At 40.9% G+C, this 134,815-nt stretch overlaps 3 protein-coding genes across 9 annotated transcripts; 2 read left to right on the forward strand and 1 right to left on the reverse strand.

Annotated features, from left to right (window-relative positions):
• The first annotated feature begins 7,533 nt into the window (after positions 1-7,533).
• On the forward strand, positions 7,534-21,740 carry TMEM233 (transmembrane protein 233). Its single transcript, XM_068412430.1, has 3 exons — positions 7,534-7,823; positions 15,005-15,139; positions 19,885-21,740. Exons 1-3 carry the CDS (start codon positions 7,635-7,637, stop codon positions 19,894-19,896), a joined length of 336 nt encoding a protein of 111 aa, XP_068268531.1. The 5' UTR covers positions 7,534-7,634; the 3' UTR covers positions 19,897-21,740.
• A 3,024-nt stretch (positions 21,741-24,764) lies between these two features.
• PRKAB1 (protein kinase AMP-activated non-catalytic subunit beta 1) lies at positions 24,765-38,344 on the forward strand. Of its 7 annotated transcripts, XM_068412419.1 has the most exons (12): positions 24,772-24,809; positions 25,519-25,593; positions 26,781-26,897; positions 28,337-28,473; positions 28,596-28,857; positions 30,534-30,708; positions 31,607-31,773; positions 33,507-33,600; positions 34,608-34,722; positions 35,904-36,037; positions 36,544-36,612; positions 36,691-38,344. In XM_068412419.1, exons 5-12 carry the CDS (start codon positions 28,682-28,684, stop codon positions 36,766-36,768), a joined length of 1,008 nt encoding a protein of 335 aa, XP_068268520.1. In that variant the 5' UTR covers positions 24,772-24,809; positions 25,519-25,593; positions 26,781-26,897; positions 28,337-28,473; positions 28,596-28,681; the 3' UTR covers positions 36,769-38,344. The 7 variants fall into 7 exon arrangements, with proteins under 7 accessions (XP_068268524.1, XP_068268520.1, XP_068268523.1 ...); XM_068412423.1 differs by lacking the exon at positions 36,691-38,344 and having other exon boundaries at positions 24,765-24,809; positions 34,608-34,736; XM_068412422.1 differs by lacking the exon at positions 28,596-28,857.
• Positions 38,345-42,724: 4,380 nt separating this feature from the next.
• On the reverse strand, positions 42,725-114,390 carry CIT (citron rho-interacting serine/threonine kinase). Its single transcript, XM_068412399.1, has 48 exons — positions 114,371-114,390; positions 113,870-113,995; positions 112,963-113,104; positions 111,511-111,686; positions 110,094-110,195; positions 109,737-109,879; positions 108,693-108,786; positions 107,131-107,334; positions 105,768-105,921; positions 98,141-98,321; positions 90,754-90,859; positions 89,746-89,889; positions 88,296-88,415; positions 84,617-84,787; positions 84,286-84,339; positions 83,681-83,734; positions 82,560-82,700; positions 82,061-82,186; positions 79,148-79,243; positions 77,297-77,413; positions 76,752-76,861; positions 73,634-73,808; positions 71,998-72,195; positions 69,693-69,746; positions 61,735-61,932; positions 61,060-61,253; positions 60,416-60,551; positions 59,892-59,996; positions 58,369-58,509; positions 58,084-58,191; positions 57,221-57,383; positions 56,809-56,973; positions 55,437-55,574; positions 54,980-55,160; positions 54,680-54,771; positions 54,284-54,388; positions 53,240-53,409; positions 52,168-52,248; positions 51,822-51,957; positions 50,407-50,546; positions 49,434-49,526; positions 47,106-47,214; positions 46,851-46,979; positions 46,586-46,666; positions 45,931-46,009; positions 45,633-45,815; positions 44,594-44,897; positions 42,725-44,100 (listed from the first exon to the last, which is right to left on the reverse strand). Exons 2-48 carry the CDS (start codon positions 113,963-113,965, stop codon positions 44,077-44,079), a joined length of 6,213 nt encoding a protein of 2,070 aa, XP_068268500.1. The 5' UTR covers positions 113,966-113,995; positions 114,371-114,390; the 3' UTR covers positions 42,725-44,076.
• Positions 114,391-134,815: the final 20,425 nt, after the last annotated feature.

Here is a 134,815-nt window from a genome sequence, read left to right on the forward strand (position 1 = left end):
TAACCTAGTCCAGACACAGAACAATACGCGTAGCCATGCCTGTGTTTTGCTCTTGTTTACATTGTGTGAAGCTGGAGCTGATCCAGAGAAGTCTATGAAGAGATCCCAGACTCACTGTGGGGTGAGTGAGAACTGATTAAATTCATTGTTTGTGTCAAATGCCTTAATTAACAGAATAAGATTAAATAATCCTGAAACACTTTCATAAACATTTGAATTTATGAAAAATATTCAAAACAGCAATTTTCAGTTATTTGCTAGTACAAATTATTTTGCAATTTCTTTGATAGTACAAATACCACTCAAGCTGGCAAAATTGTTCAAATTCTTCAACTAACAGGTCTGTTAAAAATGCTTTCAGGAGCTCCTAGAAAATAAATATTCATTAATATTTCCAAAATTTACAGTCCTGCATTGCACAGACACATCTGAAATGAATTCTAATAGCAGGAAATCTGAAGAATTGGGTGCCCAGTTTAAAACAAGAAAGATATGATTGAGAAGGTGTCTGCTATTAAACCCCCTAGTAGTAACTATTCCTAGAAGAAAATAGGTAAAATTAGATTTAATAATGGCTAACTCTAAGCAGCAAATCCAAATGTGAGTTCAGTCAGGCTAAGGTCCTTGGGATTTTTTTCAGAAAAAAAGTGTCTCTATTGCCAATGTGTAAGGAAGAGGGCAGGGTGAGAGCCAGAGTCAAAGCTATTAAGTCAACACCAGCAATTAAGTTAATGCCAGCAGAGTGGCACTTTGGGTGTGTTCTTCTCCACATGGATTCTAAAGGAATTTTCGCTTAGCTGAGCTGTGATGCTCTGTTTTCAGATGGTTAAAGTGAGGTAAGATAAATCCTGCCATTTCAGTGCTACAAAGGAACCCCTACAACAGACTGTCTTGTCAATCATAAGGAGAAAATCTTCCAAGAACATGAACTCATTTGCAGGGAAATGGAACACTGAGATAAAACAAGGGCTTCTTGCAGCACACCACAGGTCACCCACAGCACTGAGCAGATGCGCATTGCTGTCTGAGCCGGCATAACAGATCCTTTAATGTTGATATGTGACTAAATCAGACAGGTCAGAAGCCAGGAGACAGATAGATCATATAAAGACGTCTTCACACGTGTTTAAGCGCTAGCAGGTTTGCACAGTCCACTTTTTTATTGACTTCAAATTATGATAGTACTTCAGATTATCAGTGAATGAAAAAACAATCTCAGACTGTGAAGGAAACTTGCACTTTTATCTAAACATTTCCCTGTTCACATATTTATTTACCATGAATAATTTATCAAAGTCAACAGCTCATCATGGATCTTTTGATGTTTGCAAAGACACAGCCCACAATTATAGTCCACAATGAAAAGTAAGAGTATACAGCTGCAAGGTTAAAGTTGCAAAGTTATGTTTATACTAAGGAAGGCATTTCTCTCTCAATACCTATTACAGCATCAGTGTACACTAATCCCAGTGGTAGAATAACGCATCAGCCCCACAGACACTGGTGACTCAGTAATACCCACAGAAATACAATAGCAAAGAGTCCTGATCCACCAAACCATTCTCTGATTCTAAGTTGTCTCTGTCTTCTTTATAAGTCCACCCACTACTGTGCCTTCCATGAGAATCACCATCAAAATTATTCTTGTAACTCCTTGACTACAGTATTCAGTTAAATAATACAGCAGCTCCCTGTCTTAGGACAACTGTAACTGTGTGAATATTTAATATGTATGAAAACCAGTAAACTGTACCTATCTGATTCAACCTCATAAATTAATAACACCTTTGCTAGGCTCCCACTGAATCAACTGGAATTTAAGGGCCCTCAAGTAAGCTTAGTTTCTATCTCCTGGATAAAGGATTTTTAGTTTGCCATTACCCAGCACTGCCCAAGTGGAATTTATTAATATTCTGTGATACTGTCAATAGAGAAACTTACTTCAGAGCTAGGAACAACTGTCCCTATGATAGCTTATTACAACAATTTCCTTTGTGTAATGTTGACAAAGAGTTTGATCCAAATATTCATTTTGAATTGCTAAATGATAGGTAGCAGTAAGCAGCCTAAAGCAGCCTCCCAAATCTCTCCCTTCTCATTTCTTTTCATGCATAAGTAAGTTTAGCACTTCCAACATGCCTGTACAAATTGCTTCTATCTACAAGCTCCACTATATAAACAACATTATCACACGAACAGCAGCTAGGAGATACCAAAGCATCTAAAATCAAAAGCATAATGGCTACTTCCCAAAGCCTGCCAGTAAACCTTCATGGTCCAGCTGTGTTGGAGTCCCACAATGGATTACAATAGATTTCTTTCTTTTTGCACGTCTTGAAACTGTAGTAGTCCTGCATTCCTTAGTACTGCTTAGTCATCTGCTGTACCTGTTTTACTCATTAACATAATCTCCATTTTTATCCACATTTTCTCTTGGTTAATAGTAGTATATTCTCTGCCGTCACACTGAGGCTATGTCTTTATTCCTTATTCTGAGTTACTCCTTGTTCTGAGTCCGGGATGAAATGTCACACTCACGTAAACATTCTGTATTTGTAATAAGAAGTTTCCTAGGAGCCAGCCAAATAAGATTAGAAAAGATTATCTGAAGATCAATAACAACCAGGGCAGCTCTTCTCTTGTATATCACCCCATTCAGGATTCTCTGTAACTTCTGTTCAACTCTAACTGCAATATAGAATCTAAAATATGGCTTCTCTTGTAATGTTAAGAACCAGGCACAGAGTTCTGGTCCAAAACCTGAAAACCCCAAACTGTGGAGGTATTTGGATTTAAGGCCTCAAAAAAAAAAAAAAAAAAAAAAGGATAGAATGTTTTCTGCAGCTGAAGCTCACGCAGAAGTAAGAAGGACAGTTCACCTCAGTTCACTATACATAGAGGCTTCTAAGCAAAAACCTATCAGTGCAAAGCAAATTTGGACACTGAAATGTACAAAATGTACAGAAGAAAGGACTGATGTAGCAGTAAGCCTGCAAAGAGGAAAAGCTGGAGACCCTGGAGACACTGGTTTGTGTGGTGTTGCTGACTGGGAACAGACAGGAAGTCATTTCCCTCCAATAGCTGCTTGGGTGACACAGATTTCTTTGTAACTTACTAGCAACAGGAACCAATAACGCAGTTCTGTCTTTGTTCCTTCATAGCCACAGTCTCTGAGTTTGTGAAGTGTTGTTAAATGGCCTGACAATCATGAGAATGAACAGCAAGCAGAGGAGGGATGTTCCCACATACTTACCAAGACTAAAATGACCAGATAATAAATTGTCTTTAAAAATAAAACGGTGGCTTAGTTTTCCCCTGCTCTGCTGTAGAAGAATACTTCTGTACAAGCAGTTACTAAAACAAGCTGAAATACTACTTTTTGGAATACGGGAGGCTTCCATCCAATCTTGTGTGTCCCATCTGCAGGTGATCCCCCTTTTGGGGACGTGGAGCGTCGGAGCATTGAGCTACATGACAGCAGTACCGGCCCTGCTGGGTGTACATAGCCTTAATCCCTGTGGGCTTGCTTGTTCTGTTTGTAAGACAGAGATGGTTTTTGCTGTCATGAGATATTGAGATGAAGAATATGAAGAATTTTAAATTACTGTGCAATGGATTCAGTATGAGAATTTCAGACATTGAATTACTTAATTTCCAGTTTATAGTTTTCTCTTCCCTTGGGATTACAAGGTAGTCAGGTTTACTGTTCTCTCAGGAAGGCTAAATGTTGAAAGATGCTTGGGAGGATTTTTTCTTTAGATTTGTAGAACTCAGCTTGGAGCCTTCTGTGGCCATTGACTGTTACTGTGACCTCCTTCCGTGAAAGTGGTGTTTAAGTCTGGGTGGGGAAAGGTTCCTGCGAACATCTTGTCTGCTATATTTAGACAGGCTTGAGTCCATGATCTAGCCAGAGAACAACAGTTCTTTAGAAAAGTATAGAAGTGTTGCTCACAGGTCTCCTTTATTGTTTCTATAGTCCTTTTTTCTGTTTAATAACCCAGAAGGGTTGGAAAGAGAGGCAATGAGAGGCAGCTGTGTGACCATACTGAGAAATAACAGATAGTTTGTTTTAGAAAGACACTGTTTGCATTACTGTCAGGCTACTATTCCTCCACTGGGCACACTGTACTCTCTTAAAAGTTTTCAGTTACTCTCTTTTTTTTTTTCTAAGAGTAGTTGGGAAGGAGCAATGTGCTCATTTTTGCCATAGGAGAGCAGAGAGCATGATCTGAAATTAGGTTTGTTGAATGTCTCCAGCTCTGTTGCATAAGGATTGATTGTGCTAATCAAACACAGTCCCATGTGAGGCCAGTTTGGTGACATATTGCCACATTGTTCCAGCAAGAACTGTGATCTGGAAATGCCTCCCTCACCTTAGACTGAGCTGGGGAAGCCTAGCCCATCTGACCAGTCTCTCAGGCCAGTGCAAGGTCCTAGCAGCACCTTCTGATGTGACTCTGCGCTTGAGAAGAGTTCATAGTGCCTAGGATTTGCAGACTCTGCTCTCTTAGTGCTGTGGAGAACCAATGAGGAAGCTCCTTGTATCATGTTGTCTGGACATACATGTTAGTCCCAAACAATCTCTGAGCATTAAACCATCATTTTTGATCTTTATGTGGACTTTGACTTGTGTGTGCAGACACTGGAACTTCTTTCCAGAACCACTGCGACCCATGAACATGCCTTTGAGGAGAGTCCTGGCAGCCAGCAATACAGCAAAGCGTGGTGGAGAGACCATATTCTGCCTTGCAACAAATCCTGCTGTCAAGCTATAGCACCCTCTGAAATCAGGGGAAGACGACCTTTAAAAAAAAAGTCTTGAAACTGTCATGTCTCTAGCCCATCTGCTTTGCCCATCATGATAAGCAATTTATCCAGCATCTTGCCTTACTCCTATCACTGGGAAAATCTCTGCTCTGTGCAGAGTGATCAGTTTCTTTTTCAAGACTCGGCTTGAAGTGCAAGGCTGTAAGCAAGAATATTGGATACTCTGGCTCTTTCTCTTGGAGGGCTATTTTTATGGTTGTTCTCCATGGACCTACATCTTAAAACTCTCGCTTAATGTTCTTAAATAATTTTCACAGCTTTCTGATGAGCCATCTCAGCTCAGTGGTTCTTCCCTCTGAGGGAACCTTTCCCAGGTTCTCAGGAATATGACTACCCTCCATCCCTGCAGTCTGTGAAACCAAACTATTGGCTGAATACCTCCCTCTTTTTTTTACCTCAGTAAGTGGCTACAAGTCAGTGCCATTTAAAATTTAATCAGTCTTGTCCTAACAGGATATATTTCTTGGATTTTAACCCATCTTCTACATAAAACAAACCACTAAATTCAGCTACAGTAACTGCCTCATGACACAACCTTTGTCTCAAGAACCTCTTAATGAGCTCTCATTATCACAAATTGTCCCTGAATATCTATAATATCTTTTGTAGCTCCACACTTCTCACCACTTCCTGTCTCCTGCTTTCTTTACAATGCATTAGCATCCCTTAGCAGCCTCATTTGAACAATTAAACTTGGCTGTTTCTAGAAACGCACAAGGAACCTCAGGTTCTACTATTAGCTCTGTGTCTTTGAGAGACCTGGGAAGGGATTCACGTGGTCCAACTTAACAGAGCCCAGATTCCTCCTACAGTTATGGTCCTCAGAGAAAGATTTAGTGCAGGCTGTTGGCCTGATGTGATTGGTAACTCCATCAGTCTCTGAATCACCCTCTCAGAGGTCCCCCATAAAGGCGCTTAAACTAAATGTCTGACATTAGAAAGCAAGAATCTACATCCTTTCCTCATACCCCAGTTTCAAGTCTCCCTGGCTAATCTCTGCACACCACTTTGCCTCTCTGTAGAGTTGATGTGCCAGCAGCTTTTTCTTGTGCTTGTTTATGTTCAACATTAATGCTTCAAACTGCCCTGTGTGACCTGGATGTTCCCATTCACGTGCCTCATAATAGGTTCTTACTTACCTGTGAGTGTTTCAACTACAAGCAGACAAACTCAAATTCATTTTGCCATTACAATGTTTCCCTGGAAGTGTTCTCATGGATTAAAGGCTTGTGCGGCCCTGGAAGATGCTGATCCCTTGCAGAGGGTACATCCGTGGCCTCCGTCCCTACTGAAATCAATTCTAAAAGTAATTGAGTGGTGTGATGCGAACTGTGTTTTCTGAGCTTGTCTGGTGATTGTGTTTTAAGTCCCCCGAGAACAAACATATCAGAGATTTTACAGCTACAAAGAGCTTGTGCCTGAGCACTAATGGGTACATTGGCAAGCAGATGTAATTTGGTATTTCTCACTCTTTCCTAAAGATGTAGAATATTTTCTTCTGACGTTTTGATAGATCAGCAGATTCTCATTCCATGTTATATTCCAGGCATGCAGCTGAGGTCTATGAAAGTAAAAATACTGCACCTATATTTCTTATGTCTTTACTGTGTTGATTGCATTTTATCTTGTAGGATAACATCCAGAAATGGGAAACTGTGGCTCCATTCAAGTCAGTTGCAAAACTCCGAGTGACAAAAGTAGCTCATTCATAAAACTCGAAGCACACCTTACTATTTTCTGTAACTTTCATTAATGAAATGATCTCAGGAGGAGCCAGACAGAGCACAATCTCAACTCCAGCCTTCATCTGATCAGAACTCTCTCCATTTTGCTGAAACTCCATGCAGGTATAAAGTTCTTTTTTCTTATAGCGATGGCAGAAACAGCCTGTTCCTTTCTGGGTGCAGGCTGTCATACCTTTTCCTCACCAAAACTATGCTGGAAGCAGATCTTTATTTACTTGTTGTGTGGGTTGTGTTTTTTTTTCCATACAGTAGGTTTTGGAAATGATAAAGATTCATTTCCTTGCTCCCTCTCCTGCATCCCCCAAAGTGGATTTCACCTTACAGATGTTATGTTCAGTAAGGACTGAATCACATGCTAAAAATTGGCCAAAATACTCTAGGCCTGAGACACCAAAATGTTGATTATTTTTGGCCAATCTTTAATGTTTTTGCTAAATCACTGGGGTTAGGACATGACAAATTCAGCCCAGACCAAAGGAAATGCCTTTGTCGACTTTATGCCACTTGCTGATGGAGCTCACTGACACGAGAAATGACAGTCTAGGAACGCAGCGCAGTTCTCCCCGGGGGTAGTGCCGACTCAGTAAAAGTTGTTTAACTGCAAACAGTTAAAAAGTTTCGGAAAAGACGGGACAGCCGAAGGCCGTGGGGCTGCGGACCGCGCTGTGCCAGCGGCGGCGGCGGCTCCTCGGGGCAGGACGGGGCTGGCCCGGGGAACGCCGCCCGCTCCGGCCGGCCGCAGCCGGGACGCGGTGCGGGAAACTCTCGACGGTGCTTGGTTGGTTTTGCTTTTTTCCGGTTTCTCCCGCGAATTTACTCCGGGGTTAAAAGACTTCGCGCAGAAGGAGCTGTCCGCGGGCACCCCCGCCCCGCCCCGCCCCGCAGCGCCGCCGGTGCCCGTCCCGGGGAGGCGCCGCTCCGCTCCGCGCCGGGCGGCTCCCTTGGCTCCGCGCCGGGCGGCTCCTGCGCTGGCGGCTCCCTGCGCTCGCCGCCGCGGGGTCACGCCTGCCCGGGGCGCGGCGCTGGGCTTTCCGAGCCGCCCGCCCGCCGCACCGCAGCCCCATGTCCGCGCTCCCCGCCGGTGCCGACATCAAGAGGGCTCTGGAGAACAGCCCCGAGACCAACATCGAGGATGACCTGCCCGACGGGCCGCCGCGGCCGCGGCCCAAGAACTACCTGCTCCTCAGCATCCTCGCCTGCTTCTGTCCCGCCTATCCCGTCAACATCGTCGCCTTCGTCTTCGCTGTCATGGTGAGTGGCACCCGCCGGGTGCCCAAGCGACCTTCGGCTTGGGGTCGGGTGTTTGGCGAGGCGACCTCCGGCTCGGCGCGGCGCTCCCGGCAGGTCCTGCCCGGGGGCCGGGGGAGCTGTCAGGGTAACGGGCATCCAGCCGCCTTTGGAACCACTTGTCCCTGGCGCGTGTGGACAAAGTTGGGCGAGGCAGCGAGCCTGAGAGCATCAGCGGGCTCAGGCAGGGTGGCCACTTAGCTATCCCGGCTGCAGATATAAAATGTGAAGTGAAAGGCAGATCAAATCAAGTTTTCAATATCAGGCTGCGTAAGGGAGGGAGGTTTATCCCAATTAATGGGATTTGTTACTTCAACTAACTTGTACACTGAATTGGACATAGTGTCTATGTGTGAAAGTGGCAATTGAGGAGCAGAAATCAGATTTGCGAAGGAACAGACGGGGTTTCTACTTCAGCTAATCAAATAAAATAGAAGTGTGTTTTTTCCAGGAGGCAAGTTTTTTAGCTTGATGCTATTTGCTAGAATAATACACACAACAATGACTGTAGGTTGTTGGCAAAAACCCTTATAAAATTGAATATCGAGTACACTGAGAGAGCAGCCTTACTCCTACAACCCTTAATTAATTTGCATAGTCCTTAATAATCCAGCAATCCCATTAACTTCAAAAGGATTGCTCGACTAGAATCTTCTTCTCTGAGTTAAAAGTTGCAGAGTCAGATCCAGACTTTTCTAATAGGATACATGATCAGTGTAATCAGTAATACTGCAATGTATTTCTGTTGTTCAGAAGCTGAAAAGGGTTTAAAACATGTCATGTATTTTCATCCTTTTTTTCTGACAGCCAGGCTGAAAAGGTAAGTAAAAATATAGTTGTTTCTTTTTGCAATTAAGTATAAGAATAATATCTAAAATATACTAAAGCACACTCTTTTGAAATTAGTTAGATTGATCAGAAATCACATTGCATAAGCTGGAAATTTACTTAAAGGAGCTATTCCAAAGCCATCTTCACAACCTTTTTTGTCCAGATAAGTATTAGCTGTCATTTTATTATTTTCTGTGTTTGTTTTCTTTGTTGTTAACTTAACTATACAATATGCTCTTTTCCTTGATTTGGGAAGATTTGGTTCTGCTGGTACCCAGCATCCTTTCTGTCTGTGGACACTTAGGGTGCTCTATAAAGTAATGAGAGCTGATCATCTGGGGCTGTGAGCATCTGTTGACTGTGACAGTGCTTTCACCAAAGCACCGGGGCTGCACAGAAGTTAATTGTCAAGGACAGAATTTGGCCTCTAAAGCTTTTTGCACCCCATATGGAGAAATCTCCACCCACACCTCAGTTGAAGTTCATGCAGGCTTTTGGAGTCAGGCTTAAGTAACTGTCACCAGGGGATATGTAGAAACCAGGGTGGGAAGAGCACTTCCTGAATGCTAAACAGTCTGTGCAGGTCTCAGCTGCCCACTCCCTTAAGGGAGGAAACAAAAAAACAAACCAATAACCTGCACTGTATGTGAATCCCTTCTGTTTCAATATAATTCTTAACCGTTTTAGGTTAAGTCTCCTTTTCCACGAAAATAACATGTCCAACTTCTTTTCCACAGCCCGATTCTTCTGCCTTTTAGAGCTGCAACCTGTAACTGCTCCATTAACCTCAACTCCGGGTTCTGCATTTTAACCTCGGCTGGTTTTATTTCCACTTCTGCTGGGATCTACATCCCTCCCTCAGTTTCTCAGCTTGTTTCCTAGAGTTGTGAAGGGTTAACACTGAGATACAAGAGTGGATTGTTTTCTTTTCTTACAGAAGATACATTTATAGTCTGCAGAGCTTGCCTGAGATCTTGTGTCAGAAGAGATACAGACCCATAAAAGTGGAGTTCTTTATAGATTTCCACTGCCTAGAATAGGCCTGGAAGGAGGAGTCCTGTTGGCTTCTAGAGGGGCATGGTGTTTGCCTGTGTCATGTCCTCCTTAAGTGCTCTCAATTCAGGCAATGTTTTCACTCTAAAAGTAGAGTCTGGGCTCTAACACACCCCCGAATTAAATGACAGATTTGTCTTCGGTCTCTTCTGTCTCTTCTGCTGCCCCATTTACAACTCTAGCACTGGTTTCCTCACTTCTTTATCACCTTTGGGAGCACAAACCTTACCATTTCAGATCTTACCTTCTTGACTATATTTTTAGAATCAACCTCTCCCAAGCTCCCCCTGTTGTGATAATAACCTTTTCTCGTTCCTTGCCTTCTCTGTGAAAGAAATCTTTTTCTTACGACGGGTAAGAGGATAGCTGGTAGAATGGACACTTAATGGCATCAGTGTGATGATATATTGGTATTACAAGAGCAGCCCCCTCAAACTAGTTGGTGTCACTGGCAGGTGTGAGGGTTGCTTGGCAGTTTTAGCAAATGGAGATCTGTTTTCCACAGGGTCCTGGCCAGGACTCCTGGCTGTAGAATTACTGTTCTCCTCAGTATTCCTCTGCAGTTCCAGCCAGATGCTGTCAGTTCTGCTTCCTGATGCTTCTAGCAGCTGTATTGTGTTGCTGTATGATTAGGTGGCTCACTCAACCCCAGAGGTGCCTCACTCAGACTTTCCTTATTCTTTCTCACATAGGTGAGACGACAGGCATCAGGGCAGGACTGTGGGATGCAGGTGCCAAGTCAGGAGGCTTCTATGACAGAAGAGACTTCTCTGATGCAAGGCTGTGGATAGGCAGTGTGTCACTGGGCTCTTTGGCTCCTTATCTGCAGTGGTGTCTTTCCCCCCTGTTGTGAACCTAAAGAGCACTTAGCTGGCAGTGAACTGCCAGTTGTATCTGAGAACTGGCTCAGGTGGACTGGCTGCACCTGACTCATGAAATCAGAGCTAGAGGGAGGCTGTGGGACAACTCTGAAAAATGAATCGGTTAGATATTTCTAATACCAGCACTGAGGTCTGATAGCTGAATGCATTTTGTTGGCCTTTCTCAGTTACAGCACCTTAGTTGTCTTTATTTCAAAGGTATGTATGTCAGCCTACTAATCTACTTCCATAGGGCCTTAGATGTGTAACAACTTCAAAACAGTCTCTCAAAAGCTGTTTCTCCCTGATTGTGTGCTCCCAACTCCCTCTTTATGTTGACACTTTTCTGTTTAATCATTTGCATGTTTCAAACAACATCTGTGGTCAAGCTGTGCAATCTTGGCTCATCTGCCTCTGATAGTAACAAGTTCTTTGACTGCCTGTTACCCTCGGATTCAGATGCCTTGTCTGTATATTAGTTTCCTTAAGCAGACGCAATGAGCAAGAGGGTGGTAGAAGTCATGGAACAGCAAAGGATGGAACTTGGTTTCTGAGGGGGTCACTGCTCCTAATTGGGATTGTAATGAGCCATGTACAGTGTGTTGGCTTTGGTCAGGTCAGTGGCTAGCCTAGTGACCACTGACCTGTACAGCTGTACTTCTCTTTAGTGAGAAAGTTTATTTGGAAAGTTTATTATTTATACAGCTTTTTTTAAGTAGCTTTTAGGTACCTGGACATCTAACACCGTATGGGACAGCCTGTACCTACCTCAGGAGTATTAAACAAAAAGGGTCAACAGCTGTTCTTAGACATTTTTACATAGCCCTTACCTCTGCAAACTGGTAAGCTTTTCCTCTGCAACACCACTTTCAACCTGTCCTCAGAGACGCAGAAGTCCAGCACTTGTTTGCATGTCTCCTATACAGCCTGCAGAGCAAAGTCCCCTTTCATTGTGTCCTGCTCATCACCTGCCTGTTTCATTTGCCAAAAAGCAGAGATCAAGCCTGGTTCTGAATTGCTCCCCAAGTCCCCCCTCTTCTTTCTCTTTCCCTGAAGTTGTTCTCACAGTGAGGAGTCACACTGAGCCAGCATGTCTCATTCTTCCTTTGGTCTGAACTTGAGAGAGTGTCTCATTTCCAGGCACAGCCAAATAAGGTTTGTTACAGGCTGGCTCATGGAAAGCACAGAAAATGTTGATCAGAGAACCTCAGTCTGGTCTGCCCAGCTTTGTAGGAGATGTAGAGGAGGATTTCTGAAGTAATTCAGTATTCTTTCTGCTTTTGCCATAAACGGTGCTCTGGGAACGTGGAACAGAAAATGCATGTTAGAAGGGATTAATAGTTTGTAGCTAATTCAGCAAATTTCTGTTCATATGAGGTTGTTTCATTGTTGAACTGAGAATATCTTTTGTAAATAGATGTGTGTGAACCTGATGAAGTCACTGAGATTGCTCAAGTAAATAAGCAGCTGCGGAACTGTAGCTTTAATTTAGTTTATTGACTTCATAGTGAGCGAGGTAGCAGAAACCTGAGAAATCATATGGTATTAGGTTGGAAATGGCTGAAATTTATTTGAAAAGTTGGACAGACCAAATGTCGCACACAGATACTGTATTCTGTATATATTGCCTAGCCCTGGGAAATAAACAGATGTAACATTTAAGGCTTTAGCAGTTAATGTTGTCTATGTCTAACATTGAAAACTGAAAGCTTGATCTAAGGGCCTTTTGAAGCAGACGGAAGTAAGTGGATTTCAAAGAGCTTTGCATCAGACCCCAACTACTCCCACAAACCTCTTTATTTTTTCTTGAATGCTGTCTAAGTTATGCCATTTAATTTAAACCTCTTAATAAAGAAACTTTTGTCTCCTTCCTGTCTCTCCCAAATCCTCTTCTTTATCATTAATGCTGTTTTGCTCCTCTTCATCGTGGATTTGTATTAAAATGACATTATTTATTAAAGTGTACAGGGTGAATTATTTATGCAGTACCTGCAGAAATCACACAGACTTTCTCCAGACTTCCTAAATACATTAGTAAAATTGCACAGAACTGCAAGGTGGTGCTGCCATGTCTTGCTTACAACTCTGTCTCAATCTTGAGACCACATGTACGGGGAACTGAGCTTAGAGGGTTTGCAGGACCACTCTCTAGTTGTCATGCGAAGTGAGTCCTTTGATGGGCGGGGAGAACAAAGTACAGGGCTGGGGTGCCAGTGATGCTTCTCCATGTTTCTGCCTGTAGCCACAGTCACATTCATAGTTGTTGACAGAGGCAGAAGGAGAAGTCAGCCTGCTCAAGACCAAGCCAAGCCATGTTTCTCCCAGTACTCCTTTTATTGACCTTCCTGAACGTATTTTGAGAAAAACTAAGAAAACTTTTCTCCTGTAGACAGGACTGCTGAAAACAGTGGAGTAACTTAGGTGAGAGGAACTGTGCCAGCCACCCTTTGTAACAGGAGGCCGCACTGGCGGAGAATCAGAGGTGACATCATCCTATTTGACTATGTGTTTGTGTCCATCTCTGATTTCCATCTCTTCCCTCTTTCCCCACTATATCCTTTAAGTCCACTAGCCAACCTCAATGAAATTTGACAGCAGAGCAGAGGAATTAGCAATATTCTTTAGGGAAATAAAATAGAGAAATGTTTAGGCATGTAGGCTTCCAGGAAGAGAAGAAATCTATCAGTGCTCTCTTTAAGGGCAAGAGTGCATCATCAGCTCAGCCTTTCTTAGACACCAGAGAATAAGTACCTGCACTTATCCTTGAGATGCAATTCTAGGAATATGGGCTTCATTGCTTTGGGACTGTCTTGGCACCAGTGATCTTACTGCAGTGCTAACACCAAGGATGCATCTAGCCCATTAACTTCTGTGTACTCACTAATTGACGGAACACACACAGATAACGTCCCTAATTATTTTTCTCTTTGGGGAAAAAAGGCTCTACAACAATGCTTGATATCCTCTGAAGTTCATTCCTTTCCTGCTCTCCACAGCCTCGGATCTTTTCTCTATTGAATTAGCTGTTGTTCTGTCTTTGCTACAAAAAGGGATTCAGAACTAAAGCACTCTCATAATAGCACTTGGTGATACCTCATGCAGTCATTTTCTAAAGACAATCTGAATTACTTAGTCTGCAGAACAGTTCACTTGATCAGGTCCTTCTATTTTTTCCCCTGCACCTCCCATTTCTGGGATAGTTCCTGGAATACTTAGGAGATACTAAAGAACAGGTCATAACCTGTTTCCCCGAGGAAGTATGCTGAGATAGTTCAATAGTGGAATCTGATAAATAAACCTGGACTCAATGTCATGATTTATGAACTCAAACTCTCCTGAACTTACAAAATAATTCTTAGTAATAATGCTCTTTTTAAAAATTCTTTGATAGTATCTTATTCTTGGGAAGAAGTAACTACAAACTGTGTTAGACTCGTGTACTAGAATACTTCAGTGTCCTCCACTGAATCTTTTCTTTTAAAAATATGGACTACTTAAAACAAAAATTAATTCAGAAAATCCTACAGTCTGTCTCACAAAAGACTAGAAGATCAGAGTGGTCCTATCGCACTTAGCAATCTCTGCATGTAATGAATATAAAGCATCTGCTAAATCATGGCTGGATAGAGATAAACTCAAGTCTGTTGAGATAATATCCATATGTCTGATGCATACCTCAGGATGTATGTGACAGTAATTATCACTGTGTTCCAAAAATGCAAAGGGACCGAATTTCTAGCCTGTGAAGATGGCACTCAGATGTTTTGTTCAGATGATGTGTATTTCTTTGTTTTGTTTTGTTTTGTTTTGTTTTTCCCACCACCAGCAAACTACCTATTAATCCTTCAAACTTTGTTTTGAAAAGTAAAACGTTGGAGAAATAGGAAATCAGTAAGCTTTTTTTAAGAAGTTTTCCTAAGGCTTTCTGTAAAAAAGCAGCCTATTAATGCTCCTTTTCATGCTTATGGTCCTAAGAAGCATAAGAGTTTATTTCATTGCAAGTGAAGTGGCCAACTAACAGTTCGCATGTACTACAAAAATATTTCTAGAGATAAAAGCCACTGATTTATGGAAGTGGGTGGATTAGAGTTGATTTGACAGCTTTTATGCTGCTGTGTACAAGAAAAGTCATCATGAATATAGCCTCACCACTAAAAATAAAAGAGCTGTAGTCGCAATGAAATGTACTGAAAATGAGTGGAACAGAAAACCAGACTCCCGGCTTGCCTTGGACTGTTGGCAGGGGGTGTTTATGTTTACAAAGCAAATCACCCTTTTCCAAAGTCCTTTCTACAGCACCAATGTGCACAGAACTTAATGTTACTTCAAAGTAGTCACATGGGTTTGTGTACAGATTTCTGTTTAAAAAAAAGTCACAGACTGTCTGTTTCTCTTCTACAGGCTTTAAACAGTTATAATCAAGGAGATATCGAAGGGTCAAAAAGACTGGGTCGCAATGCACTCTGGGTTGCTGTTGCATCAATTATCATTGGCCTTGTCATCATCGGAATCTATTGCGTAGTTCATTTCACAACGGTAAGCAAAATGCTACTAGTTCTAATGCAAGTAATTCTTCTCTGTGCATGGGCTTCAGAACACGAAACTAAAGATTATCAGAACTATCTACTAATGTTAAAATTTAGAGATGCATGCATGTTTTCTAAAAGGGCAATTTTTATTTATTTTGCAATTTAGAAATTTCTGTTGTCTGTGGTTAAATGCAAACAACTGTGTCTTAGCAGCAGCAGATTTTCTAGAAACTCTTGCAGCTCCCATAGGTTTTTCCAATTAGGTTGGTTTTTGTGCCCGTTAGTTTCATCATCTGCAAGATTAAGTGCATAGAGATCCTTAGATTTTAGGTAATAAAGTCCCCAGGTGCTAATTTTCAGTTTCATAACCTGTCCAACATATCTTTAAACGTTGCAAAGAGAGCATGACAGTCAATTACTATTTTACTGTTTGATATTAAGGTGATCATAACTATATCAAAAGTGACCACAAATGTAATTTTGACTCGGCTTGCTGTGGGAGAGGGTCGCTCCCTTTCAGTGCTGTGTAGTTGACTTGCCTTCGTACACCTGGAATGATAGCAAAGCAGCTCAACAAATGAATCTCTGCATACACAGATGGATCATAAACTTATTTGGAAAAAAGGGACAAAAGTAATTAGGTTATTAATATCCTTTCTTAAGGTTATGCAACAGTATGTTCTTTTCTCCATAGTAGTGTGCACTTCTCATTAAAATAACCTATTTAAATCAATTTATTATTGGCTGTTTTGGTTGGAGAGCCTTTCAGTGCAGTTACAAACTTATGTATAAACTATAAACAGAGATCACCTCATCCACCACTGAAACACAAACATCTTCAGGGAGTGGAATGGAGTAGCTGATTAAACATGTACAACCTTTTCAGACAAAAATTTGAAGTACGCCATGTTGAACTGCAGGGAAGTTAGTGGAGACGGGGTCCATTTCTGTAGGATATTAGTGGATGGTGCCGCAGAATCAGAAGCTTACTGTATATTCATTAATTTCCCATGCATTTTGCAAGTATGAATCTCTCTTTGGTTCGGCTTGTGTTCAGTTTGTTCAGCCCTCACAGATTTAAAACCAAGTCACTTCAGGCTGGGTATGCCAAGTTTTGTAATTGACAGCAGCAGTAAATTCCTCTGTTCACTTCTACTACCTTACTCATCATTTCTCAGACAGGGATAGCAGCTCAATATTTTTTTTTAAAGTAGGAGGAGAGCAGGGCAGCATGAGGACTGGCAGATAACACTGGACTGAAGCATTCACGTTAACCAGGGCATACTACCTACACTTAGTTGTAGTCAGCTCCTGCTACAGTGAGGACCCTGTGTGCTGAATGTATGAATGCTTCTTTGTGCTCACTGCCAGTTACTAGTGGTAATTAGCACTTTATATCTAGCTAGTATTTGTAAGCACCTCTCTCTCTCCTACCGTCAAGGAAATAAGGAGCAGTAAATCAGTATAATAGAACTTTATGTTTTTTTCTTAAGTTTTGTCTTTTGAGGATTTTTTAAAGTTGGTTTTGATTTTGGGTTGTTTTTTTTTAACAGAAAAATCTCTGTTAGATGGAAGCATTGCCAGGTGCCTGGGAACCCTCAGCACACTGCTGGGATATTAATTTCTGTATTCAGTGAATAGTTTCCTTAGAGGTCTCTTGGCCAAATGGTACCTTGAGTTTTGTGAGGACTCAAGGTTTACTGGATTCACCCTGCTCTCTGGCTTTCCCATGTCTTTACCACACCCCTTCTCCCTCTCATTTGTCACCCTCCAAAGAGCCTTTGCTTCTAAGAAAGTGTTTGATGGGAGCAACAGTCTTTATTCTTCTGATGTGAAGATGAGTGCACAGGAGCACCCAGCCGGCCTTTCCACCCTCCATGCTTTCCTGAGTCCCCTTTGTTGCCTTACTCTTGGACATTTATATTTTGTACTAAATTGTCTTCGAGTTTGACATGCCATTGGTGTGGATGGCATTGCATGCTCCATGCAGTTATCTCACATCCGTTTGTACCTTGGTCATGATTATTTACTAAGAGCCACTTTGCACTTCACTAATGTGAAGTGATTGCAAATTACTTCTATGCTAACTTTAATATGTATGCTTCAGTATTAGTAAGATAGTACAAAATAGCCTTAATAGGATAATATGATGGTCAGCCCTGTAATTGATTTATTTGATTACCATTAAGCACAGATTTGATGTTTCCATGACCTACACAAGCATTTTCCCTGAAAGTTAATTTAGACTTCTGCAATATGTATAAAAAGCTTGACCCTTCCAGGATTCATTACTGTGTGTTTTATCCACATGAAATTCATCACCTACCGTATTACTCAGTTGCTCCTGGAATGGGGTGCTGCAAAGACAGCTGTTTGCTCTGACCCAGTATATTCTTATGCTCCTTCATGCCTTCATGAATCCTGTTAGTAGCCTTTCCACTGACTTGAATGGATTTAGAGTCAGCCTTCCTGTCTCTTCCTAAGTATTTTGATCAGCAAAAGCTAATAATTTTGTCAGTGAATGAGGGCTCTCCAGTAGTTCACTATCTGTGTTTTCAGAGCAGTCTCCAAATTTTTGGAGCAGATTCCAAATTCTGTTTTGTTTTGCTTTTTGATAACACAGGACATTTCGTGTCTTTGGATTTTGTTTGAGTCCCACTGGCAGGATTTAGGAAAACACAATCCTGAGCTGGAACCCTCCTGCTTAAGTGGAGACCCCAAGTATCCCAAATGCTTTTCTTAACTGGATCTCAACATGTCATATTCTATTTCATGCAACCATAGGAATCACGCATTCTTATTCCATTGCTGGGTTTCCTGCATAGCCTGTTAGTAGTCTGAAACAATATGCAGCTTCTTACAGCACATTTAGACTTTCTCTAGTGTCTGAGTGACGCTTGACAGCACTGCTCAGGGCAGAACTAGAGCTCACGTGAGTTTTGCTTCCTAATTGAGCCACAAAGCATGTCATATAAAGCCCATGTCTTTTGTGCACCTCTCTAGGGGTTCTCTGCAGTCTAGGCAAGTAGGAGTGAGTCAAGCAGAAATGTGGAGAACTAGTAAGTGGTGTTAGAGTGAAGTAAAGACAAGAGCTATTTAATGCTTTCATAGAGGAGTGTGAACTTCTGACCCCTTCTTTAATCTCACTTAATCTAGAACTTCACCCCAAGGAAGTCACAGAAATACCACCTGTCAGCATGACTTCGAAGGCAGACAGAGAGACAGCCAGGCTGTGCAGCAAGTACGAGGTTATACTGTTTCATAATCAGTAGGGTCTTAAATCAAGCATATGTGCAGTAATGCAACATTGGTAATTAGTGGTAGAAGGAAAAGGAGTAAGCATTTAGTCTGTGAGCCAGGGACAGCTGTATACATACATTTTTCTTACTAACTTAGAAATAATTCTTCAGGGGGAAAAGGCATGCAAGATTATTTTTGTCTCTGCTGTCCCCTTCCTGAGGCTGTCAAAAGCCTTTGCAGCCATTTCACTGAGTGACTGTCTCTCTTTCAGAGACAGAATAAACCGAGGGCCAGTAAGATGACAGGAATGACACAGCCAGCTTCCAGATCTTTACATTGCCAGTCCTGTTCTCTGTACCTTACCATAGGAAAAAAAGAGTCGAGCAAAACTACCTGCCTTTCGCTGCAGGGATTGACCTGCCAGTAACTGCTGGAGCACGAAGTCTGAAGTCAGGGCATTCCTATTGTCTTCTACCCACGTTAATTCTTGGGGTCCACCTAGCCAGTGGAGCTCATACTGCTGCTTTTCTCTCAGTAAGGGCGCTAACTGATTATCTCCTTGATACCCTACCTCTTTTTACTGGATTTGTAAAAACGTAAGATCTTAAAGTCCTCTACCTGTCTATCAAATGTGTTCAGTCAGCTCAGAGGCTAAGTAGTGGGCAGACACATGTTGGTGCAGAGGCAACGTGATTACATCAGCCTCATTTCCTTAACAAACCATATTAAAAATTCTGGTCCAGTTGTTTAATCTGTGCATGGAGGAAATGTCCCCGCAATAGACTCTGTCCACTGGAGTCCTGAGTAGCATCCAAGAGACAATCAACAAAGGAGTTAATGCTGTCTGCAGGATATATTTAGTGTTTAGTGCCTCATGTCCTAGATCCCTTTTTAAGGAGCTGCTAAAAGGTAGCTGCTTGCTGGAGAAGGTATCTCAGGACTCCAGCAGAGAGCCCAGCATCCAGGGACAAGCCAGTGAGATCAGTACATCCACAGGTAATGCCTGAGACCTACCCCCAACACAAGAATTTGAGGGAACTTCTCAAATCTTTCCTCTCCTAATGCAGATGCACAAGAGAGGTTACCCAGTCCTTTTAAAACCTCTGTCATGTATTGCTGTTGTATTTACCTGTTGTATTTACCAAGTTGTCTACTGCTGAAAGTATTGTTCTTGGTTTTATGTACCACTTTAAGGAAGCAGAGATGCTGTTGACCTCATGAAAATTTGTCAAATAAGAGCCCATTTACTGACATTGAAAGATCCTAACTTGCATTAATTCAGGTAACCCAGTTTAAAAATTCAGTTCAGATTGACAGATGACCGGTGCCATTAGAAGCTTAGCTCTTTGATTCAAAACTGTATTGAACCACTAATCTAAGAGAACAAGAGAACAAGTGCCACTAATGTGGCATAATGTATCCATTAGATCTGTAGAATTAATAATTTAAACTCACAAGGCAAACTCTCTGTCTTTTCCTCCTTTAAAAATACATATTTCTGTGTCCTTGCAGCATGCTATCTGAAGACCAGGACTGCACTTGGAGGATATCATCGTGTAAATCTCGGGAGGGGAGAAAGAAGAAGAGAAGAAAACCCTTCATTCCAGACTGTTAGATTTGACCCTGCAAGTCTGCAGAGGCATGTTGCTGGTGGATGAACTGATAGTCCAGTTAGTTAATCAGCATGGCATGACCAGGTTTTCAAAATTATTGATTTACGAGGAATCTCAGTATAAAGCAGCATTTTCTCTTTTACCCTAATGTATAATGAGATCTTGCCCTAACAACTCCCTTTTCTCTCATTTACATGGAATGTATGCTGGATCCATGATGTTCCCCGGCTGACCCTAGCCAGACAAAGCCAACATATTTAGACTGTTTATAGTGCACAATGTAAGATCTGATGCACAGCCCGCTGAAGCTAGTAGAAGAATTCCTGTTGCCTCAGTGGGTTTTGGATCAGGCCATCAAGGACTTTTTTATTCCTTTAAAATAGTCTCAACATAACACAAGCGTAACCATGGGTTTGTGATTTTATCCTGTTATGTGGTTTTATAATATCATGGGCATACGCTGACTCAGAAGCTGCTTTCTTCTGTCATTCTCAGCTTTTAGGTCTTTACCTTGGATTTTTAACCACCTGGGACCGATTTCAGTCACTTGATTATTAAGAGACACTCTTCTTCCATAGCATCCATGTTTTTCTTAATGATTTTTTTTGTTTTATCGTCTTTCATTGTTGAACTCCCTTGACTTAGCTCTAGTCTTGCATTAAAGTTGCACTTATCCTGTTTTCCTCTTTGAACTTCACATATGTAAAAAGTTCCTATTTTTTTTATCTGACAAAGATCATCTTTTTAAATAGATGTTCTTCTTCATCCCTTTGTTATTGTTCCTCTAGCAAGTCACATAGTTCCGTTGTGTTCTGCTTTGTTCATGTCTTTTTTTGTTTAGTTCATCCTCTCATCTTACTATGAATTGTCTGTATATCAATGCAGTTAGAGAAGGACGGACTTTTGTACCCTTATTGATGTTACATAGACTCTTGCTGATCCCAAGATATTACTTAGTGAAGAGCCTTAGGTTACAGAACTGATGACCTCTAAATTACTGCAGTTTCTTGATACCTTATGAAAATTTGGCATGAGACAGCTGGTTTTTATTAGCTGAAAACTGTTTGAAAGAATATATTTGTTTTGTCACACAAATATTTCACGTATAAAGGAGTAAGCTCTGGTGAGCATTAAGACAGCTGCATCTTCAGCGGTTGTTGCTCCATCTGCTTTAATTATTACTACATCTTGAAGCAAGCTATGCCAACTTACACTTATTCTTCTTGCACTAACATAAATCCGGACCGACTGCCCAGAAATGCGTGGGAGTTTTGCAGGTGCAAGTGAGAAAAGAATCACGCCTGGCAGGAGCACAACTACCTATTAAAAAAAATAATAATCTCCCAGAAACCTTTACCTGTCAAAGCATATGCCTGGAAATAGCATGTATTTTCTGTGCCTTGGTATTATACTTCTAATGTGCTTTTTTGCTTTTCTTTCTGCCAAATTCTGTTTTTCATTGAAGTCAGTGATGCAGCACTTATCCTTAATTACTCCAGTACAAAACTTCATGAACACTGGTGAAATTGGTTGATTTCTTCAGCATTTACACTGATCGAATTTGTCCACGTGGGAATCTTGCCACTGATTTTGATGATCCCAAGAACTGGCTGTTGTGTGAACTCCTCTTTGGTTTTTGAATACTATTTCAATGGTCTGATATGTCTTGTGGGACTTTTAGTAGCTTGCCTTATTATCAGATATGATAGAACTGTCATTGAGAAGTGGAATAAAATTACTTTTAATTCATGTCCATTTTGGTATGTGGGAAGTGTCTTTCCTAAGTTTTGTTGCCTCTTCTATTTTAAAGAGTAATATCCCTTTTTCTAACCCCTTGGACAGTTTCAGAATAAAGTAAATCAAAGCAAAATCAGGATTTCTGGCCTACATGGTTCTATACAACTATTTTGTACTGTAGCTAGTACATTCAGAAGTTACTAGAGATCAGTTAATGCTCGAAATACCAGCAAGGTAGGCTCTTTGCTTCATTTTCAAAATAGCATCTAGAAAGTGTTGAGGCCTTTTCAAAATGGTCCCTTGGTCGTTTCTTCAGGGCTTTCCTACCATGAGGGGAAGGTGGTCAAATGAGGTCACCAAAGGAGGTCTCTCAGCAAGTAACAGAGGTCAGATTTCCACCAGCTTGAATTGCTGGCATCAAAGTAAACCCCATTGCATTGCTGTAGTAATAGTTTTCTACATCAGTGTACTAAAAATCAGTATGTAGAAAAAGTTTCATCGTTCTGCAAAATATTAAACTCCAGTACTGTAAAGTAAACCATAGCTAGTGTAGTGGTGTGATGGGAAGAAAGATTTCCAAAGTTATTTGGGCACTAGAGGATAGAGATAGGCAACCTGAAGTGTTTTTTGAAAGTGCCTAACAAGGGTTTAGATCAATGGGAGCTAGACACCTGACTTGTTCAGATGCTTTTGAAAATCATACTGGAAATCTAACTTGCATCTTGATGCTCATAAATATCTTTGAAGTCTCGCTCTTAAATATAATTGAGAATTGAGCCATTGTATCTTCAGTGCTTCTGAAGATAAATGTTGCTACCTTACAGTGCTATTGATTGGTATAAAAATAAAGGCTTTATATTAAACCACTTAATGTGACAGAGAGGGGAAAATGCAGCAATTCCTATAATGTCCTTTAGTGCTTCTATGTCATAGGTAATCTTATTTTTGCTTTACTAATGTACTGGTATCAGTTCTCTTCATTTATTTATGTTTACATAAATTTTCAACCATGTTTGAGAAATGCAGTCAAACACAGGTTGTGCTAGAAATGAGTATGGTCCTTGTACGACCAAATCATTCTGTTGTAGGTGTGACAGACCCATGCAAAGTGAGGTATCAGACATAGGGAAGCTAAATGACATTTTACTGCTCAAATCAGCAAGACCCCTGGTGATAGCAGTGGGTGTGGAAGGCAGAATGCAGTTGTCTGACAAGGAATTTGTACCTGCTTTATATTTTGAGGGGCATATGAACAAATTTCATTATCTGTGACAGGCTCTGCAGATTACCTGTTCTTCATCATCATGCATCTAGTTTTGGATTTGGCCCATTATTATTCTGCATGGCACCTACCAGATTTTGGTGGGGGGAAAAAAAAGAGCTGTCATATGTATGCGCTGAATTATGTTATTTCATGAAATAGGCGGGGAAAAAGCAGTAAAATGTGTTTCAACTCAGGATCTGTGTCCTGGGCAGGTGAACAGAATCTTCCTTCCACAAGGCTGCTCCAGACTTCCATGTTTTGATGCAGCCTTCCTGCATGCTGAAGGCACCAACTCATGCCTGAAGTCCAGCTTTTCCTTCCTGCATGTATTACAGGCAGGGACAGATGGAAACTTGAAATTGCTGGCCTCAGCTCCTGGATCATGTTAGCGTCTTTCGCTTCTTACAGGGCAGCTGCATTCTGCAAAACAGCAGTGTGCATGTATCTTGATATGTAACCCTAGAAGAAGGCTTCTAAATATAAGAGGAGTTTCTTTGCTGCCGTATGAAGGGGGTCAGCCAGACGCTTAAACAACATGTGGTGTGTGTTTCATTAGATTGCACAGCAAAAAAAGAAAAAAAAACCACAAAAATCAAGGGGATAATATGAAATTAAATTCTTAGGGTGCCTCCCTGCAGGCACACCTAGGAGTTTACAGCTTGTGACTTGAAGATCTGCACTAGCTCTTCAATTTATGTGGTTGCAACCACAATCCATGAACAGTGTGGCTCGAGGCTCCAGAAGCTGTTGCTTTTGTACCTGTATCTTTGGATATGTGCTCACAGTGTGAACTGTGTTCTGCCTTTCAGCCTGGAGATAGGTTGTATCTGATTGCTACCACAGTGTCCATCACTCTCAGAATCAGTCCAGATGCACCTGCTGGAACAGTGTGCAAGCATCTCTCTCTAGGCTCATTTCCTTACCTGGACCCTAACTTTGTCTACCAGTTATTTAAGATGGATTTTGTTACTGATTTGCATCAGTAGGGGAGAGACTGGGTCATCTTCCCAGTTAGTTTTTACTTCGTGTGCATTGTGTGTGCACATATGCACAAGAGGATGCATTTGAAGGACTGGATTCCCCAAAGCAAGTTAGATTTAAATACAAAGAAAGTCACTGGATTGATTTCAGGCTAAGCTGATAAGCCACATCCAGGTTACTTGACAGCTGTTCAGGAGCCTTTATAGAATGTGTTATTTCGTGGAGGGAAGAGTCCACATTACCAAATCTTCACTCCTGATAATGGGGTAAACTAAGAGGAAGTTGAATAAATGTAGAACCTACCCTGACTTTGGAGGAGAGACCTCCAGGCAAAGCCAGAGACGTCAGAAGGCCTGCACAGGGTAGTCTGCATGGCTGCTGCCTAACCTGCAGCACTTCTGACACAGAGCCCTCAGTCTTTCATGGGCAGTATCTGCATGCTGAAAAACTACTTGAATGTTGGTTTCCTCTTACTATCCTCCTGTCTTCAGCCTAATTTTTAATTAGTAGGTCTCTGAAGGTGTGCAGTGTTATGTTGGTGTAGAGGAGATGAGAAGAGATGCAATGGTCTATGAGTGATTTTTATGTGTGCTCACAATTTTCTGTTTCCCAAGCACAACGGCATGTTCTGCATGCACAGCAACAGCATGTGTCCCTGAAATGTGAGTGAGCCTTTAAGGAGGCTGCCCAGCTTCCTCTGCATCACTCCCTGGCAGCCTGGCAAAATGGGCTAAATTCAGAAGTGACCTAAAAGGAGGGGAGGAGGTTTGGAAACAGATCACTCTGCCAATGTAAAGATGGAGGAATAAACTTGGGAGCCCAAGGTAGCAAGGAAGGTTAGGGTAAGAAATTTAACCTTGAAGTTTCTGCAGTTAAATTTATCCTGTCTTGAACTCTAGGAAGTTGTGCTGCTGCTCCCACCTAACTCACTCTCCACGGCACAGAAGCTACAAGAAGCATTTCCTCATATGTCCTTTATAATGTGATTTATGGCATGTCTGAATTTGATCTACTAGCTCATGACTGAGGATGGCTCTTGTTTTCGTCATATCTAGCTGTAGGGCTGAGTCAGCTTCCACTTCGCTTGCAGTGACTTCTCTTTGGCTAAAGAAGCTTGCGTCACATCAAGGAAAAAGAACTTTGCCATATATTAACAGATTCATCAGGACTTTCAACTGCACAGCCTGAGACTTTAGGCCACTGCATTTCTTTTTCAACACATACTCTGGGGTAAGAGAAGGGGAAACTCCACTGAAATTAAGGGATGCACACCAGAGCAGGCTGTGTGGTAATGGTGAGCCATGGCAGCCTCGTGTACACATACCTCAACCAGTGTTCAGTGAGGGCTTAACTACCTTTTGATTTTAACCAACTCCAGGAGATAATCCAAACAGTGAAAATGAGATTCTGGCCTAGAGCACAAGTGGTTGGTGAGTGCCATCCCTTCCCTGGGGCTAGCGCAAGAGTTTAGCTTTGACTTTTTGTGCCTGAAAGGTTTATAAGGCCATTCTTCACCCCATTTAATCAAAGACATACATTCCTCTAACACAGGTGGCTCCTGACCTCAGATCTATGCTGTTTGGTCCTTACTTTCTTTAAAAATGAGTCAGCAGATGAAGAAAAACGGTAAGTGATATCTCCAAGGGGGTAGAATGACTCAGTAGTAAAGATGTCTCTTCACTTGACCCCTCAGCCTTTACAGCACCGAAAGTGCTCCATCATGATTGTTGGAACTTTGACAAAGTCTGCCGAGTCTCATGAACTTATGAGCCAAGAAGCAAAATGCCTTAAAATTAATTTCTGAATCAGATGCTCTGTGTGAGTTTTAATAGTCAGGCCAGGTCTAGTTCATGTTTATTAAAGAAGGTAGATGTGAGTAAGGGAAAAAGGAGCTGACCTTTGCTTGTGGCTAGTGACATGGTAAATAACACAGAGACCATGTGGCTCTTCATATGCTGCAGGTGTTTTACGAGCATCTCCTTTTAAAAGCTCACATTGCCCTGTGAGGTGGTGTAGCACAGTCATGACACCTGATAAAGCATTTAATCAATTACTTTTATCTTGTGTTTTTTCAAGGGAATTTCTTATTCAAAATTATTCAGTTACGTTTTCCCCTGATGCTTTTACCCCCCATCCTTCCATTTGCGGTTCAAACTGTTGTTGTGATTCACCATACAATTTCCATGATACCACTTCTTTTTCCTGAGCAGACAACCGTAAATCCTAGGGCATTCACGTTGTTGGTGTGATTGCTAATACCAAGATCTCATATTTGGTTTTGTGATGTCTAAATTTAATGTTCACTTAAAGTGAGTATTTGTTCCATGGGTGTGTGGGTAGTGGACACAAGCAGGGTCCTGAATACCCCAGAACAAAATAATCTGCATTTTTGAATTTGTATTTAACTAAAAGATTTTTCCAATATTCACCCAACCTAGCGTCGCCTTCCTTTGGCTGATGGAAAGCTAATAGCTAAAGGCAAAAGTGATTAAGAGTTTTCTTGAAGGTCATGCTGGCAGTTAGTGTCAGAGGCAAGAAGGAGATTTTTATCTAATTCTTTCTCTCCTTCTCAGTGAAAATGCTTACAGTCACTATTCTTGGGCGTCCCCCAAAATTGCAAGGCATTGTACACAGCTAAACAGCTAAGGAACAAATTATTCTGGTACCAGTGTCAGGAGTGCTTAGCAAGGGCTCAGCCTAAGTGGGCTGCTGCTGTGTCCTCTGTCTGAGAGATACGGCAGTTTAGAAAACTAGAGAGAGTTGTCATGATAAATTGTTTCAATGGCCAGTGATACCTCTGATATTCTCACTAGGGAAGTGAACCAGGAACCTCATTTGTGACACATATGAAAGTCTTGATGGAAGAATGTGAACCGGCTCCCCATCTGTTACATCCTCACCTGGCAGTAAGAAAAAGAAGGTTAAGATAGGTATGTAAAGGGGCAGGAGTAGAAAAGGTATTCTGTAGTCTTCCTTTGGAATGTGGAGGCTGGTCCTGGATGGAGAGGAAGAGGGGGAGTTTTTATGCCCTTCAGGTTGCAGAGCGTGGAAGGAGGCAAAAAGTCACAGGTGCTGTTAAAGGGAGGAGCAAAACTCCAGGGTTCCAGAAAATCAGTGGGTGGATGAGCTCTGCAGGCCCTTGATGGCGTATCTGTGGCTAATCTCTCGCTTCCCACATCTCCTGCATTAACAGGGATTAATTCCCTGTAAGGGAATCTTGCTCCCACTCAAGCTGATAGGAGAAATCAATACTCCAGTGCGTGTGAGGACCATGCATACAGACGTGCCTGTGAGGAGGCAGGGTGATGATTTAGTGGGCAGCAGTGGTAAGCCCCGCATGTAAGACTCACCGTTCATGGTGTAATGTCATCCAGCCCTCACAATTCATGGGGAGCAGGCACCTCACAAAAAGAGTTACAGGCTGATTGCTCAAGGACTGTTCTACACCCACCTGTCACGACTGACAGTGAGGGAAGACAAGAATCAGGGTTGAAGAGGAAGCAGTCACGGGGAAAAGAGGGAGGAGAAGGCAGCAACAGTGGAGCCCAACCACCAAGAGGTTGAGATGGCTGTGTCCATTGCCTCTGTCCTGTCCACAGGCTGGTAACTCCCAAAGGTTTTGGCATGTAGCACACCATGGATGGATGGTTCATCACCGTATAGGGAGGAACCATCACATTTGAATACCAGAACTTTAAATTGAATGATGCTTGGACCTACCATAGACTAGTTACCACAGCCTCATGAGCTATTAGCAGTTCTTATCCTGCAGTTTATTACCTATCTGTGGTTCTCAGAAGTAACAAAAAACATTGCAAAGAAGTGAGGATGGGCCCCAAAGTGAAGGTACTGTTGCTTGCAATGAATCTGTCTGGCTGTTGTGCTCCTACTGGGAAAGTGGTGGACAAGACATGGTAGAGTATATCTCCAACCTACACTGCAGACAGTTCTGCAGATACCACCAGCACACACAGAGGCGTATGCATTCGTGCTAGCCAAAAAAGAACTGGGCAGAGCAAAACAGTTGGGTTTGGAGACAAAGAATTCCGGAGTGCTAAGCTGTGTGAAATACCAAAATAACAACAGCTGCATTTTATAGCAGGGTTAACTGCTCTGCAGGGGCTGGGGAAGAGCTGCCCACACGCATTCCCCTCACACCCGCGCTGGCAGGCTGTCCCGTGCCGAGGTGTTCTACCCATGAAAGACAAACTAGGAGCAGCTGTTCCTCAAAACATGCTGCGGGAGCCAGCCGTGCACTCGCGATTAGGCACGGTGAATCTGTCTATCCCGGCAGAATTCTTCCCACAGTGTAGCAGCATGCCACAAGGATACACTTCGTTTTGGTAGGAATCCTTCTGTCTGTTTGCAGGTTGCTTCGATTGGTTAAGAAAAACACTCCAATTTCCTTGTAAAGAGAACTGCCGACCCAGGAACCTGCAGTCCTCGCGACTTAATGCCTGTTAGAAAAGTAGAAGAAAGACAGCGACAGCTGATGAAGAGCAAAGGGTAAAATGAGATAATGTAACTGGAAATGCTTAGAGAAACATGTTAGAGAAATATACGAGTGTAATTTCATTTGGGAAACATTTATTGGTTAAAGACTTAAATTTCCATCTGTGCTTCCTCAGAGGAGAGAGAGCCGTGTGCTGGTGGTTTCACAGTCTGCTCTGACCACCTAAGGGTGGCTCTTGGTCCCGTTTCATGAAGAGGGGAGATGGTTTATTGCCTACTCCCAGCCCTGGTGCTCACTCATCTGCGCTTCTCCTGCAGATCCAAAACCTCCCCGGGGCGGTGGTTTGCAGAAAGCATCTCCGGGAGGCAGGTACAGAGCAGCACGCTGCGCCGCTGGCCTCGCACCTGCGGCACCAGTTTAGCAGTTACACTAAGTAGGTCCGGGATAGCCCTGGGGGGACGGGCGGCAGAGCCGGGGGCCGGGTGCAGGCTGCCCGGGAACGGCCTCGGCCGCTGCGGGGCCTGGGCCGGGGGCCGGCCCGGAACTTGCGCGCCGGGCTCGGGTTCTCCCCGGGGCCGCGGCCCGGAGCGCGGCCGGGCGGAAGCGGAAGCGCCTGGGCGGCGGTGGAGGGGCGGCGGCGGGCTCTGGCGGCGGGCGGTGGGTTACCGCGGGCGGGCAGGGCCGGGCGGGAGGCTCCGGGCAGGTGGCCGGGAGTGGGGCCGCGGGGGGAGGCGGGGTCCCGGCGGCTGCTACGGGGACGGCGGGGCCGGGGCGGGTTGCTATGGGGATGGCGGGGCCGGTGCCCCCCGGCGGCAAGGCCCGGGGTTTGCCGTCCGTGCGAGGAGCCGGCGGTCCCGGTGCGCGGGGCTGCCGAGGTGCTGTGCGGTGCGGCCTTGGTAACGGCCTCCCGGGCGCCCTCGGGGGATCCGTGCCGGCTGCCGGTGCGCTCCGCGGTCCGGGCAGCGGCGGGTGGCGGAGGCGGGGGCTGCCCGGCCGCTCGGGTCCGGGCGTGCATCGGCTCGGCAGAGGGAACACACGGTGCGTTTGCTGACGGGAGCTGCGGGGGCTGCTCGGCTCCCTTCGGGCCGGCTCGCAGAACCAGCGGGTCGCTATTTGAAGAGGACACGGACCGCTCGGAGCTGTTGCAGTTTCACATAGCCCGTTAACATTTGCACGTGTACCTGCTTTTTGTCGTGCCAATTAAACTATTGAGTTGTTTATTTGCTTAAGCCGTGCGTGCTGAGACTGGTTTCAGGTTGTGACCGAGCTGAGCTCTGTACGGTTGGAAGTTGGGCAATGTCTGTAACTGGAGTTTACAGGAACCAGGGCAATATCCCCTGCCCGTGCTCATGCCCTGCTCTGCGCTCTGCCAGGCCCTGTTTGTACAGTTCCACACGGCCTCCTCGGCCGCGTCTACGTTGCTGCTCTTCACCAATAAGTCGTCTCTCAGCTAAGACGTGGCATTCACATCCAGTGTCATCCCAATGTGGCCCCGCAGGCTGAGGAGCGGGAGGGTGTGTTGTGTTTCCTGCACAGCAGGCCCCTGCCTCTCCAGAGAAAAGCAGAGACTGGAGGAAGCCTCCCGTGGAGCGTCAGCAGGAGTGTGCTGTTTGTGCTGTAGAGCCACTATAAGGATCCTCAGCAGGTTGTCATCTGAGATAACTTTATTTTCTAATGAAGTCACATTTCTAGTTGACTGGTTTTGAAGCATGCTGGTGGAAAGTTCTACTGATGTTTCAACTGATGTGGTAGAACATTATATGTATGGGTGTTCAGAAGACAGAAGAACAAGCGCTTGGCTTGGGAAGACAGAATACCGGTGTGCTGCAGTGACAGATACCTGCTTGGTCAACTTTTAGAGTGGCTGAGTCTTGCAGAGATGCTAGGATATTGAACTGGAGCACATTATTAAGAGTAGCTAAAGATTGTCATTTAGTGTCTTTGTTCTGAGTGTGATACAATTTACAGATGCTAGCATTTTGGTTTCATCAAGTGTCTTAGACTCTTCAACTCAGAAGCAGAGCCCAGGTCTACTGATGAGCCTGCTTTCCTGCCTGGTGGTGTTCTGCCTTCAAAAGCACATGTGCTAATCTGGATTTTCCTGTGCTTTTAGGTCCTTAACAATGGGGAACACAAGCAGCGAGCGAGCTGGACTGGAGCGTCATGGGCATAAGGCATCCCGAGGTGAGAACTCAGGAGGAGCCATCAGTACGAAAGAGGGTGATAGACCAAAAATTTTAATGGACAGCCCTGAAGATGCAGACTTGTTCCATTCAGAGGAAATGAAGGTATTGCTGGTTTGTTCTTGTCTTCTAACATTGCTAGCTTGGGAATGCCGTCCCGTTGTGCTGTTAGCAACCTTCAGTAATTCAATCATTGAGTTTACACACAGACTTGATGATTTCCCTTGCTTCCCACGCTAAGGAGAGACGTTGCTTTGATGTCCAAGCAGATACAGTGAGTGTAATGTCATGGTTTCCAGCAAGAATTAATTGTAGAAAAACTAAAATGTAACCGTCTCAAAGCTCTTCCCCAGTTCTAGGTACAGTGCCCCAGCTTCCTTTGGATCCTTAATGCTCTTGTAGTCACCAGTGACATTTTACCTGTCTATTATTTTCCATATTAAAAAATCTGTTAACGGGATTTTTGCTCAGTGTTAGATGGGTTGTTAGAAACATCTTGCTGTGTATTGTGTTTTATAAGAATATCTAACAGAAAATTACACTTAGATTTTGAGTATTGGACGGAGCTGTTTCCTATAGACAACTCATAATCTTTCTGCCAACTACAAATTTTGTGCCTACGGTATTTGTATAATTTAAATGCTTCTTAAGTGTGTTTCTTCTTAATTATTTTTCTCCCTCTTCTTATATCTGTGTATTTTGAAAACTGTTGTGAGCTCAAGTGATTTATTTTTAACCTAATTTAGGCTGGAGGGAGGGGGGATTATTTTGCCTTCTACTCTTTCTGCAAGTTTGGAAGGCTTTAACATCATTGCAGAGTTTGTGCAAATGAACTTGTGAACAGCATCTAGAAATGCTGTTTCTAATCTTCATCTGACAAAAACTACTTGTAGACTTGTACCTTAGAGAATCGTGCCTGAGTGCAAAAAGGCCTTCAGTAAAATATAGGTTGTCCAAGCCTGCCGGGAAAGAACTCCTTTTGATTAAGACGTTGTGCTTGCAGGCTCCGTTGGAGAAAGAAGAATTCCTAGCTTGGCAGCAAGATCTGGAAGTGAATGATAAAACTCCCACTCAAGCTCGACCAACAGTCTTTCGCTGGACTGGAGGAGGGAAAGAAGTTTATTTATCTGGGTCCTTCAACAACTGGAGTAAAATCCCTCTGACAAGGAGGTAACAAACTGCTGCTGCTGTATCGGTGATAGATTGGTATTGTGCTTGGATTTACCACTTCCCTGCTTCTCTTCTCAAGCCCTTGATGAGAATCTGACTTTCTGATTCTTGGATGGCACAGGCTGAAAGTTGAGCTGTTTTGAAGGAGTGATTTGTTCACTAGGCACCATGCATGAATGACCCGAAGCAACCCTTGTTGTGCAGTCTGCTGCCTGGGGTAGCGGTGGGGTACGTAAGGTGAAGTTGGCTTTCAGCATAGTGTCTTTGATGGCACAGGTACTTTCTTGCCATATCCTTGGCTTTTGCCCAGCTCAAAGGGTCCAGATTCTGCTTAGGAAACTGTGAGCCCGGGACACCTGCTGATAAACTACATCAACGGGAGAATCAATCTGTGTTAAGGTACCAAGTGCTTTTTGCTGCCAGAGAGCTCTGGAGCTCTGCTTAATTTTGTACCTGAGTAAGTATTACATTTAAACCAAAGTTTTTTCAAAAATTTAAGACTTAATGGATGGCGGAGAGTCTGAATTTAACTGTTGATCTGAGTCCTGTTCTCTGTCACCTATGACATACCCATGAAAGATTGGTCTCCTGCCAGTTTCTGGTGTTTCTCATCTCAGTGAGTGGCTGCTTGCATTGTCATTGTTGCAGGCTGATGTCTTAATTTCTTAGGAAACTTGAGGGAGGAGCATAGTGGCCTGATGAAATGGTATTGGGAGGATTGTTCTGTGCATGAACAATGGAAAATAAATTATCAAGACAGGAGCTGGAAAAAAACACTACTGGAACATCAGTATTACTGTTGTACTCTAAGTAGAAAGCCCGGGAGATGGGAAATGGTGAAATAAATCTGGAAGAAGGGCAAAAATGTCTCTTTACCAAAAAAAAAGAGAGGTGACAGGTTTGTCTCTTGTCAGATTAGGTATTCTTGGAAAGGAGGTATTTGGACCTCCTTAGAGGCTGGATAAAATCATGTTGCTGAATCAAATATGCTCAAGTAGAAGAGTTCATTATTCCAAACTGAAATTTCAAATCCACCTCTGTGATGATATGCTTGTGCTCCTTACCTGAGAAGAAGTGGAGAGAGGCATTGTGTGGCCTGTTTGAATTGTTCACATGGCATCAACTGTTTCTCAGCTTCTGAGGTGCTGATAAAGACCTCTGAAGAATGAGGAAGTTCACAGGACAGGAGTATCAAAATCACTAAGCAGCAGCTGTTCAGACCCAAAGAACTCACAAGTATTGAGTTGCTGCTTTCATCGTCTAGTCATTGTTCATTCATTTCAGAGGCATTTGTGAAATGCAATTTATGATGGTAAATACTGAAAGGCAAGGAAATGTGAGTAAGCTGAGCTTGTTCCATCAACAGGAGTCTCGCAGATAAAATGAAGTCTCACAAGTAATGTGAAGACATGAGGATGACTTTACAAAAGCTCAGTGCCAATTCCTTGATGCCAGGAATATGTGGATCCTAATTAGATGTATTAGATCCAAATGTGGATAGTAATTTTGAATGTGTTGGGACTTACTGTCACAGAATAAAGGATCATTACCATTAACCTTAGTTTGATTCTTCACCTTTAGATTGCATCAGAGACTCTCTTAAACGTGGCACTGCCTTTTTCAGTTTTGCATGCAGAGGAGGCTTGTGTTCTGTGTTGCAGTGTTTGTCACAGTCTGTAGATTGATGTGCTTTTCAGAATATTTCAGGGCTGATTGTTTGTCTTAAATTCCAGTCACAATAACTTCGTGGCCATCCTGGACCTGCCAGAAGGAGAGCACCAATACAAGTTCTTTGTGGATGGGCAGTGGACGCACGATCCTTCAGAGGTAATGTTTGCTTTGACTCGCTGTGTGTATTCACTGAGGCATCTGAAGAGGAGACTGGTTTCCCTACCAATAGCTGGCCTTTTCAGAGAGAAGGTATTTATTGGTTAACAACAGAAGCTGTTTAAGCTGGTGAGAGAGATATTTGTGATCCCAGCTGACCTAGGTGGTGGCATCAGACTGATGGAGGTTTTGTAACAAACAGGTGACAAGGTTCTCTTGGGTACTGGCTTATAAGATGTGGTGAGCTTTCTTGTCTAGTGCCAAACTATCTTTTAAAGTGCTGTAGCATTGCTGACCTCCCAGATCTCTCTGTGCTATACTTGCTATCATCTGTGCCAGAATGTTGCTATTGCTGCTCTAGATCTTTTCATAGTCCAGTAATTGTGCCAAAATCTACCAGGCCTTTCCTCCCTCCTCTGCTGTAAAATGAGCTTTAACCCTAGCCCACCCAGCAGTCCCGACCTGCTTCAGAATTAATCATTCACTGGTGCTGGTTCCAGTCTTCCTGCTGTCTTGGCAAACCTTACAGAACCTCACAGAATTTACCTTGCAGTAAATTTAGCTCTTTGAACTCTCTGCCTTGGACAGCAGCCTTAGCTTTAGTAGTAAACCAGCAATACCAACCGTAAGCTGTCCTACATCAGGCCATGCAGATCTTAGCCTGACTCTGAAAGACCTGCAGAAGCTAGAACTAAAGCTTAGCTCCTTGTGTCATCACTGTTAACTTTAGCCCAATCCTGATCCTAGCCTCATCTATCACCCAAGTATTTATTGAGTGCTGTGGACGTAGCAGTTTCAACTGACATATGCACCCCCCCTCGTCCTCAATCCTGCGCTTGCTCTTAACCTAACACTATCTGAGCCATGGGGAGCTCTTTTCCTATTTGGTACTAGCATATTTTAAAAGCAATATATTACATTCTTGGTAATGCTGATCGTGTAGTTTTGAGAATCTTATAGTCCTGCAAGCTTTTTTATTCTGACTTTTGTATGTTATTTCTTCCCAGCCAATAGTAACCAGCCAGCTAGGTACCATCAACAACATCATACAGGTGAAGAAAACTGACTTTGAAGTATTCGATGCTTTGATGGTGGACTCCCAAAAATGTTCAGACATGTCTGGTATGAGCTTACTGGTAATTTTATATCATGTTTTTTAGAGCTGTTAAAAATTTCATCTTCCTGTTTGTCTGGAGTTAAAAGCTCCAGTATAGGTTAATCTCCACTTTCGTCAGGCCCCGTGGATGTGTGCGGGAATCACAAATGCACAAAGGAAGAATATGGGATGCATAAAGGAGGAAGCCTCTGGCAGAGCAACACAGGTCACTGTAGATCTGATTAGGGGGTAGTCCTGGGTGCTTAACAGCTGTTTGTTTGCCGCTGTGATGTGACATGGCTGTTCCAAGTGCACTCAGTGGTACAACACCAAACCAGTGTTGACAGCCTGCCTTGCTCCTAATTCCATCCTCCTCTAAGGAGGTGGGCCGAGGAGGCCAGAAGTTGCACATTAAGAGGCAGAAATTAGGTGCATCTTAGTAGTGCTAACACAGGCTCAGGAATATATCATATCCTCACAGTTTAGTATAAATTATCTGTATCTTAGAATAATACAAAAACGCTATTTTTGCCTGAAGTTTTATATCCTGGTGTAACAGAAGAGAGGTAAGATTTAGCTTGAGTCCTCTCTGAGATCAGCCTTGCCATGTGTTCTGTATAGACCTTTGTAGGGATGGAGACCATGATTGAAGTAGTACCTTGCATCCTCCTTCAGAATACCTGTCCTTTGAATCTGAGGCAGAAGGTGTGTTTGGTTGGTGTTTGCTATATGCAGCTTTCCTCTGGACAAAGCCTTTTTGGAGAAAGAGTGTGATTTGTGAGACTTGGAGGAGATTCTAGTGGATGCCTTCCTGCCACATGCTGTATCAACCTTTCCTTATATTGCTTTAGACTCCCTTAGAGGTAATGTTGTGGAGCAATGTTTGCTATTAAGTGTTTGCAGGAGGAGTGCTGGGCAGCGATGACAGTGAGGTTCTGTAGTGCAGCAGGGCCCTCAGAACTCCACCTCCCACGTTTTCACAGCTAGTCTCAAGTCAGACAGACTTTGGATGTCTTAAATCACTTCTTGGGCAGTGACTGATCCTCTGGCACTGCGTCAGCTCCCGTAGTTCTTGTACTTACATGCCATTGATTTCTTTTGGCTGCATGTTCCTGGATGTGAAAATCAACTTGGTACCAGTAAAAACATACCTATAAAGAGCAGATATTCTTACAGACTGTTTAAATATTTAACATCTCTCTGGCAGAGCTGTCAAGTTCACCCCCAGGACCGTACCACCAGGAGCCCTATGTTTGTAAGGCAGAGGAGCGCTTTAAATCACCACCTATTCTCCCCCCCCACCTGCTGCAGGTCATCCTGAATAAGGACACAGGCATTTCTGTGAGTACCTTAGTTTGTTTTGCCTTGAGGCCTTGAGGGTGTGAACAGATGGGGGGAAAAATCTGGGTACAGACAGGGGACAGGGAGGAGAAACCTTAGAATAGCTGCCATGTTGGTGAATTCCTTATTACATATGTCCAGATGGATCCATCTGGAGTAAATTTATTTTTCTACTTGACTCTCTTCAAAATTGAAAAGAAAACTAGATTTCTGTTTTACTCCCAGAAACCCTGATCTTCCCACTGCAACACTTAAAATATCAGAAGCACCTAAGAAATAATTGAGGTCTGTTTCATGATCTCAATGAGTATGCAGAGGGTTTCACCCTGGAGGGATCTTGGATTGCTCTGAAGCTTTGTCTGTGTTTGTTGCTGGGCTCAGCGTAAGCAGCAGGGATGTGTTTGAGGGTGTGGCGCGCTACAGGCGGTGTTTATCACCCACCAGCTGTGATGAGTAAGCTGTGAGTTCTGTTATTTTCACACTGTCTCACTTTCTCTTTTTTCCAGTGCGATCCCGCTCTACTCCCTGAACCCAACCACGTCATGTTGAACCACCTCTACGCACTTTCTATCAAGGTGAGAGGCCAGGGCACGTTCTTCACACTTGCAGCTTTTAGATAACTCTGTTTCTCACCTGTTTTCCATCTCCTGTAGGATGGAGTGATGGTGCTTAGTGCTACACATCGTTACAAGAAGAAATACGTGACTACTTTGCTGTACAAGCCAATATGAACATCACAATAGTTTGTGACCAATTGTTCTGGGCCAGTGCAGTCTCAGAAAAAAAATTATTCCCTTAACCAAATGTACTCCTGCTCTGCAAATGAACGCTGATTTCGTATTGTTTCTGAGACTTCCAGGTTCTCCTATATTTGCCTTATTTCCCTATTCTCACCTTGGAAGCTCTTGGAGATGGCAGCTTCGTGGCAACTAGACAGATGGCAAAGGTGTCAGTGCCCACTGTCAGCTCAGTTAAAAAAACACCAGTTTAATTAGGGTGTAAAATGTGAGGGCAGCAACAAATTAAAGACCTTTAGCCGTGAGGCAGACTGTAAGAAGTAAACAAGCCAGCCTAAAGTCTAGAAGGTTCAGGATTCTTGTGGAATCTCGTTTGAGCTCAACACTCGGCAAAAGCAAGCCCATGACTGCTTTTGTAACTCATCAAACACACAATTATTTCAGTAGCAAGTTCCAAACTTGCATGGCTGAAATAAGTGTGAATATTGATGATCTTTTTTGTAGCAGCCTTTCTAGGCAAAAATCAGCGACACAATCACCTACAAGGTCATTTTTATTTCACGGCAGACTGGGGTGCACTGTTGCTACTGTGAATAGCTCTGTAGTTTTTCTCTTCATGAGAACTGAAATATGACTTTTCCCCTGTGGAATTTCTGGTAAAGACAGTTGTTTTTAATGGCTGGATTTTTCTGTAAATCGTAAACGTGTCTTGCAGTAATCTGCTTTTTGAAACCAATTTCTCTTGCTGTCACTGATAAGAACTTCCTTAAGCTGGGAGAGGTCACTGTGAGGAAATGGATGTATTCAGTTTAGGGATTAGTTCTTCAGTAACAGCCCGAAGGTGACTGTAAGTCAACTGGATCCCAGTGGCCAAACTTGCCCCTTGGGGTAAGCAGTTGCAGCGTGCTGGATGCGGCAGCACTGCACCCTGCTGTGCCCAGGGCTGGAGCCGGGCCTCCGCTCCAGGTTGCAGCGTTGGCCGCGGGTGTAAAATCCTTGGTGCTTCCACAGCCAGGGCTGTGGGGATCTCTGCCACTTTTTATGCTGTTTGTATTTTCTAAGCGATTATAGTAACGCCAGGGTGCCTGTACTTGGTACTCGCAGCCTGTTTTATCCCAAAACAAATGCAACATTAATGCAAAACCGCCTGCCAGCGTGCCTGGGCCTGCCCCAGAGGAGCCAGCTCAGGAGGTGACCCGCTGGGTCCTTCCTGCTGTGTGGGTTTTGGTGCCTTAGAGTGCCAGTGACTGTGCCAATGACTGATAGCCAGCCCCCGATGGCTGTGGGACGAGCCCATAGCACAAGTAAGGAGTCTGAGCGGGGCCAAAGCTGCAGCAGCCAGCAGTTGGCGGAACCAGCCCCCGTGGGAGGGTGGGTTGCCACCCTCGGATCTGTTCACTAGCCTTGTTGCAATATCCTGAGTAGCTCAGTAGATCTGGGTCTAGTGCAATGGTTTTCTCTGAAAACTCTTTCTTCATTCTGTGCTATGGGTAGTATTTGGTGTTCTGAAATACGGAATTGCTTTTGTTTTCAGCCTCTTAAGAAACAAATAAAACATTTTTCAAGAAAAGTGAGTGATTTGCTTTGTTATCCTTCCCATCTTTGGTAACCTCAGCTTCCTCGGTTGTGATTTCTTTTGTGAGTCCTTGATTACAGTTTTATGCCTTGGTGGACTGGGCAAGCTTTTCATTCATAGGTGCAGCTTGAAACACTTTGTCCACTTGCAGTTAATGAGGGAAGATGGCGGAGGTGTTAGTGTGTGTTTTGTGATGTAAAGTTTACAGGAAGAGCAAGAGGCCAATTGCCATCAGTTCCTTAGGGCTGAAAAGCTTGGTGTTGGCCTGACGCCTCCTGTCAGCCTCTGTTCCAGCCAGCCACGCTTCAAGCAGACTTTTTTCCCCAAGCTTTTCTCCTTGACAGCATGTGGTTGTGGGCTGGTGTCACAGGCATTGGCTTAGGCTGTGCAGTGGGACAGCCTGCACCCTCGGTGGTGGTTGTTGTTAGCACCAGACAGCGCTGACTTGTGAGGAGGTCAGGGTAGGGGCGGTGGAATGCGGGGTCAGGGCTAGTGCCTGCAGAGCAGCGTGTGCTGCAGGGAGGCCTGCGTGCTTGGCCAGGGGAGACAGAGGCTCCTTTTAGCCTGAGCTGGTTGTGTCAGGGCAGTAAACAACGATGCATCAAGAGAGCAGGGAGAGGAGGGTGGGACAGTGCCAGTTAAGTGATTTACCAGGAGTGGATTTTGTTGAAATGCAAACTCACTCAGTGAGAACACCTGGAAGGTTAAATGCAGGAGTAGATAACTGTGTGACCACAGCCGTTCTTGGTCAGTTCCCTGCCATAGAGAAACCTGATGCTTAAATATTAGATAATGGTTAATAACGGCTTCTCCTGCCACAGCGGCATCAGCAAAGGTGTGCCAGGTCCCGACGGCTTGTAGCACAATGGCACTATTGCACGGACACGGCGTGGGGGCGGGGGGGGAGGGTCTCTTTTGCCATGCTCTGCTGCGGGGTAACAAAAGCGGCCATGGGCTGTTAGCTGAGCTGTGCAGGGGCCGGAAGGAGGGCGCAGGGCCTGCGGCTTGAGGAGCTGCGAGCCCTGGTCCTGGCTCTGCTCATGGCTGTGCGTGGGGGGTGCGCAGGGGGCTGGGAGCGCTTGGGTGGACACTGCGGGCCAAGGCACCGGCAGTAAGTGCTCCTGGAGCTCACCGTGGGGCTGAGCTGTGCGTTGCAGGGTGCGGAGTAGAGGGTATGTGCTATGGAAGCAAACTCGGAGCCGGTGTTTGTGCAGCACTGGGGCTGTGTGGTAGGATAAGCATCAGCAGAGGAGAGGCAAGTGTTGGGATTTTTTTTTTTTTTTTTTTTTTTTCAGCTGTGTTCCAAGAAAAGTAGATGTGAGCGTGTATTGGCAGCCAGAAGTTATGCCATGAGGCCTCTGAAATGCTTTTAGTGGCAGCAGGACAATGATACCACAAGTTTCTTATTTGACTGACCTAGAATTAATGTTTTGCTAGAAGGGGAGCTTAGAGGTAGCTTAATGAGTTTGATTTGTTATTTGTCTCAGTTGCAAAACAAATTCTTCACAAGTCAAAGACTAAAGAAGCAGAAACTTTGAGAGATGGAAACCAGAAAGGGAGGTGAAAGTAGGGCAAGACTTAATGGTATTTATGGACTTGGTCTCAATTAGTTTTGTGCATGTTTTTCCACTTATATGCATGACTCACTCTAGGCTTTTCATCAGTGCTGGTACGGTGGAACCACAGAACCAAGTGTTTTATAGAAAGGTTGGTTTGGTTGTTTTAAGAACCAAATACTTTATAGAAGTGTGTGTTTGCTTTAATTTGCAGCCTCTAGCCACGACCCAGATGGTAAAGCACGTGGTGCACAGGGTGCAGGCAGCACTGCACCATTAGCTTTTGCAGCCCTAGAAAAGCTTTGTTTGCCTCAGAAGCCGGGGTGAGGGGCCCAGGCCTGGTGGCCAGTGGGTGGCCCAGCCAGCACCTGATGGCTTGCAATGGTCATTATGCTGTGACCGCCTCCACCTGCCTCTGCTTGTTGGGGCGAGTGAGCACAGCTGCCCACAGCCCCAGGGGCCTCTCCCAGAGGTTCATGGCAAGGTGACAGAGGTGTGGGCATCCCTGGCATCTGTGCCCTCAACTACCCCCTCCCAGGAGCCACAACCTTCCTCCAGGTAAGCCACAGCCCCCCCTCGGCCCCCCGATCCCTTTCTTTTCAGCAGGAGCATCTGCCGGAGAGCTGGCTCCTGGCAGGGCAGGGGGCTCACAAAGGCAGAGGTAGGCTGGGTGCTTTGGGTTTTGCTGGGGGGTGGGTTTGGGGGTGTCTGTCTATTTTTTTTTTGGCTAGGTTGTTTTGTGCTTGGCAGGTGAATGCAGTAGATCAATCGCACTGCATTCCCTGATTGTAATGGGATGAGTCGAATCCCTCCGAAGGCAAGAGCTGGATCAAGAGCTGGATTTATTAGCTCGCTTACGTTCCCCACCCACATCTCCCAGTCTGTGCTGTTATGTTTATTCTTGGCTGTTGCTAGGAGAGCACATTTTTTAAGTAGAGGCAGAGACTTTTGTTACAGTCATTTCTGGGACTCTTGAGTAAGCCCTTACATTCGGTGTCTACAGCAGAAATAACAAGAGCTCCCTGCCCTCCCCGACCCCCTAAATTTCAGCCCAGCGTGTGGTGGTCAAGCTGACAGTGGATTTACGTGGGGTTCTTGGTAATCAAAAGGCTCAGTAAATAATTTTTTTTTTTTACTCCACCAGTTTCTGGATTATTTTAGTTTTGTTACAATTCTGGTCATGCATCATAGGACTGCAACAATGAGCTTTAAATAAGTATTCTTTGTGCACAGTAAAATAGAAATAAAGGAACATTGAACAAGTTAGCATTTCATCATATACATCAGAGTAGGCACAATAGATAAATCAAGCAGCTTGGGTTTTATGTAGAGCACTTTCATGAAGAATGGCATGTAGGCCAAAATGTAAGAGGAGCTATTAGTAACCCGCCCCCACACCCACCAAAGAGCCCTTTATTGGGGGTAGGGGGGTGGGCATGTGCACAAAACCAAAACCACTGAACAGTAGGAGGACAAATTAAGTTACTGTAGGCAGCAGTGTGAATATTAAAAACCTCTTCCCGTGAAAGAATACTTCAGACCCTGTAAAAACTGGTTCAGTTAAAAATAGATGTATTTACATTTAAGTCTGATCTAGCAAGTTTTCCCAGCAGGTGTAAGTTAAGATGTACAGTAACTCTGCAGGTTGTACTCAATCGGACTCCATTTGTGAATGTTTTTGTTTTTAAGTTGCAGCTATTAGGCCTTAAAGCACCAGCATATTACAGCGGTGGGATGAGGAACTCTCGCTGTCCGCTTTGCTACCAGTACATTGCTGGGATAAATCCCAAACCTGTCATTAGATCACACTCTTGTTAATTAAGATGGTTTTTTTCCAGCTCAGGATGTGTGGGTCATTTACCAGGGCGAGATTGTTTTCCCAGATACTCACATGTGTCTTACCTCTACCCCAGCACTAGTTAAGTACGTGAGGGCAGAATTTAGCTGTCGGTGTTTGCAGCTGACTGCTGCTATAGTAAACTGGACAAATCCACCTGGTTTAGTTCATACGAACATGCTTTGTTTTTGTGAAGCCACTTATGCTCCTTGTTCAGGGAATGACGACTATTAAAATGCTAAATCTTGTCAGGGTTAGCTCTTTGGTCAGCTCTGACGCCTGGGGGTCACACAGCCTCTCATGCGGGTGCAATGGGAGGATGGCTCGTGTCACTCTCTAGAGAAGGAAGCGTTCATTTCACCATGCCAGTCAAGATAGTTATTTGTTTTATTTGGTTATCGTTCAACAACAAAGTTCAGTACGTTCCAGGTGGAGCTTTGAACTGTCCCTCTGGTTCCCTCCCTTGTCAATAATAAAAAGGTAATGAAGAAAAATCCTGTACTTTTTTAGAGACCTAAAACCTCATTGATGCTAACGAGCTTCAGTTGCAACTTAATGTTACAGTAGTTCTTCATGGGAGCGAGGAGGACTACGCTGAGGCCCCTCCGTGTCTGAAGATGGCTGTCCACAACCACCAGTAAAACAAAAAAGCTAGTGTTGAAAAACGCACAGTTTACAATAAAAAAGTAGAAACCAATTCAATTCCTTTTTGTTACGAATATAAAGTTTCTTGTAAATATGTACAGTCCTTTGAGCTATTTCTATAGCAGGAAGCATTTCACGAACAAGACACAAGATATACACTTTCAGGACTCAACAAGCCCATTGCTGAGGTCTCGAAGATCTTCCATGAGATGCAAAGATTTAAAGACTGATCTCAGTGACCTTTCAAAAGATTCAGACCAGGAGACAAAAACTTTCACCAAGTTTCCTGCCAAATCATCTGACCTACAATAACCCAACAGACAAGAGAACGGAATACAATACTCATGGAACTCGCCAAAGGACACCGACAAGGCATTTGAATTTTTAGGGGTTTCTAGAACAGGTTAGCACAGGCTTGCAAGGGACTAGCAGAAGTTTAAGAGTGTGGCCAAGGGAAGATTGGATGCAGTTTTGCTCTTTCCAGTTGTAAAGAACAGGGTTGTTCACGCTGAATGTTGCTATGGCAGATTGACTGGTCAAAACCTGCTTTGAAAATCATTTGCTCTCTGCTTCATGTTCACAGCAAAAGAGAATAGAAAGCAATAGATGGCTCGAGGTCAGATACGCAGCAGCAGAGGCGAAGGTGTGGTCAGTAACCGCTAAAGCTGCTCATTGTGAGTGTCCTCGTGTGCCGTGACACGTGGTTCTGGCTGCATGGCAAGGTACAGCCCGCAGGAAGAGCCAGCCCTGGGCTGCTCTTCTCCCTGGGGGACGTGAGCCTGTCAGGGCTGCGGAGTCATTGCTGACTGGACCATGGTCAATGCTGAGAGGAGAACACAAGTGTGACTGTAATTCTGGTCATAGAATAAGGCTTGTTAACTCTTCCTTGCCAAATTTCCAGAGTAATTAACAGTTATTTTGCAGCGTAATCTAAAGGTTTCGGTTAACTTACAAGTGAGGTACAATACACTACTCAGCAAAGCAACCTAAAAGGAGAGAGCAGCCAGTGATGGTGCAGCAGCATGCAGTGAACTGTCATGCAGAAGACCTGGATAAAGTCTTACACCCCAGTAGCTTATAGGTAATGCACTTTGTCTCAGGGCTGGGCACGTGGGATCGTTTAAAGCAGGGTTCTTCCCTCCCCCTCAGAGCTGCTCTAGAGCAATTTTAGTGAGAACAAAATAACTTTCAGAAGTGGCAGGTGAACAGACTAATCAGAAGTAATTTTTCTTGTGTTCTGGAGAGAATATCCAATCACACCTTCTGCTGAAAGACTCGCTCACCTTGGCCCTTCTGTTTCCAGGCCATCAGGATTCCCAGCACATCTCAGAACTATGATCAATTATCTGGTCAGGGGTGCTAACCACATTAAAGACCTGGGGTGGGGCTCTACTCCCGTTTAATTTCCTTGATGAACTACTAGGGACTAAAGTGAATACAAAAAGTTCATGAACTGCTTGAAAGAGTAACAGTAGTACAAAGTGCAAAAAACAGGAGTGCAGGAAAGTGCAGAGAAATTAACTGAGATGCGAACGATCTTCAAAAGCGTCACGCCTCCCGCTGCGGAGCTAGCTTGGCCCAGGAGTGCTGTTTTGGTAACTGGGCAGCAGACAGAGCGAGTGCATATACTCAGTGTATTTCCTTTTTTTTCCTGCAGGTCAAGATGAGTAACTTTGTCTAGCTGAGACTTACACTGAAGACTGGTCCCAGACCTGGCAGGGAAATAAAATGACAGTTACCAGTCACACGTATTTTCCTCACATACACCCAGGTGCCAGCAGCAGTACATCACCTAACTGCTACTGCTGCACGAGCGTGTACGCCTGCTTGCTTCTAGGCGGCTTAATTCTTAAACCACTGACAAAGGCAAGTACTATCAGCATCACTCTGAACACAGCAGGCTCCCAGTTCCTTTCTCCAGATACTGTTCCCCTTCAAGTTCTCAGTAATTTGATTTCTGTTGGTAAATGCGCCTTTGCCTTCAGATCTGGAGGACTTCAGCCGTTCCAGAGTCACGCTGCTTTTGCAGTTACAGAACTAGCCCAAGGGAAGGTGTTCACAGGGCCAGCGAGTTACACCATGTGTGCTCTGCTTTAATAGAGGGGGCGAGATTTGATTTGCTCTTGTACTTTACAGTACCATCAGCCCTGCTGCAGTCCATGCCTTTTCCTGAGAACAGAGAGGTTCTCCAGGCTCCTGACTTACCTTATTGACTTGAGCAAGAGGAGTTCTGGCACCACTCACAGGCATCCGTCCTCGGCTGCTCTCCTCAAACAGTCGGCCAGGGGATCTTTCTCTGCGGGTGCTCAGAAGCCGGCCTGGAGATTTCTCCCTCTCCAGGGGTCGCCCAGGTGACTTGTCCCTCCGCAGCTCTGTCCTTCCCTCGCGGTACCGATGTGGTGTGCTTGGTTCTCGAGGGTGGCTTGGACCTTCCGGTGGTCCTGGGCTTGATGCTACCCGCTTGGTTATGTGCTCGTTGTATGTGGGCGGACCTCTCTTGTTAGGGCTACTGTCATTCAAAAATAATGGACGCGAACAGCTGAGCGACAAAAACCTCATGTTACATTTTCTTTTAGCAAAAACGTAACTTTCCCCAAACACCCAGCAGTGTTCAGGTGAAAAAGCATCAGATCCCCCTGAGCCAAGGTTGAAAGTCCAAAGATATTTTGATAGCTGAGCATCTGTTACGTTAGCAACACTAGTAAAGTGCCTTAATGAATTGCTAATGTAAGTCCTGTCTCTGTAACAGCCCACAAAGTTCACATTTCCATACATTTAAGTATACTTTTCCATATAGAAGTACGCTAGAATTCGATATATGCCTTTTCACATACAAGATTTTCAGTAGCTCCACGTAGGATGAGCTGTAAGCCTCAATTTCTCAGTTTCCAACGCACAGTGGCACTATGAACCCCCCGTATTTATTCACCTGTCTGAAGTATCGCTGTTCTGCTGAACAGCACACCGCCCTGTCACAGCTGCCCAGCGCTGTCGCCCTGAGGCGTACACATTATTCGAGAGGAAGGGGCTCTTGCTTTAGAGATTGTCACAGTCAGTCGATGTTTAGTGTCATAGCAATAGCACCTGAGCTCACCAAGCTCTGAAGTCACAGCTTTATCAACATAAAAGTAACCCAGCTGAAGATCACAAAGCAGTTGTGGAGGGGATTACCCACCTATTCCTACAGAGTTAATGTTTCTTTGCCATAGGACACGAGGACCATATCAGAGGGACTTCATCATACCTGCGCGTGGCAGAAGATCCTCTGTGGTGCTGCTCATTGTTGGTCTCCTTCACTAGATTGCCCTTACAGCAAATCACCCTTAATTTGTCTTGGTAGGAGGAGGCCAAGTAGATCGCTCCAGATGAAATCGCAGGCCCGAGATACCGTGGGTTTGGTATCTCCAAGTGAGCTCGTGCAGGAGTTCTGGGTAAAATTGCAGGAAAAAGTCTTTACAATGACAACACTGCACCTTTTCCTGGCAAGCACACGTATTCTTGCAGCACATGCTGCTCAAAGCCATGAAAAGAGAACAGCTTACCCTAGAGAAGCTCGTGCCTGAATCTCGATCACTTCAAGGGAATTGAAATGGGTCACAAACAGATAGGGCTCCCTGTAGGCTGAAGGAGCGTCACAGAGGGAGGAAAAACACAAAATAAAATTCTCTGTTAAAAACTTGTAACAAGCATCAGTCAGCACAAGAGAGCCTCACAGCCCTGGGGAAAACTAAGGGAACAATGTTTTCTGTAATAAGACATTGACACTATTACTAAATAGGGAGATTCAAGCTGAAAAAAATTGTTGCTTTGAAACTCTCTGTATCAAGAATTTTACTAACCAAAGTATCATGAAAAAGGCATTAAAAACAGACTATGAACTGAGCACAATCCCATTAGGCAGTGCCAAAGGCCCCAGGGAACCACACTGACATTGTATATTCTATTTCGAAAACTTTCAAGCATCATTAAAAGTTCCACTATCCCGTTCCACCGCTGTCAGGCCAGGAACATTAAGGAAATATAACTTTGGTTTAGTTTTCCTCAGATTGTTTCTACTACTTCAGAAGGTCTGCCCTTTGGATTTACAATGGCAGGGAAGAGGAAAGGGAAGCACTGAGTGAAGAATCCCTGTCCCACAAGGATGCCTCCCCATTTCAATAATTTCCGTAATCCAAGTGAACGTCCCTCAACACTTACCGAAAGCTAAGGGCAAGCGATTCCATTTCAGGTCATCTGTCCTACTGCGTCTTCCATAGGAATCCACAAAGACACCAAACTCTGCCAAGAAAAGTCACGCCATGTCATGAGCACGTGCCTGAATTTTATTCATTTGTTTTTGAAGGGACAAAGGCAATTAATTGACCCTGGGCTTTTCAGCAAGGACGTACTTGGGTACCTCCTGGCAGCTCACGTACCAGAGAGCAAGTGTAGTGCAACAACCGCCCGACCATACACCACTTACCATGGAAACACAGCAGATACTCCTCTCTCTGCCCCGCTGGGTTCACTTGGATGATACTGACTGGAAAGCTGTTGGTGGAAGCAGCAAACACAGCAGAGGCCAAAGTGTGGTCATTTTTATCCAGAAACTCTGCAAAGAGAATGGAGAAAACCAGCTTGATCAGCACCAACTTTTTTTTCCTAAACTGCTTTAGGAAAGCCCCACCAAAAGAATCTGTGGAGCCACTTGGTGTGTTCCTCAGGAAACGTCTCCTACCCTCCAGCGTATACTGCTTCATCTCAATTTCATAGAACTTGTTGGTTCCAATGATGATGCTGTAAGTGGTCAAATGGATGCAGCTGCAAGGCTCAGAGGTTTCGATCTCCTGGAAAAGAGGAAAGTAGGACCGACATTAGTTCCCTATAACAGTTTACAGATTTTGCTTATTCTGGAAGGTTATATACTGCCACATTTATCTTTATGAAAGGGAGAGATGGGAGCCTCAAAGTCACTCACAGTCTCTCAAAAGCGTATGGAAAAGTACCCTTGCTAGGAGAAAAAGTTGTGTTTTGTTGGAAGTGGTACTTGCTTGAATATAGACTTGCACATCAACTCGACTCCAGGTGCCACCCCTAATAAGAACCGCTTTCTTTTGGAAGAATATGCTATGCTGGACGATATTCTTCTGCTCTGTAGCTCAGTTTTCTGGAGCAGTAGGGAGCAGCTCCCTGCTTACAGTAGGTCACAGCCATGCCAGTGGCTGCACGTCTGAACAGTGTCTGGCGATGACATAAGACCAGGACCGAGCAGTTAGGGTTGAATGACAGACTTGTCACTAGGAAGCCTGTCAGACAAAACTGCCCCAGCTCCAGAGTAGCTGTGCTAGAACAATCACTTCCTAGCCTGGAAGGAAGTCACCAGGAATCGGGGCAGCTGCTAGAAAGGCAGACAGAAGATCCTAAGACAACTGCAGCAGGATTGACCCCAGTCAAGTCCCAGACTCTTTATAACGTGTGGAACAAAACTCTTGTCAGTAGGCACGTCCATCACTGCGATGTTCCCAACAGAAGGAATCAGCTCACTGAAGCATCTCTGCTGTTAACACTTAAGAAATTCGCTTGATGGCTCCTTAAGCAAAAGGAAGACAAACACACACAATCTTCCTTCCTTCTTTGTACAACGTAACACAGATACGTTGTCCACCAAGACCTGCATTGCGATTGAACAGCTAGGATAGCTCTGCAGGTTAGCCTGACACAACACGCAGATCCCCAGATCTTCTGAGGACAAGATTCCTTGCATAATTCCTAGTTTAGCTGGAAATTGAGTTGGCAGAACAGAAGAGCATATTCTGGGCTTGCTGCCATCTTGTTAGGATCTAAATTCAGTTGTCTGGATTAGTGAAGATAAGGAAAACCTGCCTTCTAGAGCACGCCTTTGCATGTTCTGCATGTACGCCCTTGCCAAGGCACTGGGCACTACGAAGGTGAACAGCAGCATAAACGGAGGACGGTGACGGTACATCTTCAGTGTGTCCTGCCAGCTGCTGCTCCACTGTGAGCAAGAGTTGATATCAGCTGTAATGCTTGGAGATGTTCCAGGTTTGCTGGCATCCACACTGTTTGTGCCAAGATCTTCTCCATCAAACACGTCTTTACTTCCAAGGAGGCCAGCATCTGACTTACTGTGCCGACCCTGCCCTTACAGCAGTGCCAGAGGAACACTCAGTGGGGATAAAAGCTTCAGTCAAGCTGTAAATTGAACCGGTGCCTTCAAAGTAACTGCAGAAGCTCACAGGGGTATGTAGTTTGACCTGAACATCCCTTAATTTGTGAACTGGAGAGGAGATGAGTTTCTGGGTACCAGCCCATTTTAAGGCGGGGAGTGTTTAAACTCTCTGTTCTGAGGAGAGACCACCCCTAATATTTTGGTTTTTTTCTGCATGTGTATGAGCATATAAAATTTATTCATGACAATTCAGGCCTTGTCTTCAGGAGGAATTGCAGGTTAGATGCTCAGAGCATCATCTGCCCGCAGCTGGCTGGCTGAGTTGCTGTAGTTCTGCTTTTCGTACCCGTGTGAGAGCCACACCTCACTGCCTCATTTGCTGGCCAGGAGAAAGTACACATATATCAGGGTAAGTACGGGAAACAGCTGCCTATCCCGTGGTGGAATAATCCCAAAGAGCCTTTGGTTTTCACTGGTACAGTACACAAATTCAGATACCCATTGCTTCCTTAACTGCAAAGATGAGAGAAGTAATTTGTTATGGATTTCTCCAAAGACAACAGAGGTGAGGGAACACTGCTGGATGATTAAGGAGAAAGCCTTTATTGGGTAAGTAAGTGCGGGTATGATTACAGCTGAGTCCTGCATCTCAAAAAAAAAATCACCGTTCTCTCCTGCATCTCTCCAAATGTGCCACCTCTTATTAAAGAAAATCGCTGCCTACTCCATTTTAGCGCATGTTGCAACTTGTTATTATTTTAGCTGACAAACAAATGTTCTTATGCATGCAAAAAGGTTTCAGATGTTTGCTCCAAAGCAAAGTCTCAGTGCAATATGTGCATTACCTTAGCTGCTGCAGGGAATTACTAAGCTTACCTTTCTGATACAGAACTTGCTCAAGCTCTCATTGTATCGCAGCACAACCACTTTATTGGGCATGGCTGCACAGATACAAAGACCATTCTCAACCTGTAAGGAAGATTACAAGCATAGTTCAGGATGGTAATACAGAGTAAATTCTAATGCTGAGCGTGTGAAACGGATCTGAGTACCTCTTGCCACAAAAAGAACTTTGCAGAGATAAGTGAGTACATTTTTAATAGGGTAGTTATTGAGAATTAGTGAAATAATGAAAAGCCTCTTCACATTCTCAAAACAGAACGTGAATTTGAACTGCTTCTATGATTTCTTTTATACTTGAAAGAAGTTAATAAAAAATTCAAAGGTTTTCCACAGAAGAATGTTTCATTAAAAGGGATAAGAAATTCAAATGGGTTAGGGTCTAAATTTTAACCCCTGAAACTGTTAATTTAAACATCACTTTGAAATGAATGCTGTTCAGTTTGTGATCAAAGTAGTCTGGAGAAGTCATTGTTAAAGAGAATTTTTGCTGTGGCTAAATGTTCTGTCCTAAAACTGGGAATTAATGTAAATATCAAGTGTTCTCGAGTGACGCAAACACCTCAGTACATTTGCTAGCCCGGAAACTGTTACATGACATTCGAGAACAGTGGATGGAATTCACTAATTATAAATCTCAAAATTGAAGTCAACTGTAAGGAGGAGGCAGTTATACTGTGCTATGCTGTATTTCTTATTATGTAGCACTTTAGGCTATACCATCATGTCATCCTGACTGAATTTATTCATATTAGTAGTAGATCCTCCATACTGTCGCCAGCTCAGCCTCCTTGCAGCCCCTATACTCTTCTTATTTGAAGAAAAAGATTTAAAACAAGAATATGGACCTTGGATTTGTTGCCAGTGAAATACAGGTGCTGATTTCATTAATATTAAACCCAGTGCAGTCTAAAGGGTGGTCTGGGGGCACGAGGGAGCTCTATCCTACCTTGCCAGCAGCAAAAAGGTGACATCCTTTGACAGCCTCAAAGACATTTGGTGAGATATCGGGCTGGGCTGGGAGGTGAGACTGGGCTAGAGATTGCTTCACTTTCTTTACATCAACAAGACACAGAGCCCTTTCTTCTCCTGGAAACACAAATGGTTACATCTCGTCAAGGGAAAACTCCCTTTTCTCTACAAAAGTCTGTTCTGTTACCTAAGCAGCAGCTTATCATCACAGGCTGTTACTGTGGTAACAGTCACAAGGCACCATGCAGAATTCATTCCATATTATTCCTATTAAAAGTGAAACAGAAAACTTACAAAAAACCCAACCACACAAGAGGCAGTAAAGCCACTGGGAGAACAGCCCTTCTCTCCATGGGTTATTAGTGTTGCCAAGGTCTAGTAGATCACAATAACAGTGGCCTCATTAGGACACTATTCAAAATTAGCCAAGGAGTTTTATTTTACCCTGCAGAACTTCTTAAAGTAAAAGGTGCTGTAGCTTCTCTGTGCCAACAGAACTGGCAATGGATTTCCGAGAAGTGCCCTAATAAATTGCATTATAGATCAAGCCCAATTCCTCTCAGAAGGCTAGTGATACCCTAACGTAGCCTTCTCCTAATTTTGTATGAGATTTTCTTTTTCCAAATGCTTTTTTCTCTACCACCCTGAAACAAATAAAGCACGGACAGCTTAAATCTTTACAAGGGGAAAAATGCAGAACAAACAGAACAAGAGAGACAATTTGTTTTCCATTCCCTACAAGTGTCATATAGACATTTGATATTTTGGGCCTTCTGCTGAAGATACGCCCTAATGTTCAGCATGCCTACATCAGTGTAGGAAGGATTATCTCTGGAAAACCACAGATGGAGACATTAAAGCTGATCTTCCTTTCATAAGAGAATCTTAAACCATGAAAGAAGTCCCAATTTTGTTACATGGATTAGTGTTTAGAGCAAGAGAGGTTAAGAGTTGTTGGCCCTAGGCCACTGATCACATCATGGGGCTGAAATGGTTAACCACATTAAAAAGAAAGGTTATGTAGTGATTAGGAAAAGATATGCTCACTGATCAGCTCAACACTTTTTCAATTGAACTTGAAGTGACAACTAACCCCTAAGCTGGAAATGTTTTGTCTCTGGTTCCTCCCTCCCTCAGCCTTGGAAACTGAGAAATCACTTTCTCCTGAAGGTTTAACTGAGCCTTCATTCACATATCCATTTCAAGAAAGCCTCAGACAACACTGTGTTAACCACAGTAACTGATTCCTGGCAACATACTGACAAAAAAAAGAAAAAAGCCTGTAATGAATCTAAAGAGAAGCCTGGCCCTTTGGCACTGCAGTACTCCTAGCAGCACAAAGCAATTACCATACATTTACTGCAGGACAAACGGTAACATCTAGCCCCCTACCTGCAATCATGAGTAGCTTCTCCAGATCCTTGATGAGGTGAATTTGGAAGACAGCACCCATTCCTGGGATGTGCGTTAAGGAATTCTTCAGTACATTCAGGGCATAGAGACCTTCTTCTGCACCCACCAGCACTACCTACAGTGGCAACAGGAAAACCATACAAATAGCACTACACAAGGAGAACAAGGAATGCTCCAAGGGCAAACGGGAACAAGACTGTTCACCAGTGAAAAGAAAAAAACAACCAACAAACAAGTCTATAATTACACATACTGCCCTTAAGATACTGCTTCCATAAATGAAATATCCAATACTCAGGAAGGCCCAGCTGAGCATTGTCATTACCTGGTCACTGAAGGGCATTGTGCAATTTATATCCAAACGCTCTTCACCCTCTAGCTTCAGCAGGGAGTTTCCCAGCAACTTCTGCAAATGACAAAAAGATTTTTTTTGTTGTTGAGTTGATCTTTCTCTCTTTCTCTATTAATATTTTAATACTGTAAGGTCATTTCAGACAGGAAAAAAGCTTGGCACAGATTTTTTTTTTTTCTCAGAAAGCTAAAAGTTGCAGGGACACTGCCTCCAAAAGAACTGGTAAACTTTTATCTACCTGAAACGTAGTCAGGCAAACCGATCAGAATTAACCTAAACTCGGACAGAATCTATTGTTGTCCCTGTCCTTTCCATTTCCCCTAGCCTCCTGCAATGGAGCACTGACATTTTCCTATGGGAAGGATTAAAAAAACGTCCAAATGTTGATGTGAGCATGTATTTTTCTCAGAGACAAAAGGAATGCTAGCATGAGAAAAGAGACTATTTCCTGCTAGTCAGATATTCCCTACCTCCAGAGCTAACATTTTAATATGCAATGCCATGGAACCAAATCTCCCTTTATCAGAAAACAGAGAGTTATCAGTGCAACGATGATGAAAAAGTCTATCCAAACCCAAACCAACTCCATTTAACCTCTTATTCTTATCAGGAATAAAACTTAAACACACACACACCCCTCCCCCCGCCAAGAAACAAAAAACCCAACCCCATAAGAATGGGAGAGGAGGGAGGGAGCTTTTGGTTAGTTCTTTATTTCAAGGTTTGCTCATTCCATGGGGCACATTATGGGATGGGATTTAAACCATGTCCTAACTGCTCTTTCTTCCTTTTCTGTTTGCTGGAATTACAGAGATGTAATTTTGGGATCCTCTTACTGTACTCTCCAAGCCTAAAGAAGGATATTGTACATAAAGCATCAGTCTCACAATGAACTAGTTTCCTGGTACTCATATTGTAAATCATAATGCAGAAGTAATAACTTACCTGCAGTTCAACCTCAGTAAGTCAAATACCGAAAAATTATTTTTCAAAACTCTGCTCCCTCCCAGAATATTTTATGATTAAATGAAACTTTTATACTCACAGCATCAGCCTCAGCTTTTTCTCTGGAAACTCTCCCACCTGCCACTATTGATTCCAGTGCTGTGACCCAGCGCTGTTTGTCAGGGAAGCTGGGTGCTAACAGGTAGAGTGTTCTACCAGGCCAGCAAGTGGTGTGTGGATGAGACTCCAATTTTAGGATATATGGCACATCTGAGATGTTATATAGATAGAATAAGACTTAGATTAGTTTTTGAAATATTGTCAGTGGACTTAAAATCAACACCTTTCAGCCTCATTGGAGAGAAGTTGTATTTATCATGATGTGTTACCATGGCAATTTATACATAGGTTTCTCCTTTACAGGTCCTGCACAGGCTAGCTACTTAAAGCTAAATATTAGCTGGATGTATGCGATCCACCCATACAAGGCTGTCTCTATTAAATAAAAACAATTTCTTGTCTTTTATTCAAAAGAGAAAGAAATACCATTGTGAAAAAAGGTACAGAACCAGCCACTTTAGACTAAAGTTTTCCCTGTACTGGTCAAGAAAAATCTGTAAAAACTGGTTATGGAAACCTTTGTTTTTAACAGTCTGTATCCTTTAATGTTGAAGTCAAGACATACATAATCTTTTCATCAGTTCTAGTCAATACATACAAATCAAAACATCAACATTTTTTCATAATAAGAGACTGTATACACCCCGCAGTATTTCTAAGTTAATGACTTTCTGGTGAGAGCACAATGGTGGCATGAATTATGACACTTCACACTTGATAGAGAGCATTGAGAGAATAAATTTAAATAAACCGAGTGCTTTTAAGTATGTTACAAAACTCATTTACTTCCATTTGGCTTGATGATTATGTTATTCACAGTTCAACTACCATGACAGAAGCAACCGCCTATGTGTAACTAAATCTAGATGACTGACCTGTTCACCTAATTCAAATAGAGGTAACCTCAAATTACACAGTTACAGAGTGAAAGTTAAAGGGAGGAAATTCTGTTCAGCCAAACAGAATGCCAGCTGATGGCAAGCCAGATGAAATCCATTTGACCTCACCTACACAAGATTCTCACCTGTCTTTGCTGTATTGGTAAGTTCAGTAGCTCCTACAGCTCCATGAACAGTTACATCACCGTCAGGAAGGCAGAGCTCAAATTCCTCCAGAGGCCTCTGTCCAGCTGCAGGGAGAATGGGGAGATGGGTTAAGAAAGAACACGTAAGTAGCAAGAAAATAATTGTGATGGCAAAATGAAGTGGATACACGCTGGATGTTTCACAGCTGGATTATTATGACATACCAGCTAACAAAACTGTTAAGGATCTAGAAAAACAACAATGTTGCCTTATTACAGAAGATTTAGCTGAATTAGGTATGGCCACAGCTAACAGTAACAATCTTTAAGCCTCTCAACTCACCAAACAATATCTGAAGATTAAAAAAAAAGTTCTTCCTAGAAATGCTAAGTTACCTTCTCTTGCTTCTGCATCATAAATGAGCACTTTCGTTCCTTCCAGGACAATATACTTCCTGTCCCAGCCCTGTTGCCCACGTTTATTATTCCTGGAGAAAATAAGCACAAAGCCATGTCGGATTTTCTGCTTGGATTCTGAAGAAAACAAGCATGCAACCCCTAGAAAGACAAATTTCACTGGTAGTAAGCAATTGTAATGGGCATGTACCAATTATCACATTGTAAGAGCCAGGATGATATAAGGAACTGTTCCAAATACTTCAGCACCTGATAGGGCACCGAGATTCATGTTTATACCTTGGCACTTTCATCCATCCTTCAAGACGCAGACTGCTGCTTGGCTCCTTCAGCTGCAGACCAGGAGAATTCATTTTATCCCGGCAGAATGCTTCAGAGAAGTGTGTGGCATATTCTGTTGGCAGTCCACAAGTAGCTGGCAAGCAAGTTGAACATTTTGGGTGACACATCACCTGGCATTCTGACAAAAGGACAGAGAAAAACTTCTGTTAAATGACAGAAAAATCATGACACAGCTGCCTCAACTTCTAATGCACCAACCCCAGCTTTTCCGAGAATCTCCTTCTACTCTAAACCATCAGATGTTTTCTAATGTAGAATGTTTGCACCAACTAGTTTCCAAGTCTTCACACTTGGTCCTTTCTTCAGCTTTCACTGAAAATCTGTTCTAGTCGGCTGATGCTTTTTCATTCTACCGTCCAGGTACACTTTGTTTGTGCACACACTCTGCCCTTACCCAGACACTTGGATGCTTGCCGTCCGAAGTGCACAGTATCCAGACACACCGCACATTTTGTTGCTCTCATATTTAGCCCCACGTTAAAGCGATGTGGGATATTATGATGCATTCGCTCTTTCAGGCGTCGGCTGTACTCTGGAAGGGACAAAATTTATTATCAGGATGAAAACTGTGATAGGGACGAAAATTACAGTAGGTTTTGGCATTTTAAGGCCCAGGTAATAACAAGTGACTACATATCTCCATCAAAGCCCTGCTGAATGTAGACACTATTTTCCTTTACAATTGGCGCATCTGAAGCGACGTCACCACCTCAGTAATTACCTCATACAGATGCATAGAAAGTGCTGCATGAACAGCCTGTAGAACTGAAATGGCCAATGTTTGGTGTAGCAAGATGGTGTCAATCAAACCACCTAAATTTCAAGTCTGCACTCAGCTCCAATTCTTATGTGCTAAATTAATCTCTCGATTTTGCTTATAGCTAACAAACCCATCAACACCTATGCTGCTGTAACCAATACACAGCAGGCTGTCCCCATACAGCCTCCATGCTAACCATCGGTGCCAGTATAACTTAAAGCATACCTAAAATCCCTGGCAGTGGATCTATATTGATCTATATGCTTCAAGGCAGGGTCTCTTACTGGTGACCACGATCCTCCTCCCTGCCCACGACCTGCCTCTGAGGACATCTTCCCATGCCATGTCACCCCGTGCCTCCCCAGCTATCTGTGGTGGCTGGACCAGTTTGTGGGTTCTGGCTTTTCCCAGCTAAATGCTGGAGGTTTTAGTTCAGAGCCTCTGGGTCCAACACTCACTCTGGAATACCGTTTAACTACGAATAAATGAGCAGAGCCCTCAATCCTTTAATTTTGTCTGATGATCCTCTCCCCTCCATTCTCAAGGATAGGGAAGGCTATCCCCTTTTTCTAGTTAATACAAAATTGATGTCGTCTTTGACCTGGTATCTTCCTTTTATCCCTAACCAAAGTCTTTTCTCTTTACTAAAAGGTCTTGATAGAAACTTTCTGTTCAGCAGAACAAATCTGCAGTTTAGACAAGTAAAAATGTTAACAGCTAAGGAAACAGCCATAAATCTTTTTGATCAATGCAGAGAGTAGTACAGAAAACATATTCCTTTGCAAAACACATGCACTTAAAACAATTCATGCTAATAATTACCTCATTGCTGAAGTTTTCAGAAATAAATTACATAATGCAAATAGAGAATTCTACGCCAAAACCAAAACTTACCATCTAATATTCCTGTCATGAAAAAAATCTGGTTTTGAAACTTAAAAAGAATGAGATAGCATTGAAATAGTAAACAGAAAAACAGTAGTAGAAAAGTTCACCAAGAACCTACCCTCTGGCGTGGAGGATTCCTTCCTGCGACTGGAGGGTGGAGCTAGCAAACTGATCGGAGTAGGCTGATGCTCTGGTGAGCGGACTATGGCAGACATGATGATCTGCTGCCTGGCTGTGGCTGGAGTAGATGGATGAGGGTGGTCTGATATTTTCCGATGAGCAGCTATAGATGAGATAAATGCCACTCATTAACATAACCAATACGAAACTCTAGTTCATAGCAGTGGTTCTGTGAAACCATTCACTGGTTACAACTCACAGAAAAAAAGTATAGCCTTACTGCATCTTCACAGCAGTAGGTAAGAATTAAACGACATATGTTACTGCTATAGTGGCACACAATTAAAGGCACGTTTTCAGACCAAAAACGTGCGTCTCCTTCCAGATTCACCTTTTCTGTTAACCCCTACCTTCTTCACGAGCAGATCTGAGTTCAATGCGTGTTTTCTGTAGAGCCTCCTCCAGCTCAGCAGAACGAGCCTTCTCCTTCTCCAGTGCCACTTTCAGCTCATTGTATTGCAGGGGAACCTGTGTGGGTAAAGAAGGGTCCTCTTTCCGCCGACTAAACAGGCCCTAGCAACAGAAACACACAGACAACTCCTAACTCCTAGTAAGAGATGGCTTGAACTAGGCAAAGTGAAACTAGCCAGTGGCAGTCCGGCCAGAGGGCCTAATGGTAATTCTGATATGCGTAAGGATGGATTTTTAGTTCATACTGGCACTGGAGAGAAAATGTTGAGATATGGATTAATTTAAAGAGGGACGTACATTACCTGTTAGTACTCACACCTTGGGTTTCCAAAAGCATCTAAACAGAGGATCTCAAAATACGTGGTTAAAATTAAATTACTTAATACAAAATGACAGAACGGCTTATGACAACAACGTGACACAAGTCACATCGGCTGACTAATCAATCCTATGCTGTAGCTACAAGACAACCACTCTAGATACACAATATGTTCCTACACACAAACATACTTAGCATTAAAAAAAGAGAAAGCACAGTTAAAATTCTGTATTCCTACAGCCTCACTAAGGTGCAGCTACTGGCTTGTAACCTAAGTATTGTAGGAATAACAAAATACTGGAAAAGCCACAGGGAACACATTCTGCCTAGTAAAGTTTGCGTTCAGCAATTCAAAATGCTCTTAAATGAGGACACATTTGTCTTACACAAAGAAAGAGAAAACAGAATATTATGAATACACAGCACATAACTAATCACAAAACCATCATTTAATTCCATGCTTCTCAAACCTTTCTCACCCACCTTTTTCTTTTTCGCTGGCTGGTCCATCTTTGCCTGCAGGAAATCAATGAGTTTGGTTTGCTGAGAAATAGTGCCCTCCATTTTCACTTTTTCATGGGAATAGAGAACCTGTGAACCATGCACACATGTAAGAATTTCATCTTAACAGAAGAAGCAGGTAACTCAACAGCAGAACAGAGCTAAAAAACAGTACAAGGAAAGTGTCACACTGTAACAGTAGATCACTCCCTGTGGGGTTTTAGGATGGGGAGCACAGAGTCCTGCCCACTGTTCCCTCACCCTCACCTGAATGTTTTCCAGCTGATATTCCAGGTCACTTCTTTCAGTCTTCAGAAGATCTGCTCGATCTAGAGCCTCTTGCAGACCTTGAGTTAGGCGGAAGATGTGATTCTTTTGCAGATCCATTTGCTGCTGCAGCTTTGCCTGCTGTTAACAGGAAAACAAAAGCCAGTGTTTTGGTTTGTTTGCTTGTTTTTAAATAAAAGCTATTGAATGTTATCACTCCTTGTGAAATAAATATCATTGCAGAACTAAAAAGTATACAGACAATTCTTTAAAAGCTGTAAAATTACAATATTCTAGAAGTTTTCCTTCCTTTCAGAATGCATTATGACTAAACAAGCATTTCTATGTAGTGTATTTATATTAATTTGTAGCAACACCATTTCTTTCAACTGCATGTTCAAGTTATTTGCTTTTTTAAGCACTTAAAATCTTGTAATTGTTAATAAGACTGCACATACATGAATTTCTCGATGCCATTTTCTCAAGCTCTCTATACAATCACCAGAAGCCATCTCAGCACTTTGTAATAAAAAACCCTTTCCTATAAACCAGAATAAACTCCCTCTTCTATAGTCATATGAGATAAGGAAAATTATGTCCAATTGTTTACATCTTTGTCTCCAACTAAAACCAGAAAAGGGCACATGATAAACTACTCCTAGTTCTTTCAGGTTTTATACTTTCTTGATGAGAAAGTCCTTGAGTATGAAAACCATTAATGCTCATGTCGTGAAGCAAGAGCTAGAAATCTTTCACTGTGATGCACAATGGAGTTCTCAATTCTGGGATAACTTGTCAGTACCCCAAGAACTCCAAAAGGCTCCAATTGCCCTGTCTAACTGCTGGTAACCACCCTTCCCCTGAAACCCCCCTCTGCAACCTCCTCCCCCCACTACCCAGCTCTGGCTGCCTGCATTCAGTGTCTCACTGATACGGTGCAGGTGTGTAACCTTGGATCAGACTTCTGTGAAGCAAGCTAAATTATGAAAAAAGAGCCTTGAGAAGCCTCACCTGTGGCCTGCACCCAGGCACCCTCAGCACATTGGCTCCAGAGCTGTTTTTAAGCTATGGTCCTTGCACTTGGTCTCGTCAGAGCTCTGTTGTAAGAATGCTGTGCCTGGGAACAGACCTTGCCTTGCAGACCTGACCTAGGATGTGCCTCATCACTACAGGCTTCTGTAGTGATCACTGGGCTGCTGGCTGAACCTGAACCTTCACCGAACCTGCTCTGCTCTTCTTGTTCAGGTACTGTGCCCACTGGCTGCAAGGTTCCTGTCCTTGCCTAACTTGCTGTCACCCTTGGCTCCCAGCTCACCTGCCCTTGAGGAGCTGTTCACTTTTACTGCTCCCTGACATGACCACACACTTTGCAAAGTTTTAAGTAAAACCAAAACCTCCAACTTTATTAATCTCCCCAGTTATACAGAAGAAGGATGGATATGTAATACTGCTAATCACACAACTTCAGCCCTTCAAGAGGCGGAACATTCTTCTGAAGTTATAACATGAATTTCCAAGGTTACCTCCTCCAGAAGCCTCTGCTTGAGCTCCCTTTCTGTCTCAAGCTTCTGCTGTAAACTGCGTGCATTCATCTCCAACATAGCGTGCTTCTTCTCCAGGTCATTGAGCTAGGCAGGTGGGATAGATGGTCAGAATAACATTGAACACTAACAAATAGTTCCACAATCTTAAAATCCAACTTCACCAAGCACACACTAAACAAAAATGATATAATTATCCTTTACTTACTATAAGGGGGAAAACCAACCAAACAACATTTTGGTATGCCATTGCTCAAATGCAGATATCAAGTTATTGAAGGACTTCATTGTACACTCCAAGCATCACAGGCTGCTTTCTGCTTTAGTCTTTTTCAAAAGGAAATCCAGGGCTTTGCCTTGAAGATAGAATCCTATTCTATGACCTCCAGTCTTTTTAATTTGCTCTAACATCTTGAAAAAGCTGCTCAAGACCACATTTCTACAAGTAATATCTCTAGAAAAGTATCTCACCTAATTATGGAAGTCTAGGGTTGAAAGTTACTTACCTTGTCAGACAGGCTCTCAGCTTTGAGTTTTTGTTCCTTTAGTGCTTGCTGGAGGGCTAGAATCTCTGCCTTGTGTTCTTTGACAGCTAGTTCTACCACCTGGCGAGATTCAGTAATACGTTGATCTGCTCTCACTCTGTATTAAAATGGAAAATAGTGTTACCTAACTCCTTTCTGGGCTTGACCTCTTCCCAGCATGCAGTGGCATCAATAACTCTTTCAGGGGTTTGCCTCAAATTCAAGATGTCACTTCAAAAGCCAGACTGTCTCCTGAAACACTTTTGTGTTATATAACCCTGTTCCTGCCCCTGCTAGAACTACAGCCTGAAAATTTCAAGACCCCCACAGGAATGGCTAGGAGCAAAGACTATTTTTCCATATAATAAAGTAGAAGATAATAAATCAAGACATTTTATAAATTATAATGATAAATACCGCTCCCCACAAATCGCTCACTTGCAAAGAAACAAAAGGAACAATATCACTGCTGAATGACTACTAACTAATAAACCATTTTTAGAACTACCTCACAAGAATTTATATTTAGTTCCAACTCCCATATCTTACTCTAAATATAATTTTTGTACTAGGTTCTATAGAGCATTTTCATAAAAGTTAATAAAAAGAGGAGGAGGGGTAGAGACCTGCTCTGTTTCTCAGTATCCAGCAGCCTCTGCAACTCTCTAACTCGACATTCAAACTGGGACTTCTCATCCCCTAGAACATTTCTCCATGCTTCCCACTGACGCTCTTTCTCCAAGAGTTCATCATTCAGGGCCTCCAAGTCCATTACTTGCTCTTCCAGCATTGTACATGTTGTCTTCAAGGCCTCCATAGTCTAAAAATAAATCCTCCTATCAATTCTCACATCCCACATCAAGCGTGCACTTTAAGCTTCAGCCTTACCATTTAAATTACAGTACATGCAAATTGGCAGCAAACATAAGCTGGTAAATCACAACCCATTTATTTCAAGGCTTCCATACATTCACTTGTGATTGCCGTTAATGTCAGTTCTATCTCATCATGAGAATTTTAAAATTTCCAGGGTCACAAAATGAAAATGAATAATTCTAACTTACAATATCCTCAGAGTGCAATATTTCTATCAAATTGCATAAAAATACAATGGGAAATACCAAAAATTTCCATTCACTCAACTGCTCAGAGAAGGAAGGCTTAAACGATAAATGGTTTAAGCCATTGCCCCTGGAAGCATATTCATTCCTTATAGGTTTCCAGATTTAGAAGAATTTTTTGCCTTTCAGATAATTGGCTGGCTATCACGAACAGGTTGTGATCCAGACTTAAAGCCTTACTTGTTTCTGACTGGTAAGCTGCATTTCTCTCTCAGTGATCTCCCGACGGAGATGGTCAACTTCACTTCGCAACTGGACAACCTCATCATTGGCCCCTGAGGCCTCATCAAGTTGTTTGGACAGGAAGAAATTCTGATTGTTCAGTTCGGCATTGTCTTCACTGAGCTGGTTCAGCTGCTCTTCCAAATCTGTAATCACCTGGAAAGAAAAAGAAATTAAATTACCTGTCAGTGAGTACAGTGTTTTGAAAAAGTGTTCTCCTCTCACACAACCATTTATTGCCAAGCAACGAGACAACCTGGATTTTATTTTTTTTCAAATGTAAACAAAAGCAATATTGTAATGGTAGATTTTATGCACAGGAGTGTACTTTGATTAGGAATAGAGTTTTGTTTCTTACAGAAAATAGCTTGATTTTTTTTTATTTGGTTTAGAGTATAATATGCTGCAATGCAATTTATTATTTGAGAGAGAACTGTCACATCTAAAGCACTGGACTGGGAATCATGAGTTCTGGTTGTGTTCTCAGATCTGCTGCTGACTTACAGTGTGCCTTTGCCAAAGCACTCTAGCTTTCTTTGCCTCCATTTCCCCTTAAGTGAAATGAGGCCAATACCTCTCTCTGAGGCTTTCGTTTAAGAAAACTGAACAAGGGGTGCACTGGAGGCAGTACAACCTGATGAACCTGCCTAGCAGGCGTTTCCATTACTACATGTAACACTGTAGGTAACCAGGGAGGGCAGAAAAAATTTAAGAAATATATTCTATCAAAGTAACAGCATTATGGAGGGCAGCACGGGATATATGAAGAAAGAAGTAAGTATGGCAGCACAACAGACTAACAGAAAATCAGTGAAAAGCAAAAATTCCAGGACAATAGCCTTGCCTTTAATGAAGTGGAAGCCACCACTTGTTTAATCAGAATACCATTATACTATATGCTTTAAACCACATTCCCCTTCAATTTAAAGAAAAATATGAACAACGGTGAGCCATTTTCACAGTCCCATTTGATTTTTATGAATGAAAGGCCATGAACACTGGATGGATGAATACCTAACTCAAAAACAACGTCATCACAGAAAAGAAAGGAACCTCAGTATAATCTTGAAATCTGCTTAATAAAAACAATTTCAGAAACTGGAAAGCTCTATACAATTCATATTCAACTCTTACAAATATGTTCTAGAGGCATTTTTGCCTAGATGTCAAAGAAAAGTGAATAAGATAGTTTATTAAATGGGAAAAATTAAAATTCCAGAGCACAGTTGGCCACATATTCAAATTTAAATGTTCCAATTTCCTACACAAGCCAAGGACTTAAATATCTAAAGCAGCAGAGCACAGAGCATACAGCTCTTCTCAGCTGCCTGGAAAGATGACAACCATTTCTTTTTGAAGAATCTGTAACGCATACATTGGCAGCCTTTTACCGTGCCTCTCCTAGATCTAAATTAACAGTATTTGATGTTTAAACTGCCAGCAGAAAAAGTCCAACTGACATTACTCCCTGCTGGGTGAAGGGGAGTTCCTGCTACCCATATGTTTAGGGTCAAATCAAAATGATTCACACTCTAAAACACAACATTTCTAATGAAAACCTGATCGTGTGGTTGTTTCCTGAGCGCTGTTACTGCCCTATTCAAAATGCATTTTATTCTGTGTTGTATGCATCAGGTTTTCACAGAACAGAGACCGTATCATAAGGATGTGTTAGTGTCTATATTGCTGTAGGGATAAGAACTTAGAAATGTATTTATATAAACAAAAAGGAACAAAAGAACACTTGTTTTTACAGTGTTTGACCTGCCATTCTTACAAGGAACATCTGAGATTTCTACTAACTGCCAGATACGATAATAACTCTTTTTTTCCTACTTGGTTTTATTTTTATGTTTAACCATACCACATATCTATGCAGTTCTAAGATATCTTTTATACATCCATGGTTTCTTCCACATATATTTTATATATTAAGTACTTTCTATAAAAATTATTAAACTAGTTTTGAAATACAAGAAAGCAGAGATGGGGGAACACAAAACTGATACAGTGACATGCAGAGTTAATATGTCAAACTACTTAATTCATTTTTTAAAACTGGCTGTATTTCAAGTTGATTTTATCCCTTAAAGGCTGGAAGTTAAGCTCCCATTCGCCTTTATTCTATGTTCTGAGATTCTGACTTCTTTCCTTGAATATAACTGAAGTTAAACCAGACCGTTTTAATTTCCCTGTTACATTTCACCTAGTAGGATATTTCTGGAAAACTTAAGACAAATAACAAAGCAATTAAGAAACAAGGGTTCCAGAAGAAGTGATGTGATCTCATTTCTTAAATATTTTCCTAAGAGTATATTTATTGACAATTCCAAAATGGCTTGGCTTAAGTTACAAATATATTCTAACCTATATAAAGTAATCTATACAGATCGATAGATTTATATTTTTTTAAAGAGAGAAAATTTTTTCTTCTCAGTACAATTTTCCTTTTTTTCATGGGGAAAGGGGAAATTTGTTGACAAATCCAATTTTTAAAAGCTATCTGCAGCTATGCATAACCCAACAGGGTTACAGAGTTTATAAATACTATAAAGCCTAAATAGTAATGGGTAATACTGACACAGGAAAATGAGACGTGGTGTGATATGCCTGTGCTGGGAACCAAGAAGAAAGAAAACACAGATTAAAAACTCATATTTGATAGGAGATGTTGTCTTAGGCATACATACATACATACAACCTATGACAGAATCCTGTACCTGAAAAGACTTAACTTTAGGTATTTTGCTTTTCATTTAAGGAAATCCCCAGGCAAAAAAACCCCAAATAAACCAAGCAACCAACCCTGAGCTATTCTGGAGTTAAATTTCTAAGTACATTAAAGGAAAGTCTGTAAGAAAACACTATTATATCCTTTAGAAACCCATAATATAATTACAAAAATCTTCATATTTAAAGTTTATAAAAGAACAAAACACTTGAAAGCTTGGAAAAGCAATTCTAGACAATCTAGGCTGCCTTATCTGTGCCACTGTATCACTCACAGAGCGACTGAAATTTTCTCATCTATCTATGCACATCTTCATCACAACTAATCCACAAAATAGAGATAGCATCTAAGTACACCACGCTAATCTTGGCAGGTTGTTCACTACATGCCACATCTAAGCACACAACTTATCTTTATACCGATTCAGAAGACTGTATCTCATTCTTAAATATTACAGAGCAACCCAAGCTAACAGCTCTTCAGCAAAAGTGACCGTATTCAGCACAATTCCCTCCCCATTGCAGAGTTTCAGAAAAACAAAGTGTTCCTCTATTGGGAGATTGCACAGACTCACAGCTATTATACCTGGCCCTACCAACTTCTCCAGGCATGGATCACAAATTAAGTGTCACAGCAACAAGCAGTTCAGGGCCATCACGGTTAGGTTTGCATATCAGACACGAAGTACAGATTTTTAATCCATATGCTCCATATATCAAAACCACAGACAAAATAATGAGGGAAAGGAGAAAAGGAAGCAGTTTTAGAATACTAACTGCAGCTTGCAAACTTCTCCATAACCTTATTCCTTCGCGAAGACGTCTCAGTTCTCAGATGCCACCAACAAACGTGCAGGAAAATGCCAGGCCACAGCAAGGTTAACTGGTTCAGGATGCTATCAGCAGCATGTTATTTGGAGTTTAATGCAATTTTTCGTACAACCTTAATTCCGAACTTCCAGACTAATGCATAGTTTTACTCTATCCATTTCCACTCCTCCCCACCCCCACTAATCTTTACTAGAAAGAGAGCTGTCGGAAGTAAATAGGAAAAAAGAAAAAGCTAGCTCTCAACCCCAAGTTATTGTGAGGAGGAAGAAGAGCAGGCATCAGACTCACTTCATCTTAACCTACTCTCATGTAGATCCAAGAGACAAAGCTTTTCTAGCAGAGAAGTACCAAGCACTGGAATGGAGCAGAGCACCAAGCCTCTTAATGAACACAGCTGCAGCTAGATACCAGTCTTGTATCTCTACCTGTTAACGAACTCCTCACTGTCTTCCCCTTTTCGTAGTCAGACAACATCTGTGACTTGAAACACACCTCACACGGAGATCTCAGTCTCCAAAAACTCATCATGGCTTAGCTTGAGGGACATGCTGTCGTTAGTAGCTGCAGAGTAGTAGGACATTGCACAGTCTGCATTTCTCTCCTTCCCACACCAACCCATTAGTGAAACATAGAGTCTCCTGTGCTCCTCCATCCTAGTTCCCAGAAGATGAGCTGCTTCTACCAACCACAAGCCTCATCCTCAAATAATGATGATGTCGTCGTCCACAGTGAAGGTCCCATTAGCCTCTTTCACCGCAACACCTCATCAACACCCTAGAAGTCTCTGACTTTTTGTCAGGCTACAAAAACTACAAAGCTCCATTTTTGCCTATAACTGGCATCTGCCACCACATTTTCTGTGAAATGAGAGTCAGGGATAACCCCTCCCACCCAACAGCCATTTTTTTTCCTTTTTTCACAAATTTAACAAAGCCATATAAAAGTTTTTGCCTGGGTATTAGCCTTATTACAGTGTGCAAGATCCCTTTACTCTGAAACATCATTTAGCATCAAAGTATATAACATCTTTAGACACAATTTTGGAAGTTCTCAAGAACACAGATTATCCTTGTATGCCAACACATTGAGCTAATGTGGAATCAGGATCTTAGACGGAAGTTAGCAGGACTTCATGCGTGACTAAAATTACACATGTGCCTAACGGGCTTGCAGATTTAATGTCTCAATATCCAATCTCGTAGACAAGCGCAGAATCAAACCTGTTAATGCTTAAGATAGGAACACAAGATGATGACAAAAGAACCTCAAGGAGGGAAGATAAACCTTGTTTTATTGGAGAAATCTTGAATAAATGGAAATGCAATATCCAATTAGTGTTAAGAAATGCCACTCTCCTTGCTAGAGTAAAAGCAACAGCCTGTACCTGAAAAAAACTAGAAGATTCAGATGGTGGTTCCCTTGAATAGCAACAGTACTTTACTAAGCTAAGTGCAAATACTTCATAGGATTTTTTTCTTCTAAATATTTATAGACTTCACCGCTCACTTACTGAATGTTTTCTTTTTGAAACAATCTACTATTATTTAGATAACTTAGTTGTATTTTTAACTTCAAATATGTTGATGATCCAACAAAAAGCCATAATTAAGAGGCAGTTGGAAACAACTGACATATATGTAAATTTTCCTATTTATGAAAATGCCTTTTATTTCTACATCTTCTTCCGATTGTCTGGAAAATACTTTTAACACTCAAATGGATCATATTTTTGATAGAATAATTCTTTAAATGTAGGGAACTAGTCCTCCCTCAACAGATTTGCTGGATGAGCTATCATTATGAGAAGATTATGATAAAATATTGCTCTTCACGTGTGCCCACATGCATCTGTATGTATGTACAGCAGGTACTACAATTTACAATTTTTATTGTAATTACATATCCTATTATTTCTTGCACAACTGAGACATAGAGAAAGCAAATGCTAGCATTTTCTTTTTGACCCCCAATAATAAAAGAGAGATGTCACAAGATGAAAAAATGCAGAGCTATCAGAGCAACTGAATATAAATTCACAAACAAGGCAGAAATTACGACGAACAACATAGCAATGGCCTCTGTGTATGCACCCCAAAACACAGCAAATTTAAAATGAACAAATAGAAGAACCTAAAAAATGCCTCCTTGGTCAGAGACCTCAGCAAAAGGAAGAACAAGAGTGCAATGAGGGTACAAGGAAAGCAGACACACATTTGAGGTGTAAGCCTTCTCTCCAATCGGAAGCTGTGAGCTTTCTGAAGCTAGATAAACAGAAGAAATACCAAAGAAAGTAGATCAAATATTTTTATTTATCTTTTGAATACTGTGAAAGTACTGAAGTAATTCAATCTTTCAATTTTTTTCCCTGCCTAATCTTATTTTCATAATTCTTATGCTGTTTTGGGCTTCTCAATAAGATTAAATAAAAAATAATTCCATACCAAAGTTTGCCAGACTACTTCAAGGAGTTTGTCTCAGCTTAAAAAGGATATCCTTTAAAAACTTGCTGGAAGAATAAACCCACTCATTAATATGCTGCATAAGTAGCAGCATATTACAATTATTCCCTTGAAGTGCTATCTTATTTTAAAAGGAGTATAAATTCTAGTCACCTTCAAGTAGAATCACATGGGCACCAAAAAGCAAAGCCTGCATCATACTGGTCACAATCAGATAAAAATGAGGTTGAAACATCTGGCAAAGGCACCATAATAAATGTTCCCTGATCACTCACTGTCAATAGGAGATTGTCCTGTATTTTCTCTCAGTGCTCCTCAGTGGATAGGATGGACAGCTAGAACTACTCATAACACAGAACAAGATCGTTTCTATCCATGGTCAATTAAATTATACATGCATTCCTCTGGGCTGGAAAGAGAATGTATGATGAGCATGTATTATTCATTTAGGAACTATTTAATTAATTTCTTATTGATGAGGATGTCTGATCCCACTTAGCCCACTGAAGGGCCTTACAATGCACAACACTTTTAGAAATCCTTTTATGCAGAACCTTTGAAGCTCTCAACATTCTTGAAACGTTACGGTCACTCTTCTCTGCTGGAGATTGTTCACCACACTTACAGAGCCAAAGTGTTACCAGATAACGAGTTGGAACCTCTAAAAGGCAGCCTACCATGCAGCGGAAAGAAGCTACAGATTTTCCACAACTGGTTTTTGGCTGCATGGAGATCACAAAAGCATTTTCATAGAAAGATGTCGTTCTGTACAAAGTGAAAGACAGAACAAAAGAAGAAAGCTATGGATGTAAGATACATGATAGCACATGTGGAGCTAGAGGATCAATCTAAGTAAATGAAGAAGGGAATAAAAAGTAAAGTTTCTTGTGCAGGATTGCTTTTAGATAGAGGTTAACACACTTTGGTATGCTCTACTTCCTCATTTCTTCATATCAGTATATTCTACGGACAGAACAGAAGAATCCCCTTGCTTAGTGCTAAAGAGCAACTGAGGAAAACAGAGTAACTCTAATCCTGAAAAGAAAGATGAAAACTAGTACAATAGATACTTAGTCCTACAGCATGAAAAATTAAGTTTGAGGAAATTACTGGAATTAGGGAAACAATCAAGATTAAAAAAACGGCAATTAAGTCCTGCTTACAGGGTGGGGTAAGGAGAAAAAGCCTAGAAAGATTGGCAATTGTTGCTCATCCAGAGGACTGTGGTCCTTTTGTAATTCATATCACTGGAAGACAGATGTTTCATCAAGCATTTTAAGTCTGAAGACTGTTAATCTGCAAGAATCCATATTGATTGACAAACTCTCGGACATCTAGATTGATGAAATTAATCTAAAAACATGTCAAAAGCTCTCAAGCAATAGAAGGTGCAAATTAAGATCCTAGAGCCCTCTCTGCCCTTTGAGCAGATGACTACATGTCAATATATTATTTGGAACCCTAACATTTATTGCCTCTTCAAACAGTGTTAAAGTCCTCCTTAAGACCCTCTTCCACTCTGGCCTATGTCTACAATGCAGCTCAGGATTTGGACAGGTAAATCTTTTCTTCTTGCAAGCGGAAAAGATCTTCACCTACAACCATTTTTTGCAGCTGCTACACCATTCTTATTAGCTGCACTGCAATGAGATATTTTAATTTACTTTCTTCTCCAAAAAGAAGAATAGTGTCAATTTCATGATCAGACTAAAACCTCAAAATTGAGGTTTACCTGAAACCTAAAAGAAATCAAATCCAATCCATCTAGCTCCTACTAACGCCTTGAAGCCAGAAGTCCACATTAGGAACTAGTGTCATCAAGGATTAAATAAGTAAAGTGTTTGTTTCCTTATCCTTAATTTCAAAATAATTCAATGATCTGTATTTAATACTCACTGTGCAGCTATTACGAAGGGCTTCAAATTTACGCTGGATTTCATCTCTATGTGCCTAAAGGAGGTAAGAAGTTAATCATCAATTTTTCATACATTAGAATTTGAATCCAACAGCTGTTGCTAAAAAAACTGCAGAACAATCTACCAGCAAGCAAAGTTTGGAAGGCAGATGCTGCAGGCTATGAAAGCACTCTGTAGTGGCAAAGAACTGATTAGCAAAAGTCACATCCTACTTAATCAAAATACACTTACACTCCCAATTCCCAACTACTTTAGAAAAAGTACAAACTCGAGAATGGAATCATGTAAAAGGTTCCATCTGAAATGGTCACCAGAAGACGTGTCAATTCCATGTTAAGTTTGTACATTCTTGACATTTAAATTTGAGTTGGTTTTACTTCCATATCCAGATTGGTATTTCATATAAAATAAATACTGCATACAATTTAACGCTTGCAAAGAAAAAACTACGATGAAGTATTATGCAAGCTATCCCAAACAGCTCTGCCAATCTACCTGAATCCTACCAGAAAGTGCCATTTAATCCTGAGCCTCTCTAAAAAGCAGTGACGAAACATAACAATCAATTCTTTGGAAGACAGCATCCAAAGTATGGAAAAGTGCAAACACTTATTTTCAATAAGGCAGTATTGCATGCACCATTTTACCTCCTAATTTACAAGCAAAGCAAGCATGACAAAGCAAAAGTTCTTGTTTCAGCCTCATGGCCTCTCTCAAAATTCATCAAACTGATTTAACAAGTGTCTAATGTCACAAGCTATCTGAAAACTTAACAAATGAAAGGTTAGTGCACTAGCACGTCCAGCCACCTTTCTTCATTCAGAGCATTTTCCTTAGAGCCAAGAGACTAAACAGGAAAAAAACTGTTCAGCAGAAGTCAAATATGAGAGCTAAAAAGCTATCTTACCACAACAGGCAATGTGAAAAATAAAAAAAAAGTATATTAAAAAATCTGTAACAGAAATGCTCCCAAGCCCACCAAACTGGACTATCTTACAACAGCTGCTCCAAAAGCACTACCATTTTGCCAAATTAACTGAAGCAATAACTGAGTGAACACAGGTCATAAATAATCATCTGTTTCAGTAATGGTGCAAGGTGAAGATGTCAAGTACATCACCATCCCGTTGGCAGTGGTATTAGTTGTTATACAAAGTTTTCAGCTGGGAGTGGATCGCCTCAGTTTTGAGCAAAAACCAAACTGATGCCATGTTCTATTCAGTTATTCTTAAGCCTTGATGTCGCTGCTGTACTTTCCCAGCACATCCCTGCTTTAAAACATCTCTGAGTGAACGGTTCTCCCATTCATCTACCCAAAGCATCAACATAACACAAGCACCTATCTCAGCTGAGCCCACCATCCCTTCCAAAAAATCATAGAATGGTTTGGGAAAATAGCAATGGCAGAAATATTCGGAACAGTTCTTTGATCAAACTCCACTGGAGCAAGAGAATGCACATTTTCAACACTTCAAAATAACTGGATTTGAAGGTCATTAAGGACTGCTGCTCAATGGGGGTCAGCTGGTAGCAGGTCATATACTCTCCCCTCTCTCCCCCCACAGCCCTGGGAATCTTTCATGAAGGAAATATTTCTTAGAATCAAGTAGTTTCAAAGCATTTTTTTGTACTCAAGAGACAGCAATCAGCAGCATAGAATTTAGAATTCCATTTACTGGGAACAGGGGGAAAAAAAAAAAGGCGGGAGGGAGGTGGGAACTGAACTTTTGTTTCGTTTATATCATTCACACACCTCACCAGAGACTGCAAGACACACATGACAATTTTTAATGAAATAGCATTGGAATAAAATTATGTGCTAACAACACTATTTTCCGAGGAATTTGTTGGGTTTTTTTTTCCTGAATAAGCATCCTCAAAGCAGGATAACTGATAGGAAAAAAAAATCATCAAAACATCTACGAACAAGTACTTTCAAACTCATGAGATATTAAATAAGTAAATCACAGAGTAAAACTCCTAACAATGACAATTTCGCATGCAACTTTCACCTCATCACAAAAGTACTAATGCTCTTACAAACAATCAATCAGTTTTGGCAGCAATGAACCACTATTAGGAAGCATTCATATGGTTAAAGATAATAAGGCGGACAAAACTTGACGTTGTAGCCATTCCTGCCTCTATCAACACAAGGCACAATTCACATCCTGTTCTGAAAATTAAAACTTAAATAGCATAAATTCATTTTAACCTCTTTATGAAACATGCACCTACATAATTCTAATCTGTATATAGCTCGTAGTATGAATTTTAGGGCTCACCGTAAGAGCTTGAATCTCTTCCTCTGCCTCAGCTGTAGTCTCCTCTAGTTCGGTTTTGGCTTCGCGGAGCTGATTCTCCAGGGCTGTCCGTGCAGCCTGCAGCCCAGTAATTTGAGATTCCCGCTCCTGGAGTGTCAGCTGCAATTCTGTCAACTGCCTTTTGAGTTCCAGCTTTTGTTCTTCATGCTCTAGACCAACCTGAAGAAAGAAAAAGTAGCATCCAAATATAAGTTACTGACAAAGAAAATATAGGCAATGTAATCTCATTTCAGACCTCACTTTACGATGCCATTGCCATGTCTATCCCAAAAATCACATCTTGACAGATTGCTTAAGTCATTGAGAACTCAAGGACGCAGCTTTGTCTACTACCTAAAAATTACTTGTTTGGTTTGAAAAAGGTTAAAAGCAACCTGGCATTTTGAAACAAGGGCACAAGAATAGTCCCAGCTGTGACTCCAATAGCACATATCAAACGTTGACGTAAAAAGCTAACAGTTGAAGTAGTTTGTGATTAACTTTCTTCACTGAAATTAAGAATCTTTAGGAATCTTTATTTGAGAACCTTTAGGCATAAACATCAATACTAGTCTTTACGTGTATGTAAACATTACATACACTTTGCAATTGACTTTAATTTTTCCTTTTCCCTTCAGATTCTTTTGAAAGAAACCAACCAGATCATCTAGCTCTGGGTTTATTTGAATGGCTTCTGTTGAAGGTTTTAGTGAGGCATACTCAGGGATAAACATGTCATTTCCAGAAACGGATAAGAAATGAACAAGCAGCAGAACAGATCTCAGTGCTCAAAATCAATTCCAAACCTTAGCACCTTCTTCAGGCTGTCTGCTATCCCAAGTGAATCTGTCTGTTGTGCTGTAGATGGGCGACAAGCCTGCCAGAAATCTTACACTGGTCCCAACCAAATTCCGATCAAACAAGGACATGTGTTGGTCGTCCAACCCTCTTAGCTAAAGGCAAGATTTCAGTCTTAGCTGAAAATTAGTGGAGTGAGACTGGAGAAGGTAAAAGAAGACTTGAAGTGGATCCAAACTAGTTGATACAAAACTAAAAATGAAGCACAGCTCACAAATCTTTAAAAACGCATTTTTTCACATTACTCTTAGGTTTCCTTTCCAGAGAACTTCTGAAAAATGTGTGTGAGGAAACAGGTCTCCTGTTTTCTTACAGCAATTCTGTTGTGTCCTTTGCTTTCTATTCTGTAGACTCTAAGGCTATGGTTAAGCTGGTCATTGTACATAGCTAAGCTTTTATTCTCTACCCCATAACCACTCTAGCTGTACAACATTACAAGGATATTGTACAAAAACCTATAAATACGACTCTGAGAAAGCAAGATGATCTAAAAGCTCAGATTCAGTTACATCTAAGAATGACAAATCCTTAATACTTACTTTTATCTCCTTCTAATGAGCAATTTTTAATTTTTTAAATTTTTTTTTTCATCCTAGAGAAAAAAAAGTACTGCTAGACCAAACTTAATTAATACACCTTAAAATACTATTTTTCTATGACACACAGAACTAAACCAACTGAATTCTAGTTCTCACTATAATATTCAAAATGGGGTAGATTCAAGTAAGTTTGTTTGGAGGGATGAAACCCAAGTTTTCACCTCTCGCAGCCTAGTCTCTAACTCCAGGAGGCGGTTCTTGTCAGTGTGATCTTGGTGACTCATCTTTTCCAATTGTTCTTCTAATTTTCGATTCTGGGCCTCTAACTTTCCAGCTTGTGTTTCCAAGTAGAACTTCTGTTGCCTGAGCTCGGAAATCATCTCCTCTTGGGCTTTCCTGATAAAAGAAAAGCACAAGTGACAAACCCAAAATGTCTTTAACATACATCCTTTCACTGGGGTGAAGTAAGGAAGAATATACACAAGTATCCTGGCAAGTAGAATAGTTAAGTTTATAGCTTAAATTCTACATCCCAAATGAAAAAAAAAAAAGATTCAACTCTTTATTCCTGTCTGCAAAAGATCCATGTACTAGTGTATTCATGAACATATGCCCAGAGCACTGAAATTCCATGTTTGCAAGTTGCACAGAAAAATTAATCTTTTACATGGCAATCTATAACAATATTTAAGCTACAGTTCATTCTTCTCTTCTCACCAATTCCTTATTATATGTTTTTCTATACAGGAAAAATAAATGCTAAGAATAGTTGTTTTCACACAATATATTTCCGTGAGATAAGAGAAACCCTGTGGTTTAGGGTTGGGGGCGTAGTGTGCTGTGGGTTGTTTTGTTGGGGTTTTTTCAAGTTGTAATGGACCTGGAACTTGACCTACATTGAAGTGAAGCTTTGTTGTCTCTGATCAAAGTCTTAATCTACAAAGTGAACAAAAATAATTACTTGTGCTCATAAGAATTTTGAGAGCTGGCAATGTTTAATTATTATCATAAGAATTTGAACTGGACACCCTCATTTAAAAAAAAAAAAAAAAGGAAAAAAGATCTTTCTACATTATTTACAATTCCTGGAATTATTTAATCATGCATTGGAAAATTCTGCCTCATAGTGTGCTACTTAGAAGTCTCACAAAGCTCTACATATATTAATGAATTAATATTTTAAGGAGTTCACTGAGAGATAAGCTGTTATTAATCCTATCCCAGAGAAATTATGTGGGTTGCCCAAGATCAAATAGGAAGACTTAACAAAACTAAAAATAGAACTTAAGTCTTCTGACTCACATTTCTGTGCATTGCACAGAAAAATCACCCTTCACCCCTTTTTTTAATTTACTTCTACAGATTATTGCCAGCCAGAACTGCCAAATGGTGTTCTTTCACTTCCTACTGTTTACTGGGCTATCTTCTCAGGAACCTGATAATCATTAGTTTCCTCAGATACTGATGGAGCAAAAGCTAACAGAGTTCCACTCTCCTCTGAAGGGTTTAATCACTAGTTCTCTTCAAACATGCTCAGATTAGCTGTAGCTTTTGTGGATTCAAAATTCAGTCCAACAACAGATTTATACATTTTCACCGCCACAATTCACAAAATAAGCACAAATTCATTAGCTATCTGCATGCACAATACAGCATTTCTCTTAAAATGTTGTTAATTCTGTACTATCTTCTACCAATCCTGCAAAATTACGTTATTTGACAATATGTCTCTCAATAATCTATTCTAAGTCGTATGTTAAAACATTATTATATTTTTTTCTTGTTTCCTATGGATCTCCAGTGAAGTGTCCTGCTCTCACAGAGGATGCATCTAGCTCAGCTAAGTTCTTACACTCAGTTCAGCACTGACTGTGACGCTAGAACTTGCACATGCTTCCCAGGTACACATTGAGACAACACTTCTGTTTTATTTCAGACTGAAGGTAAATTATGGCTTTTGCTGCCTCAGCAAACTTCCTGGGTGATTAACTGGAGGTCATCTGGAGCATAAAGCAACACAATTAAATTTCTCAGGTATTTCTGTGAATATTTTTGGCTGCTCAGGCTAAATTAACTTGCTAGATATTTGAAATATAACAAAATTGGAGCTATTACATATCTGGAGGCATAATCACCACTGAAAAGGAAAAAACCCAAAGCAACTCTTTCCCAACATTCATCCTTGCTTGATTCTATTCAATATTATAGGTGAATCTATCCAAGCGCTTCCCACAGAGGCACTACCTGACATCGCACCCAGCAGCTGACGGACACTGAAAACCTTTCTGTAGACAGCCAAAGTTGATGAATCTCTTAACTCAGTAAGAGCATATACTGCTTTAGCCCTACCTTGCAGGACATACTGAACAATCTGTGCTTTTTCCTATATTTGAAGTAGAATGCCTTTAAGACATTCATGAAGGAAAAACATCATTATAAGGACAAGGAATCTCAGCTAAAATCCAAAGGCAAATAAAGTTCAGGCAGACAAAAAGATCTGACACAGAAGATTTCCTCTGTGTTTAATAAATAAGAATTCACCACAGGAACAATTGCTGATTACACACTGATTCAAGATGATATTAGATCTTGACCAGTAGTATACCCCCAAAACACTGAACTGACTATTACACTGGTATTAGTGTAACTAATTAGAACTAAAGAGAAGCTCAAGTCAAGAAGGCAATAGAGATATATGCAAGTGCTATATGGGTTAGAAAGAAAACAAAATCAATTGAAGCAGCATTCTGAAGCTGAAGCATCTCCTACTTCACATTACTTCTGCCTGTTTCAGTAGCAAAATATCTCACTCTTGCAATCAGTAATTCAAAAACATGCAGAAAAACTCTTGGCTTAAAAATCTAGTTTTCTTACTTGTCTTCTCACCCATCAGGGCAGGATGGAATGTTTGTGAAAGAAAGGTGTTTAATGTTTTCAATTTCAACATCATGTAACTGTCACAGGAACCAGGGAAAATATAAATCTATCAGCAGTATGTATGTTCAAAAAAGGAATATATGCTTCTCCAGAGGTATTTTAGACATTAAAATTATTAGTATTCATTTAACATATTTGGTAAACCTGCATGAAGCACCAGCCTTAGGAAAGGCTCCAAAGCAAACATTGTAATACAAACCAATTTTCCTAGTCATGTTTGAAGAAACACAAAACACGCAGTGAACCGCAACTATTTGAAGAACAAGCGTATTTTTGCATCACTGAAAAACAAGCAGGGAGCACAGCAGGCCTGCAAAAAAAGAACCACTTTTACATTAAGAGAACAGATCTTACTGAGAACTGTTCAGTAGCGACCAGTACAACCGCAGCTGCTATACTTACATGTTCCTCTGGGTAAAAAGGCTGCTGTTTGCTGCCAGTTTATTGGCCTCAGACAATTCCACTATTCTCTGCTCCAGTGACCTGATCTTCGAATCCATTGCATTGATCATCTGAAACAGAGCAATGTGCCTTGAGACTGCACAATAGAATTGATTATAAAAACGTTTAAAAAAAGTCTGAATTTTTCCAGAAACAAAAAGATGTGAAAGAAAACCGATCAAATGGCCAAAAGAGCATCACAGATGCAATTACTGGAGCTATTTACAACTACTTTCTACTGCTTTAATATTAGGAGAAAGCAACCATTACATAATCAATGCACAAAATGATGGGTATACAGCAGGCTACATGGCTACTTTTAAGGAAATATTCTTGACGATACCTTGAACTAAAAAAGCGTGTCTTTTAAAATTAGTATTAATCAGTGGATTTCCTTCAGAACAGCTCAGCAGCACTCCAAAACCTCAAACAAGATTATCTTGCTTGACATCAGTCTCAGAAAGCTACTTTTAAAATGCTTTGATTTCCAATTCAACTATACATACCGCCTTCTGTTCAGCCAGGACTTTACATTTCTCATGTGCTTCTTCTTCATGTCTTCTGAGCATATTCTCAAGTGCTTCCTTATCTGCAAGATCTTTCTTCATCTGATTTTCCAACACCTAAATGAAGACATTTCTTTTGTCTAAATCATATCTGTTTCACTGGGCAAAGGGCAAGCAGAAAGAAAATCATCAAGAAAGACAGAATTTTTTTTAAACAATTGATCATATCTCAAGCAAAATTAAACCCAAGATGCAATTGCATGAAATCCATGGAAGAGCAAGCTCCAAAAAAGAACACTCCCTCGGCTATCTCTGAAGACTGAATTTAATGATGTAATTTTATGAAAACATGGAGATACTGTAGGTTTTTTTAATTGTTATTTTAAGTTATACAAACTATGTTCAAGAAAATGAAACAGGAAAACTGTATACCCCAATATGTATAGTAGATGAAGTAAGGAAGTGCACATCCTTTGGCTGCCCTACCAATATGGCTCAGAAGTAATGCGTAAGTTCCGTAAGTATGCATGAGAAGGCAACTGAGACCTCATGAGTTCTTCAAGTTGGAGACACCAAATGAAAGAGCTAAGTAAAAGGACTCAAGTAACTACTTGTTACATTTTTTAAAAATGCATGTTATGAACATATTTCCAGAGCTTTACATCAGTTGTTCAACTGAAGGTCATTTCCTTCAAAGACAAGTTTTCAAAGGCACCCAAAAATTTGTTACAGGCTCTTGTTGGAACATACCAAGTCTGGACACCACAGGATATTTTTTACTGTTCCAGTTACAAACATCCCATGTCCTCTTTCATCCTTTTGAACCTCCTTCACCCGGCTTCCTGACTCCTCCTACTAAACCCTGTATCATATGTCCCCGTAACACACTGGCTCTCTTTTTCTTTTAATTCTTTCTCCAATCCCTATCCTCTTTTCCAGTTTTTATGTGACCACTTCTCCTTTCCCAACATCTGCCTCTGATCTTCCTGCTTTTTATTACTCTCCTCTCATTACTGATTACCACATGCTTTGGTTTGCCAGGAAACCTTCTTAATTCTCTTTTTTCCTTCATATTTCTCCCATAGAAATTCCTTCTCTCCTCTTAAATACTACATCCTCTCACATTTAAGCTGAAATGTAGAATTAAAGTCCTGGGTAAAACGTATTAGATAAAGATTGCTGAAGACAGATTATGCTTAGTAGAAACAAAGATCCTTACAAAATGCATTTACTGGCTGATGTACTGCAGGTTCTTTAGAAAAATCCTTAGCCAGTGCACATACTCCTATTTCCCAATTTGGTTTTCCTAATTTTAGATGGTGTCTATGATTCTATTTCTAACTGTTTGTTAAAGTCTTATGCTACCCTGGAAAAGACAAAAACAAAGTGGGCAGTTTCTGTGGCTCCTTGGCAGATGTTACAGCTCCAAGAAGATGGAATTTCAGAAATGCTCTAGTATTTGCTGAATTTAAAACTTGCAGGTAGGCTGTGTGAATAGTGTCAGAAAACCATCAGTAGGAACTGAAAGCGTTTTCAGGATGTGGGATCCAACAGCATTAAGTAAGAATTATTTAGTCAGCAATAGTCAAATTATAATCAACAACTCCATTCCTATAGTTCTGGTTTCAAATACCACCTGTTTAATGCAGTGCTAAAGACAGAGAAGGTACAATGGCATGGACTAGAAGAAAAACTCAATCAGATTTCACTAAGGTCTCTGAACATTTCAGTAGTGGTAAGCAAGAAGGCAACACATAAGGCAAAGCAATGAGAGCCTAAAGGCAACTGTTTTTCCCTGAACCCATTCTACCCATCAAAGCTTGTAGGAAGATGATAAGAAGATATTTTTACTTTGAGTTTTTCCTCATAGAATTGTTCCTTCTGTTTCAGCTGCAACTCCAGATGTTGTGCTGAGATCTGAGCCTCACGATGCTTTTCTTCTAGCTCCTAAAAGCAGCAGAGATTCATATTCAGACATAAAGAAATAGTAGGTGCTGTGTGTATGTGTTACACAGGTACCAAACATTCATTCATTCCCTTTTTAAAGCTTCACACTATACAAATCCCAAGACCAGGGCTGTTGTAGTAAAAAAACATTATGAGAGCTGCACATTATCAGTTTTAAGCTTTGCATATTGCTGCTGACCCATCTTCTGTAGAGCAGATATACTGCTAAAGACAAAGATTTCTACTTCCACGGTAAGAATCTCCATTTCCCAGTAAAATATTCCCAAAGATCGGCCAAGGATGTTTTGTGAAAACAAGCAGTTATAAACATTTTATAACTGCAGTGGCATCACAGGAAGTTCAGCTCTATTTTTAACAAGGTCTCTCACTTGTTTTCTCACAGAAGACCTCAATAATGGGGCACTGCTGTCTATGCTTTTCATTCTACATTCATAGAGTGGGAATAGTATTTACTTTGCTATATTCCTCAGACGAATGTTGTCAGAATAACTATTTATAAACTGCTTTGCAAATGAAAAGTACAGGATGTAACATACCAGAATATTTTTAACCTCTTAACTTCACATCAGATAGTTTGAGCCGTGTACAGTAAGGACTTAAATAATGTTGCACCTCAGAAGTTAGCTAGTTCTGCTGTCTGACTATTATTCGGGATATATCTATAATCACCTTTCAACAGGACACCTCGCAAGGGCTCAGCTTAGAACTTTATGCTCATTGTCATATTTGCCATTCCAACAATTTCCTTAGAACACGAGGCAGATCCAGGTCTGTCATTCACTACCACTGGACTGACTCTTGCATAGACAAGTTCAGGTTTGGGGATGCATCCAGGTCTCCTGTCTGCCTTCATTACTGCATAGCACAGGAAAATTTCCTGACATTTCTACTTCAGCTCTCTTCATATTCTCTTTTCTGATCTTTCTCATCTTGAAAACATACAAAGATTTTTTTTCTCCAGTAATTGCAATAGGCCTTTTTTTCCAGAAGTGAGAATCAAAGGGGACATTCACCAAAAGTAGGTCATCTACAGTGCCTAGTACCCGACACTTCTGCAAGGAATGGAGATTGCTGCTTTTTGCAATTGAAATATGTCTCCCAGCAACGAGAGGGACAACTCATCCCCTCCAGAAGCCCACACGTTTCAGGTCCTGGCAGAGAATCAGACAACCAAATCAGCAGCAGCTTCAAAGCTACCAGCATCAGACTGCTCATATTGTAGCAGAAGCTTCACCAGTTTCTGCAGTGGCACTTAACAGCCAGTGTGGGCTTAACAAGGTAATCTCTTACCACTCCAGTTCTCACTTACTATTCTCTATTTAGCACTTTGTTATTAGCATCATAGCAATCATCTACACTTTCAAGTAGTAGTAAGTATCTTCTCTAACTTGTTTCATAGAATCATAAAATCATAGAATGGTTTTGGTCGGAAGGAACCTTAAAGACCATCTAGTTCCAGCCCCCCTGCCACAGGCAGGGACACCTTCCACCAGACCAGGTTGCTCCAAGCCCCATCCAGCCTGGCCTTGAACACTGCCAGGGAGGGGGCAGCCACAGCTTCTCTGGGCAACCTGGGCCAGTGTCTCACCACCCTCACTGTAAAGAATTTCTTCCTGATATCCAATCTAAATCTCCCCTCTTTCAGTTTAAAACCGTGACCCCTCATCCTATTGCTCCATGCCCTTGTAAAAAGTCCCTCTCCAGCTTTCCTGTAGGCCCCCTTCAGGTACTGGAAGGTGCTATAAGGTCTCCCTGGAGCCTTCTCTCCTCCAGGCTGAACAGCCCCAACTCTCTCAGCCTGTCTTCATAGGAGAGGTGCTCCAGCCCTCTGATCATCTTCATGGCCTCCTCTGGACTCACTCCAACAGCTCCATGTCCTTCTTATGTTGGGGGCCCCAGAGCTGGACATAGCACTGCAGGTGGGGTCTCATGAGACCAGAGCAGAGGGGCAGAATCACCTCCCTGAACCTGCTGGCCACGCTGCTTTTGATGCAGCCCAGGATATGGTTGGCTCTCTGGGCTGCAAGCGCACATTGCCAGGTCATGTTGAGCTTCTCATCAACCATCACCCCCAAGTCCTTCTCATCAGGGCTGCTCTCAATCCATTTTCATATTGGCAACACAGAAAGAGAACTCATGAGAAACGCAAAATTAATTTAATTATTCTACTATAAAATTATGCTTCCTGTCCCAGGGAAGTAAACGGTAGAAACACCCTCTGCTCGGTTCACTGTAGACTGGCGTACCAACTCACTATAAAGATGTAACAGGTTTAACAAGGAGAGGAACAAGAAATTGCCAACAGAGAAGGTATGTGTGAAAATGGATTCCTGACAAATACTATCTTTGGAGAGGAACAGTTTAGATGACTAATTTCTCTCTGCTTTAAAATGTAAGCATTTCAAGTAGATCTGACCTCTAAATTCCTTTGTCATTTAGTGTAAAAGCTAGATATCAATGTTTTTATTGTTGCAGTAGCCTGTCCCGAGAATGTTTTACTTCTGAAACAATCATTAGGTAATTAATTTAAATATTACTAAGTTGACTTAAAAGTGCTCCCACGGAGACAACTAGAATTTTGAAGTGTATTAAGACTAAAGATACAGGACTGAGTTTGTAACTAAAGGTGCAAATAGAATTTGAGTGCTTAAGCTTTCTCCAGTATGACCGGTACAAGAAACAAATCCCTTCATTCATCAATTTCCACCTTATTCAATGCAATTCTGTCTTCCATTCCTTTCCTACCCCTTTCTTACAAACTCTTACCCTTTATCTTTCATTTTCACCTCTGCTCACCAGAATTTTTTCTGCCATCTGTTGAATCTGTTGAGATTTAGTTTGAATATCCTCCTTTAGACGGTTTTCTCTTCGTTCCACAGTCTCTAATCTCTTCACCTGATTCTCCAGAGAATGGCGCCGTTCCTGTAGAGCAATTATTAACTGCCATTTAGACTAACCAACTGTGCATTATCACAAAGCAATGAGTAGTTTTTCTAGAAAACGTCAGCTGAAGCAGTCAATATACAGTTGTCTTTTATATTTGAAATCCTCATCATGCCTCAAATCCCTTATGCTAACCACATGCCCTTATTGACACTTCACTGAAAGTAAAAAGCCTCTGAGTTTTATTCAAATAAATATATGCTTTTTAATTAAAAATGGATTGATGTCTAACATCACTTTCCCATGAATAGTTACTACAGGAATACAAGCTGTTCAGTCATCCAGATGAGGGTTCCTAAACCAAGACACATCCCAATAACTAATTTACCCTAGATAGACATTCTCCACTCACTTCCGCTTCAAGCAATTTCTTCTTCATGCTTTCATTAGAATCTTCCCGATTCTGCAGTTTCTCTAACTCCTTCTCAGCTCTCTCCTTTGCTTGACGGATATTCTGAAGAAGTTCGGTTGCCTCTGAGCTAGCTTTCACAGCCTAAAGGTCCAAAGGAAGAAAAAAAAGGGTATTATAAGAAAAACACACACACACACAAACTTGATATGTGAAAAGTTCACAACCTTGAGATGGTCAACATTCTGAATAAAATTGCTACAGAACTTTGGCCTAGCGGTCTAAAATTAAGGCAACCTACAAATATGTGCAGAAAGCCAAATTCTAACTTCTGTTACATAATTCTTTTGTTTCAAAAGATCCAGGAGATCTACATATTTGTCTTGCTGTACTGCAAGTTTCTAATTGTCTCTATGTATTGAAAGCAAAGCCTGCCTTCAAATTCAGCTCAAGTTCTTGCAAAGAACTCACAAAATACTCTTACTAAACACTAGGAGAATAACCTGTTGGCTTACAGATAATTCCTTAGAATTAATGAAAGGAGAAAAGGGGAGGGGGGATTAAAATATGACTGTTTCGAAACATTAGAAGTACTATTTCTACATAGTTTTGGCCTCCTATTCATATTCTAGATCACTAATCCCTGAAAAAGCCCCCTCAGTACATGCTGTTGTGAACCCTTATGATTTAACATTTTTTTCTGTGAATAACTAAACCGGAAAGTGATTTTGCAATTAAAACAGAGTACACTGGGAGAATAAACCAAGGCCAATATATATTTTACTAGTGAGTTAAAACATCTGAACCCTGTTTTTGAAGCAAGGGATTGGTGCATTGCATACAGCATACACAAACTGGCCTTTTAAATTAGAATTTCTCTACACTACTCCAGTTCTTACTCAGCTTCATTTGTGAAAATAAACACTGTTGACATGTCTCGAGAGCCAAAAGCATATTGAGAACACCAATGATTTCAGATACCAGTTCCCACCCCCTTTTCCTTATCATCCCCCATGCTATGACTATTTCTATTTTTGAAGATAAAACAAAGTTCATCCCTCCTCTGCCTTAAGGTTTCACTGGAAAATCTTGTGGAAAATTCACTTTCACCACCCAGACATTACCTTTGTCAGCTTTTCCTGCAGCTCCTGGATTTTGGCCTGCTGCTCTGTATTGATCTACAGTTAAATAAAAAGATGGGGGGAAAGAGTGTCATAAAACCAAAAAGGAAAAAATGTTCTCTACTTATGATACCATATTTATTTTAATTCACTTCCCAAAAATCTTCGTTTCTCCCTATGAATTCCAACACACCAAAATGCTCCTTGGCACACTCCTACTTTACTAACTTCTGGTTGATTTCATATTTTGGTCACCAAGTAGATTGTTCAGTGTGAGAATACTCAGAATTCTTTTTCTTTTTCACTTCCTATTCTTTACTCATAAAGAAAACCCTTATTTATCACTAAGCTAACTCCAAACTCAGATTACACATAATGGCCTGTCTTTGCCTACCTTCCGAACACAATCCATTAAGAACAGGATATCCAGAAACAGCTTTACATCAAATCAGAAAGAACAGTGAATTACAACAAGAAAAAGATTAAAAAAAAAAAATAGGGAGGGATGTGAGGCTGTGCATGCCATTGACTAGCCAAAGACACTCTTGGTTTCTGTGCATAGTATGAAAGACCCAGGAAGCAAACTCCTGGACACTGAGGTAGCATACCTTCTCCAGTTTGCAATACAACTCTCCTGCTTCACTTTTTCCTTGATCTTTAACCTGTAACTTAAATACAAAATATGTAAGAGTCTCAGGAAAAGTTGTAGTACACTGGTCTTCTAGCCAGTCATCACCTCATGCAATTTAAACACAAGCAGTTACACAAAGTATAAATTACATTATTTCGAGTGTACAATTGAAAGGCATTTTGTATTGTTTGTACAAATCACGCTAATCCTTAGAAGACACACACACAACTTGTGTGTGTGTATGTGTGTAAAACAGCACTAGAAATTCAAGCAAGCATTAGCCCCCTCTCCCATGACGCCTAAACTACCTTTTGCAGTTTGTTGTGACATTCAGTAGCTTTACGTTTGAATTCTTCAGCTGCCAGTCGGGACTCTCTCAACTCCGATTCATAAAGATCACTACGCCTGCGAGCTGAGATAAGATCCTCTTCTAATTGATTCATCATCAACCTCATTTCTTCTACTTGAGCTTGATATTCCTGTAGTTGTGGTGGAAGGGAAGCAAAAGGTATTACATTTTAGAGGCAACAGGGGATACTTGGAGCAGCAGATCCCAGAATACTGATTGCAGGCAAGAGGCACATTTAAGAATATGTGGAAGAAAAGTACAGTACAAAATAAAACACTAAGAGCTAAATAAAATATCATATCTGTGGTGTTCTGGTTTGAGTCTTGCCATTTTCAAGTCAATACCTCATAAAGTCAAAACATTGACTTTTTGAGAGTGCCTTCACTGCAGGAACACATACATACATCCACATACAAATGATAAAAACTACTTACATTTCTAATTTCTGAAACAGAAATGTGCCTTTGAGTTGACGTCTCTACTAAATGCCCAGATGCTCCCTCAAGATATATTTTCTCAGGCTGATAACATGACAATTACCACAGATCTGCACAGCTTGGGTAAAAGGGAAGAAGGAGAAGCAGAGGGGTAGCATACTGTGGCTTCTAGCTATCGGTTATTTTCTCTTGACAAAGTTAAAAAGGATCATATTGCTCTGTATGGAAGACAACCTAAAATCAAATATTAACTTAGAAAAACTGTCTAAATTGCCCATAGAAGGTATTTGCCTATATAGGCAGAAATAATGATTCCCCATGCAGGACACTCTAAGATAGAGCATTTCGATGGGGAAGGTGGGAGAAGAAAAGAACATTTGAACTGACTATCTCAATGAGACTGGGTACTCAAACTGAGACTGGCTCCTAGAGATTGCTTCTTGTATCTTCACTGGAAAAAAAAGAATTCCGTTATGTTTGTTTAGCATTTACTTAGTCCTGTAAGTATACATTTCATAAAATTACTCTAAACAAACAAAAAAAAACCCACAAAAAACAAAACCAAAAACAAAGTATTTTTTGTAAAGCTGAGAACAAGTAGAAAACATGCACATCAAGAGCTAGGAAAAAAGATGATGAAGGACTGACAGTGGGGGAGTCTATCTTTCTTTCCATTTTAATATCTTACAATATGCCTGACTACCCCCATATTCAAAAGAGTAACTGTCTCATGACAAAATCAGGTTTGTCATCACTCCTTCCAGACAGCCAGCTGCCTTTAGTTAGACAAGTGACTGCATGAACACTGACCCTAATGTCAGGCTGTGATTCTCTAGCAACATGGAGAGCTTATGCAGATACATAAAGAAGGTGGGCCTTTAACAGGTTGCTTTACTGTCCGTTACGGGGAGCATCCAGAATGGCACTTTGGTTCGTAATTCCCAGTTTGGTTCTCCAGTTTGTAAGGCAGACAGAGGACCTACTCTTTCCAGTTAGTTTCTCTATGGATGAAATTTATTCTCTTGCTGGAAAGAATTAGAGCCTTTTTATAAGTGTGCATATATTAACTCAAATATTCGTTTCATACAAATACATTTGTGAATAAAAAAGGCAGAATGGTTTGAAGGAATACACGTTCTGCTCAGAAATCATGTGTTAAGACTTCCTAAAATACTCGGCCTTTTTATTAGCAAAAACTTGACCAAAGGATTACAGGTATGACTATACTTGCCACTGTGAAAATGAGTATTTGGGAAGGGAGGAGAATGGGGAGGGAGAAAAGAAAGAAGAAGAGGAGATAATTAGTAATATTTCAGTTTTTCTTGTTTCTTCACGTTTACAAGACTATCTTTGAATAAATCTCATGGTCAGGTCAAAGGAACAGGCCGCATCACTCAAGGCGACACAGAACAATACCTCTTGCATATGCATAGTTTAAAAACTATGATGTACTTAAGCACATATTAATGGACAGACAAAACTCAGGGCATATACCTGAAGCAAATCCCATCAGGGTTGCAACATACAAATAAGCAGGCCTTTCAAAAAATATGTATTCTGATTTGTTGCAAGTTCATCCATTCATGAGTCTTCATCAAGGAATGGTCACAGGTAACACAGGGTTAGTTAAAAAAACAAAACAAAACAAAAAACAAACACACACTCCAAACAAAAAAAAAAAACACAAACCCACCATGCTCTTCTATTAAAGTACCTGGGGCTAAGCTGAACCTACAGACTTGCCCTGAAAATACCAAATGCCTAATTACTGGGCTTTGAAGATTCTGATTTGCAGTTAATTTTACTCGTTCTCTCTCAAGCTTCAGGTTTTCAACAGCAAAACTCTAAGAAACTCTTCCATCTCACCTCGCGGTTCCCTCTGATTTAAAAATAATGATCCAAGTCTTTAACAGCTAAGATCCACCTGCTGGGATGAGTCAGCAAAAACACCTCTGCATATTTTGTTGCGGTGTTCTTGCACATGGGTTTCAGATAGCTCAGAAGATCACCCCTGATACGAAAGTCTGCAGGATACTACAGATTCATTTGTTGACCTAAGTAGCATTTTTATGTCATCGTGAATCTTCACAAGCCAAATTAAGAGATTCTGGGACAAAATATTTGATGAAAAATTACTTGCATTATTTTCCCTCTGTTACATGCGGCTGTACTGCCTAAGAATCTATTGACATTTATCATCACCAAAAATGTTCCACATTTCAATATTTAAAGCAACTTTACGAACTAAGATCCCTTGTATTACATAAAACAACCATCCAGAAGAATGCTGTAAAAGTCTATGGAGGCCTGCTACACCCAGAAGAGTTGGTTTTGCACTTCATTACGTTTTACATAAGAGCAGCTCATGTCTGGAGAATTATTACCAAGGTTTCTGGGCTTCCTTGTCTCAAACACTATGAAATCAGTCAGTTAATGTTTGTAAAGTGCTTTGAAGATGAAAAGCAACAGATAATTGCAAAGAATTGTTTGAATGCCATAGCAAATTTCAATTTCTTTTGCTCAATACAATATGTTGCTATTAATTCATAAAACTGAATGGGTTCTGTCTCATAGACCATTTTAAATCCTAAAAATATCCACATTTGTCACCATATTTTCATTTAATTTTGACATTTTTTCCTTATGAACACCTGTATGGATTAATGAATTTTCAACGTTCTTCTGGTGGAAAAAAATTATGAACATCTACTTTGCAAATAGATTAAATTAGAGAAAGAACAGTTAGGCAACACAGATTGTATTTTGAAAGACTTAAGTATTTTAAAGGCCAGATAAGAAAGAAGAAAAAAAAACTAACACAAAATTAAGGCTAGCTCAGTTCCCTCCCAGGTGAAGATTCATTAACTTGTGAAATTTGTATAGCTTGACCATTTAAAATGGATCGGTCATTTCTAATGCAGCATATTACTAAAGCATTGCAACTTTCTCCTAAGCTGGTTTTATAGACAAAGTACTTTCAGGACTAGGAAAAGAAAAACTTGGAGTTTGTGCTTACTTGCAACATACACAAAAGTGTAATTTTGTTGTTTCCCATTTTGTTTAAGAAACCATGTGAAAACACACAGATTGGGAGTCATCACAGCCTACCAACATAAAATGTAATCCTGGCAACAGAGCTCGAATATGCCAAGAATGCCTATTTGCAGGCAGCCGCTCTGCTCCCCGAAGAAGCAGGTATACCTGTTCTTTGATCTCTTGCAGTTTTCGGCTTTGTTCTCTGATATCATGAAGTAGCTGTAGTGCCTTATCATCTTCCTGAGACACCTCCATCCGTGCCTGCTCCAGGCTTCGCTTTAAGCTCTGCAGAAAGCAACATGTTCAATGCACAGTCTTTGGTTTTTCAGGTGGCTGTACAATAAAGATCTTTAGCTATACAAATGCCTCCTTGACTGCAGTGAGGCATCAAAACAATCGAGGCACCAATGATGGAACCCTAAAGAAATTCATGGCCAGTGCTGCTTCTATCTGGATAGAAGCAGCCCATTTCACAAACACTGTTTACTATATTTAAGTCTTAGCTCAAATCTCTACTTCCTCACATCAGGTTTAGAGACAAAAACCAAAGAGTGATCACAAAAGGCATCCATTATTGACAGCGTTTATCTGTATTTCACCTAGCACTATTAATTCACAACCTAGATACAATCCTTCAACTTCATGTTACTAACAAGCCTATTCATTTTTCTTGTTGCTGTCCAGTGAGTTAAATCCTTTCATCATCGTTAAACTACAAAGAACAGAAGAGCTGCTACTGTAACTCACCACATATCTTACCTGCAAATTTTGACAGACCAGTGGTCCTCCTATCAACTGTGTATTATTCTTCAATAGAAAAATACAAACTGAATTTATTTACTCAGTAGCATTTGGTATAGGAAAACCACTCAGCCCTGTTTTAAGACATGCTTCTCAACAAACAAACCCATGAGAAATGCTTTTCAGTTCTCTGAAACAGAGTATTATCTGCATTTTTGTTCTTGGTACAAGAGAGGAAACAGAATATTATATCCAACTGAAAATACAGAGACTATTAACTAGCATGAAAACATCCTCACTGGAATCTTGCCAGGACAACTGGGCAGACATTCCAGCTCCCACAAAAAATGCCAAATGATCTTTAGAGACATGATTTTAAGGCCTCGTTTTTATATTCTATCTGAAAAATAGCACCTGTCCTAGCATCATCCCTGACATTACGCTGGGGAACTGGATCAGTCTGAACTCAGAATAGCACAGATGGAGGCAACACTTTCCTAATCCTCTTCTTTGTCCTTGAAGATTTCTGTCTAGGTACTGTTAGGCCCCATCCTTCTCTGGCTAAGAAACCTGCAAGAAGTCAAACCCAAGCATGTTCTAGCACAGCCAGTAAGACAAACATCACGAATAGTTTCAGCAAGACCAGGACAGCAGATATTCCTGAGTGTTCTAAGTACATTACCATGAAACAAAGTTTGAACAAAACTATCAAGCAAGCCTCTGCAAACACTTCAGGGCTCCATATTCAACAGATATCCTCTCACATATTATTTTCTCTCCATCAAGTACCCCACTGAAACCGTGATGGAAGAGAAAGGCAAAGACCATCAGATTTCAGGCCTTCAGAGCTGAAACAACTGGTGCAAAGGCTCACACTGCATTCTGTGATATAGGTGGCCAGGTCCTGCTCCAGGAGGGATCGCTGGGTCTCAGAGGCTTTCAGTTCCACCTCCTTTTGGCTAAGTACAGCCTCCACCTCTGACACTCTCCGGTGCAACCGCGTCATTTCCTGCTCCATCTGCAATAAATACCAAGAAGTTATAAAGGGGGCTTCAAAAAGCTTTGTTAACTGCTACTTTCAGAGCTCTGTCTGTAAGGAATTTGTCTCCAAGAGACTTCTAGCTATGTTTCTCCAAATGGTGTTAAAATTCCAATACCATTGTCTCTGCTCCAGGAATGCACAGTTCTTCTTAAGGACAAGTAGTAAGTCTAAGTCACCCCATTCATTCAAGCTGCTTGTTCATATTCAGTCATTCTTCGAACCCCAGTTAGCAAAGAAGACACAATCATTTTTCACCTGACTTGCAGAGATGGGTCACTTTAACCTTATCCCAAATCCATGCTGGACCAGAAGATGGTTTTCCCCCATCTCCTTGTCAGGAGCAAATGGTCAAATCCAGAACAGAGCAGGGAGAAAAGCAATCGAACTCTCATAAAAGTCTCAAACAAGCAGTGAGTTTTAAAAGACTCCACCGGGTTCCCTTTATTGGAGCACAACAACTGTTATAAGATGTTCACCATAACCAGTGACGTGACAACAGCTACATAAGTAGAAGCTGATGAGTTAGGAAGAGAACAGTACTGCTGTAATTGTGCGTATGACGAAGAGGCACGGCCTGCAGGAAGAAGCAGTCGTCTGTGTCACGCTGAGAAAAGGACTGTTTAAAATCCAGAGCCGCTTCTTGTTAAGATAAAAGTATCTAGAGCAACGGCATGGCCTAAATTCATCTCCCTTTGTACTGGACAGGAAGCCACCTCACTGAAGGAAAAGCACTTTGCCCACCGCGAGTCTGGATGATCAGCAGCATCTGACAGATCCCTGGACATACAGTGGTTGCAGATTCCTGGAGCAATGGAGATGGCCAATCGCATAAATAAATACCTTGTGACACTTGTCCTGGGCGTCTTGGAGTTCTTTGCTCTTGAGAATAAGTTTCTTTTCCATGGAGCTGACCTTGGCTGGAGAATCCACACTTGAAAAAACAGATCTAGAAGAGCAAAGCCAAAGAGCACATGAATACAGGCAAAAGGTACAGAAATCTGCATTTATGCAGCCTTGGCAAAGTCATTGGGCACGCACTTATACCAGGATAAAAGAAAGATGCAGCAATCACAGTCTAACAGCTATCATTTCAGATCAAACATCCTATAAAACCTGATGACACAACATCATTATTAAATAATCTATGTGTACTTCTAGTTACAATATTAACATTTTCCATCAGTGACTTTTATGTCATAGTGCAGAATAATAAACCACAGCAACACTATCACATAACTCGTACGGATTTATAAGTGTAACAAAAACAAAGCATAAAGTCAACATAACCATTTGGAAAGATAAATTTTCAGAGAATAGCTTTTTATTTTGTACTTTATTTTTAAACAGGTTTTTAAATTGTCAAAGTACAAAAGCCCTCAAAACTTTAACATGTCATAATCTGCACCACAGGAAGAAGAATTTAATATCCTTAGTTACCTTCTGTAAATCAAAATTGAACTGAAACTTTCCTCACCCAATTCATATGATCCCTACAAACTCAATCAATATCAATATGATTAGTCACACTGCAGAACTTCAGAGTTCCACTTCTAAGTAATTTTTTTCATGAGACACAACTTAACTGTACTATTCAAAACAATTTGACTCCAGAAACCTGGGGAAAATATTAACATGTTCTTAAGCTTTCTGTCTAATTGGGACTCAAGACTTAAGGAGTTCACCGTTTCTGTTAGTCTAAATTCATTCTAGAAAAGGATAAGAAGCCACTCGATGTTTTGGTGCATATTTTTAGTGCTTTGCAGTCTTAAATATGTAATTTGCAACCAAAAAATTAACTACACACATCAAAACATCATTTTAAAAATCACATTCTCCCTTGCATAAAATGATTCAAACTAGATATTTAAGCAGTTAATGATGGAACCAGTGTCAACTGATAGATGAAAACGCAGAAGTCTAATGAAGGTGCTAATAAAAGATCACACAGTCTGCCCACACATTGCTTTCTGCTTCTCCTGGCCACAGTTTGGTATGCAGCCAGTTATCCCCATGGAGAGAAAGGAGCTTTGAGCAGCTCTCTGCATATAGCCATACACCCACACACAGCAGCACAGTCTCTTCTTAACACCAAGGAAACACCAAGTTTGATTCCATCACCACCATTTTCTGAGAAAAATCTACTCCTTAATCCAAATAGACATGCAGGAGAGTCACAAAAAAAGACAAGGATTTTTATGAAAATGCTGCAGCCACATATATGTATCAAAATAGATCTTCAGTATCACCACCTTAAGCAGTCATTAGGAAACACTGTTATAATATTAGTAAACAAACATAGCAAAATCCACCAATTCTGCCTTGAAAGGTCAAATATTAATATTTCTTCAGAAATCTGATGTGAAAAAACTTAGAAGAAAGAACTCTGCATGTCAACAATACAGATATGATCAGGACTCGATAAAAAACAAATGTTAAAAGTGAAAGCTTTTGTAAAGCATTCCTTTAGTCCTGGTCCAATCAATCCAATCCATCGGATTATCATATTTAAAAATCAATTTTTAAATTGATTAGACAAAGCACTTCTATACTCCTACAGAGAAAAGGCAACCATCTGAGAAAGATGCATATTAAATCCCATAACAGCTGGGCGTACAAACAAGGCTAAAAATGAATAGTTGAGAAAAGCAGTCTAAAAATACAAATTAAAGCTCACATTAACCAAAAAAGACACTAAGGAATCTGCTTTAAGATGTTAATCAAATGTATGTAAATAGCTGCAAATGTATACTGAGACAAGTCTGAATATCTTTTTAGAATACAAATTTAGTTTTACAGGTCTGAACTGTACTGGCTAAAGCAAATGATTTTATTTTTTTTAATTATAGTTTCAACATTAGCCGTCATCTTTTTACTTTTACTCTTTTCAAATCTGAGGCATTACCTAAGAAAACTCTAGCCAGTGCTCACAGACCTGGTTTTATTTGCTGCTTCTATTGCATCTCCCCAAAGGAGCTCATTTTATTTGTTATTTTTGCTTATTTTATTTGCTACTAAAAGAATCAGAACCTAACACCACAGGCACCATTTTGCACTTCAAAAATTTCTCCTCGCAAGCCAGCTTAAAGCACCCATATGAACTGCAACACAGGAGGTAACAGGAAGGATTCAGGCAAGAAGATCCAGAGCTCTGCAAAGCCACGTTGTTCAGCCAGGAGCGATGGGACGGGACAGAGCACAGGAGACTCGCACCGACCGAAGTTTGAATTTCATTAGGTGACTGTAGAGGGAGCTGCTCCTCAGGGCTGGTGTCACTTTTGTAAGGAAAGAGAAGGCTACAAACTAGAACTACAATCTTTCCTCCTCTTCCCTGCCCAAAGGGAAGAAGAAATTTCTTAAAAACACATGTCCTGGTGATACCATGATTTTTCCTGCCATGGAAACAGCACGTCTTATCCCCAAGTGAAGCTGATTTCAGCTAGCACTGGACACGCAGTTTTTCAGAGACATCCTTTCCCAGTAATTCTTTCCTGTGTACAAATTGTATTAGAACAACTTCATGACCATCCATACAACCTCCAAAGTATCAGAAAGGGGCCGACAGAGGAAATCAAGAGAAATGGAGTACTGACTAATCTAATAAACCTTGTTATGGTGATATAAGCTCTCAACACAGCATGACAAGGTGGAAAATACCCACATTGCTGGGGCACTTAGGTTCTTCCTCAGTCAGCATCATCTCAGAAATTAAACACATGCAATCCAACATCAAAAGCCATGATGCAAAGCTATCATTGAGGTTGGTACCATCTCAGAATATTTCATTTAATTAACTGCTACACCTGAATCAATTCTCTTAGCACAACAGAGCAGTTTCTGCTGTTGCCTCTGAAGTGTGAAAAAGAGATTAACAAAAGGTAACCAGCATACATCAAGAAGAAAACTGCAATAAAAGATTAAAAAAAAAACAAAGTCAAGTCTATAGTACCAAGCGGTGATAGCACTAGCTGTGCCAACTTACTTTCAAAAGAAGCACTGCCTGCATGATTAAAAACCAAGTTAACTTCCAGCTGACTAGTGATTTCACAGCTAGATCAGCAACAGCCTCAACCAGCCCAACCATCAGAAATGGTGCTGGTTGTCTAAAAGCTCCTCCAGTCTTAACGTGGTTGAGATGAAGAAGAAAAAAGTATTAGCATAGGAAAAGCTGTAAGATGATTCTGGGGTATCAAACTTGTGTCTTAACCTCCCTTGTGCATCATACCTCATACCTTCCTTTGTCCTTTTATGCCACTCTCATAAACCCCCAACTCACCTGTGCTTCTTCCTTCTCACAAGGATTGACACCATCTGTCCTAATCCTGGCCCCCACACAACATGCCTATAATCTCATCCCCCGTCCCTCATGCTCTATTCTTTTTAGCATTATACTCATCTGTACCTTCCGCCCCCTCGTAAATGCTTGCTCAAGCCTAAAAAAAACCCAACCAAAAACAAACAGTGATACCATCAATCTGTGAATAGAGCTAGCTGAAGCAAAGCGTATTTTTGGCATGCTCATCCTCTGCTTCCTCTTTAATCTATCTTCGGTGAAAGAGTTTACCAGAACCCAAGAAACTGTTGGAAGAAATCAGTAGTCCTTCTTTTTGGAAGAATGGCCCATTTTAGCTCTCAATATTTTATAATATCAATCACAAATCCATATCAAATTCTAAAATTAAAAAAAAAAAAAAAAAAGAAGAAATCTTAAAAAATACCACTTCTTAGGAATCTACAGAAAAAGATTTGGACCATCTACCAGAGCCTCACAGATGACAATTCAAGAATTACTAGGATTACATTTATGATAGTCTGAAAGATAATTTAAAAAAAAAAATAAACCAACCCTATATCAGCAACTGAGATTACGTACTAATCCCACTGTCAGCCTTGCCTGTGAATGGTTCTCTAGGCTCTGGTTTAGCAAGTATTTTGCATTAACGTAAGTTTTGTATCATAAGTAGTCAGGCCCCTTCAGCTCCTTACTCCAGTCTAAGAGAGGACAGAGGCAGGCAAAAATTTACATTATAAACTATTTTTTTAATTAGGTATATTTTATTAAGTATTTTGGTATATTGGGTTAGCCCTGGATTTATAATGTATTTATCTTGTGCCTTAGGGCTTCTGCTAGTCACCTTCAAAGGCCAAGAACAATTTTCTTTCACCACTTGATGCATATTTCTGGCATCTCAGGGTTTTTCTCACTTGTTCTAAGCGCTGGAGACCAGCCGCAGTTAGGGACAGGAAGTAAGGTGGGGCTGGCTTTTAAGGGAATTAAACTCTCAGTTGCCTGTTACCTTGTCACAGTCACACGCTCGCAGCCAGACGAGCAGCCAGATTTGCAGTCAGACAGGCATTTCTCCCCCATATCAAGAATTCAGAGGCCATGATGGGAGAAGGATTTAGCTGGTCCTTCTCTGCAGCCTGATCCCAGTTCGTAGAATCATATAGGAGATTTATTTAACAGATGCTTTGCTATACAGGAACCTATGACATAAGCAGTGCCCTTGATTTCTCCTGGTGGCTTCCTACGACACATTATTGTCAGGCATTTTGCTCTTTCGTTAAATCTTATATTTGCTATAGGGTCACAAATTCTTCCCAAAACTCATGGTATGGGGCAACATACAGCACATTCTAATTCAATGGACCCTTCTGAACCACACACCGACTATCTAATTTCTGGCAACAGGTCTGAGTCACTTCGGTGAACCCTTCTGACCCTAAGTGGTTGGGAGAAAGAGGAGAATGGAAAAGAGAACTTCTTTTATCCTTCTTCTGTCTTTTTTTTTTTAACTGCCTTTTCTCTGAAGTATTTGAAATTCCTAGCTCAGCTATGGCTTCTTACTGTCCAGTGAACAAGGGCAAGAGTATAACCCTAAACTTCACAGCTTGACAGCCCTCAAATTAAAAGTAATGCAAGTTTCAAGGACCTTGTTAACAGGACTCTGCAGCTGCCTGGCCTAACTACGAACAGCACTAGAGGCATTAGAGCTATCATGCTGCAGACACAAGAAAACAGATCTGCATCACTTAGCAACCACAAGGGTTAGACTTTGAGAGGAAAGATTTTAAGAAGAAAAATTCTGGACTGATAAACTTGATGACTTAGGACCTTCCAGAGAAGATATCCCAAGATTTGCAACAGATAAGCCCACCCCCCATTTACTGTTCTCTTCCCCATCTAGAATTTGATATTCAAGCTAGGGTGGACAGAAACAGTACTTCTATTTCCTCGAGTAAAACATACATCACCCAGTATTTTATAAGTAAGAAGTTATCTTTATGACCTAGTGTTGCAGTGTTATTGAGAATAAACTAGTCACTGCATTATTTAAATATAGATATTTTCAAGTCTCCATACACTCTTTGCCATATTTAAATCACCTTCTTAGAACAAAATGCAAGTATTTACTGCCAAAAATATCAAAGTGCATTTATCGAGATCTCATTCAAAAAAATAAACCACTAAGATCTACTTATATTAGAATTATTTGGGGAAAATTAAGTACATGATGTCTTTCTGTTCCAGCTCAGGAAAAAACAGGCCACGCCAAGCAGAAATTTTACTTCAGTCAAAATTTCTCCAGAGCATATTAATCTCTATTTGCTTTTGTTATGTCCCTTCTTATCTATTACCAAAATTCAAATATAACTTCAACACGCATTTTTGGTACTAGCTCCACAAAGAAAGCATATCAATCAACCTGCTACATCTATATTACTTTTAGCCTTCAACCTACAGCACAGTTACACCACTGCTCCTGAGACTTCACCTCACGCTCCCCTTCAGTTCTAGTCCTAGGGCCTGATTACATATACATTTTTACCATACGTATATGATCACTGCTGAGCCTCTTCTGACTGTTACATGAATGGTCATTGTAGCCTTGATAGATGAATTACAGTTCCCCAGGCAGAAAAGATAACACGGTAAATTAGTTCACTTCTAAATCAAGATAAGATTTTAACCCCAGGTCCCTACAGATATAACATTCCATTTTTCTAATTCTGCTGACAATATTAGATCATTTCACCAAACAAATACTTTTTTGATTGTTATGTCCTCTCCTTTCCTTCCTCTTTTGTCATAAAAGCAACTCTGCTGAGGAGGGACGGTCAAAGATTCCCTTTTTATTACTGGCATAACCATCATATAACCTTGATTCACAGTGTGGGCAAGATCAAAGATGACAACAGTATCACTAGATTTGGTTACACACTTACCGCAGAGCAACTGTCACAACCAATATGACCAAAAAATGAAAACTTGATTAAGGCAGATTGACAATGAAGTCCCTTAAGGGAACTAACTAGCAGCAATGAACGATGGTTGACAGGAAAACACAGCGCCTTAGTGCATTGAGTCACTAACCCAGCTAAAGCCATTGCATTCCTGAGGGGCCTCATCATACTGAGGTAAGGACTTCTCAACTTAATCTACTGCACTAATACTTTTTCAATAGCTCTGTCATCAGAAACTAACCACCCACCACTCCAAATGCTCTATACCATACTATTTATATTCTTTTCTCTGACTCCATTCTCTCAGCAAGTGTGTTTTCTTTCAACTGAAAACCATTTTTTCTAGATCTTTACCTCCCTCCTCAAACACGTACCCTGCATACTTCATCTGAATCTCTAGTCTCTTAACACACAATACAGCAATGTCTAGTCTTCGTATTTGACTTGACCCAACAGCACACACTCAGCTGCTGTGAAGCTCCTTCTCTTGTTCACTGACCCATCACTGCACATTCCCAGACCAGTGGAGCTCCATTTCTGTGGATCACTGATTCAGCCTTACACATCCCCAGCACTTGGTGCCCACTCTCTGACCCAATAAAACAACAACCCCCCTTTTCCATCTCTGAACTCCCCAGTATTCTCCTTCTTTCAGGGATCTGCAATACCAGAAGTGCAATCACCAACTGCTCCCTGGCTAACAGCAACAACTAATTCAAAGTATTTGAACAACAATTTTAACAATAACTGGTTTAGAATCAATCTTTCCATTCCCTTCCCTCCCCTCATCCCAGAAATAATCACAGAACGACAGGACATGCACAAGCCACCGCAGCAACAGATAAAGCCAAAACCTGGCAGCTTCCCTAAAGCAGAGTACAGGCCAGTTAAAACAGCTTTTCCCCACAGACACACCATCCACACGGTAACAAACCTTCACATTTTTCCAATGGTCCTATCCACCTAAGCAATAATTCCTACTTACTCTGATCTGAGGATCCCTAACGCCTTGATGAATGAAAACCCCACAAACGGCAAATCTTCACCGGAGAAGCCTGCTGGGTTCAACTGGCGCGTAGAGGATAAAACCCGCGAATTCTTCTCTGGTTCATCAAAATTTGAGGTGTCATCATCAGACTTGAGAGTAGGAACGAATGGGGGAGGAGCTGGTGAAAAAAGCAAGAAGAAAAGACAAAATTCAGCTACAGTTCACTCTGCAACAGTCCCACTCATTCAGTGCTTGCAATGGCACTGCAGCTCCTGCTTTTAATCTTGCTAACACAAGCAGACTGAGCTGCTGCTCTCAAATCGTATTACAGCAACAAGAGATTAACCCTTAAGCTACCAACATGGCTACCACTCTGCAGGCAGAATGTCTCCCACACTGATTAAACTGGGGTTTAGGTTGGGGATTTGAGATTGTTGGTTTTTGGATTTTTTTTTTCCAGGTTAGGGTTTTTTTTTTAAACACATACATTGAATCAAATCAAAGTACCAGGCTAAGAAAATTATTACTGTAATATATCTAAGAGTAATTCAATTCTGGTTCATCTAGAAAAAGAAAATGTCTCCAACCTACCCAGTTAGTGACACTACATGAGAATGTAGCCTGATCCTTTGCTAGTCAGCTAAGGTATATATCTACTCTTAATACTACCAAGAATCTTCCCAGCATGGGCTTCTAATCAACAGCAAACTGGTTTTTCTCCTGGAAGATTCTAATAAACTATAGCTACTAGAAGGTAATTGGTCTTTAGGAAGGGAAGAAATATCAGTAAGATTTTATTTCTCTGAAAGAGCTTGCTAAAGATCTGGAACTCTTGTCGGGACACCACTGCAGTCTGGCTCTGATACAATCAGCTCTGAAGAGGGGTATAAATAGCAGGAATTACAATGTATTTCTTACCATAATTTCTAAATTGGTACCACTTAAGTTGTTAAGCAGTTGTTTAATTTCATCTGATTTTCTCGTGTCTGCATCAGTTTAATTAACCAAGAGAACAAAAGAACAAGTTCTTCTCAATGATGTGCAGCACCCGAGCTACCTGCTGGCTTGGCTATGTGTATGAAAGGATTGAATGCAAAAGCCTGCTGTGTGATTCCTGCCTCAATAGATCACGTTTTCTAAGATTCTTTATTTATATATTTGTTTCATCACTCAGGTCTTCACTCACTGCAAAACTACTAATCTCTTTTTTGCTCTATAAAGGAGACAGCTCTTCGGTCAGTGACTAGAACACAGCCCATTGTCACAAGCTGATGGAAGTGTAGCGTGCTAAAACCGTTACCATGGATCCAGTAGAGATCTCCTGTAGCTGAAGGGCTGATGAGAATTGAAGAATCGGGAACAAACATTACAACCCCTGCAGTGCAGGCTCCCTGCTCCTCACTCTCTGCATGCTCGGAGTTTAACCCTACCTGCCTGCAGTCGTGACAGATGCTGATGCTTATCTGAGTGACACAGGCACACTGAGTCACGGCTGGAGCTTGCTAGCTCCCTCTAGGTTGCCAAAGCCTTTCACAGCCCGCTTTTTAACTCTTCCTTCTCTGCACAAACGTACCCTTAAACTACCCACCAGATCAGCATTAATAGCCCAAAAAAAACCCCAAAAAACCAACTGTCTGTATAAACTGCCAAATCACAACTACACACGCAGGCTTTGTTAGCAGCTCCCCAAGGAGCCGTTCTGACGCTGCTCCCAAGCAGAGAAGTGAGAAGAAATTCCATGAAGCGGATAGGATGCTGCTCACGTACAGCAGCTCCAAGTACATTAGAATGAGATAAATGGGGAAAACACACAAATTAAATAGGTTCTGTAGGAAACAGTTTTATTTACTGGCTCCAGAACATTTAAATTTGCTGTCAATATCATGAATTTATTAATTTCTGCTATATTATTGGTTATAATATAAATTTAGATCTAATCTAACGCTGACATTTATATACTGTAAACATAATTTTGGAATACTGATTGTTGATTAGGATCTGTATTTTTTTAAAAATTCACTTAATGCCAGGATAATGCCCAGCTACACTTTCATATGCTCTTAATGATTAAAAACAGAGAAGCAATGGAAAAGAGTTTTTAAGTATATCATCTTTAACACAAATATAAGCGCAAAGTTACAGTTAATTCATAGCAGAGGAGGTTAAGTTCAGAAATTATTTTTTAGTTCAGGACCTCTGCTGAAAGCACTTTGCACATCCTCTTACAGAAAGGGGTTGCTGTGGGGTTTTTAACATTGTCTTTAAAGACAGATACTGTGTAAGAGGTAAAGTAACAGAGAAAACGGCAAACTATTCACTTCATCTGAGGAAGTCTAGAATCTTTCTTAAAGAGGTAGCAACTACGACATAGCTGCCTTTTTATAACGGTATAACAACCCCGTTACATACTCCTCAGAGTCTGACAGATAACTTCATCTTTGAAAGAGAGATCTAGTGCCTTACTTCTCACCAGAAATTAGCTAAGAATATCTTAAGAGTCATCTTCAAGCCCTTGCAATTAAAAGGAAAGTCTTTCTTCTTACCAACAGTAAGAATTCCTAGTCAAACCACATGCACAAAAGAAAATATAATTTAAATATGCCTAAGATCAGCATGCACATAAAAAGATGAAAAGCACTCAATAGGAGAACAATGGATGCAAAAAGATAAAAATGAATGCAAGACAGAGCAAACCTTTGGGGCTGGTGGGAAAGTAGTTTAAAGAGAACTATGGTTTCCTCTAATGTTTAATAAAAGATGTTAACAAAGAAGAGAAATTGTGAACATGAGATTAAAAAATAATAAAAACAAAATTTGCCCTCTATTTTGCATTCACTAAAAATCCATGACTAACAGTCCAAAAACTCTGCAACTTTGCAGTATAACCTTGCTACAATATTTGTATCAAGAAATAATAGCAACTAAAAAGAAAACTTAGAAAGAAGAGTCATTCAACAAAAACACCTCTAGATGTTAAGTTGTTCTGAACTGTCAACAGTGATGAAAATGAGAAGCATAATTTCTTCAGAAGTTGCAGGACACTGGAGGAAAACTCACTTAGGAGAAAGAGGGAATATCTTTAAGGGGGGAAAAAAGCTATATCCACTCTCTCTGATTCTGTTAATTATTTGGTAGCTTCTCCATAGTCCCTTATTCCTAAGACTAAGGAGTCCCTTGTCTAATGTCCAAAATATCTACAGAATAAACAGAGTAGTCTTGTAAAACCAACCTAAAAAAGACGAGCAATTTTGTTCTCAAATGTGGGTCACATGGTGACTTAATCTCTAGTTAAATTATTATTTCTTGCTTAAAATCAGAGAACTGTCACACGACTATAGTATTTTCAGAACAAGATGAAGATTGGTGAATGCAAATACATTGATGTGCTTATCAGTTACTTCTTTAAAGGGAAGAATCCTTTAGTAGAGGTCAAGATAAGCCTCTGAGAACGAAACGTTAAAACCATGCCATCGCATCTGACAAGGTGAAAAATCTGCACTTTTTTCAGGCTCACCCAAAGGGGAGGCAAAACTATTACTCAAAAAGACAGTAAACCTGATGTTTCTACTCGTACAGACTGGTTGGGTATAACAACCTCTTTTTGTCTCCGCTGTGTTACCAACGAACGTACATGTTCTGTTTACCATTTAAAGTATCTTGTAGAGAACTGCATGTTTTAAAAAAGCCAATTGCTTGCCTAGATACCTCCCCACTTGTGGAAGGATGTAACCCTCTTCCATCTGTTCCAAAGAATGACTTTCAGAGGAAAAGGGGGTGTTGTAGGTTGCTAAGTTTAAAAAAAAAAAAATGAAAAAAAGCAAAAACCAGAACCACCACACATACACTGCAGCACTTTAAGCAGTTTATCATTAAGACTAGATAAAATGTCTCTTATGGAAAGAAGCTTTTTTTTAAAAAAAACGCTGCACTGGTGTGTGTATCTATGACTAGTTCAAGGAACATTGCCTTAATCGAGTCTTTCCATCTTTCAAAATATTTTCATGCAAATTCAGAAAAGAGATACTGCATTTCCCCTGGGACAGTGAAAGACTTAACTGAAATTGGAAATTTAAAGGAAATACAGAACGTTTCTTAAGAATAAAAATGTGTCTTGTCTTGATCTACTGGGTGATCTATATGTGCTTTCTGAGGAAAAGCATCCACACAGCCTTTTTAAGTAGGTTAGGCATTACTCTTCCTCAGGCTTTAAGAGGCCTATTTGAGTAAAGTGTTATGGAAAAAAAATAGAAAATAGAAAGTCCAAATGATGTAATTTAAGGCTGTTTTCTCTAAGACCACTTAAAAAAAAAGGCATTATACTAGTTCTAACCAATCCATACAATATTATCTTAACATCTTTTCTGTTCTGTCAAGACAATGATCCAACACACACATTTCTGTTAATAAAAGTCATCTTCAAGCTGACATGAAAGTGATCTCCACTTAGAGAAACAAGTCAATACATTTTTCTGAAGGCAAGCATTGAAGTGAAACATCACAATGTTTAACTCTTAACATACTGAATGACAGCTTTGAGTTCATAAGGATGAGTCTTGCACTTACAAACAATGAGATTTGGGTTCCTGCCTGTTTAACAGCAGAAGACACCCTAAATATCAGTCTTCAACACTTTCTCAAGTTCTTCTGTTTGCACAAGACATTAATTCTTTTCTTCTCATTTATATAGTTACCTCATGCAAGTCCAAACATGCCATTCCATTTTCAAGACCTCTTGGACTGCAGCTACAAGCCAATTCTTAAAATGAAAGTTTCTTTATGCTGTATATATATATCGCTTAGATGACAATAAAAGTCTTCAGACCATCTCTCAATTAGCCTTCATCAGGCAGATTTTTGGTTCCAAATTAAAAAGCTGATGTAATTTATGGATTTCAAATAACAAAAGGTGATTAACCAAATCCCCAAATTATATAGAAAGCAACCTTGTTGCCGATGAACTCAAGTATGTCATTCTCCCATTCTCTACCTCTGATTTTAGGTACTTATAAAGTACTCAGATATTTCTCTTACCAACTTTCCAGTTAAAATCCTGATCATTTAGCTGCAACACGGATAGAAATATGTTTTTTCTAGGTAAATAAATTCCAAAATATTTTCAGAAAATCCTATCAAGTAAATCAACACAATCTTTCCAAAGTTGTTTTTTTTGTTTCCTTTTGTTTGGGGGGGGGGGTGTGGTGGTGTCTGGTTTGGTTGTTTTTTGGTTTTTTTTTAAGAAGCTTTAGAAGTCATTAAATAGCAGAAATCAACAAATACAGAGAGCAGAACATATAAATACCTTTCAGTACAATACTCCAAGGAAGGGGAAAATTATCTGTTGAGACAGATTCAGTTAAACCTGACCTTGGGTTTAATGGTTGGATTCTGTTTCTGTAACTGAAGAGCTGCTTCTACAGACACATGCGACTTAAACCCAAGGAAGATGGGAGCATTTTTAGAGGCAACTGTCTTTTGGGAAGGGATTTACTGAAAAGTCAAGTGTTTCATAGGTTACCATAACAACAAAATGTAACACTGAAAAACTCCTTAATGACACATTCTTAACCAAAATCGGTGCATTAAGCATGGTTATCCTGGAGCTCCCAGCATGATAATTTAAATACCTGCAAGGCAAGGGTACCAGTTTTGTCCCTACCTTTCTCAGTCCGAAATAGAAATAATATCACTGCTTTTATGAACTAGAGGAAAGTCTGACTGTATTGACACAGAATTTATTTAACAATCATAGAATCATTTACGTTGGAAAAGACCTTTAAAATCATGGAGTCCAACATTCCACATCCCCAAAATCTTTGACCAGATTAACTTGAGGGAGTGAGATTCTTTAATCTAAATCTAAATCCTGTGACCTCTTCCAGCACTCACTAGTTTCCTAATTTTCTCAGGCTGCCATTGCTCCAGTTAAACACCACTATCAGTGAAGGTCAAGATAAAAAAGAAACCTTTAGCTTTTAGATAGCCTGGGTCAAACCCAACAAGGGTTTTGAATAGAATGACAGCAACACTGCCCTGAATAAACCAGCAAATGGAGAACCACCGCAGAGAGCAAAGCAATAGGTGATACATTGAATCTGCTGCTAAAAGCAAGAAGACTGCTGTGTTCTGTGCTAGTTACAGTGGGGTTTTATGAAGTACGAGACATAACAACGAAGTCAGGGGTCAAAACTGCATGAATCTTCACAGTAGGTAGGTCCGGATATTAGAGGGAATGATACAATCCACTGGCCAGCTGCAGACAGAAATGGGATTTTTAAAATCCTGAGTGATTATTTCAACATTATAACGACATCAGGGCTGCCTACCAGCTTGTCCATCAGTATCACCGTTGTCACATGAAATGGCAAAACACTCAATTAACTTGTGCAGTTGTGTGAATACTGGACCGACAATTGCCAAGGAAACACCAGAACATATGCTCACGTGCCATTTTTTTCCAGATCTGAGATAACATGATACAAACACAATACAAAAATTTCAGAAACAGAAACCGGTGGCTTAGGCAGGGCTCTGAGGAAAGAAGGCAGAGTGAGCTGAAGTCTGGGAAATGTATGCTAAAATGATGAAGAAGACTCAAGGCTCAATGGCTCTCAAAAGGCAGAAACAATGGAATGTAACAGAACAGCAGCTCCACGAGTTCAAAATTAATGAATCAACAGAAAAGTGAGTAAACATTCTGTGGAGCTGACAGCTGAAGTGCTGAGATAGTCATCAAAAGTAGAAGCACTGGCTTGGCAATTTATCATGGAAAATGGAGCACAATCACTGCTCTTACAGCATATTTGATAAAGAATATAAGGCAGACATGTTCCTTGCCCAGATAATCTTACAGTCCAAATAATTTAAAATACTATCCAACACAAGCCAGGCACTCTTACATATATCATTGATGATCTGTGAAATATTTGTTTTTGCAATGAAGCTGGTGCCTCAGTACTTCCAAATACTAAATTCCATTGCTTCCATAGTATTATAAATCATTTTCTGCATAGAAAATTATCTGCTTCACTGGTTTTATTCTATCCTAGTGGAATGAACAGGTTTTTGACAAAAAAATTAGTCATACATTAGTCACATTAACTTTGAGAAAAAACTCCAATGCCTGTGTGACCGCTGACATTTTATCACCTACAGGAGCTAAAAAAAAAAAAAACAAACCAACCTTAAATGAAGTTGGATCACAAGCAATGAAAAAAAGATGAAGATACAACAAAAAAAAAAAGAGATTAAGCCAAAATTAAGTAAATTGAGGTGGAAAAGGCCTGAAAGAACATACTGATGCATTTTAATCTGAAGAAGGACATGGAAAGGACCACTTTGATTTTCCAGTTCAGTGCTTTCAGTAACATGGCAATTGCATCAGAAATTCATACAGGAGTGTATTAAATTTCATCTTACCTTACAATTTTCACCTGAGAGATGTTAATATATCCTATCCAAAAACCAAAATGAATTGTTTTGTTAAAAACACCTGCTCCAGTACACAGTCCTGTTTCATTATGAATAATTATTCAGCTCAAACACACTTAAATACCTACATTGTACAAATTTTCATGTTACCCAAAGAAACAGGAATTGTTTATAAATACAGTATTATTTTACTTACAGTTACGGATATTATTCCAGTCAATTTTAGAAAAAAATGGATGGCAGCAGAGTCCCTCATAACCCAGCCTTTCCTTCTGCCCACAAAGCAGGCTCTGGATCAGATCAAGAAATTCACTACTAACTTTCACATCCTCTGGGAACTTCAGAAATCTCTACATTAGAAAGAAAAGGATTTCTGCTCAGTAGGAAAACAGTCCCAGAACAGTAAGATTAAGTTTCATTATTCTGAGATATGTCAGGCACAAGGGATAAATATTTATAGCACACAAATAAAAGTATTGTGCACTTTTTCCAAATAGGAAAAATATGTGTATTTACTGCAGTAAAGATAAGAAACACAGGAACAACCATTCCCGATCAGACAAATGGTAGACCCAGATCATCATCTTATGCTGAACAATGGCCAATGGCATACACAAATGGAAGGGTAAAACAAACCACTTCCCCAGAAAATTCTCCCAAACTTCCAAGGATTTGTGGCTTAGGATTTTCTGAACCAGGAATGATGTCTCTATATTTGCCAGATCTCCATGGATTCTTCTTCTATGAATTTTTCTAGTCACTCCTCGAACACATAAAAACATTCAGTAGCTGCAAACTTATGGCAAAGAGCTCCCCAGCATGAGAATGTGCTATATGAAGTATCCTTTTTTGTTTGTAACGTAGTTACTGCTGGCTACTTTCATTTGATGTCCCTAATTCCCATATTAGAAGAAATAACAGGCAACCATCCTCTATCAGCTACATATGATTTTTTTTTCTTTTTCTTTCCTACTAACTCCTACCATTCTATGTGCTGCTTTTTAGACTAAGATCTAAACTGACATTTGCATAGATTGTAACATCAGATACTGTTCTTGAGCCCACCACTGGGTAAAGCTGGGATACTTTTCCCTTCACATGCATTGGTTTAAATTTATTTAAAGTAAATTTCACATGGTGTTTTAATTGTTCAGACACTTAATATCCTCAAGTCTTTCTGCAGCTCTTCATAGCTAGCCCTTGCCTTTACTATGCAGAAATGCTTAGTAATATTCAGAAACTTTATCAATCCACAATTCATCCTTTCAATCCCTTTTCTAGATTATTTTGGAAATGCTGCAATTATAGTTACCTAAGATAGACAGCTAAATCTTTTTTAATTCATGCACTGCAGAGGGTTATTTTTAGACACCTGTTATAAAAAAACAACTCGATATCTACAATACAGAGATATATAAAAACAATATAAAGCATATATTCTAAATATTTTATGAACATGACAAAGTAAGAGACATCCATAAGCTTCTTTTCTCAAGTGTAAAAACATAGTCCTTAGTAACAGCCTTTTTACTCAAGAACATGGAAGGAGTTCTCTCTACCTGGAAGTTCATGATGTTATTGAAGGTTTTGGCTGAAGTCCCTTCAGCGAACGGAGTTCTTCCATAAATCATTTCATACGCAATGACTCCTAGGGACCACCAGTCACATTCTGGACCATAAGAAGCTTTGCCATCCCCACTCAACCCCGTTAGCATTTCTGGTGCCATGTAGTCAGGTGTGCCAACAGGTAGCTTGGCATTTACCTAGAAGCAAAGGTATACCAAGTGAAGTTAAAGCACTTTCTGTTCATTGTGATCTTGGTAATAAACCAAATATTTTTCTTTTTCTTTTTTTTTTTTTGAATGAGATGCAATTTCCAGCCTTCCAAGTGAATTTTAAGTAATTTTTAAGCAAGGCTGTTAAGCAAAAAGTGCAAGGTTAAGGAAACTGCTGATAAACAAACAGAAAGCAAGCTATTTGGTATAAAAAGAGTCAAATTACCAGAGCTAACTATTACTAGAAAGTACAAACAGCTAAAGTAGAAAAGCAGCATTCTAAAAAGCACAGGATTACTAAACACTGATGTTTTAAGCACCATATGTACTCTAGCACTACTGCTTCAACTAATATTAACAGGGACATCACAGCTGAAATTTCAAAAATAGTCAAATTTGGACATAAATATTCCTTGCGCTCATTCCATTCTGTCATCCCTACCTTTTTACCTTGTGTTCATGATCAGCAAAGTACTAGTATTTGAATTTCTGAAGTGATTAGAAAAGGTAATTCAGGAACCAAAACAATCATTTTTGCACTGAGTAGCATACAGAATGAAACAAAACAACAGGCAGACTAACACAAAAACCTGAAGATGACTCAAAAGATAATGTGAAGAAAAAATTTAAAAGAAAAATGCACTGCAGAGAAGCACTGAAAAGGGAAGAACAAGGAAAACAGAATATTAAGAGTCACAATACCAAGAAAATGCTGCAGAAAAATAAAAATTGTAAGACAAGACAGGAACCTGGTGTAGAACTTCATATTCTCATTTAGATATATTTTAATTCCAAATTATCACTTGCAATTGTATGCAGTTACCTAAATTTACAAGCAACTTACAAAAAGCTCAACCAATTCACAGCTTTGAACATAGTGCTTTCTAGTGAGTAAAGCCCAGAACACTGGAAAGTGACTCATTGCCATCGAGACCTCCCTGCCCTATGCCACCTTAGTTACAACAAACAGAATTTTCAGTCCAATTAAGAACAATTATAAATCCATGTCCTTCTTTAAACACAGCACTGAACAGCTGTAAGAATCTCTAGAAGTATGATTTTGTGTTGCAGTGCAGCACCATGAGAAAATAGGCTTGTCTTTACCTTACTTGTGTATTAACATTTTAATAAGCAAATATATATCTACTGAGAGCTGCAAAAAATACTCGAGCTCATGTTTGAAAAGCCATTCATAAATGGAAAAATATCATTGTGAATAGATTCCATATTGGACAAGAAAGGCCGAAGACCAAGGTCTAATCAAGGAACAGATATAAAGTTAGTTTTCCCTTTTTGACTGGACTATCCAGACAAGCCATAGACAAAGTTTAAACCCACATTATTACCATTTTGTTTACTGTCATTTTGGCAGCTGACCCAAAGTCCACCAGTTTAACGTGTCCTGTTCGGTCAATGAGAACATTTTCTGGTTTGATATCTCTGTAAGCAAGAAGAAAGCCATCAGTATCTTTCTGTATCGTTGCCCATGGCCACATCTAGATAAGAGGATATCCCTATTCAGCTACACTCAACTGTGTGCTCAGTTGCATAAAACCTTAACAAGTGGGAGTCTTATTTCCAACTGTTGTTCTGTTTCCAAGCAAATATGAAAGTAGTAAAGTTCCCCTCATTTCACGGAAAGTTAATAATTATTGACAGAAGATGAAAAGAGAAGGTGGTTTTGCACCTTGACTACATTGTAACTGAGTTACAGTGAATTATTATGTAGCTTTCTTCCCAAATTTCCTTACAACTTATTCTGTACATCTTTCAAATCCCGGCAGCTACCTTGCATTAGAAAGCCACAGCCTGTGCTCTAAGTGCAGCCACTACAGCTGCCTGGAACATAAAATACTTCATAACATTTCCAAAGCCTCAGAATGGAATAAATTTATTAAACACCAATATGATTTGAAAATGCGTACAATAACAGCCTTCATGCCTTGATATGATCTTTAGAAAGCTCTGTGATATTTAACTGCTCCAACATCCTATACTGCCCTGTTCACCAATCAGCACACAGCAAATTTTAACAATTACACTGATTTCCCATACTACTTGGTGCTAAAAGCAACGATCTCTGGAAAAGATTTAAATTTTTTATAGTGCAACATTAAGGCTTCTTTTTACTAAGCCTCCAGAAAATATATGTAACAATCCTTTCTTGCTACTAGTTTGAACTTTACATCAAAGTTAATGCCTTTAGGTACAATTATAGTTGAAGTCTGATTGATTTTCTAATTTTCTTTTCTGATACAGCATGTGAAACACTGTCCTGAAAGAGGACAGAATAAAAAAAAAAAAACACAACAAGAATGCATCATTCCAGAACACTTTTTCTGTGTTCTGGAATCAAACATTATGTGCAATGCAAAGCAATCTTTACCTACCGGTGTACATAACCCATCTGATGGACACTGTGAATGGCTAAAACCAACTCTGCAAGATAAAACTGCACCATACTCTCATCTAGTTGGTCCTCATATCGGTTTAAGAGTGACAGTAAGTCCCCTCCAGGCTGATACTCCATAACCTACATAAAATTTTAAAGGAACGGATTTAGTTCATATATACAAAAGATATTCCATTCAACTCCTCCGTATTACACTGGACACATATCAAACAGTGGCATGTAATACAGGAAAATTTACAGAAGATGAGCACATTTCAACCACCACATTGTTCTTCAACATAACAATGGCAATAGTGTTCAATAGAGGAGAAAAGAAACAAAGACAAGGCATTACCAAGTAGAGATTTTTCTTGTCTTGAAATGCATATTGTAACTGTGGAATCCATGGACTAGTGCTCTGAGATAATATATGGCGTTCTTCCTCAAAAAATGACACCTATAAAAAAGGAAGTTTTCAGTTATATCATGATGAAAATGAGTTAGAATGCAATAGAATCCCCTAGTTTTAGAAAGATTTGCGGCTGTGCCAAAAGCACACATCACAAAAAAATTACACAGAAAATATTAAATGCTATTTCCTTGTGATATGCACCTTTAAAAAAGTAATTCTACTCCTTTGTGTTTTCCATTCCCCTCCCTCCTTCTGTTGTTTAGCTTGCTTTCAACTGAATAGTCCCTGCAGCAAAGGTCATCTTTCAAACCGGTGAAGCATCTACCAGTCTGGAGTGCAGTCTTGGACTGGCCCTAATAAACTGAAACTGATCTCAAAAGAATCAGACAAGCAGAAAAGAAGCTAGAGCAATTATGGGGTAGCATCTTACAGCTAATTCAGTAATAAATCCATTGTAAGGTACTAAAATACAAGGCTTTCTTGAAATCATTCTCTAGCAACTATTTAATTATTCAGATGTGCAGCCAGACAACAAGAAATTAATTTTATTACAGAGATACTGCAAGTTCATTTAGATCAATGTTCCCTACTTTCACTGACCTGCACTCAATAAGACTTAAGCAAGTTCCGTATGGAGGGCAGTATCATACTTTGCTTTCTCGTCAACCTACGCCATAGCAAGAATAATTCTAGTTTATCTTCATTTCTGACAGCCACAAACAATGCTAAGGGATCTCAGGAGCAACTTAAGTGCACCATATACCAGAAACAACTGACGCAGATATTGCTGTATAAATTCACAAGGTATTTCACAGAGTATCTCTGTCCTACTTGTCATCTCATGTCAGTGAAAGATTAACTTCTGTTTCTCACCAAACTATGATAACAACCTCCCTTTTCTAAGTTTTCAAGTAACACATTTCTCAAGCTAGTGAGAGGCTCTCCATAAAAATCCAATCACCACAGTTTGCCTTCACACCCACTCTTGACATTCTATGTCGCTCTTTAAAATAAAAAAAAACCTTAATGAATAGATTGTCTGAAAATTCAAGCCATCATCAAGCTGATCAATACTGATCCAGTATTGGCTTCCTGTGTTTTTTCTTATCATACAATTAGATGGTAAGCTCTTTAAGACAAGGGCCATTCTTTGTTTTGGATGGCACCTCACCCAATAGATTCATAGTGTATGGCAATGGCTTTTAAACACAGCAAAACTACACACAAATATATTACTTCACTGAAATGTAGGATGATCCTTCTCAAGAAACACTTTTAATTCTAATAGCAGTGACAAAAAGGAAATGTTCAACAAATTGTAATTTATCGTTCTACTGTCACGACAGAAAAATATACATACGTGCTCCTGCGCCAACAAGGACTCCTTGCTCATCACCTTCATAGCATATACATCACCAGTAACTTTCTCTCTTACTACTTTTACATCTGCAAAGTGACCACTGCCAACCACACTCTTTACTTCAAAATCCTTCACACTGGGTTGCAGTTCCCTTAATTCAGCTATAGTCTCTACATCTATAAAAATAAAATACTTATTTTAACATTAGCCAACTGGCATTTCATAACAAACACAACATCAAAAACGGGGAATGAAACAAAAAAACAACATTTAGTTCCAGACTGTCAAGAAATGTTAAATCATTCCAGAATATGCTTCTTAAAAAAAAAAAACAGTATGCATAAGAACTAGAAAAAGACTGTGCTAACACATAGTTAAGACAGAAATATGGTACATACAAAAGAATCAGGAAATGTTGAGACAGTTCCCATAGCAACCATAATTCTGTCCCATTCATAACATCATAGGCTGATAGCCTCTTTTGTTTCTAATTTCTTTCCAACAATCCTTTACCAATACAAAGTGTATTCTCTAAATACGAGGGCTTTACCCAGCCGAGTTCTGCCAGTCAAGTGTCAGGGTTTTCTCCTCTGCCTGTGGGAGGCACTAGTCTATTGTCTAACAAATAACCGTAGACATTTATTTCAGATATTCAGTTCAAGTTTTCCATTGACTAGTTTCAACCAGCACGCACTGTGATAATCAATCGCTCACTGTAGATTGTTCTAAAAATTCTTCAGACTAGCAGAAAATTACTCTCCGCTAATAATATCTAGAAACTGTTGGATTAGACTATTATAGAGGGCATGATAAGTTACTTCTAACCAAATGGCTTTCTAGTATATCTTAGTAGAAAAATTGATGAACCTTTTTTTTTTTCCCCAAAAAAAGAATCTGAGCACATTATCAGTAAAATATTTACTCCTTCAGAAAGTATATTTCTGAAGCACAGAATTACTATTTACAAGTTACACATGCAAAATTCAGATAACACATGGAATCTAAAAGATTAATTCAAGCTGAAAGAGCCAAGGGTTACCAAGTTCCTTTCTAGAATTTTTTTTTTCTCATACCTCCAGTCCCTGTCCTGCTCCCAACTCCTGACATCCTTCTATTGTGCGCACGTGGAGCTTTGCTGTATGCAGTACTCAGACACTTTTAAATAAAGTGCCTCCTCAACTATAAATAGAGTACAGACTAAGAAAGATGCACATTCGAGTCACAGCATTTCAAAAGCCACTTCCATGTGACCTTTTTGGACCTGAGCAAAGCCTTACTAAGATTGCCAAGATCCCCTTTGCAATGTTGAGTCTGCCCACAAAACGTCAGATGCTCAAAGTCCTGGGTTACAAGCATTAATGAATCAAAGCAACTAAAGCATTATTTAAACATTCAGATTCTTTAGAACTGTCTTTTAAAATGACACCTGAAAATCAGTCTAAACAAACTTACACTTCTTGACAAAGTTGCCAACATGTTTAATTTTCATTAAAGCGGGGTTTCTGCATTCTTCAAAAAGAACGAATAAAGAATCAAGGATGCCTTCCCGGGAGAGAGGAGACATCTGCTGTTGAGTCACAAAGAGTGGCTTCCCCTGGAAAAAAAAGAAGCAACAGCAGATGGAGTCTCAGACAACAATGAGAAGCCTCAAATCAATAACATATGTATAGAGCAGATTATATATTATCCATTTAAAAATCACTACTTCAGAACTTAGACAAATGATACAGAAGTGTGAGGGAAATATATCAACTCACTGTGTCTATCTGTAATAGCTGTTACAGGTATTTTACTTTTAGATAAAGCATTCCTTTAAGGATTATTAAAGTTCAAATCATAGCTTTCTTGAGATTATCTACATCCTACTGATGACACTGATCTGACTGGCTTTTTTCTTGACATTGTACCATGTGGTTTTTTTTCCATGGTACAAATGGTTTAAGCCATCAGTATCAATATTAGCTCTAGGAGGAAAAGCTGCTGAACCTCAGATGATCAAACAGCAGCTGGTTAGGTAAATCCATCTCATGACAAACCCTCAGTACATCATCCGTGAAACAACTGCGGATTACAGGACACAGAATGCAATGGTCCATCTTTATGTGGGAAGATCCACTCAGGCTAAAACATTAACAGATGCACATAAACGTAAGACCAGCTACTATCCACTGAACTTTGTGCAAACTAGATACATGCTTTGAACCTCAACAAGCCATCCCCTTCTTCTGCCCCTTCCTCCACAGAACCACACAGGCACGCTTTGAGCATCCACACGAACAAGCAAAACTGTATTTTGATACTCTGGGTACAGACACGGACGAAACTGAGATCAGCTAATCCTGGGCCAGATGCTCTTTACCTGAAAGAGCTGATTTAGCCGGGAGATTCGGCTGGTGATGGGCTCCATCGGTCCTGTCTCTACCGGATTTCGGGCACCGCATTTAAACTTCAGCATCTTTACAGATTATCTTGTGTAAAAGATCACCTGAAAGAGAGAACGGGGACTTTCAGGCAGAGGCATTTGAATGGGTGACTTTGAATAAAAAAAGGCGGGGGGGGGGGGTATAATTTAAGCAATATTTGTAGTTCCTTGGAGATAATATTTATTAAAAGCAGCAAGTTTGAACGCATGCGGAGTGTCCAGCAATGAACGCGTTGTCGGGAAAGGCGGGGAGAGGGACAGGCTGCAGGCGGAAAACAAGCCCCGAGGGCGCGGAGACCCCGGGCGGCGGCGTGTGCGGCCCGCGGAGCCGCCGCCCGCCCCGCGAGAGCCCGCGCTCCCACGGCCGCGGCTCCGGCCTCCCCTCAGCGCCGGCGGCGCGAGCCCCGGCCGCCCGCCACCCCGCACCGCCTCACGCACCTGCCGCCCCGCTTTGCCGCCATCCAGGTTTGAACGGAGCCAAGGGCGTGTCCCGGCCGCCATCGCTTCCGCTGACGCGCGCCCAGCGCGCCCGCCTCAGCCAATCCCGAGGCCGGCCGGGCGGAAGCAGCGGGCCCGAGCCGCGGCCTCCCGAGAGGCGTGGCTGCGGCCCCTGGGGGCGTCCCTGCGCGTCACTCCCCGGGCGGGGCGGGCGCGGGGGCCGGGTAACGGTTCTAACCGCCGGGAGGGCGGTCTGGCCGGCCGGCCCGCTGCTGGGGGGGCCGGGAGGTGTGGGGCTCGCCCCTGCAGGGCCTGCGGGAAAGCGGGGGCGGTGAAGGCAGGGCCGAGGCCCCGCAGCCTTCAGCCGGGCACGGGCTGTGCCGGGTGGCGGCGGTCGGATGCTGCCGGGCGCTACTGCTGAGGTGCTGCTCTCGGGGGTTTGTTCCCGTATAAAGTGTACACCGCACCGCTTGTCCTGTATCCTACCTCTGCCTTTTTTTTTTTTTTTTTTTTTTCCAAATCTTAAAAGGCGAAAATGACTCATTCGTAATAGTTCTGGCTGGAGCTGGTTCAACCGTAGACTAGACGTCATGGTTGGCAGCAGTTAACTGCCAGGTAGGACAGCCAGAGGGGAAATAAAAATGTTTTCAGAAGCTTTAAATTTTCTTCTGTAAAGTGCTTATTTGACCTTTATGTCCCCTTTTCTTTTCGTGATACGTGTGGCCATTTTATTCATATACAGGGTAATTAGCTTTCAAGTGAAGCATCAGTGAAAATGTTCCAGCTCGGCATCCCCTCCAAAGTGCCTACGCACCATCCATCAAAATGTTAAGTGGAATGCAGCATGACCTTGGTTACCAGCGGATCGGTGCAGTGATGTCAGTGGAGAACATCAGCATGAAGCATTGATGCTATCTGCAAACATCAGTTATGCAAAACACAGGATGCTGTTTCAAAGTACAGTTCATTGTTACACACTGTCTTGGCAGGATTTAAGCTGGTAACAGAAGTCTATGTGATGGGGTTCCTTAAAAATAATCATGCTGCTGTGTAGTGACATAAAACAAGATGTTTTGCTATCCAGCAATCATTTAGATTATGCTAATACTGGCTTGGCATCTAGCTGATAAAGTAATGCACTGATAGATTTATTATATTATGACTTTATATGAATCATTCCACAGATTCATGCTTCCTTCCACCTCTTCCAGTCCACCCCTGGAACACTGACATATTTTTGGTGTATTTCTTGTCTCAAACTTACATCTGGGTTCTTTTCAAGTTATTAAAGATGAAAGAGTTTTTAAAATCTAATCTATTGTCTACCACCTGCACTGCCAATTTGCTTTTTGGATTCCACTCAGGACACTGTCATTGTCTATGTCTCATCCACCAACTGCATTGCACAGGCGAGATCAGCTCTTAAAAAAGTACAATGAAGAGCTTCCTTTTCATAAACTGGTCAATTTTCAAGCTAGTGTGTTTTAGTAAAATACCACATACCACCTTGATATTTGGAACCCTATCGTGTCTAAGGGTTCTCTGTCCTAGATTTTGGACAAGTCTCATTGTCAGTCACCCAAACTAGGAGAACTTCAGGCTCCTCTGCCTTTCCCTTTCTCCAGCCTACATTCTCCTGTGCAAATGCCATTAGCCTCCTCTCTTTTAACTGCCAAAATTACTGTTAAATATCCACAACTGTTTCTAATGCCACCTGGGAAATTACCACATCTGTACATTAGTTCAGATTTAGAAAACAGGGGAAGCAAAAGAGCTGGGTTCTCTTTCTGACAGCTCATTTCCATATTGTGTTCAAATAACAAGGTGTGGCTGATTCTCTTTCCAGCTTCTCTGCAGGATGGTGTAGAACAGCTGATCCACAAACTAGGTGAGGAGATGGGTCATTAAAGGTTTCATCTCATCCACATTAGGCTACCCTTTCCCTTCTACAACATGAACACTGGCTCTGGGTCTCCCACACAATATTCCAAATTTGACCAGCCAGGTGAGCTGCTTGGCTAACAAGACTGCCTCGGCTGGATAACTGGCCTCTCAACTGCCCAGCAGGTTCAACAGTGGTATGAGTTTAGTTGCTACTATTTTCACGTTTATAACTTAATTTTGCCAAATAAAGGTTTGTTTGCAAACTGTTGAGTGCTTGCAAGCAAGGAAGCTGGCTGTTAAAAGCATTGTTTGGGACAGATACAGTTTTCCTCATAATTTAGGTGGGGGCTCAAGTGAGATTAGTTCCCTTTAAGAAGGCCCTTAAATACATATTTTGCTAGAAGCAGCCATGTGGTAGAAGATCAGTTATTGTTTTTTCTTCTTTGTTGCCGTGTAAAAGACTCACATAAACAAGAATGTCTACCAGCAAAATGAAATAGTAGCATAAAAATACAGCTGCACCAGAACTGTTATCAAATGCTAAGAAAAGAAGCTGAAGTGGCAGAGGGATGGAGTAGAGGAGAGAGAGAAAAGCTGTGCAGTTTCAGTAATAAAACCTCAGTACCCATTTCTAATGTCTCAGGTAAAATAAAATAAATACCTTTTCAGAAGAACACATATTTCATTCTTCTTTGAATTGGTGATCTGAAGTCTTCAGAGTGACAGCAACGATTCCTTCATACTTCTGATGTTTTTATCAAGAGCAATCATAGTACATGAGTTCTTTGTCTCTATAACGGGCAAATTATGTACCACTTCTTGATCTTGGCAGCTACTCCTGTGGATAACCTCGCTTAACTTGAAGGATTATCAGCAAACCTGCAATTGTACAAAACAAGGGCTTATTCCTTACTATTAAATTAATAGGTCATTCAAAAGCATAACAGAATAAATAGCTCTATGATTTTCCCTAAACAGGTCCCAATATGGTGCTCAACATGTTTTGACATCTCACCATGCACTGAATTGCTTACCATCTGTTTGGTGTTTTGTTATTATAAGAGTAGGGGTTTCCCTCTGTTTCCTAGGCCAAAATTCTCCTCCCTCGTGCTGTTGTATAGTGCACCGAAGTGACCGTGTTCCAAAGATTGTTGTCACTAACACCCTTCAGGCTTGCTTGAGGTCTAAGACACTAAAAGATCGGGCATGCAGGTATGCCGACTTTTTGCCAAGAACCTGGCACCGAGATTCTCATCCAAACTAACATCACCATATTTTAATGGGCAGAGAGATGCCAAATCTCCCCTAACACCATCTGGCTGTGAACTTCTGTATTTACAGCAGCATCACTCTTAAATATCTTCATCTTCGGAGCAGCAAGACGCTTGTGACTGCTCCCAGGGTGCTAACTTCCTGAGACTTACATATGGCTAGAAGGGGATAAAAAAGGCTTGTGCTATCACAATTTGAAGAGCTAAGCTTGACCAAAAAAATCCTGGTTTTTTGTCCTACCTTGGAAATCTCTTCAGCTCTGTTGTTTCCAAATTTTAATGCTAATCCATTCATGCAGACTGGTAGCAGTTTGCAGCCTAGACTTCCAGAGTATGTGGACCCCAGAAATAAATCATGTTCTTCAGCAATTCATTTGTTGAATGTTAAAAGGCTGGCCTTTACCATAGCTAACCTATAAGCGTATGAAAACAAAAAATTAATCATCCCTTATCAGCTCTATTCCTTTCTCTAACTCGCCAGTATTTAAAATATCCTGTAATAAACCAAGCTCTTCCATTTTTTTTTCTAGCCCTAACCCCGATCATAGCTGAGACACCACTTTCTGCATCAAAATAAAGGGTTAAACTTGGCTGACTTGAATACTGTCATAAACCCTTGCTAATAGTAGCTCTCACCATTGTTTAATGGGACCTGAATAACCCTTAGATCCTAGGCATATTTTTTTCCACTTTGTTTTCCCAAACTATCACAAAATACCCAACTTGGGTGCAATAGTCATGCACAGTACAGGGGATATAAACATTTGCACAATACATCTTCAGGAATAACAGTTATGGAAGAGGTAAGTAAATTCCTTTTCAGAGAAGTTGTGAAAGTAAAGAGAAATAATCACCAGGAAAACAATTATATTGTCTTTCCTTCAGCCATATTTTTAATTTCCTCCTTAGAATTTTTGGAACAAGACCACTCTGCAGTCATTCTCCTAGGATAAGCAGAAAGGAAATGAAACTTGAAAAGACCTAGGTGGCTGTCAGATGGTCTTTCATAGACTTCCACTAGAAGTTAGGTACAGAGCTACATCTGATAATACTCTTCAAGGTTCTTTTGACTGAAATATTAAAGGCTTTTTTTGTTTATTTTAGCAATATGCTAATAATAGTATTATATAAGTCCTAATGGTCACTGTTTTTTTTTTAAATAGAATGTTTTTATTTTCTTTATATTTACAGAAGTAAAATCCATTAAAAGTGTTTTAAATACACATGGTAGCCTTCCTATTAGATACATAGCCATCACCTATCTCTGTATTTATTTATAAAAGTGCAGACACATGTGATGCTCTTCAGACCAAATCCTAGTTCTGAGGATTCCTCATTCCAGCACACACTCTTTAGTGACTACCCATCTTTTCTTACGAAACTCTCCTAACATTACAGCCTGATGCTGAATTTCTCTTTAAGGCAAAACATAATCATGCTAAATTTCTGGTGTGACCAAAATGAAACGGTAACTGAATTGAGTCACTAACAATCCTTTTTATATGCGAACTGAGCATTTCACCACATGAAAGTGAAGCATGTTTTTAATCCTAATTGTCTTCCGTGTTTATTTTTTTATATTTATCCTAAAACAAATACCTCATTACTTACTGGAGAAATAATGTATTAATTTTTAGATGCAGTGAAAAGCAAATGATCTTTTACATATCTCGGCTTCAGGCTTCCTTTGTGCTATCACAGGAACACCCCTGATTCCACAAAAATTGTTTTATAGAAAGCAATTTATTAAACCTCACGATCTGTCAAGACACATGAATATTGATGTGTTCACATTAACATCTCCTGAAGCTGCTGAAAACTAAATTTGTCATGACTTAATGGGAATTATATGTTGCAGAGCAACAAGTGACAGGGGCTTAATTAAAGGAAAACTGACAAAGTATCTGAGCAACTACGATAGATGTTTTGTTTTAAGTGCAGCTAAAGAACTACTTGCCTGTTTTCACTGAGGTGGAAAGGAAGGCAGTGGTGAACTGTTTTAGAAGATAAAACCTAGAACGAGACAGGTGCAGTTCATCATCTGGAAATTGCATGTAACAAAATACTCAATTACTCTGGAATTTAGATACAGTAATCATGTAAAAGATGGCCATATCAAATTATATTTTACCTAGATTCCAAAAGAAGATACGAACTGAGATACTTTTATAGTGAAGATACCAAACTCTTTTGAGAGCACAATTAAAACTTATTATTAGAATTTAATCTTACATTGGTCCTAGGACGAATGAGTTCTAGATGTTCACAGGAGGACTTTTTTCTTGCCTTAAATCAACAAATCCACAGGAAAGACACCCTTTAGTTTACTACAACAATAATTTGCTCGCTTGTAGGATGGTCATCTGCACTTCACTGCTATGTGTTGTAATACCATTTAGAAACCTGGCATTCCCCACCCTCCTGTGGACTGCAGAACACCGTGTATCCTGATTTGTGGTGAAAGAATTTCTGACTCAATCCAGTCCACGCACTATTTTCGGAAACTAGAAATCTGACCGTCATCAAGGGAAAGTGCCCAAAAATATTCATTCTGTCTTAATGTAAGTAGTAGGCTCTTAGTTGATGTCTGTCCCTGAGATCAGCCAGAAACAGAGATGTGCCAGACAGACATCTCCCTATCCAATATTGATGAGTAGCAGAGCCATGCATACCCATAAATCTATTTGGCTGGCTTCCAGAAAGGTGTAAGAATGTGAATTAATTTAGGAGTTAGCTAGATGGCGTTGAAAGATACTCAGGTATCGCTATACCATTGTGATTTGGGGGAGAACAGGTCTAGTTACTGTTTGGAGTTTTCTGGAATAAATAAGGTTAGATTGATGTTGAAACTACACTATGTAACCAGATGGCAGGCAGCCAGCTGGGGAGGGAAGCATCACTAAATCAGTTTTCCACTGGAGTGGAAAGCATCCCCCTTTTTGAAACAGGGATGTTTGTTAGTTTGTTTTGTTTTTTAAAATAGGGCAGTTCAATGCCAGTTGCAAACTACAATACAGTTGGGAAGAGCCTGCTCATATAAAATCCACACACTGAGGCAATTGCTCCAGTCATCTCTGCTGTAGAAGTCATTGGGAAGTATGAGGTGCTTTCCTGCAGCCCAGTGTTGGCTGACAGATGTACCTAAAACATACAACAGAGTTCCAAGGTTTGTCACCTAAAAGCAAAATAAAACCACTCACTCTTACCTGCAGTTTAGTAAAACAAATACTGTCAGACTGAAGCATCAAAATTAAGTATTAAAGTAGATTAAACAAAATATGTCTGTTAAAATTATGTAAGCTCTTATTTAAAAAAAAACAACTTTTTACTGACTCTGGTGAATGAAGATACAGAGGTAGACTTGGCTTCTTCATATAACTGAACTTGAAAGAAATCTTTTTCTTTTGAAGATTTATTCCAAAAATTCCTGTAAACAATAATCTGTGCACTGCAGCCTTACAGGCATGGTGGCAAGAATTAATACAGTAGAAAAGAACAATAGTATCACTTTGTTCAGAGTATAAATAAAAGCATCAGGTGAGGCAATGACAGCTTTTAATGTAGAAGGACTCTTCCAGGTAAGACTAAAAGAAATTCAGATATGATTGCCTCTCTATTTTTTAATTTGGAATCACGATTTTGGTACTTTACAGATTTAAGATGTTCTTGCTCTGAGTGGGTGTGCTCATTCCTGTCTTGAAGAACTCAGCAATGACAGCCTACATGTTACTTTATTTAATTCTTCTAGAATTAGTTTTATACTGTTTGCTTGGAGGCCAAGAAATACTTTACAGTGACTATTGTGGGATTCTGATTTTTAAACAGCTTTTCCACATTAAGAATTGTGATGAATAAGTGATTAAGAGATAACACTGACAAACAGAGAAGTAACTTAATGTTTATATAGGGATTGAATGACAATTTCTGGCTGCTCTGGAGGTCCCTACATGGTCAAATAGCTCTTTTTGAAGTGCTGTTCACCATTCCTGATGTGCTATTGGCCTGGCCCACACTGTTTTCTTACACTTCTAAGTTTCCTTTGCTACCTGGAAGGAAACAGTATATTCTTCCTCCAACAAACAAACAAAAAAAAAAGCCTGGTGGGAGGTTGTTGCAATGATGCAATGTTCGTGGTCTGCCAAGGAAATGCATTTAGCCATTTTTAGCCAAAGGCTGGATACTAAAATACAAGTCTTGAAAGAGGAACGGAAACTCCATGCCAAAGAGTTTCTGTGGAATAAACATTTCCTGAAAAAAAAAAAAAAGGGTTAAGGCCACTTTTCTTTTTTTCCTTTGTTTTTAAAGTACTGCAGGTGGACTTAAAGTTTTTAAAATACTTTTTTTTAATGAAAGGTGGGTTTATGCTAGTTTCAAATTCCTCTATAATTGAATGAATTACATAAGTACTAAGGTAGAATATTTTCTACTTTCTGCTCTTCCCATCACTCAGCTTTCCAGTTTTCCTCAGAGCAATGAGTCTTGTGCATTGAGATTCTCTGAAATTTTGAAATGGATCAGATGCAGGATTCATGAATTGTGCTAGTGGATGAAAACAGCTAATAGCAGTTACTTTCTTGGAAACAAAGGGAGAGGTGCAAACTTGTTGGGGCATAGTAAATATTACAATTCTTAAACCTTTTAAACATGAAGCAGAAAGTAGTCAGCTTTTCATATCAAACAATTATCAGAAAAAGCCTAATAGCCAACCTCAAAATAGAAAAAAACCAAACAAAAAAATCTATGCTAAGTAATTATTTGCTAACAACTTTTCTGAAGCAGAACATGAGCTTCCACTTAAAATCCTCCAGAACACAGCAGAAAAGCAGCAGAGGAGGCTGGGTTCTACATCAACTCAATCCACCGTGAACAGATATTAGGAAATAAAGATTTTACATTTTAGAATCCAGGATGCTGGAATAAAAGTATGTGCACACAGGCTGCATAGTTTGTTGCACCTCTGTCCTCTCTATATTCTCCTGGGTTTCATTCTGATGCCTTTCAGTACCCCAACATCAAAAGATGATTTATCATTGTCTTCGTTTAGCCCACACCTGGGGCTAAACAATAACCAGTTGTTCTCTCACCCAATGTCCCCCCTCTCCAGCTGAGAAAGGGAATTGGGAAAAGGAGGGAGACTCGTGGGTTAAAATTTAAACAGATTTAATAAAATAAAGAAACCAATATCAATGCTAATACAAAACACACAAAAGTATACTTAGTCCACAGAGTTCTGGCAAGCCTTTGCAGGGATAGCAATCCTTGAGAAGAAGAAACGAGGAGGGGAGAAGAGAGCAGAGCAAAGAGCCCCATCCCCAGCAGCTTTCCCTTTTATAGTGAACTTGACATTAATGTTACAGAATACACCTGTGGGCCAGCCTGGGGCAGCTGCCCTGGATTTACCTGCTGATGGCCTTGATCACCACAACTGGCCACAGACTGAAACGTAACAGAAAAGTGATACTATAAATTTTATCCCCACAAAACCCAGACGATCATCTAGTTCCTGTGAATAAGAACAGCTATTTCTCTCTTGAAAAAGGGCTCTTTAAGTCCTACTGGTTTTCTGTTTTGCCAGACTGGGATTCTTCAGCACCAAAGTGAGCCATGGGCACAGACAGGCAATGCTGGCAGTGGTGTTCAACAGCTGTCTCGAGTCTGCAAAAGGATGGCTATTCTAGAGCCAGTCTTCCCACCTTGTATGTAGCCTCTTGGGGCAAAAATCTAAACATTCAAACAGATCCAATAAACAGGCTGATACATGGTATTTATAAATTATGAAGGTGCAGGAACAAGCCTGTCTCACCACCCTGTTGTCAACTGCCCAGCTGCGGCATGAGCAGGAGGACACACAGCTCCCATAGCACAAATCAGGAGTACCAACACATCAGAAAATGGCAACTGCTAAATAACATTTTTCTTTTCAACCCTATCAAGTCTTTTGCAAGGGGACATTTCTGCCCAAGCTGCATGTAAATTGTATGTTGTTAGTAGATTGATGGTCTCTCGCTTCACCTGCACAGTGCTTCATGCCAAAACCACGAGACTGCAGGACTTCAATCGTAAAGAAAAACATAATCAATAAGCCTGGGCAGCTTGTGACGCTTAGTGACAGATTTTCACTGCCTGTATGGCTATATTTTAGTTTAGACAAAAATAGTTAACACTGCACTTGCATGCAAAAATAAGTCATCTGCTGCTTATCTAATGTGTAATTCAATAATTCCTATAATTGATCTTCATTGACAGTTTTTGCAGGCTCACTCACCCACACTGCACATATTGTGGTTCCTGACATAATTCCCAACATAGGCTATGATATTTCAACAGAGGAAGCTTGTTAAATCAGGTCAAACAAACTAAAGAATCAGAATCTGCGGCAAGTCTTTTCACCTTCTCCCCGCCCCACCCCAAAAAAAAAGAAACCCAACTATTGGTATTTTTGAAATGGGCTAAAAATACAAAACACAGTTTTGTTAAATATTGATAGGCTTCAGAAGAAAAATGCATCATAATTTTTTCCCTAGATGCCGGACTATTACTGTTGATCAGCCATAACTGCCAGTCTTTATTGTTTCCACGTGGTTTGATTTTCCCTGGAAGTGCTATATATATTCTAACGATCTGCTGAATTAAAAGAATTCTAAGTCAGTTCCCAATTGAGGAGATGCTATTTCTGAAATAGGCCAATAAAGGATGTTTTCTCTCATACACAAAGCAACACAAAAATTATGGAGGTGATAATGGGTCTTCAGGTGTCTGAAAGAGTGATATGCAATTTCAGAGAAACACAAACAATAGATGCATTTTCCATTTACAATAATTGTAAATAAAGAGGAACATAATGTTTCTGTTTTAGGAACACAATCACTTGCCTAGCCAGCGTTCTCCAACTATTTCAAATTACTTTTATTCTCCAAAGAAATGAGATACAGGAAGAGTTGAACAGACTAATGACTAATAGATGCAATTAATGGTAGCAGAAAGCCAGACAAAGTTAAATAGAAGTGTGCTAAAATACTAGACAAAAAAGGCTGGAAGATCATTTCCAGAGCATATGCTAGCACAGGGGAACCCCTGTTTTAATTTTCTATAAATACAAAGAAAACTCCATCTTTTTAAACAAAGCATTATTTGAAGCTCAGAGCTCGGCACTTTTCCAAAGATGTAGATTCCTTTATTACAGATTCTCTTTCAAAGTATAAGACCTAATTCTATAGCAGCTGAGCAAACGATTTCCATAAATAACTTCCATCACCCACAAGCCTTTCCCCCATCGGCTTGGGGTAGGCTCTTAGGCTAACTACAACTGCACTGCTGAATGATTTTCCAATTTCTGATGGCTATAGAGCTTCAGGTTAGTTATGCTGCACCTTACTGAGCTAGTAAGTCATCAGGAGAAAAAGGGAAGCAACCAAGGGTGACACGTGTGCAGACGCAATAAAAATCACAGTAGCCCACTCTTACCGTTCACAACCACAGCAGGTTCCTAGGGAGGCTTTTGCACAGGAGAGGGATGTTGGTGTGCTCCAAAGAGTAAGACAGTATTTCATGAGCTCTGCAGATGTATCATTTTATGTGGGAGCATCTTCTTTTTTCCACAGAGTAAGTTCTGAAACACTAAACAAACAAAAACACTTGAAGGGCAAACCCATAAATATTTCAGTTATTTGTATATAGGTTACTCTTTTGGAGTTAAAAAAATGAGTAAAACTGACACAAGAGTGTATCTTACCTGTCACTGACACTGAATAGCACAAAGCTGACCCAAGGAGTAGCAAGGATTGCTAGCTCTGGGCCAGACTGTGTGGCACAGGCAAGCCATATAGCCTCTTTTGGAAGGATATTCAATAATGCTTTGGAAGGTAGTTTCTTCCTTCCCTTTTGGCCTTTGCTGAAATGTCCCCACTTAAACGTAAATTTGGGGAAGCAATATTCATCTATCTATGCAATGTCCTTGAATCAAAACAGTGAGGGAAAATATAAAAATTAATTAAATTCTTCACATAAGGCTACATCTGACACTAACATAAAAGAGGATGATTAAAATAGGCAAAAGTTCTATTCATTTAAACTAAGATGTTCTTTTAATAGTAAAGAGTTTCTGAAAGAAACCAGATACCCAAATACGTGGGAGATAATGCAAGCTGGCCCACAGCACTGAAACAATGCACGTAAGACGACTTTTGATGACTCTTCTCTTGCTGCCCAGCAAGGCTGATTTCATGTGGCTCAAAAGATCTTGTCAGGCAAAGATCTGGAAGCTTTACAAAACAACCTGATCTCCAAGGGAGAGGAGAATCACAATCCAAAGCATGACAGGTATGAAAGGGCAATCAGCCAAACCGAGCTCTGCTAGAGAGCCTGAATTGCTGTAGAGTTTTATCCCAGTCTCTGCATCTAAGATGAAAGGCCGTCAAGTGAGCAAAATATGCACACGCTCTCTATATGCTCTCACAAGAGCATGTCAAAATATTCATCAACCCCAATCAATAATATTTGGCTTCATGTTTGTCACATCTCTCGTTTGTCACGTTGCAGGTCACGCTGCTTTCATACACCCCATGGGAGAAGTTGACTGTGAACTCAGGCCGAGGCTGCACTAAACGTTCATAAATGTCATTTCCAATGAGACTGAGCTTGCCTAGCTTCTGCAGGCACGGAAGGCTATGAAGGAAAATGTAAAAATGAGAAACAAGAATAGAAGATACTTTATTAAGGTAATGTTCATATCTGAATTTCACCCCCATAGAGATCATGTGAGGGTGAATATTAGATTTAAGAAGTTAACTGAATGCCAAATATGTTAGTGACAAATATGGTCTACGCTCTTCCTAAAATGTCTAGAAGTACGCAAAGCAATAATACGGGAAAGGCAAGACACAAAGACAAAGGAAACTTGTAATCTTAAGGTTTATTTTTAGGTCATATATTGAAGGAAGGTTTGGCTTTACCATAGAACACCCACACCCATGCAGCAGAGCAAAGATTCTGATGAATGCGATACCCAGAGTATCACAACTTTCTCCATGGTTTTTTTTTTCATATAATGTAGTTAGTTAATTAGATCTCCTCTGATCAATCATTGAATTTCCGCTTCAAAAGGCATTTTGATATGATGAGAGTGCCTCACAGCAGTTGAACACTTTGATTTTTCTGTCCTAACACATTTTAGCTAGTGTGAACTAGGTCCTCCCAGCAGGAATAAAGAAATACTTTTTCTTTTTTAAATTGCAAGGACAGTTTATCTCACAATTTAAAAACTGACCAGTAAAATTACTGTAATATGGATTCATTCTCTCCCCTTCTCCTTTCTGGTATTTAAGACTAATCCCTTTCATGTTTTCCATGTTTCTTATGTTTTGATCTCAAGCTCTTTGGAGCTGCGACCTTCTCTCTCGCTCATGTTCTATTCAGCTCTTTTAATGCCATCACCGTTACACATCTGTGACTTCAGCTGGGTTGTAGCATCTCCTTCCTTGATCTTCTGGAGTCTGTCACACAAACCAAAGAAGTGTAGTCATTACAGGAAGATACTAACAGGATCTCTTCTGTTTTCCTCTTGCAACTCAGCTCTTGAAGATAAATTGTGATCTAAGGGTTAAGAGTGTAAGTCACAACTTCAACATGAGATTTGTGCATAACCTGACATTGAGGACTGTCGGCTAGTTACTGCTTTGGCTTCTCTTCATCCCTCTGTGGAAGTGGAACAGTAATTACAGGACAGTGTTACCCTAAGATTTGCTTCATTATAGTTTCTGTAAAGAGCTTTGGACTCCTTGGAAAGAAGACAGTATGGGAAGACATAGTATGTAGTTTTTTGAAAAGTCTGGGTTTGCTGCCTCTCCAAAAGCAGATGACATTGCATGTGTAATATTAAGGGATCTTTGCATAGTGCTGTACAGAGGACTTCTTATGCTAGCAGTAAAGCAGACATCAAAAAAGCTTCCAAAGTCATGCTTCTGTTAGTGATACAAGTCCCCAAATGTGGAGAAAGGATGCGTTATTTTTTGAGCAGTATAAATGATGGAAAATAATTTACTTTTTAATCCTAAAGAAGGACATTTGCCAGATGAAAGAGAGCTGAACTGTAGTATATGAAGTTCTGCAGTTTCCTTTCCAGCAGGATAGTGCAGTCTGCAGGTAATTAAACAACAGAAACCAATACCCATAATTCAACAGTATGTCTTTGCTATTATTTGGCAATTCTTTTTATCTTGAAAACTCTTAGACATAAATATGAGCTTAAAATGGAAATTACTCATAACAAGTTTTATGTCATTGTGAGTTGTTCTCATACAACAATATGCAACCACATTTGTAAAAAAAAACCAAATCTCTCTTACTGCCAGCTGGAGCTGACCTGCGCTCTTGCAAAGTCTCTTTTGAATTTGAATGCACTACCTGTTACGTGGGCAGCAGGCCCCAGAGAGATGATACACCAGTCTGGCAACTCTCCATTCTGTGAAGCGGAAAGGTGCTGACAAACTGAAGGGGATTTAGAAACCAGCAACTAAAATGAGAATACACAGGATTTTCATTTTTCTGGAGAGATTAAGACCTGGGTATTTTTATAGCAAGGTGGATTACAGCTCCCAAATTAAACCCCACAAGTCAGACAGGGAAACAAATTATCACCTGGAAGCTCTTTTCCTAGTACTTGCAGTGTTCCCCACGGCCAGGCCAGCAGAGGAAAGAGAGATTTCCAGGTACCCTCCAGAGCCAAGAGGAGGAGAGGTTCCTGCTGCAGCCCACCCTGCAGCCACTTTTCCTGGGGCCCGGGGAGGCTGATATCCCTGTGCGGTCCCTGTCCTGCAGTATTCACAGAGACTAGTTCACTTTCTGAAAGCTGTTTCAGGAGGAATGGGCATGTTTAATAGAAGCCACTTGGACTTCTCAGACTTAAATATTAAGAAAAACTTCTTTCGTTCCTTTTTTAGCGTTGGTTTCTTTCTGAACACCTGTTCCAACCCAGAGGACTGTTTCTCATGAGCTAGTATTTACTAAATACTATGAAGCAATTTAGTATTTAGTCAATATTAAGAAGCAATACCTGGCTTTTCCAGCTTGAACTGATATGGGCAAGGTGGAAAACAAGAATGTTTCCGAGCACGATCCTGTTACCAGAACACACACTGATAGACATCTCACCCTGCCTGCCCCTGCCTGGCCTCTGCATCCGGATGCCAAAGGATGAGGCATTTAACTTCAGGCTTATGATGAGCATGTATAAGGTAACAATGCTCTTTTTTAGTAACTGAACTGTTTAAAAGAAACAGAAGTAAAGAAACCACAGTTTGAAAGCATGAAAAAGGAGAAGGATGCTGGGGAATAGCACTGACTAACTCACACTAATGCAGAGTCCCTCAACCATGTAGAATAAGCTTCAGCTAATCAGGAGCAACTTAATTACTCTTGTTCAATGGTTTTCCACCTACATGTTTATCATCATTCATGCTCTTGAAAAGTGCTGAAGCAACAGCTCTGGGGATGAAAGGCTGCTCCTCTCATAGGTAATGGGTGCTGCGAAAACTCTTTCTGAAAGCTTCTGTGCTGCACATATCCAGGATACCTCCATCAAGCAGGATTGTCTGGCTCCTAATGACGTGACAGTTCAGGTTCTGTGATTTTTTTCCAGTGTTTGGGATTAGTAAATAAGGGGACCCCTTCGCACCGGTTGAAAGGGTAGGTTTTGTTTAGCCAAAATACCCCAAACCAAAATCCCCTCAAGGCTGCCCATTCCTTTATCTTCAGGCAGGACACTAGCAGTAGATGGGAAGGAAACTCTTTTGCACACACAGCCTCTCTGAAATGTTTAAATGATTGAATAGGAGCAAGAGGTTCTTGTATCAGACTATCAATCTCACGCAGTGTCCAGTCCCCCATAAATCTTGGTATCAAAGACAAAAGGACACATCCTTCCTGCCACAGCCACATGCAGCATTGGCCACAGCACAGCCAGGGCAAGGCTCCTAAGCCCTGCAGATGGAACACAGAGATGTTCTCCAAATCTGGCAAGGTTGGCAGAGGGGTCACCTAAACGCAGGCAGGAACAAGCTTGTCTTCAGTTGTGCATATCCACTGGTCACACATTCTCTAATAAGGGACAACAACTGGCCAGATCCTGCATGGATGCGAAGGTGCTGGTATTTGCACCAAATAGTTAATAGGCCCTAAGGATTAGTAATTACACAAATAAATATATAGCTAATTTAAAAACTGTTATCCTGTACTTTTTACTTTCAAAGTTCTTGTTCTCAAGAAGTAAATCAGGCCTCTCTTCAGATAATTTATAGAATACCAGTTTCCATAACAACATAATTGCTCAATGAAGCAAAAATACCTGGCAAAGTTGCCATTATCATGAAATAATTGACCACAACAGTGAGTGAATGATGCTGCATTAAACCCAAGATTGCTTCATGTCAACACGGCCAATTACAATGCAATAATGCGAGATCAAAGACCATCATTCCTAACCTGAGTCACTACAAATTGCATCACGTACATAAGAAGAGCAAGATGGTAGTGAACAAATATTTTTCCCCACAACAAAGCACAAAGTCACATCTAATCAATTAATGGTTGCAGAACTCCACAGCCAACACCATGACAGGTAATTTTAAGACCTAATGGTTTCCTATGAAGAAATACAAGCAAGAACATCTCACTCAGTTTGTGTCTTCATATGAGCAAAGGCACAGGCTACTTTTTCTTTTTTAATAGAAGTGCTTGTTCCACAAAGACTTGTCAAACATTGTCATGTTGTAAGATTCAAGAGGGAGTAACTCACACCCACTGCTGAAAACACCTACTTCATTTAAAAAAAACAGCCCTAGTCTAGATGTAGATCTATATCTACCCATGGAGCCATTACGTCTTTACTCCTCCTGTGGACTGCAGAAGCAGCAAGCCCAGGGTCAGGTTCATGTGCAAGTGCTCAGGCCTAACACCTCTCAAGTGGGCCTGCGGTGCCCACCCTGCACGGCCCTGTCCCAGATCTGCTCTGGACCCTGTTGTGCTCACCATGTCCCCAGGACATTTTTTGTTTCTTTGCAGCTTCTCCAGCTGAGAAAGCTTGAAGCAATGAGAAGTGGTGCTGCAGCCACTCTCAGTAGCATGTCTGTACCACAATGCTGGAGGCACACCGTGGCAATCCCTGCAGCTGGTGCAAGAGTATGTGAGGATGGGAGCCCTCCTAGGATACATGTTGGAGAATTGTCCCAGTAAGAGGGAGCCAGCTTGGACCCTAGCTGTGTCTGGAGTCTACCTGGAGCATGGTAAGTCAAGAAGAAGCCCTACGTGCAAAGTAGCATGTATGGCACGTGGTTGGTCAGGGCCAGGTGTGAAACAAAGTCAAATTGCCAGTGTGGTACCCCAAACAAATCAAGCTGGCCTGAAATATTGGCCATGCGACTCCACTAGCTCCAGAGTAGTCCTGCTTGTTCCCAGCACTGTCAGCTTTGTTCTGGAGAGACCATTACAGCATGCTTCCAATCTTCCCACCTCAAAGTGACTAAAAGCTGTAGTACAAAGTATTTACATCTCTAACTCATAGATGGCTCAACACGATACTCTTATGTGCCGTATAACAAGTCAAAACTATTACCCTATTCTTTTCCCTTTGCATCCCTTGCTCCTTACACGCAGGCAGTAGGGTGAGCACAGTATGGTGTCGGCTCTGTGCTTAGGCAGCCCTGAGTCACCCAGGCCGTGCTTTATGCCCTTAGCAGTCCAGGGATTTTTCCCCTGACTTCGATGTTATGAGTCACCTTGGTGGATGAGTGCTTTTTCTGCTCTAACTGACGTAATATGGATAACCCTGGGAAACAACAAACTTGCTGGGAACTCTGTGGGGATCTTGAGCCTTGGGAAGAATCAGAATGGTCTTTTATTTTACTGCATGTTGCTTGGCTAACACTCATAACAGCTTTCTTTTCCCTTCTGTTTAACCAGAAATTTCTGTTCTCTTCTCCCTTACCAACCTCTGCAAATACACTTTCCCACCTCGAATTTCCTCTACCCAGCACAAGGGAAAACCTGGGCACACACATACTGGATAGCTTTGGACATTACAGAAGCAAAGAGATAAAAAGGTCACGCGTGAGTCTTATCTCTGGCTTTGCAGTCCTGGCCTGCTTCGAAAGCAAGGCACGTATTTCCTTTAATTATTCATTTGGGTAACTGCAAACTCTGAGCAAACTCTCTTAGGCTGCCTGCACGTCTTGCTGCCCATCTTGCAGCAGCAGGAGGCTGTGGTACACTGAAACACCTCAGCACGGAGGTACACAAACAACCAGAATAACTAAAACATTTGCCAGAAATAAAGTGCAGTAAAGCAAAGAGAAAAATAGAGCAATTAATCATTCAAAAAGATAAGAGAGGGCGCGCAAGAGAGAGAGCGTGGCAAAAGAAACCTGATAGCTTGTGCCGCCTCCCCTGGAAGGCTGTCGGCCCACTGACAGGAAGATTAAGGATGCTGATGGGAATTCCTCTCTCACCACAGTCAGCTTTAAAAGCACAGGACAATAATCTACTTTTACAGGTCTGGCTATGGCTTTCCTGCAACACATCTTTTTCTCCCCTTACGCTAAATAAAAAGGGATGATCCCTTGCAGTGCTTGTTTTCTGAGTGCTGCCCTCACAGCTGAGGCAAAAGTATTGACTGAAGCACTTGGACATTTATTGGATTTGCAGCTTTTCTGATGTGTGAAAAATGTTTTGTCCTGCTTAACTCATACAGTCCTACATACTCCCGTATTTGTTGGTGTAACCGCCAAAGGTCCAGACCCTCTGCCACACTTCCTTTGTGAAGAGACCAACCGGTGAAATCCCTGGGAGGCAGAATTCCGATTTCAAAGCATCGGTTTTAACGATATACTTGACATTGGGCTTGAAGAGCCTGCAGAGCTTAGCGTTCACCTCTCCTTGACCCTCTGGGGAGGACAATACACATTGCCATATCCATAGCTTAAGCTGGATTGCCTGTTTTAGTATCTTGCTCCTTTAGGAGCCTGTTTAGCAGAGTGAATTGCACTGGCAGATTGCCCTGAGTGCCTCCTTGAGTTCAGTCCTCCAGCCATCCCCATGGCTTATTTACTGAATTGGGTAATTGTGGGATGGGGAGAAGCAAGAAGGGGAAATTACTTAGCGACAAAGTCAGTGCTGTCCTTTTTCCCCATACAGGATAACTTTTTGCTACTTGCTTTTCTTTTACAGCCCTGTAAGTTTTTCACCTGAGCAAGAAAAGAATGATTGCCCCTCTTACAGGCAATCTTACTCCACTCTCTTGTACCAATGCTTTATTTTCACCCTTGTTTCCTAATACCACAGAGAAGGTCTTCATATGTCCTGGACAAGGTGACATTTTTGTGTTATGTGGTGACATCACTTGCATCAGTCACTTGCTCTCAGTTCTCTGTGTGCTTGAATCAGTCTGGCCTTTTTGCATTTTCAGAAAGGGTCATCCTTGTGGTGTTTTCCATGCTGAAAGATAATTTGCACTGTACACACAGGAAAATTACACGCTGCAAGAGCACAAGCTCCTGAAATGCTTGACCTAACTCTCCGCAAGAACTACCCACTATTTGCAGTTCTTAGTACCCGAGTAGTGAAGTTTCACATCAGGCTTGAGCAGTGCAATTAAAAAAAAACCCTCATGTTTGACTCATTTCACTTAACTCATTCTTCTTTTTTCTAGGCTGAGGTTCTCCAGAGGACATAACCAAGCCTAACTAAGGGAAGAAGAGTGGAAACGGGAGTTGGGTGTCCACCTACGGACAGCAATTTTCCCAGCTCTCAGCTGAAGTACATTTTAGGATCCTAATAGATAATGCCACCATATAAGTGCAAAGAAACTGTACTGTTGTATTCTTAATAGCTTTTCATAGATATTTGATTGGGATAACACATACAAGATAAAATACTAGCAAAGTAACATACAAAGGAGTTTTAAAAAATAGTAACCTATTTTTTAAAAGTCAAATCAATAATTAAATTCACAGGACAATGGATTCTTTTTTTGAAGTGGAAGTTAATAACAGGTCGTGCTGTGAACAAAGCTTTAATCCAAGGTTACTTCAGATAACACACTTATGTTTTGCAGTCAATAGGCCCCAAACAAGCATTAAGCTTGCATAGGTGCCTGAGATGGTGGCCTATCTACAATGCATAGCACTGATTTGTATGTGCTTTTTCTATCCGTCCAGGCAATAGCTTTTTTTCCCTCCCTATCCTAACAGCTGCAGCTATGGGGTTTGTTTCAGGCTTTGTTTGAGGGATTAAAACCATCTCAATATAATCTCTTTTTGTTTTATACACTAAAAGAAGCATTAGAGATGAAAATTAATGCCACAATGGATTTCATTAATCACAGCAGAGGGCTTGGTTTGCTGTAGTAGGCACTTCCAGCAGAAGGTGCTCACAATCAGTTTAAATATTAAACGCCCTCCTCTGTTGAAATAGCAATGATCAAATCTGTGCAAGCATGGCTCCTGCGTCGGGGCAGGGGGATTCTTTTAAAAGGGCCAATACTGTTCAAATCATCTCGCCTTATGGTGAGTCCTGCTTCCCAGCAATGTAAGCGTCAGTTGATGGCAAGGACAAAAGGTCTAGCAAAATCGGTGCCTGGGGGAATTGCTATGAGATAAAGAAGGCGTCACCTCTGGGTCACCAGCGCAAAAGAAATCACAGTCATAATAGCCAACAGTTACCATCGTGGGACGGGTGCTGGCAGGCAGCATGGCACGAGGTACCAGGTCTCTGACTTCGGAGAGCAGGTGCTCACATTACAAAAAGCACCACTAGCATTAACTGACACTGCCAGGAAAAGGGCCAAGTACCGACAAGTCTTGCTAGCTGGGCTGTTGGGGCATACCCCCCACGAAAGGCAAACTCCAGTGGCAGATGGCCAGAGAGAAGTTTGCATTCCCACAGCTCATGCTCTAACCGTTACGAATAATCAGCAGCTCTCCAGGGCCCTGGGTCTGATGCGAGGCAGGAGCCAGCCGTGCTAGAAAACTGCATCACCCATCAACTGTCTAAGCCAAAAACATCCTTGGACTGATGTGTTGGGCAGTTGCATACAGATGAACATGGTCTAAGTGAATCTTCTGTAGGAGGAAGGAAAGCAAGCCCCATGGAAGCAGGGTCTAAAGAGAAAAGCTGTAAAATTCCATCATTTCTTTCTGCAGAAGCTGAGAGTCAAAAGCACACATTTCCTTAAAAATGCTTTTGTTCAATCACTATTAAAGCCTCACTGGAAATTAAAGCATAATCAGAAACTGAGGAAACG

Source organism: Nyctibius grandis, chromosome 14 (genome assembly GCF_013368605.1).
Source record: "Nyctibius grandis isolate bNycGra1 chromosome 14, bNycGra1.pri, whole genome shotgun sequence".
In the NCBI taxonomy this organism is placed as follows: Eukaryota; Metazoa; Chordata; class Aves; order Nyctibiiformes; family Nyctibiidae; genus Nyctibius; species Nyctibius grandis.

What these genes read in the sequence shown, in the direction of transcription:
- TMEM233 (XM_068412430.1), top strand. Translation starts at nt 7,635, where the DNA reads ATGTCCGCGCTCCCCGCCGGTGCCGACATCAAGAGGGCTCTGGAGAAC. An exon ending in CCTTCGTCTTCGCTGTCATG is followed by an intron (nt 7,824 to 15,004) that starts GTGAGTGGCACC and finishes TCTCTTCTACAG; the next exon opens with GCTTTAAACAGTTATAATCA.
- PRKAB1 (XM_068412419.1), top strand. Translation starts at nt 28,682, where the DNA reads ATGGTTTATTGCCTACTCCCAGCCCTGGTGCTCACTCATCTGCGCTTC. An exon ending in TTAGCAGTTACACTAAGTAG is followed by an intron (nt 28,858 to 30,533) that starts GTCCGGGATAGC and finishes CTGTGCTTTTAG; the next exon opens with GTCCTTAACAATGGGGAACA. An exon ending in TCTACGCACTTTCTATCAAG is followed by an intron (nt 36,613 to 36,690) that starts GTGAGAGGCCAG and finishes CATCTCCTGTAG; the next exon opens with GATGGAGTGATGGTGCTTAG.
- CIT (XM_068412399.1), bottom strand. Translation starts at nt 113,965, where the DNA reads ATGCTGAAGTTTAAATGCGGTGCCCGAAATCCGGTAGAGACAGGACCG. An exon ending in AAATGACAGTAAACAAAATG is followed by an intron (nt 107,335 to 108,692) that starts GTAATAATGTGG and finishes CTTTGCTTCTAG; the next exon opens with GTAAATGCCAAGCTACCTGT. An exon ending in TCCTGGCTGAACAGAAGGCG is followed by an intron (nt 76,862 to 77,296) that starts GTATGTATAGTT and finishes GCTCTGTTTCAG; the next exon opens with ATGATCAATGCAATGGATTC.